The 118,119-nt window shown below is 32.7% G+C and overlaps 10 protein-coding genes across 14 annotated transcripts; 9 read left to right on the top strand and 1 right to left on the bottom strand.

Moving 5' to 3' along the window:
* The first annotated feature begins 6,731 nt into the window (after positions 1-6,731).
* LOC118051803 (calcium-dependent protein kinase 32) lies at positions 6,732-10,935 on the top strand. The gene is made up of 8 exons (XM_035062530.2): positions 6,732-7,801; positions 8,580-8,703; positions 8,858-9,001; positions 9,148-9,300; positions 9,449-9,564; positions 9,739-9,906; positions 10,027-10,257; positions 10,553-10,935. Exons 1-8 carry the CDS (start codon positions 7,295-7,297, stop codon positions 10,706-10,708), a joined length of 1,599 nt encoding a protein of 532 aa, XP_034918421.1. The 5' UTR covers positions 6,732-7,294; the 3' UTR covers positions 10,709-10,935.
* Positions 10,936-21,691: 10,756 nt separating this feature from the next.
* LOC118051785 (probable galactinol--sucrose galactosyltransferase 2) lies at positions 21,692-28,463 on the top strand. Of its 3 annotated transcripts, none has more exons than XM_035062506.2 (14): positions 21,692-21,905; positions 23,354-23,567; positions 23,861-24,108; positions 24,509-24,599; positions 24,690-24,738; positions 24,847-24,938; positions 25,054-25,164; positions 25,782-25,904; positions 26,130-26,682; positions 26,821-26,888; positions 26,987-27,121; positions 27,211-27,428; positions 27,690-27,778; positions 27,876-28,463. In XM_035062506.2, the coding sequence occupies exons 2-14, from the start codon at positions 23,377-23,379 to the stop codon at positions 28,236-28,238; spliced, it is 2,331 nt and encodes a 776-aa protein (XP_034918397.1). In that variant the 5' UTR covers positions 21,692-21,905; positions 23,354-23,376; the 3' UTR covers positions 28,239-28,463. The 3 variants fall into 3 exon arrangements, with proteins under 3 accessions (XP_034918397.1, XP_073261424.1, XP_073261425.1); XM_073405323.1 differs by lacking the exon at positions 21,692-21,905 and adding an exon at positions 22,608-23,251; XM_073405324.1 differs by lacking the exon at positions 21,692-21,905 and adding an exon at positions 23,134-23,247.
* A 7,935-nt stretch (positions 28,464-36,398) lies between these two features.
* On the top strand, positions 36,399-39,617 carry LOC118051773 (polygalacturonase). Of its 2 annotated transcripts, XM_035062496.2 has the most exons (10): positions 36,403-36,925; positions 37,369-37,497; positions 37,597-37,764; positions 37,897-37,917; positions 38,096-38,303; positions 38,400-38,481; positions 38,644-38,752; positions 38,856-38,972; positions 39,082-39,346; positions 39,438-39,617. In XM_035062496.2, the coding sequence occupies exons 1-9, from the start codon at positions 36,428-36,430 to the stop codon at positions 39,298-39,300; spliced, it is 1,551 nt and encodes a 516-aa protein (XP_034918387.2). In that variant the 5' UTR covers positions 36,403-36,427; the 3' UTR covers positions 39,301-39,346; positions 39,438-39,617. The 2 variants fall into 2 exon arrangements, with proteins under 2 accessions (XP_073261349.1, XP_034918387.2); XM_073405248.1 differs by lacking the exon at positions 37,897-37,917 and having other exon boundaries at positions 36,399-36,925.
* A 1,865-nt stretch (positions 39,618-41,482) lies between these two features.
* LOC118051764 (cellulose synthase A catalytic subunit 3 [UDP-forming]) lies at positions 41,483-48,025 on the top strand. The gene is made up of 14 exons (XM_035062491.2): positions 41,483-41,786; positions 42,457-42,637; positions 42,725-42,945; positions 43,030-43,099; positions 43,171-43,372; positions 43,615-43,881; positions 43,984-44,329; positions 44,422-44,559; positions 44,897-45,022; positions 45,092-45,304; positions 45,447-45,708; positions 46,052-46,254; positions 46,488-46,838; positions 47,102-48,025. Exons 1-14 carry the CDS (start codon positions 41,757-41,759, stop codon positions 47,684-47,686), a joined length of 3,195 nt encoding a protein of 1,064 aa, XP_034918382.1. The 5' UTR covers positions 41,483-41,756; the 3' UTR covers positions 47,687-48,025.
* Positions 48,026-50,713: 2,688 nt separating this feature from the next.
* Positions 50,714-52,584, top strand: LOC118051754 (small ribosomal subunit protein uS5x). The gene is made up of 2 exons (XM_035062480.2): positions 50,714-51,463; positions 52,234-52,584. The coding sequence occupies exons 1-2, from the start codon at positions 50,786-50,788 to the stop codon at positions 52,384-52,386; spliced, it is 831 nt and encodes a 276-aa protein (XP_034918371.1). The 5' UTR covers positions 50,714-50,785; the 3' UTR covers positions 52,387-52,584.
* Positions 52,585-57,049: 4,465 nt separating this feature from the next.
* Positions 57,050-68,333, top strand: LOC118051746 (protein SEMI-ROLLED LEAF 2-like). The gene is made up of 20 exons (XM_035062468.2): positions 57,050-57,331; positions 57,622-57,907; positions 58,930-59,004; positions 59,630-59,745; positions 60,064-60,178; positions 60,299-60,427; positions 60,765-60,812; positions 61,495-61,697; positions 61,793-61,989; positions 62,150-62,442; positions 62,620-62,769; positions 62,862-63,269; positions 63,863-64,012; positions 64,454-64,529; positions 65,641-65,768; positions 66,079-66,279; positions 66,393-66,530; positions 66,639-66,761; positions 67,049-67,243; positions 67,491-68,333. Exons 2-20 carry the CDS (start codon positions 57,761-57,763, stop codon positions 67,653-67,655), a joined length of 3,057 nt encoding a protein of 1,018 aa, XP_034918359.1. The 5' UTR covers positions 57,050-57,331; positions 57,622-57,760; the 3' UTR covers positions 67,656-68,333.
* A 621-nt stretch (positions 68,334-68,954) lies between these two features.
* On the top strand, positions 68,955-71,830 carry LOC118051740 (uncharacterized). The gene is made up of 3 exons (XM_035062456.2): positions 68,955-69,111; positions 71,279-71,379; positions 71,458-71,830. Exons 2-3 carry the CDS (start codon positions 71,286-71,288, stop codon positions 71,601-71,603), a joined length of 240 nt encoding a protein of 79 aa, XP_034918347.1. The 5' UTR covers positions 68,955-69,111; positions 71,279-71,285; the 3' UTR covers positions 71,604-71,830.
* A 9,772-nt stretch (positions 71,831-81,602) lies between these two features.
* On the top strand, positions 81,603-84,549 carry LOC118051731 (accelerated cell death 11). The gene is made up of 4 exons (XM_035062447.2): positions 81,603-82,029; positions 82,127-82,299; positions 83,874-84,019; positions 84,242-84,549. Exons 1-4 carry the CDS (start codon positions 81,838-81,840, stop codon positions 84,346-84,348), a joined length of 618 nt encoding a protein of 205 aa, XP_034918338.1. The 5' UTR covers positions 81,603-81,837; the 3' UTR covers positions 84,349-84,549.
* A 4,361-nt stretch (positions 84,550-88,910) lies between these two features.
* Positions 88,911-93,091, bottom strand: LOC118051722 (leucine-rich repeat receptor-like tyrosine-protein kinase PXC3). The gene is made up of 2 exons (XM_035062437.2): positions 90,043-93,091; positions 88,911-89,641 (listed from the first exon to the last, which is right to left on the bottom strand). The coding sequence occupies exons 1-2, from the start codon at positions 92,381-92,383 to the stop codon at positions 89,316-89,318; spliced, it is 2,667 nt and encodes an 888-aa protein (XP_034918328.1). The 5' UTR covers positions 92,384-93,091; the 3' UTR covers positions 88,911-89,315.
* Positions 93,092-110,114: 17,023 nt separating this feature from the next.
* Positions 110,115-114,828, top strand: LOC118051693 (uncharacterized). 2 transcript variants are annotated; one of them, XM_035062430.2, is made up of 9 exons: positions 110,115-110,236; positions 110,845-111,063; positions 111,169-111,218; positions 111,305-111,374; positions 111,499-111,604; positions 111,818-111,884; positions 112,234-112,309; positions 113,584-113,882; positions 114,479-114,828. In XM_035062430.2, the coding sequence occupies exons 2-9, from the start codon at positions 110,904-110,906 to the stop codon at positions 114,560-114,562; spliced, it is 912 nt and encodes a 303-aa protein (XP_034918321.1). In that variant the 5' UTR covers positions 110,115-110,236; positions 110,845-110,903; the 3' UTR covers positions 114,563-114,828. The 2 variants fall into 2 exon arrangements, with proteins under 2 accessions (XP_034918321.1, XP_034918322.1); XM_035062431.2 differs by having other exon boundaries at positions 110,143-110,252.
* Positions 114,829-118,119: the final 3,291 nt, after the last annotated feature.

Here is a 118,119-nt window from a genome sequence, read left to right on the forward strand (position 1 = left end):
TGGGTTTGTTTAATACCACTGACATACTTTTGTTGACCTCCATATTGCTGACCTCCATTCTCTTGGATGCTATATGTCTCTGATTGGGTCCAAAGTGTGATGGTTCTGTGCCACGTAGCCAGCTAGCTATGGGAACAGCAAAGAAAAAACAAAGGGAAGATTCTTCACATACCATTCTTGACCTGGTGATAATGTAAGCCAACAGGATCGAGGAGACTCGTTTTTGTGGGGTTCGATTAATATTTAATATAATGAATACTAGGTGTGATTGATAGCAGCCGTACGTAGACTTCAAAGTTAAGAAGCGGATTCAGCAAGGCTTTAAAATTATTCTTCTTTATGTCTTCTCCTTTGTTTCTAGATAAATGAATGTGCATGCAATGTTGGGTATGATAATATCATTACCAGCTGGAAACATGAATCCCGCGTCTTTCTTCGGCCTTGTTTTCTGCCGGGCATCATTAATCGACAAACTGTATGTGATGGCAGATGTCAAGAAAAAATAATAATAAATTGAGAGGCTTTGTGTAATTATTTAAAAAAAAAAAATTGTCAATGAGACTTTTTAATCTCCTAATTATAGTTAGAAAACTGAAAACAATTCTTGTGATAAAATAAAATAGTTTGAAATGAAACTCCGTCCCGACCAGATCATCAAATTGGCAGTTCTGAAAATTGATTCGTCAAATCGTATTGCTATAGATTGATCCGCCATAGAAGGAGTTTTATAACTATGTTCCAAGTTTGAAAAATGAGATCACATATAGAGATTAATTTGGTGTTGCTGGAAGAACATTAATTATTATCAAGCATGCATGCATGAGTACTAATCGTGGTCTCTCCGGTGAGGGGAAAAAAAACAAAAATCGATCGGGGAAAGGAAGGTTTTGTTCCTACCTTGTACTCCAAGTACAAGATGTTAGACCGGAATAGATGAACTGTGAATTAAAACAAGACCAGCACACTCGAACCCATGAAACAACACAATTAGGGAGACATGTCAAAAAGAAGTTTCTTTCTTGTACTTTCAGCTTTGGTTTCCCTATCCAAAAATGAAAAGCATCAGATGCATCATCATCATCTTTGACCCACTTTAGATCTTTTGAATATATTCTTAAAGTCTGAGTAATTCTCAAATATTATAACTAATTGAGTCTAATTTTATTAAATGTGTTATCTTTTTTTTTTCTGATATATATAATATTCTTTTTGGCTGTCAATCTCTCCTAGGTTTGAAATCATAAATATTTAAATGAAAATGTGAAAACCAACAATCTCATTTACCATATAATACAAGCCTCCGAGATAAATTAGTGTTAATTTTTATGGCTTTTTATCCCCTCACGCACAGAATCCACCATTGTTGCTTGGTGCCCCAACCAGAATTCAAAAGTTGGTGCACACTGGCATGATGCCAACTTCAGCCCTTTTTACCACCTCAGAGTGAGTCTTCTCCTTTGCATGGTACCCCAACAAGAATGATGCTACTTGCGCTGGTTGTAGAAAGGATGTCCGAGAATTGTCTTCCAAGAGACAGCAACTCGAGAGGGAAGTGATCATAAGTGTTTGCATGCAATGTTTCATCATTCTAATTTAGGAGGCCACCGATAAAATATCTTACATTGAAATCCAAAACAAACCAAAAAAATCCTACTAGATGAAATTAGTATACGGTAATATTGGTAACTCTTTTTTTTTTTTTGGGTAAAATGACTTGGGTGGATCTATAATATCTATGAAGGAGAAACGTGGGGAAGTGTTAATTATTTTTTTATGAAAATATAGGAGGGCCCATTGATGTATTAGAATAATATGTTCATATATATATATATATATATATATATAAAAGAATGAATGATTATATTTGGTAATTGGAGATTAGGTTTGTAAAACCAATTAACCAAGCCAATTACTTTTGGGCTTGAAAGTTAGCTAAATACAAATCAATCTTGGATTACAAATTCAAAACGCAATTACTTTCATGAGCATTGTTGAACAATTCCATTCTATGATGAAAATGTTCATGAAAATGAAACACTTTTTAATAATTAATATGATAATATTATAGTACGTAATGTATTTTACATACAAAGTAATTACATGATAGTCATAGATAATTTATACAGAAGCTCATTTTTAACGTATTAATTGATACTAAGAGGTAAAAGAATTATACATGCCATAAAAAGAATATTGTATTTTTTATATTTAAGAGCAAACTCGAACTTATTCAAAAGTTTAATTTTACTTACCATGATTGTATACAGCACATTGTGCATGTATCAATTACTCGAACTGGAAATGCAAATTGTGCATGTATATAGTTAATGCAAGTAGTGTTCCAATCAACTTAATGTACTGCATTTTATAATAAGAACTCCAAAGTTAAATGTATTTGGGCTAGAAGAGTATTAAGATGGAGTGACCTTTCAAGAATTATTGTGCATCTTAATCCATATACAAGTTTTTGATTGCCAATAGAATCTTCTAGGCTCTTCCTCGTGACTCTTTCTGATGATTTGACTCTTGAAAATAACTGTTTACTTATGAATGAAGTTTAGTAATGCTTGTGATATTAAAAACAAAAAACTTTATTTTCTATGAACTCTAATATCAAATTACCTCAAGTAAGGTGTATTAAATGTGCTAATATCTTCTATTTAAGTAATTAATCCCTTTACCTAAAGTTAGGATTCCTAATTAATAACTAAAATATTAGGTGGTGATTTTTTTTTTTTACTGATAAATAACAAGAATTTTCTTGTTCTTTCCCTTTATATCATTCCCGACTATCCCAACTCGAAAAAGTGATCGTCGTAATGTTTCACACGTATGACAAGAATTTTTAAAATTTTAAATTTAAACACTCATTGATGAATGGCCGTAATATTTTTCCATAAAAAATAGCGAAATTAGTTTGATGTTGTTAGTCTATTTGAGAGGTGATAGAGGTTATTTTTTAATGTATTTTTTATTTAAAAATGTATTAAAATAATATTTTTTTTATTTTTAACATTAACTTATCAAAATAAAAAATAATAATTAGCTTTTTCAAAAACAAATTTTAAAATTTTTAAAAAATACACTACAACTGCACTCTCTATACCCTGTACTAAAAACTAGTAATATATTTAAACATGGTAATAATGTGGCTAATTACATAAGTATGTATTGTGTTTCTTTTTTATTTTTAATTATATTGTACTCGTTTTTTAACACATGAAAGTGCAACGCGAAAGAATCCAAATTCTATACGTTACTTTCCACAAGTCAAGATTATCAAGTTTGACCGAGCATTCCACGACGACGAGCATTTTTTTTTTTTCATTTTGATATGACAAAAATGACCTCCTGTTATCATTTCCAATGACGAAAACACCCTTTTTTGCAGCTACTTCAAATAGATGGGACAGGTCAGATGATGGCTTTTCATTTTTCTCTTACCCAGAAAACCCCCCGCAATGTGACAATAATCAACACTCGAGCCATCTTTCTTAAGTGAGATACAGTGCCAGCAATGATTAGAAAAGGGCAATGATGTCATTTAAGAAAATGAAGTAGGAGCTCTCTGCCCCTTTTTTTTTTTAATCTTAAAAACCTACATTCCTACTTGATTTTAATTAAATGCACATAGTTTCTTATTTTTGATGTTGGATTAAGCTGAGAGATGATTAGATAACAGAAGTGATTGTTTTTTTTTTTAATATTTTTTTATTTAAAAATATATTAAATTAATATTTTTTATTTTTAAAAAATTTATTTTTGATCTCAACCCATTAAAACGATCTAAAAATAACAAAAAATATTAATTTTAAAAAAAGCTCAAAATTTTAAAAAAATTAGTTGAAGTAATGTACCACAGTAAATGAAAATAAAATTATTTTTATATTACAATTAAAATTCTAAACATACTTTATCCTTGGACTTTAATGCTCAAAATATCATATCATTGAAAATATTATTTTGATACAATTCTAAATAAAAAAATAAATATTAAAAAACAACCGATACTATAATAGCATTAATTATTGTCAAAGAACTATCTTAATTCAAAAACTTAAGTTATTAGATGATATTTTAAGATATGATTTATATTATTATCTAACACACACTCTTTTAAGTGAAAGCTATTTGGGATTGAAATTTACACAGATTCATATTACTTTGTACTCGTGACTGCTTGGTTATCAAGACTCTGATACCATATCAAGAAACCATTTTAACCTAAAATTTTAAATTATTAAATATAATTTATATTATTTTTTAACAGTTACCTTAATCAAATTTGTATATTTTACCCCTTTTTACGTTGATGAAGGTTCCATACATGGAAAAAACATAAAAAATAGCTGGGCAGTAAGGTAGTTAATTTTTTATGGCACCCACCCACGTTATCTTCATTCCCCCTAATTAACTTGGAGAATCACATGGGGTGAAATGATACGTGATTTCACGTTCTTTATCTTGTTTGATGATCAGTGTTGCACAAAGGCTCATGGGATTCATCATGAACGAGGTGACCATAATGATTCTTCCAATGTTGATGATGGTGATGGTGTTATTGATTCTTGAATAACACGTATCATTTCATTTCATTTGATTTTGATTATAGTTATAATTATTTTTTAAATATTTTTTTGTATTAAAATTAATATTAATAATATTTTTTATTTTTAAAAAATTATTTTTAATATCAGTACATCAAAATTATTACAAAAATTAAAAATAAAATTTAATAAAAAATAAATTTTTTTTTGAAATGTAAAATAAACAGGCATGAAGATGATATATATGACATAACTCATTTTCACAAAAACCTACAGCAAGCTACAACAACTCGGACATGCATGCATTTAAAAGAAAAAAAACACTTACAAAAACCTAACAAACCAAGAACCTAGCAAAAAGGAGACAATATAAAAATTAAAAAGACCTAGTCACCCAAAATTATGGTTGCCGACAGCCTGACTTCATTTGGTATAATGTCCCACACCACTATATATATACATTTTTAGTGTTTTTGGATCAATTTTATTTATTTATTGAAGTAATTAGTGATATTATAGGTGGAGATATTTTTATTATTTTTTGATAAGTTATGGGTTTTATTTTTATTTTTTTCAAGATGGGTTAAGAAAATAACTAATAAAATACTATTAATTACTCTTTAAAAAATATAATTTTTTTTCTGTGGCCTTTTTAAGTGTTTTCTTAGACTACTAACATTATTACAATTTCTTTTATCCAAATGTTGATAATGAAAAGGACAAGAAAAGGGTGAATCTCCAACTTGTTTCTAATAGAGCTTTAGATGTTTTCCATTAAAAACAAAAAAGATATTTAGTTATACTATGCTTTCGGTTAAACCAACGATTCGTTATTGGAGCAGATAGCAACAACCATCATTTCATCCGACATATGTATTTTTTATTTTTCCAATGGATTTACATCTTTCATTAATAAAATTTTTTTGATATAGTGAGGAATCGCTCTCGTTACTCGTTGTTCAAGAATTCTTGTTTAGGCAGTTCATACCATCCATACATAGTGTTTTGATTTAAGATTTCAATTCTTCCATGTTTCAGCAGTAATATATTGTTCCGTGTCCAAAATATGGAAGAAAGAGGTGTTTCCACGACTCTACCATCCAGTCAATTCTGCTCCACTTAATCCCTATTTCATGGCCACATATCTTTCAGGCTAAGGAATGGGAAACCTTTTTCCTATTACATGAATCCAATTTTCATTTCATTCGGGAAAAGCCATCCTTTTCTCAACAATGCCTTTGTCATTTGATCTAATAACCTAATTTTATTTTTGAAATTTCACAGCAAGGTGATATCGTAACATATATTTGTTTCACACCATTCCATTTCAACAACACGAATAAAGTACACCGTGCGCCGTATTTTTTCTAGATTCGGTGCAAATCCTGATGGATGAGACTTGTTTGATATTAAGTTTGATATTGTGATATAGTTTTTTTTAATGATTTTTATTTAAAAATATATTAAGATAATAATTTTAATTTTTTTAATATTAAATATTAAAATATCTGAAAATATATAAAAAATTAATTTTTTCAAAAATATTTTTTAAAGAAAAAAAAATTTAAATACAAAAACAAACAAATTAAAAAAATATAAAGGTGAAATTTCAAAATCTTCATCTCATTATTTTATTATTGGAAATAAAAATATATCAACTTATAAAATCATATCAAAAAGTAATTAAAAAATATAATAATCTTATTATACAATAATCGAAATCAAACATAGTTTTTTCAATTGAGTTTATTATAATTAATAAGTAAGGAAATACATTCACTTAGCAAGTAGACTAACAAATATTGGTACTCTTACACTATCAAATAATAATAATAATAATAATAATAAAATTAACTAAAAAAAATATATTAACTAATCATGTTTTGAGTTTATTTTTTAATAATTATAAATTTGAATCTTTTTAAAATTATTAAAGATTTATATATAATTGAATAATTTTATGATCCATAAAATTAGTTGAGTTGAGTATAATTTGGTCTAACCCCTATACTAAAAAAATAATAATAATAAAATTGACTGATAAAAGGAAAAAAATTAATTGAGTATTTAAAAGAAAAGGGCAAAAAAAGGATGAGTTGAGCTTTGTTTTGGATATTTTGGGAAAACAACAGAGTAGCCTTCCATCTCTCTCGGGGACTTGTAGTGATATAAAATTGTCAAGAGAGATCAAGGAAAGAGATGGGAAGGGAAGTGTAGTTGTGCATCAGATGGTAAAGAGGTTTGACTTTTTTGTTCTTCTCTTTGAACCAATCAAATCCAATCCCGTGTTGTTTTGTTGAAAGAGTTCTTAGTTTGTATATAAAAAGAAACAATATTGGATGTTGCCTTGCAAATAAATTCCTCTTATCAACCGCATTACCTTCCCCTACCGTCCCGTGAATATATTACACCCTTCGTTTCTTGTCTTGAAATCCTTATAAATTTTCTTTCTTGATCTATTTTTCCTTGAAAGGCAACAGCTTGTTTGGAAATCAAGATTTTCTTCATGAATCAAGCTTTATCCTTTGTTTTTTGGTTCAAATTCTGTTGAGAGATTTGATCATTTGTAGCTGAAGTTTGTATCTTCCAGGCTAATTTCAAATACCCTTTCCTGTTTTTGTCTAAAGATCAGATTTCGATTGATCTAATCATCCAATTCCGTTTTTTTTTCCCCTTGAAATTCAAGTACCCCACAAAGGGACAGAAGAAACATCCTCTTTATAATTTTTCTTTTGTTTTTTTGAATCATGGGTAATTGTTGTGTAACACCACCAGGAATCCCTGATCATGAGAAAAAGAAGCACAAGAAGAAACAAAACCCATTTGCCTTAGATTTTGGGCACCATAATGGAGGCACGAATCACAAGCTGATTGTGTTAAGAGATCCAACGGGAAAGGAAATTGAGCAAAGATATGAACTTGGCAGAGAACTAGGCAGGGGTGAATTTGGAATCACATACTTGTGTACTGATAGGGAGACTGGTGAGAATTTTGCTTGCAAATCTATCTCTAAAAAGAAGTTAAGGACAGCTGTTGATATAGAGGATGTGAGGAGAGAAGTGGAGATCATGAAACATATGCCTCAGCATCCTAATCTTGTGACCTTGAAGGATACTTATGAGGATGATAGTGCAGTTCATTTGGTGATGGAGTTGTGTGAAGGAGGAGAGTTGTTTGATAGGATTGTGGCTAGAGGACACTACACTGAGAGGGCTGCTGCTGCTGTTACGAAGACCATTGTGGAGGTTGTTCAGGTAAGAAACACTATTGTGGGTTTTTTTTATAAAAAAAAAAAAATTCAGAGTCGAATCTATTCCATGTGTTGATTGTAAACGCTTGTGCCTGAATTTTGCTTTTGGATCTTGAAATGGTGCTTGGTGCTATTTGAGTGCTGAGGAAATATGGTTTTATACTTGGTGTATGGAAGCCTAGGACCCATAGGTTGTTGGTAAAAAGTTAATCTCCTGGGAGTGATTGGTGCATACTGTCTGGTAGAATTATGGGATAGTTTGTCTTGATGAGTAGATGTGGCAGATATTGATTCTGGTGATCTGAAAATTTTATTTTTTACCGTGTGGATTCTCTCCGTTGATTTCCTCCTTTTGCCCTGGCTTCTTGTGCTTACTGCTGCTTACTTTGAGTAACCTCTAGGGTTCATCATATCTTGATTCCTCCCCTGACACACTTGTCATTAGCTTCGTGAGTAACTGTGTAGTTAGTACCTAAATGTTTGATTACCTCTTGGTTTTTTCAGTTTCCTCTTTTCTTAATTTGATTTCTCACCACTGTTTCGAAACTCTTTTGCTAACAATGAAGATTTGACTGTAAAATAATTCATTTGCTCAAAAATGTTAACCTCTTGGTATTAACTTATGTGTTGTCCAAAATCAATGGAAAGGCTTGTTGGGATTTCCTTCCTTTTTATCATACAGCATACTATTCCTAAAACGACACCATTCCTCCCATCTTGCACACATTATATTCAATTAGCCGTGTCCTAATGCTTCTGAGATATGGTTTGTCATGTTGCAGATATGCCACGAATATGGGGTGATGCATAGGGATCTAAAACCCGAGAATTTTTTGTTCGGAAACAAGAAGGAGAATGCACCTTTGAAGGCAATTGATTTTGGATTGTCAGTGTTTTTCAAACCTGGTAATGTCTTATTGTTATCTATCACCTAGTGCAATTTGGTCTCTTTCTTCATGTTCTTTTTTTTGGTCTTACAAACGAACGCATTTCATTTTGCATTTCTGCTTTTTAGCTTTCATCCTTCTATGTTCATTAGCTGAGGGTTTACTTTCTCCAGGTGAAAGATTTACTGAGATTGTCGGAAGTCCATACTACATGGCTCCTGAAGTGCTAAAGAGGAATTATGGCCCAGAAGTGGATGTCTGGAGTGCTGGTGTAATACTTTATATCTTACTGTGTGGTGTTCCACCCTTCTGGGCAGGTTGGTATTTTGTTTTTGTTAAAGAAAATCCGACTTTATGCATAATTATTGTTTTCATTAGGTGCTCAGGAACAATTCCTAGTTATACATGCATGATATGCCGGTATAGGTATTTTCCACTAATAAAAACTCTGCCTCCACTGCAGAAACTGAACAGGGAGTTGCACAAGCAATTATCAGGTCAGTTATTGACTTCAAGAGGGATCCCTGGCCCAAAGTTTCTGAAAATGCCAAAGACCTTGTGAGAAAGATGCTTGATCCTGACCCAAAGCGCCGGCTTACAGCACAGCAAGTGCTAGGTAATGTTCATTACTAATTAATGGAATTGTTGTCTTATGCTTTTGGATCTTTTATTGTTTGGATAATTTGATGCAATTGCTTGGGAAATTCCCAAAATGAAATTCATGGAAACACAGGTCTTCTAAGTTGCTTGTTCTTGAAATGCAGATCACCCTTGGTTGCAGAATGCAAAGAAGGCTCCTAATGTTTCTTTAGGTGAAACAGTAAGAACAAGGCTCAAGCAATTTTCTGTTATGAACAAACTCAAGAAAAGAGCTCTGAGGGTAATGTCTTAAGCATTTGCTGGATAGAATAAGTAATATAGTGATTATTTTTTCCTTAACAGTTCAAGGAAGCTTGGTTTTGCCTCTTTATATTGTTTGGATTTCGTATTTATTTTAGTCCAAATTCTGTCTCTCTTACATTATCTTCCATTCTTTGCGTTGTCAAATTAACAGGTTATAGCTGAGCATTTGTCAGTGGAGGAAGTTGCTGGCATAAAGGAGGGATTCCAACTGATGGATACTGGCAACAAGGGCAAGATTAACATTGATGAGCTAAGAGTTGGATTACAAAAACTTGGCCAACAGGTCCCTGAGACTGATCTTCAAATTTTAATGGAAGTGGTAAGTCATCAAAATTTAGGTATTCTACCTTTTTACACATTGATCTTGAATGGGAAAAAGGAACCTCTACACCATCAACTGCCATTTTATGCCATGAACTTAACAAGTTTTCTTGAACAGGGTGATGCAGATCGAGATGGCTATCTTGACTATGGAGAATTTGTGGCTATTACTGTTCACCTGAGAAAGATGGGGAATGACGAGCACCTTCGCAAAGCCTTCGAATTCTTTGATCAAAACCAAAGTGGGCACATAGAAATCGATGAGCTAAGAGATGCCTTGGCTGATGAAGTTGATGGAAGTAATGAAGACGTTATTAATGCTATAATTCATGATGTGGACACAGATAAGGTCAGTCTTTTTTCTTTCAATTGTGTTTTTTTCCTGGATCTATAAACGGCTTGCATGTTTTACATTTGATGGAAATCGAGTCCTCTGCATACACCTGTATATATCATCTTTCTTTTATTAAAAAAGAAAACTTGTATCATGCCTGCAAGCAATGATCAATGTGTTCCTTTCTTGAAACTTTCTAATGAAACCCGGAAATGTCTGTGTAAACTAGTAATGCTTCCGATAACCATCGGTGCTTATTCCCCTTGCCATGCATGGAATCTAACCCGAGCCCCCTTCTGTGAACTTGCAGGATGGAAAAATAAGTTACGAGGAGTTTGCCGCAATGATGAAGGCCGGCACAGATTGGCGGAAAGCATCAAGGCAGTATTCACGAGAGCGGTTCAACAACCTGAGCCTGAAACTAATGAAGGATGGATCATTAAAAGTGACCAGTGAGGGTAGATGACTCAACAAGAATTAAACTGTATAACCTGTGTCTTTTCCCCATATCTTATTTTATTATTTTAAAAATCTATATATTTAACTAGGACCTGTGCCCTAGTTGTGGTTTTTTGGTGTTCAATGTTTTATTTGTTTGTTGTGTGAGTGATGAGAAAAGAAGCGGTGGTGAGAGATCGAAGGAGCTGTGTTGTAAATAGTGTTAAACTGTTAATACCATTATCAAATTCATCATCTAGCAATTGTTGGGTGTAAATTTAAACATGTGAATCTTTATTTCCATGTTACAAAACGCTTCAAGGGGCATTTTCTTTGCAAATTGCATCTATATTCTCTGTGCATACCAACACCATGGTCGATATGTTCTTTCTTTGCAAATTGCACCTCTAATCTCTCAACCCATTCTTTCACATTGATTTAGAAAGAGAAGGGAAAACAAAATCGTTGACATCAAACTAAAGGACAGTAAGTTACAAGCGTTGTCTAGGAACGAAGGGGTCAACGAAGTCAAGGATTACATCTCAATTAACTTGATTATAACTAAGAACACCAGAAAAAAAAAAAAAAAAAGCCTCTGAATGCTGATTTTTTTTTTAAGAGTAATTTAATTATTTTAATGTATTTAAAAAATAAAAATTAAAAAAAAACTTCTAAGCATCAGTTAAATAAATTTTATTTTAAAAATAATTTAATCATTTTACATGCTTTAAAAATATAAAATGATCAAATTATTATAAATTAATATGACAATAACTAATGAACTTTATAAGAAAATTATATTACCCTCAATAACTATTTTATTTCATTTGAAAAGGAGAAAAACATCGTTATACCATTCTAAAATCCAAAATTAAATAATTTTTTATGTACAACGAAACCTGATTCTTTTAGGTTTTGTTTTTCAAAAAAGAATTTAATTTTCATATTTGCGTGTGACGTGTATGCTGTTTTCCATCCCCTTTCTTTTATAAGACAAAAGTAAATTCCTGCCGACGCTCACTAGGTACAATAAAGTGGTTGAACAAACAAAGCAGTTTTTTTTTACCCGTTATAACAGTTATGTTAGGGTTAGGCTAATAAAGCCTACGAACTCTACATGCTATACCTACCGTACAAATGCTGTGACGAAGAGCAAGATAACGTATGGCTGTAATTAATACATGAATATGACTTAGAGCTTCTCTTACTGCAAATTATTATATTTTTATGTTAGAATTAAATCAATTTGGGGATTTTGACAAAATCAGACTTATTGAATTTTTTTGTGTGCGTGATTTTTAGAAGGAAACTAAATTAAAATAAGTTAATTTTGTGTACTAATTCAAATCCATGAAATATCAAGATGATATTAATGGCTAGGTAATGATACTAAAGTCATAATTAGTATACAATTAGGGCACATTATGCTCAAGAAAAATACGGATATTTGGACATAAAAACAGATTCAAGTTGTTAGACAACTAAAATTTATCTATTTTAATAATTTTATCAATAAACAGCGTATATTTTAAATTGATACCAGTAATAAGTATTTGGAGTGTTGTACTCCTTAAAGATAAAAATTATCACCGACACATATGTAACTATATAAAATGAGCCATTAAAAAGTTAAAAACCTATTACCACTCCATTTTAAGAAAATTTAATATTAATATATATAATTAAAAATAAAAAAATTAAACTTTTATAAAACACTGTTTAGACTGCGTTTAGAGACTAAACAAAGGTTTAAGGCACATCTCATAAATGTGACTGTGATATGTGATGGACATAAAGACGACATGACATTCCTTTAATTAGTCTATAAAAAAAGAAGATTATTTATTTATTTATTTTAAACAGAAGATAAAGGAGGTTTCTTTGTGTTTGTGACGTGCTCCTGGACCCTTCTTTTTAGTGGCTAAATTAAGGCTTACGGCCCAACTAGCCCATTTGAGGGTGAAGGAGAGAACGGTGCTCCCTGGGACAAGATCTCACAATTCTACGTAGAACTTGTTTTTGAAGAAAAAGCTTGTTGAAGTTAAATTGGTTCGTTTTCGACTGTGTCTTGCAATATCAAATTAACCGAGTCATGGAGCTAATGTCAACGCAAAGGATGGCTCCTTTTTTTTAACCGAGTGCAAGGAAAAAAATATCAAATTAAATTTTTAATTATTTTATTTTATTTTTTAAAAAAGCAGTATACATGTAATAATTTACGCATAAAATAACTCAGATCAAACATCTTTTCTTTATTTTACTTTGTTTTTCGACAAGACATTGATGGCTAGGAAAATATAGGTCTCGGAACAATAATTTAATTTACGATTAAATCACCATCAATTTCAATTATTGAATTGCTTAAAACTATGAATATTATTATAAGAAAAATGATAAATTGTGGGACAATTTTTTTTATGGCACCCTAATTAGCCTTTGTTTTTGGACTCATTTGATGACCAAGAAAGACTTGGCCTATTTGAGATTACATTTTCCACACACTTTGGCCCATTTCAAATTGGGTCAGCAAATATCCATCAAACCCGGGGCAAAGTTATTGAGCTAACCCATGTATGCCCATGAGAATCAGCTGCTTCTATCAACGGCATGTTTTTTTTTTAATTGTAACGAATATATTTTAATTTTGGAGTAGCTGAGGGATTGATAAAAGCATAGTTTAATTAAAATAAAATTTTAGATGATATTTTTTAAAAAAAAATTTATTAAGATGGTAACATATTTAAATCCTTAGTTAACTCAATTTAACCTTTTAAATTCACAATTTAAGTCACAAGACCATGATAACCTCAAATAAAACAGGTAGGTTAATTTGCAAAATTTGATAACTTAAATCATGAGACTAAGATAATTTCATAAAAAATAAATCGAAACAAATAAAAAAACCCAATTCATATTCAATTAGATGTTGAGTGATGAAACTTAAAAAGAAATCAATTAAAATAATAGACAAAAAAACTCGAGTTAACAAAGTTAATTTGTCAAACTCGTGACATGGATCATGAGACTAAAATAACCACAAAAAAGTAATCCATAATAAATTATGAAATTCAGTCTTTGATAAATAAAGTGTAAAGGATAACTGAAATTAGAAGAAAAAAATATAAATTTTAAAAAAAAATACTATTCACGAAATTAGAAAGAAACCAAATTATCTCAACCGAATTTTAACCGAGAAATTTAGAATAGAAGAAATTTAGAATAAAAGAAATTTGGTATGGGTTTTTTTTTTTTTAATGATACAAAATATACCAGTTATTCCAAACAAAACAAAATATAGGTGTGTTTAACATACCATTTACATTGGTGAATCTTTCAGGGAAAAGTAATATAGAAAATCACACAAATGAACAAAATAAAATTAGACCGGAATCATGAAAATCTCATTCATAAACTGCCATGTAGGTGTGTTTAATATGAATAGAATATGTGGCATGTGATGAATATAAATAAATATGACCCGCATATTTGCTAGATTATTCTATAATAAAAAGTTTCTTCTGCGTTTTTTTTATAATTTTGAAATTCCTACAATGATACATCTAATTTATTACGAGCCTTATTTTTCTTTTTTTTCATATATTGAGCTATTTGAGGAAATTAAGTTCATATGCAGGTTTGAGAAAAAAGGTTGAAATTCAAAACATAATTGCTTAGAATGTTGGAGTGGTGGGATTTTACATGAAAATGACCCCATGAAGATTCACAAGTATTTTGTTTGTTGAATATATAACGTGAAAATCCTTATTTTTCAGTGGTCGTGTCCATCTCCTCTCAAAAGCTAGCTCGAGGGACGAGGCTCTCTCTTACACTTGCAAACTCCTTCATAAGCTCCTTCCTCGGCTGTTATGGGACAACCTCAGCAACCTCTCCTTGGGCCTTCGATCGGAGCCGCGACAACTCATTTCTCAGCCTGACTGTAGGGTATAGACGCGGTGGTAAACCCAGCCAGCCTCCATTGCAGGGTCCAAACTTGGTGGTAAATATGTGCTCCGATATTAATCGTTAAAGATCTTCCTTAACAGATGGGAGAGTTTGAAAAGAAATCGAGAGAGAATTAACATATTGTACTGCTAAATTGTTTCATTTTTATTGCTTCTCCCCTTAAGCTTCTCTATACCAGGATTGTTATTTTTACACCAAAACAAACAATCGCATGCCTAGGCCTTAGAAAACTCATATTTCGATATACAAGTGACGTTTTTTTTCTGAAGAAAATATTGTATAATTCCTTGTTTTTATTAGATGTTAGAATATAATATATTTTTGGAAAAATAGAATAAAAACCCGACTCATTTTCTTAACTGTGTTCCAATATTCTTGCATCTTACAAGGGAGAAATACCAAAGTATGTGTATATATATTAAAAAAGAAGAAGCAGCATACATATAATAATTTACGCATAAAATAATTTAATTTACAATTAAAACACCATCAATTTCAGTTATTGAGATGCTTAAAATTATGAATATTATTATAATAAAAATGATAAATTGGGAGACAAATCCTTAATTGAACCCACCCGTGTATACTAATTAGCCATAGTTTCCGGACTCATATTTGATGAACAAGAAAGACTTGTTATATTTCATAGAACGAAATCTATGCCGTGCCTGAAAATTACATTTCACCCTCACTTTGGCCCATCTGAAACTGGGTCAAGAAATATCCATCAAACCCAGGGCAAGGCTATTGAGCTAACCCATCAGAATCATCCGCTTCTATGCCATTTGCATCGGTGAATCTTTCGAGGAAAAATGAGACGGGAATCATGAAAAATCTCATCCATAAACTGCATATTTGCTAAACTAGTCTGTGAATAAAAGTTTCTTGTGTTTTTATTTTATTTTATAATTTTGAAATTCTTAGAATTATACATCTAATGGGTCTGTTTTTTTTTTTATTATTGAGATATTTGAGGAAATTAAATCAATATGCATCAGGTTTGAAAAAAAATCTCAAATTCAAAACATAATTGTTTAAGATTTATAAGTATTTTGTTTGTTAAAATAACTACAGAATAAGAGAATAAATGAAAGACCTTCTTTATTGATCTTGTACATGACATGTTATTTATTGAGTTTAGATAAATTTTATTTTACTTATTTATAGTAGTTTAGATGGATTGTGAAATATTTTTTTAATCTTAATTTATTTATGATTTAATAATTTTAATTTTTTTTTATTAACATGAATATCCAGATCAGCTTACACATACCTTAACTAATTTTACAAACTTTAAAATTCACAAACATATAAATTTTTAATAACATTAATGTTATAACCTTGATTTTTATTAATTGACACGTGATGTTATATAGGTAAATTCAAATCACTATAGTATAAAAAGACAAAAAAGAAATAATTTTCTTCCCTTGCATAACTCAATTTATGACGTAGAAATTTTTTTAAATGTGTCCTCTTATTTTGTATTTGTCTTTAATTTTATTAATAAATTTTTTTGAAATGGACAGGGCAGAATAATATATAGATAGAGAGAGAAGGTGATTGACAGCGTTCTCCTTTGACTTGAATTTTAAAAAAATATACATAAAATAATAATATCTAAATAAATACGTTTGTTTTGTATAATTTTTTATATACACTAACAAGTTTATATAGATTTAAAATATAATAATAAAATATTATAGCAGCTAAATAATTTTAAATTAAATTAAATAATTATTATTTAATTTTATCTTAATAATCATAAATATCAAAATTAATTATAATAATTCAAAAAACAATATATCATTCCTACTATAATAATACATTCGAATGTGACTTTCATTTAATTTACTATATAATAAACACTTATATTTATAAATATTTTTTAAAAAATTATTTTTAATGTAAAATAAATATTTTTTTTCTTAATTTATTTACAAATTACCCCCATCATTTTCATGCTAATAAAGATGGCACAACCTTACCCGTGGATTGTACGGGTCCTACCTTACCTGCCACTCAATTTTGTCTTGATTGTTTGATGGTGAGCTGTGATATATGGATTCATATCCTCTGCCCTTCTAGATCAATCTCTTTCATCATTTTAAGGTACATCTTAAAATGAGGACACGTTGTTAGGGCACAAGCAGGCCATGGCCTTGTGTCACGTACAAAACGTTAGGTCACCCCCTCGAAAGTGTCCGAAATGTCTAGAATAGAGTGTATGAATGCAATTAATGTCCGAATAAATCGGTTATTTCCAAATCAATTATTAATCAATCTATAGGGTCCATTATATTATTCATGCCTTGAATATTTTTCCCTTGAAGAGTTAAAATATACTTACAATCGGTATGTCCTTTTCAAGCACTCCTAATTTCAAAAGCAACCAAGCCATCTTGCAAAGTCATGCATGAAGACAGAATCTTAAAAAATGTGTTATGTGGATTGTTTGTTTTTAAATTTTAAAAGTATTTTAAAAAAAATAATTTTTTAAATTAATTTTTATATATTTTCATATCATTTTGATGTGCTAATATCAAAAGTAATTTTTTAAAATCTAAAAATATTATTTTAATATAATTTTAAATAAAAAAAACACTTTAAAAAATAACTATTTTATATTTTAATATTTTTAGAAAAAACCAAAAACCCTTTTAATGTTGAAAAATGTTGGAAGGTAGTAAAGGCCAATAGGAATGAACAAACCGTAGTCTTTTTTTTAAAAAAAAAAAGAAAAAAAAAACAGATATGTGCTAAAAATTAAAGAGCTTTAATTCGTAGCCACATGAAGTAGTGTCTATAATCTTTGGCAAGCGGCCTAACTTGACGCAGATATTTTCTGTGCATGTCACAAGTATGAAGACGACAGCCTCGTGAGCCCCTCGTATGAAAGCTACATCGACCAAGTAATATCACCTGTCATAATTTTTCAACGAGAGGCTTAAATTTCCTAAAAAGATATTTGAGAATTTTTTTTATTGTTATTAAATTAAAAATTAAAATTGTTTTGAATTTTCTTTATATTTTATTAACTATCTTATCTTAATAAACTTAAAGTTTTTAATTGAAATCAGTGTTTCTATTTTAAAAAATATAAATTTTATGATTGTTAAAACAATTTAACAAATATCAAAACAATATTTTCATATTTTTTATCTGATTGAAAGCTATAAAAATCATAAATGTAATAAAATCATATTCAAAATCTATTTAATTTATTAAAAAATTGAATTTTTATGAACAATTTATTATTAGCATTATTATTTTTGTATCATATACATAATAATTAAAAAAGAAATTATTAAATTCGAATAAAAATTTAAAACAGTATTTAAAAAATATATCAAAACCAAATGAATAAATGAATCTAGTAATTGTATTTTGAGTGCCAAAAAAAAAATCAAAGAAAAATAAAATATAAAAATGGATTAAATCTAATCATGGTTTTAAAACTCAGAACCCAGATTTTAAACTGGGCTCGTCACCAAATCAGGTTCTAAAATTATAAGTCTAAACACCACCCATCAATAATAGGCCGGACATGCAAGGCCTACTAACCAACCAAACCCACTTAATTGACCTAGGATTTTTTATATATATGATAAATTACTCACCGCTTAAATTTATAACCTCGACTTTAACCCTCGCACTAAATACTTGAATTACAAGATAAAGTTATTAATCAAATAATTTTTTAAAATATATATCAACTTAGTTAGTTTATTATTCATGTAGAAAATTAGTGTCCATTAAGCATTGCGGTCAAATTTTTGAAAAAAATTTAATTTTAATTTTTTGTTAAAAATTGAGTGCAGTTTGTATTTTTTGGATCGTTTTGATGTGCTGATATCAAAAATAATTTTTAAAAAATAAAAAATATTATTGACATGTTTTTCCGCACGAAAAGCTATTTGAAAAGTAAAACACTCTCAAACACCAACTAACCCTCAATTATTACATGCTTCGCTCAGTACAGTAGAATAATGACATCTTGTGCTGGCGATTTCTCATCAAAAGGTTGTGTGAGTGTTCATGTGAGCATCTATAAATCCCATCATTTGGGATCTATTTAGCATAAACAAGTACTCTGCTTTTGTTTATGTACTTTTTTTCGAATGGCCATCTAATGTCATCTTCAAGCTTTCTTGACTTTAGACAAATGGATGGCAGTCTCAAACCATAGGAGCTCTGAATTAGGCGAGCCCATTAATAAATATTCACACCCGATAATAATAAAAAAAATTGAAATAATATTTTTTATTTTTAAAATTATTTTTAATATTTATATATTAAAATAATTTAAAAATATCAAAACATTATTTAATTTAAAATAATTAAAAAATTAATTAAAAAAACTTTTAAAACATAAAAACAAATAATAATAATAATAAAAAGATGCGCATGTGAGGTGGGTGGCATATTCGATATGTGGACCGTCCACGTCCAAATTCATGGATTTCTTCTCTCACATAGTCAAGATTAGTACTGTGAATTAGGCCGATGAAATTGATGCTCCCTTGCAGGCTATTGGAGAGCTGCCTGGCTAAATTCTACCCGCTTAATTTGACCAGCAAAAGGCTAAAAGATGCAACAAATCACATGATATATTATCTCCTTTACAGAAAGCGAAAAGCCTATGGTCTCCTTCGTAAAAGCCTAGTTATTACATCATCTCACAAGTTTCAAATCTTGCCAAATACATAGCCAATCTACCATTACCACCGTGCTGGTTCCGAAATCCAGATTCCGGCGTCCACATTTTGACGCACGTCAAGGATATGAGCTATTCCGTTACTCTCACACAAGCACGCACAAAATAAAAAATTAAAAGCGTGTTTTGAGAGTATAGTAGTGGTTGCTTTTCAAATAATTTTTCGTGCTGAAATACATGTTAATAATTTTTTTATTTTTTAAAAAATTATTTTTAATATTAACATCTCAAAACAATCCAAAACATACAAATCATATTAAATTTTAATTAAAAAAAAATTGAATTTTGTGGGAACACGGTTTGTTCCCAAACACTCTCTAAAAACAAGGAATTGATGTTGAAGCAAAAAATACATTTAAGTGAAATATCAATGTATGATACTTTGTACATCTTGTTATTTTTAAGTGCAACATAATAGTGACGCAATTCGTAGTAATAATAATATTTAGTAAATATTGGGTTTTTGTAGTGTGATATGGTCAAATTATGCTATTTTTTATAGCGTGATATAATCAAAATGTGTTATTTTTTATAGCGTGATATAGTTAAACTATGTCATTTCTAGCTCAACCAATCAATCGGTTTGTAATGATCAATGAAACTAGTCGATCGGTTCCAAAAATAACAAGAAAAATCTTAAAATTGCCAAAACCAAGGGACCTGACCTAACAAAAATTTTGATATCTAAAGATCTGGCAGTTTACGTAGCGACATAATACCTATAATAGAGAAAATGATCTTTAGAAACTCCTATAAAAATTTAAATGTGATCTAATAGTCGGATCAAATGTTATAATCTTTTGAGTTGTTATTCTGATCTAGCATGATCAAATCTCTTCTTGAGCCTGGACCTGTTTCACTGGTCCATAAATACATCCACTAGGTTATCCACATAATTTGTTTTGAGCATGTACTCATCTAATAATTGCAAAATCACACCTGACTGCTTAGAATCACCCATTAATATGTGAGCAATAATTTTTTAAAATTTTAACTAAAGTCTAATTTTTAGTTTACAAATTTGATAAAGATAACTTCAGCTCATAACATATATTTTGAAAAAAAACTTCATAAAATTATGGTTTTGTGCAAAACGATCAACCGATCAATACAATTAGATCTAATCGATTGACCGATTAAGGCAAAAGATTGGAGTTTGACAATGTTGCACTTCAAAAGAGTGATATTTATTAAACATCATTATTTTTAAGTGCAACAATTATCTTGTCTCTTTTAGAAATAACGATATTTAATAAATATCATGTTTTTGAAGTGTGATATAATCCAACTATATTATTTCATCAAATCTTTTTCAAACAGTGTTATTTTATCAAAACTTTTCTTTTACTAGGGGTAATCTTTACAACAAAAAAAATCCATGTGTATCAATTTTCTATTAGACAGTGGGATGTTGATATATGTTCAAATTTTTATACCGTATAGTTTAAGTATTTTATCTTTTTTAATTGCAATTATTCCACAATTAAACAAACAATACATGAAGCAGATGAAAATAGCATCTCAAGAAAATTTAGTGCAAGATAAACTAAGTTTTGTTTGTTTTAAAAGTATTTTTTTTTAAAAATTATTTTTTTATTTAAATTAATATATTTTTTAGTGTCTTTAGATGATTTTGATGTGCTGATATTAAAAATAATTTTTTTAAAATAAAAAAATTATTTTGATGTATTTCAAAATAAAAAATATTTTAAAAAACAACCGCAACCACATTCTCACACAGACTCTCATATAAATCAACTTAAACTATTAAATAATAACCTTAATATGTATTAACTATCACCCCCTTCATCTTCATGCAATTAGACTTTACCTTAAAGATTTGCATAAGAATTGATTATGATGTTAGCTGATTTTGATGAATTCCGACGTAATTATGGTATAAATATTGTTGCATCCTCCACCATCCTATCCCAGATCAAGAAAAAGTCAAAGAAAAAAAAAAGATCCAAGCATTCTCTAGAACATTAAACCAACAAACTAAGTATAGGTTCGATAATAATATATAAATACAGCTCAGAAATTGAGTGACATGATCATGTAAAATCAAGCCCTTGAACTTGCTGGAGCCGCCGATACAGCACCACCTTATCAATCATTTTCCCGGGAATTAAATTACTCGAGACTTCCCCCCCTTGGCCTACCCGTTATCATGCATGAAAGAAAAATATCTCAATTATTTTAATTTCAACCGACAATAATTTCCACGTGTCAAGATCTTGAACCATTTAGGACACCAAACTTGTTCGATCTTTAACACCTAACATGGTATAAAAACCCCTTCCCGTCCCTCACTTACCCTCGCTCCTCCATTTCTTGATAATCAGCTCGTCTCCATCACTGAGCGTGCCTTGTGCTCCTCTCCAAGAACAAAGCGTTCATCTTTGAATGCTCTTCTTTTGAGTTCCCAAGAAAAGAAAAGGAAAACCCTGGTTGCTAAGCCCTTTTGGTCTTCAAAGCTTGAAAGCGGAGTTTCTTGCTCGGCTAGCAGCAAGAGATCCTTTTTTTATTATTATTATTATTATTGGTGAGTTTTTATGAATTTCTTGATGGGAACTTATCTTACTTCCTTTGCTCTCGGAGAAACTAGTCGGTTTGTTTCTATCATAATAGACATTGCTAGTTTTCATGGTGCTCTGATATTGGAAGAGGCATGATAGCTTCCCGGCGAAGTTCTCTTAATTTCTCATCTACATCTGCTTAATCTGGCGCTAGTGATCAAATTGGAACAAAAACTAACTCTATTTTAAGCTTAAAACATCCATGAGTCAGAAATCAAGAATCACTACGATTCTTCAATTAATTTAAGCGTTTGTTAATTGAAGTTATTTAATTAATTAGCTCTCTACCATTTTTATTGAATTTTTTCCTTTCCTGCCTCGATAAATTTGTTTAAGCTTTTGTTAATTGAAGTTATTTAATTAACTAGCTCTCTACCTATTTTATTTTATTTTATTCCTCTCCTGCCTCAATACTTTCATTTTGAAGCTTTCTTCGAGCTCCTTTTGCTCTCAAATCATAATCATCAACTTTTTCACTGTCATAACCCAATTTTTGACTAACTTCATTTTTCCTTTTTTTTTTTTTTTATACTAAATATAAGAGTTTTGTTTCGGCTTTTGGATGTGAAATTTTGAAGATTCGTTTCTGTTCTTGAATCCACAGGAAAAAAGGCTTTACAGCTAAAAGTGAACAACGAACAAACAGAAATGGAAGTATGAAACCATTGTGGTCCTCTGTCTTTACTGCTCCCCACAAATCCACCCTTTCCTTCATTTTTAATTTCCTTTTGAAGTCCTTTATTTATTATGTATTTTCACAGAACTCCTTGAATTCTATCTAATTTTCGAACACCACCCCCACAGAAATCCGAGAGGGATACTTTTGTTCTTTTTCACAGGTTCACGAAACATAAAAGGCTAAAACCCCGACTAACCGAAAACTCCAAAAACTTAGATTTATTTCGCTGTCCTATCCCCAAATATAAATGTATATGTAATTTTTTTTCCCTGATACTGATTTAACATCTATTTTTTCTTTTTGGAGATACTCAAACATCCCATTAGATTTGATGCCTTGTATTTTTGAACCAGTACTTGGAAAGTAACGTAAAAGATTAATTGGTTTCTAGTTTGTATATATTTTATGGTAAGTGAGAGAAGGAAGGGAAGACAAAAATGGTGAGGATTGCAAGAATCCAACAGCAGCAGCAACTGAAGTGGATTCCTTTGTGGAAGTGGGGTGGAAGGATTTTCAACAATTGTCGCAGAAACCATCGAAATGCTCAAATTAGCATCCTTAGAAATCACCTTTTCCTGGCATTACCTTCCAATCCAAAGAATCACACAACCCCTTTAGGATCATATTTAGTAGGCAACCATTTTATACCCTTCTGAATTTTTTGGTCCCTCAAGCTTCTTGGGTTTGGTTAGGTTTGGTTTCTTCTTCTTACTATATTTTTCCTGGGCTATGCAGTAACTAAGTGCAAGACAGCAACAATGACGGTGACACCAAAGATTTCAATCAATGATGGGAGCCTTCTGGTTCATGGGAAGACAATTTTAACTGGAGTTCCTGATAACATTGTTTTGACTCGTGGCTCTGGTGTTGGACCTGTTGCTGGTGCTTTTATTGGTGCCACCGCTTCTCATAGCAAAAGTCTCCATGTTTTTCCTGTTGGGGTTTTAGAGTAAGCATCTCCTTTCATTGCTGATGATGTTAGAATAATCTATATATATTTTTTAATTTCGTTTAAAAAAATCCTGCAATAAATTAGAAGTTAAAAAAGAAAAAAAAAACATGTTGTTTAGTTAAATTTTTGCTGGTGAATATAAGACATGATGGCTTGATGCCTGCAGATAGTTTGTTTTAGTTTACATTTAGTTTTAGGAACGTGGATTAAGACTAAGTAAATAGTTTGATGATGGATATGCGGATAGTTTTTGAATTCTTGGAGACGCTCACTTTCAATTTTGGTGGCAGGGGTCTTCGTTTCATGTGTTGTTTCCGATTCAAGTTATGGTGGATGACCCAGAGAATGGGGAAGTGTGGGAAAGATATTCCTCTGGAGACTCAATTCATGCTAGTGGAAAGCAGGAACGGTGGTGAAGGAGTTGATGAAGATGATGGACAGACAATCTACACCGTCTTCCTTCCCCTACTTGAAGGCCAATTCCGTGCTGTACTGCAAGGCAGCGACAGGAATGAGATGGAGATTTGCCTTGATAGCGGTGAGTTGATTAAAAGTGTCTGGTGTAAACTTATATGCACCTGCCCATGAGTGTAATCCCTTTTAATCTAGTCTCATTCCATCGGCTGGTATTGAATGAGACCACAACACAGACTTATGGGTTGTACCTGTCATTAGTCACCATATTTCATATGGCAAAAACTACTGTTAGTTCAGTCCCATCCTGCTGGCCATTAATGAAGCAGACTAAATTCTGAAATTCTGGGTCGGAGCTCATGGATGCGAACACTATCGGGCAGGAGAATCAATCAATTACTCCACCATTCAAATGAATCAATTTTACGGAGTACATTTCAATTGGAAGAAATAGATAGAAAGGAACGAGTTCGAAAGAGCCGAAACGACATGTTTTTTTTTCGTGGTTTGGTTTGGTTTTGCAGGGGATAGTGCTGTTGAAACCAAACAAGGACTTAACCTGGTCTACATGCATGCTGGGACTAACCCCTTTGAAGTCATAAACCAGGCTGTCATGTGAGCTCGCGACTTTACCTTAATCCAAACTTGCATTGAGTTTCAGTTTTAGATTGTAATCACCATTTTCCTAACAACTTATGAAAACAGGGCTGTGGAAAAATATATGCAAACTTTTCTTCATCGGGAAAAGAAAAAGGTAAGTGATTTTTTTATTTTTGAGTATGTTAACTCAATTTTTAAACAAGAAGTTCTGTTGTAAGTTCATCATTTCAATCTTATGTTGTGTTCTGTTGATCTTGTGCAGCTGCCCTCTTTTCTAGACTGGTTTGGCTGGTGTACCTGGGATGCCTTTTACACGGACGTCACTGCTGAGGGTGTTGAGGAAGGCCTTGAGAGGTAATTCAGAAATAACATGGGAGATTGAATTAGATCCTGATCATACATGAAATAGAGACTTAGATCTACCAACGCTGAGATTGAATGACTAAATTGGTTCTTATTGTGACTGCAGTCTGTCAGAAGGAGGGACTCCCCCGCGATTTTTGATCATTGATGATGGTTGGCAACAGATCGAAAATAAAGCAAAGGAGGATGCTAATGTTGTTGTACAAGAAGGAGCACAGTATGGACTCTATATTTCTCTCTTACACAGGCACACATTCGTGGAGATGGCCCAAGTGTCCTTAGGGATGCAAAATGGAAAGAAAAAAATATTTTTTTAATTTTTTGGAAACTTATTTTACAAATAAAATGTTATTTCATTATTTTTCTTACAAAAATGTTATTTATACATATATTGCAAAAATAATAAAATAATATTTATTGTAATAGTGGTTTTTTTCTTCATCTTTTTATTATATAAAAATTTATTAATTTTTTAGTTTGTTTTTTATGAGATTATTTTCATCTCATTACTCACCTTATAGGTTTCACAAGTTTCACTTGAGTATTTTTTATTCTTTTTTTTTAATTTTTTTTTTTTTAAATTTCATTTTTTACTATTAAGATAATTGAGAATCTTTTGATTGTTTTTAGATATGTCAAGTCAAATAGTCATATCAAATGTTATTAAATCAAATATATTACTAATTTGACTTTTCTAAAGAGTAGAGATGCTCTGAGGCAAAATGCGCATTAGCTGGGAAACTTTTCTAGAATAATATTTATCCATTTTGATGTTATCGTGATTTTGCTGATAATGTCTAATCACTTGAGTGCTTGCAATTTTCTTTGTTGAAGATTTGCAAGTAGGCTTACTGGAATAAAGGAGAATTCAAAATTCCAGAAGAACGGTGAAAAGAATGAGCAGGTGATTGGACTGAAGCATGTTGTGGACGATGCTAAGCAATGCCACAATGTGAAGTGAGTGATCTTAGTTCTATTTCTGTATCAACTATTTTGCTACTGTACCAGCGGCGCACTTTCATGAAAATTTTTACCTTAATAAAGAAGGGTTGTCTACAGTTAGTTCCCTTTGGTGCAGGGGATGTTAGTATCATGCATCCACAAGATGAAGAAGGGAAGAGGATTAGCTGAAAGCATGGTATAATTTTTTTAATTCTCATTTTGCTTTATTTTCTGTTACAGGTATGTTTATGTATGGCATGCTTTGGCTGGTTACTGGGGTGGAGTTAAACCAGCAGCTGCTGGTATGGAGCATTATGATACTGCACTGGCTTATCCGGTTCAATCTCCTGGTGTTGTAGGCAACCAGCCTGACGTTGTCATGGACAGCCTATCAGTTCATGGCCTTGGTTTAGTGCATCCAAAGAAGGTTTTCAACTTCTACAATGAGCTCCATGCCTATTTAGCATCATGTGGAGTTGATGGAGTAAAAGTTGATGCTCAGAACATTATTGAAACACTTGGCGCTGGCCATGGTGGAAGAGTGTCTCTCACCCGTAGCTATCACCAAGCTCTTGAGGCCTCAATTGCAAGAAACTTCCCTGACAATGGATGTATTGCCTGCATGTGTCATAACACTGATGGAATCTATAGTGCCAAGCAGACTGCTGTAGTGAGAGCTTCTGATGATTTCTATCCTCGGGACCCTGCTTCCCACACCATCCATATCTCCTCTGTGGCTTACAACACTCTTTTCCTTGGAGAATTTATGCAACCAGACTGGGATATGTTCCATGTAAGTGAAAATGAATCAATTCTGTTCTTGTGAGGTCATCAATTTTTGTCCTGGTTGTTTTATATACAACTCTTAGTGGGGCTGCAAGTAGTTTTGATATAGTTTTCATCTATGTAACGTGGAATCCATGATTTGCAGAGTTTACACCCAGCTGCAGAGTATCATGGGGCTGCTCGTGCTATTGGTGGATGTGCAATCTATGTCAGGTATTCTTTTGTTTTTTTTTGTTAAAATTATCATCTGTTGCCAATCATTTGAAAGTATGAAACATATCACAAAATTCTGACATGGCGATCCTGTGCAGTGATAAACCAGGGAACCACAACTTTGACCTATTGAGGAAGCTGGTCCTCCCTGATGGATCTGTCCTCCGAGCCCAACTTCCAGGCCGGCCAACACTTGACAGCCTCTTTGCTGACCCAGCAAGAGATGGAACTAGGTGTGTTATTTGTTCTTTGCAAGGTGGTCATCTCTGTCTTTTACTTTCTCCTTCATTTAAAATCCTCATCATGGATATCATTTTTGCAGCTTACTCAAGATCTGGAATGTGAACAAATGCACCGGAGTAGTAGGTGTCTTCAACTGCCAAGGTGCGGGGTGGTGCAAGATTGAGAAGAAGACCCGCATTCATGATGAAACTCCAGGTACCCTCACGGGCTCTGTTTGTGCCAGTGATGTTGATTGCATTGCTCAAGTTGCTGGTGCAAAATGGAATGGGGAAACCGTGGTTTATGCCTACAAATCAGGTAATTACTCGACTAGTCCTTCCTAATATAAATTGACTCCTAAAGAGTTTAAATGTTAGTTATGCAATTTAATATGCTAGCCTTGGCCCTCTGTATATGAAAGGAAATTGAGCCTTAAAGTGAGCTCCTAAAGTTGAATGAATTGTATTAGAACATGACAGGAAAGGGTTATCTTCAATTTTCTTCAGAGTTGGTAAACAATGCCTATGGAACTTCCGGGTTTAAATCATATTAACGTGTTCCTGTGCCTTTGGATTACAGGGGAGTTGGTTCGGTTGCCTAAAGGTGCTTCAGTGCCAGTGACACTAAAAGTTCTTGAATATGAACTCTTCCATTTCTGTCCTATCGATGTGAGTCTTTCTCAGACTGATTGTTTTTTCTTTGCTGTTGCTGTATTTTAATTAGACAACTATGATTCACTGAATGATCATACCATCAATGATGCAGGATATCGCTTCCAACATTTCATTTGCACCAATAGGCTTGCTAGACATGTTCAACACAGGCGGTGCTGTGGAGCAGGTTGAAATCCATATGACTTCTGACAAGGCGCCAGAGCACTTTGATGGTGAAGTCTCCTCGGAGCTGACTACTTCTCTCAGGGAGAACCGGTTTCCAACTGCAACCATTGCACTGAGAGTCAGGGGCTGCGGACGGTTTGGTGCTTACTCTTCCCAGCGCCCTCTAAAATGCACCGTGGGCAATGCTGACACTGACTTCAATCACGACTCCGCCACCGGGCTACTGACCCTGGATCTCCCTGTAGCAGAAGAGGAAATGTACAGATGGCCTGTGGAGATACAGGTTTAAGCAGATTGAAGTAATGACATTTTATTAATATCAAGTGGAATATCACCATTCTTAGGAGGGTGTCCTGCATGCATGGAGGTAGGGATGATGGCGCATGACTTGCAAAAGTGATGTATGTAAATTGCATAGCATGGAGTGAGAGAGACCCCCTTGCATTAATGAATAACTAGTGGGCATGATATTGCTGTATTCCATTTATCAATAATAGAAGTTCCTTTCTTTTTATATTTCCATTGTGCTTCCTGTTTGTTATCTTTTTTTTTTTTTTTTTGGTACCCGGGGTGTCCGGGCCAGCTTGCGCACTACGACTAACTGCTGCCCAGTAGGCAGGTAGGCAGGGGTGACAGGCTGGTGAGGATGAACCCACCTTCTTTGCTGTTGACCAATGGGCTAGACCCTCAAGCTTTGCAACTAAGATGTTTGTTGTTATTGTAACTGCTGTTAGCGTGTTGCACACTTGCGTGTTTGAGAGCATTGTTATGTTTTTGGTTTTATAAAAATTTTTTAATTAAAAATATATTAAAATAATATATATTTTTTATTTTTTAAAAATTATTTTTAATATCAGTATTAAAATGATCTGAAAATACTAAAAAAATATTAATTTAAAATAAATAAAAAAATTTAATTTTTTTTTAAAAAGTACTTTTAAAAACACAAAAACTATATAGAGAGTTACGAAAAAATGGACAAAAAAAATAAAAGAGAGGCAATGTGGATATGGGTTTAGAAAATCCACAATCCTTGAACTGTTTTATTTTTTGAAACAATATTAAGATAAAATATATTAAATTTATATTAATTTAATAGCTTGACTCATATCATGAATTCTATCTAGTTTAATAATTTTTTTTTAAAATAACTTTTTATCTAAATATATAATAGCAAAGATATAAATAAGAATACTTTTTAAAAAAATTAAAGGATAAAACTAGAAGAAAAAATAACAAAAAAGAAAAGAAAAAATCAAGGACATGGCTTGAGCAGCCAAGCGGTGCCTGAGCCTTTAAAAAAAAAGTGTTGTTGTTGTAAGAGACTACATGTCACATGTTTGCACGGATTCTAGCCACCACAATGGTGGCTGGAAATCAAGGAATTTTTTTTTTCTTTTAAAAACTCATTTTCCTCCTAAAAATAACTAATAAAAACATTTAGAACTTCAAAAAATCAATTTATCAACCTAAAAAATAGTTTAAAATACAAAGTCAAACTAAATAATATTTTTCTTTCTCAGCCTTTATTTATTTTTTTTTAGGCAATATTAAGGTTTAAAATAATCAACATCAAACTCATCTTGTTTAATGGAACTCATTGACACTGGAATCAACGATTTTAGTTGTTGAAATCAGTGTTAACCAATACTTTATCTTTCATTGTTAGAATCTGAAGACTTTTTCTCTCTTTTTCAAAAACCAGTGACTAAAAACAATAAGAAAAATGAGCTTTTGAACCAAAATTAAAATCACAAAAACTATAGGGATTTTCAAGGGAGAAAAAGTAGGAGGACTAAAATGAACCTTTCCTTTAATCTTTTTATTAGCCAATAGATTTGTCTTTGTTTTACATTTTTATCTCATTTGTTTTAGTTTTGTCATTCCTTAATAAATTTTGACATATTGGTTATTAATATGTCTATTAAATGTTATAATTGAAAAAACAAAAACATAGGATGAAAAAAAATTGGTTGGTGGAGCTATAGTGAAATACCTAGGGTTCTAGTATATTTAGCAATTATATATATATATATATATATATATATATATATATATATATATAATAATAATAACACCTATAAATCTAGCATTTTAGATTCTCAACAAATTCCATCCACTACAGGGATCTTACATATTTATAACAAGGTTCAAAACATCCTCACTCATTAGATTTAGATATTGTAATACTTAAACTATATTTTTGTCAATTTACCGACAATCATTAATTAAAACAAAATCTATAAGAGATCACGTATACATTATAAATTTACTATTTTGCCCTCCATAATTGAAACAATATAACTAGCTTCCAGGGATAAAATTGTTTTTTTTTTTATGAAACCCATTTGTCATTACAAGATTTAATGGAGGTAGAATGGTCTTTTATCATTTTGTCTACAAAGTGTAATGAATGAAATACCCTTAAAAGTTAAACTTTTTTAACTTTTTCGGCAAACGCATTTTAGGTTTTTAAACTTTCTTAGCACAATGTAATTACTATGTTACCCTTAGAATATATAAAAAATATATAGCTTAGGTCAAGGGCTTTTTGGTCCTTTTGTTATGGTTTTTTTTTTAATCAATATCATATGGAGTTAGGGCACGTAGGTATTTTAATAAATTAAAAAAAAAAGTTATTGGCACATGCAATGCATGCGTTAGCATGTAGGAGGCGTGCCTGCCCTTTGAACGACACGTAAGGCACCTTTCAGTGACAAAAATAGGCAACTGTTATATGTACCGATGGTTTATATGGAGGTGCATCCATGAAAATGACGCATATGAAGCTTCTCGTGGTGGTTAGGAGATGTTTAAATTTTTCCTCCCCCTTCTTTTCTCTTTATTCCCCTCAAAAAAAGTGTTAGCCTAACCAAGAATAGTAGTTGTCCTCCATTTTCTTCTTACTCTAATTATGCCTCTTATTCTTTTGATTACTCTTTATTTGTTTTGAATACTTCTTTTTATTATTTTTTTCAATTTTATCCCATAGCATTTTATCCTATTTGAAATTTATATCAAGTTTGGTTTCATTCTTTTGATTTTTGTTTTTAAATTGTTTTCAATTACATCTCTTATCATTTGATTTAATTTAATTTTTATGTCAAGTTTGACACTTATTCTTTTAATTTATTTTTTCCTTAGTTTTTTTTTTTCAATTCATTCCTTCAATATTTGATTTATTTAGAATTGAGCTTCGTTAATTTTTTCGACGCAGTAATCCCGGTCTCAAGACCTGGGTTACATGTATGAAATTTTAACCCAGATCGATATCAATCTTTTTTATGTCTTTTTTTACTAGTTTTATTTTTTAATTTCATTATTCAACATTAACTTTATTGAAAATTAAGAATCTTTATTATTTTTTCTTGTTTTAATTTCTATGATGATAACTCGGCTTCACAGTCCAGGTCACATATTTATCATGCTAGCTTGGATTTGTTTGATGCTTTTATATCATCTTATTTGTTTTTTGTTTTTATGTTAAATTTATTTCTTATTCTTTTAATTTATTTTTTATCTTTTTTTAAAATTAATTTTTATCTTTCAACATTGAATTGTTGAGAATCGAGCTCTGTTATTTTTTTATGTGGTCAATTCCTTGTCTCGTGACCCTGATCATGAATATGAGAAGTTAGTCCAAGTTAACATTAATTTTTTTTCAATCTTTTTTACATCAATTTCTCTTTCTATTTGACCATTCAACTTCAAGTTTATTAATTTTATTTTTATTTTATTTTTTATGAGAATATTCCAGTTTTTATAATCCTGGTCACAATTTTGCTATGCTAATTTGGATTGGGTTGAAGCTTTTTTTGTTTTTTTAATTTTTTAATTTATTTTCATCTTAGTCCTTTAGGATTAGGTTCTATAACTTGAGTCATATGGTTTTTTTTTTTTTTTTAAAAAAAAAATGCTTGCAATGCTTTAACATTGTTTTTTAGGTTATGAAAAAAAATCGAATCCGGCCACGTCAATATATATATATAAACTCAATATAGAATCTACTCGGAGCAAGATTTAGATTCTCAGTTTACGGTCGACTCATAAAAAAAATCTTTTTATAAAAGAAAAGTTTATGGGCTGAACACAGGCTTATAATGCCAACCCATTTATGTCCTCGTGGACTCTATAACATAAATTACAAAAAAAACCCTAATAAATTTCTCAATTCTCACCAACGTTTCTCGGCTCCCCTTTCATTATAAAACCTTACTAGTTACTAGGAAGGTGCTTCTGCAAATTTACTCTCTGCTTTTGCTTCCGATACTTCATTGATTCTCTCTTCTTCTTTTTTCATCTTCCTCTTTTTGATCTGTTATCATACTTCTTCCTTCTTCTTCTTTTGGTTTTACTCTGTTCTCATAATGAAACCTTTATTTGATTTTAATCTTCCTCTGAAAAACCTTGGTTTTATCTTCTTTCATCAACTTTTCTTCAACTTAGACTAGTTTAGGCTAGGTCGAGTCGACTTACCGAGCACTCCAAATTTATAACTATGGCAAACTATGCATGAGAAATGATATGGGCTCCATTAATGGCAACGAAGTCCAACAAGTCTCTTCTAAATTATGAATGATGATCAATGCTGATACAATTTCTTTTGTATTTATGCCCCATTGTATGGTTTCATAAGTATGTTTAAATGGTTGTTAAATTAGGTAAGTTTTCTCTTTCTTAATTTTTTCTTATCTGTGAAAGTTTCATTGACGTTGAAACGAAATCCAATGACGAAACAAGTTTTGGATGATGTAAGAAAAATGCACTGCAATATTCAAGTTTCCCGGCCAGTCCTTTTCTCCTGTAAATAAACAATTAACCCTCTCTCTATCTGGTTTGTCATCGTGTGGATTGCTTAGTGATTGATAAAAGTCGATGTTTATGCTCTTAATTGATTAAGCTGTCAAGTATGATCATTATACAGTTACATTAGTGCCTTACCTTGTTCAAGTTCCCAATTGTGTGTATCTGTGTCTAAAAAATCATCATCTGCTCACTCGAGGGCCCACTAATACAGATGGCGATCCCAGATGGGATGCTAAGCTGTGTTCCATTAACCTAACATGCCCCTTTATCTGGAAAATCATTCCCACAATTTGTCTGGTCATTATTGGTAATAAGAGAGACGATTACAAGTGTGTAGAACTCAACATGGGGGCGCTGGTATTAAAGTCTTGCATTTCATGATTCCATGGAGACTAACACCTTAGAAAGTTCAGTCATCAACAAATGTTCTCCACACCAAAGTTATTCCCCTCCACTACTCCAGACAAATAGAGTACGAAAGCATTAAGTTAGCCATATCTACACACATTTCAAGGTCAGATGACGACCATATCAAAATCTGACACGTACCCATCCTATAAACCCACATGCAAGAGACAATTATATTTTACTCCCAGTTCAAACCCTAGCTAGAATCATATCGGGTTGATGTACACCCACACACGAAATATACACCCAGCTCCTCTTGATAACCTTGTTTGCAAGAACTAACAACATATGCAATGAACCATGTGAGGGTCATCATCATCATCATCAGCAGCAGCAGCAGCAGCAGCAGAGCGATAGTATGATCAGGAATATGTATGGGCACACGAGAAAAATTATGGATAATTACCAGCAATCTTTCGTGACCTAATTCTAAGCAGTTTGATATCATGTTGAAAAGTGTGAATTCTATATATAATTCTTAATGTTACAGACTCCCGTGTAGAATCCTGAGTACGCAAGGTGGGATGTGTGCTTGTAACCATGCAAATATGTACAAGAAGCTAATTATATAGATGTTAATATGAATGCAATTTCCTTGTAATCAATCGTGAATTAGTTTTAGTTTGTCTCTCCTTTACACTCTTAATTGTGACGCCATTGATTAATAATCATCGCTTTTGTGTGTGAACACACGCAAGGTATCAACTATCAAGATTTTCATGGTTTCTTCAAACAAAAAAGAAAAAGGGGGAATGAGTTATATGGACATTGTTCTTGTCCAATGCAGGGTCCAAAAGAGAAATAGTAGACTTTAAGAATTTTATTTTGCTTTTCCTGAAAAACCAACTAGAAGCTGCTGCTATATGAGCAACATGTTTAGCCAGGCATGATCGATTGAAAATTAATTCTTATGATTTCCCACCTTAATTAATCTTCTCTTGCAAATTAATAACAAACACAAATTGAATTAATGACCATAAAGAATTAATTCAGTTCAGAAGCTTAAACTATTATGTAAAATTTTAAAAATATAATTTATATTATTTTTTAATATACCCCTTAAATTTTGGGTTTGAAACTTACACAGATTCACATTACCTTATGCTTAATTCATTACAATATTTAATAGCTTTACCAACAAAAAATTTTCCATCGGCGTGAGATTACCATTTCATTGGTGAAAACTTTTACTGACTAATTTACCGATGGAATAACATTCATGGTAATTCCATCATTTGTCAGTAAAAAAATGAAAAAATTGATGGTTTTATAGACAAAAAAATATATGTGCCAAAAAAAATCTCATTTTATTCCATTGGTATTCCCCTCAGAAAAAATTTCATATAACAAAAAAAAATATCGTATTCAATTTCGTCGGTGATTATTTTAAAATATATATTTAAAAAAATCTATTTAAAAAAACTAGAAAATAATTAAATTAATATAAATCAACACTCCATAATACTCAAAATTGAGTTGCTCGGAAAAAAAAGAAGAAGAAAATAAATAACAAAAAAAATAAAACAAAAACAACATTGATCTCTTATGGAAAAAAAAATCCCACAACAACATTCATACAATTATTAAGAACAAAAAAATTTAAAAATATAATAAAAATAAAATATAATGAAAAAAAAACACAAAAAAGAAGAAAAAAAAATCTTATCTTAATTAATGTAATTGCGAGTGAAGATGAGAAGAAAAAAAAAAAATTCATAAAGTATGTTAATTAAAACAAAATTGAGAAGAGAAAAGAAGACATACCTGAGAGTAGGGGAGAAGAGGAGTTGAGGAGATAATATAAGAAAAAGAAAAAAAAGGGATGTTGATGTTTTTAACATAAGGGGAAGAAGAAAAAGAAAAAGAAAAAGAACATGCTCGTTTGTTGTGAAATGAGGGATTCTATTTATTGGGGTATTTTACTAACGGTTTTACCAACGTTTAATTAATATTAATATTTCTAACCATTCCATAGTAACTTTGTTTGTAATATTTAATTTAAATTTTAAATTTAATCAAAAATTTTCAGAAACTACCAAATATCATTGATGATTTTAAATCCGTCAGTGATTCAGTCTATAATATTTAATTTAAAATTTTAATTTACTAGAAAATTTTCAGAAACTCACCAAATAACACCAATGACTTTTCAATCTGTTGATGATTTTGTTTATAAAGAATAGTAATTAACAGTACAATTGAGAAGTGAACAGTTCTAGTGCTATCTGAAAAATACCGATGGAATATTCTGTATCAAATAACACCAACGATATTTCAATCCGTTGGTATTTTGTCTGTAAAGAACAGTAATTAACAGTACAATTGAGAAGTGAACAGTTCCAGTGCTATCTAGAAAATACCGATGGAATATTCCATAGGTGATTCTCTTTGTAATTGATATAATGAATAGTGTCAAGGAGAAGTGAACAATTTATCAAGGATTTTATCGACAGATTTAATTCTATCGGTAATTTCGTTGCTATAAATAACATGTCATCTTATTTTTTTAGCTTGTTTTAATTTTTTTTCCATCGTAATTACCTCAATATATACCGATGGAATGTTCCGTCGGTGATTCCCTTTATAATTTACATGATAAACGGTGTCAAGGAAAATAGAACAATTTACCAACTATTTTACCGACATATTTAATTCCATCAATAATTTATTGGTATAAATGACATGTCATCATATTTTTTGACTTTGCTTCAATTCTTCTTCTTTTTTTTTTCCACTGTAATTCCCTCGGTATATACCAAGAGAATATTTTCGTCGATAAAATTCACTGTAATTTATTGATGGAAATATTTAGTCAGTTTTCTGTTTGTATTTATTAATTTTTTTGTAATAATTTTTATCAAATAAATAGGGATATAAAATTTAAACTCGTGACTGCTTAGTCATCAAAACGCTCCGATACTATATTAAAAAAAAAATTAAACAAAAAAAATTTAAATTAATTCTAATATATAATTTATATTATTCTTTATTAGTAACATTCGTTCACACATGCACGCAGGCATACAAAAAGAAAAGGATAAGATAATGGATGCCTGTATAGTTAGTAAAGTTGGGCATTGAACCCATCAAAGATAGGTTATGCCAAGTGCAGAATTTGGATTTTTATCTTGTGTTGATCAGAATATATTTTTTTGTTAACTTTAATACATGGGCAAACACACAAAAGAATGCATGTAGATTATGCCAAGAGATCCTGTCGTCGTCTCTGTGATCTCTGGTGTCACAAGCCATGCCTCAAAAGTCATGCTCAAGGACACACAACCATCATTTCTCTCTTTCCTTTCTCTCTATAAATATACGAAAAACATCATGACATTTTCTTCACTTCCATATATACCTCTAAAATTTCATTTCCCATGTAACAATCTTCTGCTATACCTTTCAGATTATCAATCCTCTTTCTTGCAAGAGAAGAAATATCTAGTTATAATGGCCTTACAAAGGGCACTTCTTTACTCATTCTTCATAATCTCCATCTCCATTATTTCTTCCTATAGTTGTTCGCAGGAGGACCCACTTAATAATTACCTTGAAGAACAAGCATCTGGCTATGATTCTCAAGCTTATCCTTCGTATATTGACGATGGCGGGTTTAAGGACTTAATTAAGCTACGAAGTGATGTTTTAGGTTTGCAGACGTTTAGCAAAGAGAGGGGTAGCAAATCAACTCCTGTTATAACAGTTGGTGTGAAGGACTTTGGAGTTAAAGATGATGGAGGAGATGATACAGATGACACAGAGGTGTTTTCTTCTCAGATAGTCAAGCTAGCTTTGCATATACATATTCAACAAATTAAATTACATGATTATATAATATAATCCATTAATATTATTATAGCCTGCATGTATATTCATATTTTATTATAAGCATGTGTACATTTGACCATTTATTCTTACAACTTAATTTCGAGATAAATACTCTTAGAGCATTAACCATTTTACTTTTAAATCTTTAATTTGGTGACAAGAACCGGACCCTAATGGGAGACATGCTTAATTTCTCAGCACTTCCCTGGCTCTGTCTCCTACCAATATTCCTTTTCCACGGCCTTAATTAATTTCTTTTTTTTTTTCTTTTCCAAAGAATGCTTGATTCTCTTTTACTTGCTTTGGATGAATATTGCATATCTTCTATTTATATTTCCTGCAAGTATTAATATAGACTTTATTAATTCTCTGATCAGACATTTGAAAGGGCTTGGAAGGAAGCTTGTTCTTCCCCTGAAGGTGCTATTATTGTTGTGCCCGAGTACACTTATCGTCTTAAACCGATTAGATTCCAGGGTCCTTGCAAATCTAATATTGCATTGCAGGTGAGTTTAACTGCATATATAGATATAAATGCATAAATATTTGGAAGATGCTTCCTCCGTGAGACAGATAATTGACCGTTTTTGAGAAACTGATGTCAGGTACATGGAACCATTGAAGCATCTTGTAATCAATCGGACTACAAAAAGGATAGTAGACATTGGCTTCTCTTTGATAATGTTGAGAATTTACTAGTTGAAGGTGGTGGAACTATCGATGGAAATGGGAAGATATGGTGGGAAAACTCGTGCAAAGTCAATAAATCTCTTGTAAGCCATATATATTTATAAAATTCAGTGTTTCTTAATGATAATTTTAGGGGTAATTAATTCTTTCATCTTCTCAATTTTCTCCTGATCAAGAGCAACTGAATCTCTTAATTTTTCTTTCATTACCTGCAGCCTTGCAAAGAGGCACCTACGGTATGTTCCTTGTCTGTATAGTTCTGCAATTTTTTTCTGGCTTTCATCTTATGGTGGTGTGTGTGTGAATTTAATCAAAAACAGTGTATTTTCCCCTAAATTAAGCTTTGAGAATTAAGTAAGAGTATGAACTTAAGAAATTGTCATTTGGGAAACTATATGTATGCTTTGCATGCAGGCTGTCACCTTCTTTGAATGCCAGAATTTGATTGTGAAGGACCTCAAAATCCAAAATTCACAGCAAATGCATGTTTCTTTCAAGAAAAGCAATCATGTTCTAGTATCCAACCTCACAGTAACCTCACCAGAAGAGAGCCCTAACACCGACGGGATCCATATCACAAAGACTCAAAACATCCAGATTACTGATTCAGTCATAGGAACAGGTATGCTGTTATTACCCCCCCCCCTTCTCTTTACAGATTCATTCCTTCATCGCATTTTTCTTGACTGTCCTGTGTTCTCGCTTATGGTTAATGAAGGTGATGATTGTATATCCATTGTTAGTGGATCACATAATGTGCAAGCCAAGGGCATAACTTGTGGACCGGGTCATGGAATCAGGTCTGAATTATTAATTAAACACCAAACTTTAACCTTCTATGAACTGATATTTTTCTTTCTGGTATATTACTTATTTCCTTTGCTAATATATGTGTGTGTGTGTGTGTTTCTGAAAGTATATATTATCTCATATTTCTCTTTCAATTTCCTTTCTATCAATAGTATTGGAAGCTTAGGAGCACATGATTCAAAAGACCATGTTTCAGAAGTTACTGTCAATGGTGCCAAGCTTTCTGGTACCGCAAATGGTGTTAGGATCAAAACATGGCAGGTAATATTTACTATCCTTAATTCACTTTATCAACAACATCGATGTGCGTCGTATGCCACTTAATCAAAATTTAAGCTCAGTTATGATCGTAATTAATATGCAGGGAGGGTCTGGGAATGTAAGCAACATCAAGTTTCAGAATATTGAAATGAACAAGGTCACCAACCCCATTATAATAGATCAAAACTATTGTGACCAGGATAAACCATGCAAACAACAGGTGAAGAACTCTATCCTACAGGATCTTCACAACTAATTAACATCGCCCATTACCCTTAAAATTACCCTTAATTTAGTTCTTAAAATGATTTCTTGATCTTGGCATGCAGAAGTCAGCACTTCAAGTGAAAAATGTGGTGTACAAGAACATTAAGGGGACTAGCGCTTCTGAAGTGGCTATGAGATTTGATTGCAGCAAGGCTTATCCATGTCAAGGGATTCTATTACAAGATATTAATCTCGAAAGAGCAGGAGATAGAACGGCCAAAGCTTTGTGCAACAATGTTAAATTAGCTACGTTGGGAGTTGTTTATCCAAAATGTTCTTGATGGAAAAATAAATAAATTCAAGAGAGAGAGAGAGAGTTAGAACAAGGCCGTATGAAAGAATTTCCTAGTGGTTAGAGAATCGAACCTTTTCAGGTGGTTACTTGATCTTGACATTTCTTTTGTTTTAATTTTCTCAGGTTTCCATTGGACCTCCATGGATTGTTTATTGTTTATGATAGCTAGCCAATCTTTGATCAACTAATGTGTACATAATTGAAGAAACAAATAATTTATTGTTTTGTGTGTGTATATACGCACATATGTATGTATATTAGAAAAGTTGATTGTTAATAACAAATATTTGTATTTTTTAATTCCATGAATAATTTTTTATCACTTTTTTAGTAGAATTTTCTTTGTAAAAATCTCATTTATTTAGTGAAGTAATACCACAAATTATTTAATATTTAACTGTTCATATAAACAATTAATTAAAGTTATTTATTTTTTAATCGTTTGGTTAACAATTTTGTGTTCTAACTTATTTGCCAGAGTTATGCTGAGGTTGCAACTTGCAAGTCTGAGAAAGGGGGCATAGTAACGACAAACGACGTCATTTATCGGGTCATTTGCCCCTTATTAAAAGAATAAAAAAAATACAATCACATGGGCACGGGCCTGTCTCTGGCTCCCACTTATGTTCTTATTAACCAGCCCACCTTAGCTCATGCAAGAATGAGTTTTTTTTTTTTTTTTCTTAATTAGCCTTTTAGTTTTTTTTTTCTAGTCTCATCTTTAATGTTAGGTTTTTAGATAATTTTATCATTTAGTATTTTATATATTATGAATTAATTTTGATATTTTTATCATATTATAAAATAAAATAAATAATTAACCTAATAGAGTTTATAGCTCGATTTGCAGGTTTCTCTATTTTTGTTTTTTCAATCTCATCCTTTAATATTATATTTTTAGTTAATTTTATAATTTACTAGTGTTTTAAATTTTTTATTATATAAAAAAAAAAAATAATTTAACTCGGTAAGTTCATAACCTAGATTGCAAGTCTTGCGGGTTGACTAAGGTGAAAATAACATGTTTTATTAGTTGATTTTTTTATGTAGATCTATTTAGTGATTAAGTTCATGTTGAAATAATTTCAACACGAATTTAATTTAAAATTCAAGCTAAGTAAATAGCCAGGTTGAGATTTTTCAAGTTTAAAATATTATACCAAGTTTAATAAAAATGTCAAAAAATATTGATAATCTACATATTATTACCTTACATTTCAAAAAAATTTAAATCCCACTCATAACAAAAATGCGGGTGATAAACTAAGTAGTTAGATATTAAAAAAAGTAATTAAGTGAAATATTTTGATAACTTTAATGTTTTTTTATTGAATAATATCAAATAATATTAGACGGTTAAGAAGATCTGTTATTTTATTTGATTTTTCTAATTTTAATATTGAAATTAAGTATTTAATGGAATTTATTTTTTTAAATATATCAAATTAATATAAATTTTATTTTTAAAATGTTTAGAATAAATATTTAATTTTAATTAATGTACAAATCACTTTAAAGATATTTATTATATAAAATTAAAAAACATTCATGTCATACCAATCATTGGCCTTCGCCTAGTGTCATTATTAGAACCATCGAAACAATGAGGCTGACCCCTCCCCCATAAAAAAAAAATGATAATTATTTTTCTTTTCTTGTATATGTTCTTGTGAAATTAAAGGTCATTTAAATTGACCATTTGACCCCTTGGTAAACGTCACTCCTTCAATCAAGTCCTCACAGTAAAAAAAAAAAAAAAAAAAATTCCAATTGATGCTAATTGCTAACAGTTTCTGCCAGCTCATCACTCTCTAGTCAAAACCCCATCATTTTTACACAGTTCCAAGCGTTTACTTTAACACCAATACCCTCCATTTCTCAATTTTCCGTCCAAAACTCGTGGCATATCAGTAAATTCACATATCCAGTGTTACCTCAACGCGAAGACTTACCTTCATTTGTTTGGATCCTGTCCGGTTACCGCAGAGGAAAGAAAAGGACCCCTACGAGGAACTACATGATAAAACATCCATTCATGTTTTGCCACGTCAAAAAGTCCGACAATTTATACTTGCGTGGCAAGTTCTGAAAGAAGCAAGTACTGTAACTTATAAATCTCCAACCTTGCACCTCAACAAGTCCCAGTTTGCACGTTTTTCTTTTTTGGCAGCTTTTTTTATTCTTCTCTAAATTATTTATTAAAAAAAAAAAAGAAATGGAGGGGGACGGGCAGTGTGGATCTGTGTCGGCCCTTGTCGTGTCTCTCTCGAAGTGTCGGTGTGTGAATTAAAACTTTTATAGTGTACTAGGCCTTAATTATTTGTGTGTGGCATCATCAGAACTCCATTGGTCATCAATGGAGGGGCGCCTTTAAAAATAGCTGCTTTCAAGATTTTGTGACTAGGGATAGAGCATTTTGCTTGATTGCTTGAAGGGGCATTAATGGATCTAGAAGGAGATGATGCTGCTGGGGTTAGTCACATTTTAATAACTTTGCTTAGTGTTACTGGGATTGATAGATAGAGAGTAGACACTCAATTGGTTGGATTGCGATGTATGAAGGGTGTTGTGCATTGCTGCTTTCAGTACCTTTTGGTTAAATGTTTAATGTGATCCAATCGGGAAGAAATTTTTGTTCTTCATGTCATGGTTGGATTCTTGAAAGAATATAGAGAGGGAAAGTGGAAGTGGGATTTTGTTGCTGTTCTTGTTTCCTTTAATTAATTATTGTAGATGAAACTATTTCGATGAATTTTATATTCAGTCTACAGATCCAAATGGGATTTAATGTATAGCTCTAAATATGTTTGGCTTGCTTGTCAGGTATCTTTGGTTGAGTGTAGATCATGATGCTATATTTTAGATGCAAACAGCTGAAACTTTTGCTTGTGTAATAATCTAAATCTGTCTGCTTGATTGTTAGTGGTTCTTAATTTTCTCTCTTTTGTTCCTATGGAAAAATCCGTTGGTTTGCTGCACTTAGAATCAAGGAAGATAGTTCCTCTTTTTTTAATCTAATATATTTGAACTGCTTGGAAATTCTGCTGTCTTTGTGTTTTGCGGGAGCAATTATGAAATCTGTTCCTAGGTGCTTTTAATCCATGAATTTACTTTTGACTTTGGGTGTTTTGCTTGTTTTCAGCCAAAAAAAATCCAGGTCTGCCAGATCTGCAGTGATGATATTGGCAAGACTGTAGATGGAGAGCCCTTTGTTGCTTGCCATGTATGTGCATTTCCAGTTTGCCGTCCATGTTATGAGTATGAGAGGAAAGATGGTAACCAGTCTTGTCCTCAATGCAAGACCAAATACAAGAGACATAAAGGTTAGTCCAGCACCATTTGTCGCTGCTTTTGCAATTTATGCCTAGGTAGATAATGTGTCTGTGATACATTTTGTTCTTCATCATCAGGAAGCCCTCCAATTCAAGAGGAAGAAATGGGAGATGCTGATTCTGAAGATGTAGGAAACAAGTCAAACCATCACATATCAGGCGTTCAAGATGAGAAACAAAAGATAGAACGTATGCTGGGTTGGGATTTGAGTTCTGGTCGGAAAGAGCATCTTGCAACCACAAACTATGACAAAGATGGTTCTCTTAACCATATTCCTTATCTGGCTGGTAGACGTTCGGTAGGCGATGCAGCAATTCGTTGCTTCTAGTTTCTCTTCTCCCTTTAATATCAACGATAGTTGCTGATAATATTTATATTTCAGGTTTCCGGCGATCTTTCAGCTGCATCTCCTGAGCGTTACTCAATGGCTTCTCCTGAAAGTGGCATCAGAGGTATGACTATGTACGTACTAATAAAATATCACTGGGTTCAGATTTTAACGTTTGTATTGGACTTTCTGCAGCTAATATAAGGGTGGTGGATCCAACAAGGGATTCTGGCTCCTTGGGGTTTGGCAATGTAGCCTGGAGAGAGAGGATTGATGGTTGGAAGATGAAGCCAGAGAAGAATACTGCTCCGATGAGTGTTAGTAATGCACCATCTGAAGGCAGGGGTGGCGGAGATTTTGATGCCAGCACTGATGTACTCATGGATGATTCTTTACTGTAAGTGCCTGAAGCACAGTGTAAAACTGATTCTTTTATGCACGCTGTCTCTTTATCATCTGCCTAACAGCATTCACACATTACCTATATGAAACTGTGACTTTTCTTCCCTGTCCTCCTCCAGTTTTTCCTCTCTCGGTTTCTCCCTTTTGGCTTTTGCAAATCCATAGTTTTAATTGAGATCATATTTGTTTTTTTTTCCCTCATTGTTTTCTTGTATTTATTCCATTGTTGTAATGCAGAAATGATGAAGCCCGCCAGCCTCTCTCAAGGAAGGTTTCTATTGCTTCCTCTAGGATTAACCCTTACAGGATGGTCATAGTTTTGCGGCTTGTTGTCCTTTGCATTTTTTTGCACTACCGTTTAACAAATCCAGTGAAGAATGCTTACGCTTTGTGGCTAATATCCGTTATCTGTGAGATATGGTTTGCAATATCGTGGATATTGGATCAGTTCCCTAAATGGCTTCCTGTGAACCGTGAGACATATCTTGACAGGCTATCTCTCAGGTAGTTTTTTCCTTTTTCCTATAATCTTGTAAGTTGTAATGTTGTTAATTTTTAATAAAATCCTTAAAAGATTTAACTTCTGGATTTTTGAGTGCCTCACAGATATGAGAAAGAAGGAGAGCCGTCTCAGTTGGCTGCTGTTGACATTTTTGTCAGTACAGTCGACCCTTTAAAGGAACCTCCACTGGTCACAGCCAATACAGTACTATCTATTCTTGCAGTTGATTACCCAGTCGACAAAGTCTCTTGTTATGTTTCAGATGATGGAGCTGCTATGTTGACTTTTGAAACTATGTCTGAAACGTCTGAATTTGCAAGAAAATGGGTTCCTTTCTGCAAGAGATATGATATTGAGCCCCGAGCTCCAGAATGGTACTTTTCACAGAAGATTGACTACTTAAAAGACAAGGTTCATCCATCATTTGTCAAAGAACGCAGAGCTATGAAGGTAGGAAATTGAGGTTCTAGTGAATGATTTTGATACTCATAAACTTAGCATGTATATGTTACTTATCTTACACCAAAATAACTTTCTTTCAGAGAGAATATGAAGAATTTAAAGTTCGTGTCAATGGGCTTGTTGCAAAGGCACAAAAGGTTCCTGATGAAGGATGGGTCATGCAAGATGGTACACCTTGGCCTGGAAATAACATCAGAGATCATCCAGGAATGATCCAGGTTTGTCCATTTTCAAACTAAACTAAGATTTTCCTCAGTCAGAAATGCCTTCTTAGGATAATTACAACCCACACAAAATTCACAACGTTGATATTTTTTGTGTACTGCACTCCTGTAAATGGCTTTTGGCTTTTCATTTCGCAATCTATAATTTTCTGTTTGCTGTTGAATAATTATGTTTTCTGTTTGCTGATTGTTATTTGGGCTTCACAACACAGAAACTACTGTTTTAAGCAACCTTCTTCTTTTTTTTATTAATATTTCTCTTGGATCATTCTCTCTTGTTAAAATCAACACATGTCATGGTGTCCAATCCCATTTACATCATAATTTGCAGGTTTTCTTGGGCCATAGTGGAGGACTTGACACTGAGGGTAATGAACTTCCACGATTAGTGTATGTGTCCCGTGAGAAGCGTCCTGGTTTTCAGCATCATAAGAAAGCTGGTGCTATGAATGCACTTGTAAGTTTTCAGTATTATCAATAATGGAACCTATTAAGGCCTTACTACTAACTATTGTGGGTCGTGCAGGTTCGTGTTTCAGCAGTCCTCACAAATGGGCCCTTCTTGTTAAATCTTGATTGTGATCATTACATAAACAACAGCAGGGCATTGAGAGAAGCTATGTGTTTTCTAATGGATCCTAATCTTGGAAGAACAGTTTGTTATGTCCAGTTTCCTCAGAGATTTGATGGGATTGATAGAAACGATCGATATGCCAACCGTAACACTGTTTTCTTTGATGTAAGTGCTAACAGAAATCTTTGGCACAAATTTATCCTCTTGTAGTTTCATGATAAATGTGCCATGCAGAACTGTTCATTTTACATGTTACAAAAAACTAAAATTCATACATTTTTCCTTGTTGATGCTTATGCAATGTTAGATAAATTTAAGAGGATTGGATGGAATCCAAGGCCCTGTATATGTGGGTACAGGGTGTGTTTTCAATAGAACGGCCTTGTATGGCTATGAGCCTCCTCTCAAGCCTAAGCATAAGAAACCAGGGTTTCTGTCTTCATGCTTTGGTGGATCGCGAAAGAAGAGTTCTAGATCGGGTAGAAAGGATAGTAAGAAAAAATCAAGCAAGCTTGTAGACCCTACTTTGCCGGTATTCAATTTAGAAGATATAGAAGAAGGGGTTGAAGGTAAGCATGGCCTTTTATTTTTCCTTAGCTGCTGATCTATCACATCTTCATTCTGCAGACATGGATATCTACTTACATTAGTTGGTGACAAGTCAAATAACATATGGGTCTTCTATCTTTAATGATACAAACTTCATATAATATAGCTTGAATTTTTTCACTTCTATCCATTTTCTAAATGAGAATAATCTTGGTGGAACTTGTCTTCAGGATAGGGTTTAAAAATATTATTGACACAAACAAGTTACTTCAGATAGATGATAGTCACTTATCCTGTGGATAGTTATTGGTTACCTCTCCTTTGTGCTTGCAATGCTGATATTTCTGCAACTTTCTTCAAAAGGTACTGGATTCGATGATGAAAAATCATTGCTCATGTCTCAAATGACACTTGAGAAAAGATTTGGCCAATCAACTGTGTTTGTTGCTTCCACTCTTATGGAGAATGGCGGTGTTCCTGAGTCTGCCACCCCAGAGTCTCTTCTCAAAGAAGCTATTCATGTCATCAGCTGTGGATATGAAGACAAGACAGACTGGGGAAGTGAAGTATGTTAACCTTTTCTTTTCTCTAATGCTGGTAAATTTATTTTCCCAATTTTTTTAGCCTGTAAATATGGGCGAATGTACTATAAGCCAAAGATTATCACTTCTTCATCCCTCACAAAGAGAGAGGGAGGGAGTGAAGGAGGGTGAGAATTCTATATGCATCCCTACCTGTGGCTCATGTTGACACATTAATTTTGTATTTCTAATAAACATATTGTTGTTTCTTTCTGCAGATAGGATGGATATATGGTTCTGTTACGGAAGATATCCTTACAGGATTCAAGATGCATGCTCGTGGTTGGAGATCAATCTATTGCATGCCGAAGCGTGCTGCCTTTAAGGGATCTGCTCCCATTAATCTTTCTGATCGTCTAAATCAAGTGCTTCGGTGGGCCTTGGGTTCCGTTGAAATTCTTCTCAGTCGTCACTGCCCCATATGGTATGGCTATAGTGGAAGGCTAAAATGGCTCGAGAGATTTGCTTATATCAACACCACCATTTATCCAATCACATCCATTCCTCTTCTTGCCTATTGTACATTGCCTGCCGTGTGCCTTCTTACCGGAAAGTTCATTATTCCACAGGTGAATATAGTTGCACTTGCTGTTTCTGCTTTAGATTGCTGTATGAAAGTTTTGAAATTATGGAACAACAGAATCCTGACCTGAGAATAATATTTTTGTTGCTGACTACTAAATAGAAATGCAGTGTTCTCCTCTCTTTTTTAACTCGAATTAAAGTGCAAAGAACTTGTAGGCAGAAAAATAACAATTTTTTTGGTGATTTCTCTTGAAAAGTAACATTCCGTGGTGTTTACATGCCTAGTTTGTGTTTTGTGGTATTGCAGATTAGTAACATTGCCAGTATCTGGTTCATATCCCTCTTTCTTTCAATCTTTGCAACTGGTATTTTGGAAATGAGATGGAGTGGTGTTGGGATCGATGAATGGTGGAGGAATGAACAGTTCTGGGTTATTGGAGGTGTGTCAGCTCATCTCTTTGCTGTCTTCCAAGGCCTGCTGAAGGTCCTCGCTGGAATAGATACAAATTTTACTGTCACTTCAAAAGCATCTGATGAAGATGGTGATTTTACCGAGCTATATATGTTCAAATGGACCACTTTACTCATCCCACCAACAACTCTCCTCATAATCAATCTGGTTGGAGTGGTTGCCGGAGTCTCTTACGCCATAAACAGTGGCTATCAATCTTGGGGTCCTCTCTTTGGCAAGCTTTTCTTTGCTTTCTGGGTGATTATTCATCTTTATCCTTTCCTCAAGGGTCTGATGGGACGCCAAAACCGAACACCTACGATTGTTGTGGTGTGGTCAGTTCTCCTTGCTTCTATCTTCTCCTTACTGTGGGTACGTGTTGACCCTTTTACAACCAGGGTGACCGGACCAGACGTTACGCAGTGTGGCATCAACTGCTAGAGGAACAGAACAGTATCGTAACCAGAAGGAATAAATTTTCCTGAAGATTTATGCAGATATCCTCAATCGGAAAATCATCACCTTCTGCTCGGGTCTCAATAACCGGACCAGAAAATAATATAGGTTCATTTCTGTGTTATTCTTTACATTTTTTTGTTTTTTCCCCTTCATTTTTTCGACAAGTTCTTTAAGTGTCTTGAGTCGATTCACCTCATAAGCTTGTAATCCCAATCCCAAAGTATTTGGCGCTAGAAATGATACTGTTCATCTCCTCCATGTTGTATGAGATAATTTCTTAAACTTGTATGGCACAAATACCCATGCTTTATCGTCCTAAAAGTGGGCTAGATTACCTTCAGAAGTAGCTAGCAGAGGCCATGGAATGAGACAATTGCAGGTTATCGATGACCACCTGCACAGCATAGCTAAATTTCCCTTCTCTCGCAGAAATTGGTTCATTCTATTTGAGGAGTGAATCAGGTAATGCAGAATGAAGGGCAATAACAAATTACACGTACAAATATAAGAATAAATGATGATATAATTCATAAATTATGTGACAGTTTGAAATGATTGGAACTCTTCAAGCAGTAGAATAATGGGTTTGGAAATCCAACATGAGTGCTTGAATTAAAAAAGAGAATCAGTATTAATTTCATGATTTTAAATTTTGTTTGAGAAAGGTGTTGGAACTTGATTTTGATCCCATTTCGATCACACTCTTAAGAATTCAAAAAACAACAATTATTTTATAATTTTCAATCATTTTGCTTGTAGTTTTTTATATCGATAAATATTTTAAAAAAATTTATTGAGAAAAACAATAATCATGCAATGAAAGATGGATTAAAAATAATCATAAAGTTTTGCCCCCTCCCCAAGAAATTAAGTGATAAGGATGAAAAAACAAATAAAAGAACAAAAAAAAGGAGGAGATGAGGGAAGGTTTGAGAAGATAAGAAGAGAAAAATAAAGGGAAGTACAAATAAAGTGACTCGTGCAAGCAAAAAGGAGGGAAATGTTTTTAGAAAGAAAAAAAAAAAAAAAAAAAAAGATGAAACGATGGAGTGAGATAAAAGAGAGAGAAAATCAAGAGAGAAGAATTTGTTTACAAGGAGAAAGAGAGAGATAGGAGAAATGAAAAAAAAAAAAAAATTGAAAAAAAAGACATGGCAACCTCCCTTTGCTCCCATTTTCTCCTAATATTCCCTCTTTCCCACTGTCACCAATCATCACACCGTCATTCACCGCAACTCATGGTAGCTTCCATATCGGCAGCGCCAATCAGCCTCCCACATTGACAGTGGTGCTGCCAGCGCGCAGCCCAAGTGTCACCTCTCTCTCTCTCGAGCAAACCTAGAGTCACGAACCACCAATCATCATGTGTCCTCTTCTCCCATGGAAAAATCACCAACCACTCTACGACCCACCTCCTTCTCTCCATGAATTGAAAAATGAGTAAGAATATTTTCATCGGTGTTGAAATGTGAGAGTGGGAGAGAGTCATAAGCAACATGAGTATGTTATACAGGCATGCACAAGGACCGAGTAACAAAGAAAAGATTTGTGTATACAGCCAGAGGAAAAGAAGAAAAAATCCTTGACTGAGAAGGAAAGAATGAGGAAGTTAAAAGATTTCAGTCTGCAAGTTGCAACAGAAGAAAAATACCCTAATGGCTAGAAAAATTAGTAGAGAGAAGGGAATATGGCAATGCTTTTAAAGCTATCAGGAATTGAAATGGGATTCCTGAATTGCAACATTTCTTCCTTATTAAGATGAGAAAAAATATTTTTATATGTAAAAATGTAAAAAAAAAAAATGTTATGAAAAACAAGTTAATTTGAAATTTTTCTTTTTTTTACAAATGTTAAAAAAAAAAAAAAAAAAAAAAAAAAGGAAATTGTACTTGGAATCTATCTAAGGGCCTGAATGGGCTTCCACCAGTTGCCGAATATATCATCTTAAGACAACTCGGAAGCCTTTTTTAGGCCCAAGATAGGCACCTACCAACCAAGATAAGCCCAAACAGTAGCTGTGAGAGGACCCGGGATTTAATTGATTTGGTCCAAATCCATGTCTGGCTGCTCGTAGGTTCTTCCGCCATTTGCGTATTAAATTTAATTGGCCTCTTTGATAGTACATTGGGGACTTAATTGAACAACACCAAAGTTCAGGTCACCTGATTGATAAAAGCATTATTTGAAAACAATTGCGTATTAAATTTAATTGCAATTGAATTGGATTCAATTTGATGTTGAATTTCACCTGTTAGGGCGTAAAATTTCTTTCATGTGCTATTTTTTAATCCAAATTAAAAATTAAATGTCTATTGTCCAAATCTAAAAAAATTGATGTGATTATTGTATTTCAGTGACAAGAGGTAGAGCCAAAGTTTCTTCTTGTAAGTCAATGAATTTCTATGTGATCATAAATAATTTCATATTTTGAATTACTTTAAATAAAATTAAGAAAAAAATGATTATTTTTCAAGCACTAATAAAAATAATAACTCCATTGATGATTTTGTAGTGAGGTGTAAAAGAAAAGAATAGATTTGTGAAAAAAAAATAAGGAAAAATAATTATGAAAGTAGGACAACTTCATTAAATAAATAAAGTAAATAAAAAACAAGCAAAAAATTAGATGTATATATATATATATAAGAGTACACGAACGAAGTATTTAAATTAATTCATAATATAACAATATAATGTAAGTGAACGGTGTGATAAAAACATGTGTATATAAATTTTATTTTTAATAAATTTCATAGATTCAAAGATGCTTGAGATGAAAGTTTCAATGAAAACTAATATTTATTAATTATAATATTTTAAAATTAGATTTTATAATTTTTTTTTTTATTAAAACCACCAAATTGAGAGTTTATAAGCTTAGAAATTTAATCAAACACAAATAAAGTAAAGGTACCAAAGTGATAAAAATGAAAATCTCTAGCTACTACCTCAAACCTTAACCCCCACACGAACCCTAGCCTCCACTCCTCTTATAAATGCCTCCTTTACAACACTCCTTCTACATCTGCGCCTCTCTCTCTCAAAACCCTAATCTCTCACATTTCAACAAAACCAGCAGCCATGGAAGAGCGCCCCCCTGCAGAACGTGGATCCTTCGGTCGTGGCTTCGGTGGACGTGGAGACCGGGGAGGCCGAGGTGGACGTGGAGATCGCGGCGGACGAGGCCGTCGCCGCTCTGGCCGCAAAGAGGAGGAAGAAAAATGGGTACCAGTCACAAAACTAGGCCGCCTTGTTAAAGATGGCAAAATCTCCTCCGTGGAGCAAATCTACCTCCACTCACTACCCATCAAAGAGTACCAAATCATTGACACCCTTATTGGTCCTATCTTGAAGGATGAGGTGATGAAAATCACCCCAGTTCAGAAACAAACAAGAGCCGGTCAGCGAACCAGGTTCAAGGCCTTTGTTGTTGTTGGTGATGGGAATGGACATGTTGGTTTGGGTGTGAAGTGTGCTAAAGAAGTGGCCACTGCCATTCGTGGGGCTATTATTTTGGCAAAACTCTCGATTATTCCGGTGAGGAGAGGGTACTGGGGGAACAAGATCGGGAAGCCACATACTGTGCCTTGTAAGGTTACAGGGAAGTGTGGCAGTGTGACTGTGAGAATGGTCCCTGCCCCTCGTGGAGCTGGGATTGTTGCTGCCAGGGTTCCTAAGAAGGTGCTTCAATTTGCTGGAATTGATGATGTTTTTACATCTTCCAGAGGATCTACGAAGACTCTTGGAAACTTTGTTAAGGTTCGGTTTCGACATGTTTATTTTGCTGTGTGCTTGTGGTTGCTTTTATTTTTCTGAATTTTGAAGTGATTGTTGTGATGGGTTGCAATGTGTAGTTTGTTAAATCTTTTGTTATGAATTTATCTGGAGATGTTTTCTTGATGATTTTATTTTGCCCACGTACAGTCTTCTTTTACTCACGAGACTGGTGGATTGATTTGTTTGTTTGAGAAAAGTGAGGCATTCCATATCACGAAATGTTGGTTTTGGTTTTTTGTCCAATTTTTATGCTGTCATGTTTTTCATTACTGAATGGTGCTTTTCTGGGATTCGAAATGGAAGTAAATGTAGTCTGCACTGATTGTTAATGATTTTCTTGTTTAAAACTCCTTTTTGCGCACTATTATGCCGTTGTAAATTCTCTCTTTTGCTTCCTTTTTTCTATATTGGTAGGAAAACAGTTTATGATTTGTAGGAGATGATTAAGACAACTCCATTGAAGTAGAATGTAAATTCATGTATTTCGAGGATATCTGTCTAGTTTGGGTTGGCTTGGCTTGCTATTCAGTACTGTTGTGTCGGTTTCTAGTTGATCCCTTGTGTCTTTATCTTTTGTTTACTGCTGAGTTGCCATTGTAAGCAAGCAAATGTTTACTTACCCGCTTGTTTTTTCAACTAATCTATTAAGCATTGATGTAAGTCCTCTACTTCACTATTTAATTGCTTGCTCTTCTTGTGAAAATTAATGATGTGTATCATTGTGGATGTCTGAATCCTTTGTTCATCTGTAGGCCACATTTGACTGCTTGCTGAAGACTTATGGGTTCCTTACACCTGACTTCTGGAAGGAGACTCGCTTCATAAGGTCACCATTCCAAGAGTACACAGATCTGTTGGCAAAACCCACTAGCAAGGTTCTCATCACTGAGGTTCATGAAGATTGATTCTCATGCTGCCTGGGATGCCATGGAAGATTATTACAAGACAATGTTTTTCCTTAGTATAGGCTGTAGTCAAAAGATGATTATTGTATTCCCTGAGGATAGCCATGTTTGTTTTGGATTCCTTTCCAAGTTTTGATTCGGATTTTTTAAATGTTATTTTGGATGAATTTGCAATGTTATGCATGCTTTGAATCATTATTTGCTGATGTGCTGCTCCCCAACCTGGCACTTAGGTTAACAACCCTTCTGAACACTGAATCATTGTGTTTAAGGTGGTTGTTTCGTTCTCCATTACCATGCCACCCTATGTTGATCTTGAATGAGGAAGGCTGGTGCTAATCTCGGACTGGGTGACCAACATGAGCTGATCATCGATTTTGGATTGAGATAATTATGTTGCTTTTTATGATTCTAGGCTGTTTGGGAGTGCTTTTGAATTTTTTTGTTTTTTTTTAATGTTTTTAAATTATTTTGATTTGTTGATTTTAAAAATAATTTTTAAAAAATAAAAATAATTATTAATATATTATTTTTAATAAAAAACATTTTAAAAAGTAATAGCAATAAACATGTATTTATGGATTGTTGCTGTCTATAATAAAAGTCCCAGGCCATTACCTTAGCACAGCTTGCTTTTACTCTTGAACTGGAAAATCTGTTGTGTTCGTTAAGAACCAGTCTTTGGATAATTTTGTCCTGTCTCTTGTCCAAGAAGATTTGATCCCTTCTCATTAGTGCTTTGCAAGTGTTTTGAAACCCGCAATGAAAATTTAATTAATTTCTGTGTTCATCCTAATATTTAAATCTAAAAAACCAAAGAAAAATGCGATTTTTATTCTTCAAAAAGTTCAATTTAAATATTGTTCAAGTGGAAATAGTTTATGATATTTGAATTTGAAAGTGAAACAATACATGCATGAAAGAACATAATTTATCCTTTAAACCAAGCACATTTATTAATTTTCAAATTTAAAGTTCATAAACATGTTGAGCCATACCTTAAGTTTAAGTTGGTATTTAGGTGGACTAGATGTGATTGATCCATGAACACCTTTATCTTCCATGTTGAAGAATTCGTAAACTAAAGATGAGATAGGTTCGTGTTTCGAATTAGAGGGGCTCAAAGTATTTGACCTCTCAACAGCCTTACATTGCTTCTTAAATTAAAGAAACCCTTTACGGTGCTACGAGTACTCTAATTTTTTTTTTTAAAAAAAAAAAAACACATAATATATATTTTTTATTAATTTGCTTTAATAACCATAAACTATTTTTTTAATAGAAAAAATTACAAACATCGTATTGATTAAAATAAATAAGAGATATATTAATAAACAAAATATTATTTAAATTAAATAATGTCAAGGTAAATGTATTTTCTCTGAGTGTGTGTGTATATATATTATTTAAATGTATTTTCTCTGAGTTAATATGTTAAACCTGAGTTAATTGATTTTTGTTAACAATCATAATAACTATTATAATTCGGCCTTATGACTTGAGTCATAAGTTTAACATATTAACTCAGGTTGATTTTTTTTTAATTGATTTGTTTTTAAATTTCATTCTTCAATATTAGGTTGATTGGAAATTAGGTTTTATAATTTGGTTTGATTTGTTTTCTATGAGGTTATTATAGTCTCATAACCCGGATCATGGATTTGACTTGTTAACTCAAGTTGACTCAAGTCAATTCAATATGTTGTTATCTTAATATTTAAAAATGATATCTTGACAAGATTCTTGAGTCAAACTATATTTTTACGAGTCGTTCGAGTTGTTTTTGAACTTGCAAAATCAACCATGTCATGTCGAGTCAACCCACACGATTTAGATTTTTTTTTCCCACTAGACAAACATTAGCAATATCTGAATACTTTATTTATGTTTAAATTTATTTTTACCTAATTCACAATGTAGCGTAATTTAATAATATAGTATCATCTATTGCGTATCATCTAGTGCGCTCCTCGATCCATAATAAGAATTATTAATTCCACATTATTTTAAACAATCATTTGAAATTATTCAAGCATCGAAAAATATCAATATTGTTACTAACTTTGAAAGATGCACGATCTCTTGATGCTATGTAATATTTGGTATGTTAAGAGATATAATGGGTAATTAAAAGAGCAATTCATTCATATTTTGTTGGTAAGCTAATATATTTATTTCTATAAAACATAGACCGTCGTGATTGATTAACTAGAGACTCAGCTAGCCCAAGATCTAGATCTATCCGAACAAAAAAAAAAAAAACTTTAACCTGGCCTAATCTAGTATAAAACTTGAGTTAAGCCATTACTTGAACAATCTAGATGAAATATGGTAAAAAATCTATTAACTTTTTTTTTTTTTAAATAACTCGAGTTAAGTTTCTAGATTCATGACTTGCAACTTCTCATAGATCTACTTCTAAGATTTTAGAGCTATAAATATATTTTTTCAAACTAGAAAAGGGTATTTTTATTTCAATACAGAACATTTGCTTTAAGCAAACCATGAAAGATAGACAAAAGGTGCATTCACTTAACTTCTACAAGTGTTGCTTTTGTACAAAAATTTTTATACTCATATGATAATACTACAATTAGACATTATTAGCCTTGGTGCTCGTGATTTATCATGGATTGAATTATATTTTATTTATATAAAAATTAATAATCAAGTGTTGAAATTGGGTAAAAAATAACATAAAAATTGGTCATGATGAACTTTTAACCATGCTAATTAGGTTAAGCTAACCCAGAATATCTCACCAAACCTATAACCCAGGTTGTGTAATTAGAATAACTTGATAAAAAAAATAAAGAGAATTATAAAGTTTTATTTTTTTTTAAAAAAAAAACTTGCGCTAACTTTTCTAATCCTTGACCCAAGTTATTAGACCTGAAGTATTCAATATGGAAAAAATATTGAAGGATGAAATTGAAAAACAAATTACAAAAGAATTTAAAAAATATCAATTAAAAAAATGAGATAAAAGCTAAAATAAAAAAATTAATTGTATATTTAATTGAAGGGTGAAAACAGAATTTTTTTATATATATATAAAAGGGTGAAAATAATTTTAAAAAAATAAAGATCAAAATTGACATAAGAAAAATTATGATTAAATGGTGAAATTGAAAAGAATGATAACTTTTACAAAAATAACCAAGAAAATAAAATTAAAAATCAAGACACGAGGACTAAATTGAAAAATATAATATCATCAATTTGAATTGAATGATGGAATTTAAAACCACTAAAACTTTTACAAAAAGGGTTAAGAAAAAAATTAGAAATTCAAAGAACAAGGACCACATTGAAGAATATAATATTTGATAAATTATGATTGAATGATGAAATTGAAAACAAATAAAATTTTTACAAAAAGACCAAGATAAAAAAGTAAAAATCAAAAGAATAAAAACTGAGGTTGAAATACAAACAATCAAGATGGTCATTATAATTTCTGGGAGAGAAGAGAGAAAAGAAAGAAAAAAACAGAAAGGCCTATCAACTTCAAACCGGATCACCACCGGTGACACAAGTCACACTAATATAAAAAGGATATGTCGGATCTTCTAACAACACAATAAAGCGATATTTTTGGACATCAAGAGGTACCACATAGCTGCTAGAAGGGTGTGCCTATCTCCCACATGCCTCTTGGTGCCATACATGTGCACCCATCTTTTTATTTTTATTTTTATCTAGCCAAATATGAAATTGCTTATGATTACAAAAAAAACCTTGGTGAAAAAAACAAAAATGTCCATTAACCTTAAGCTTTTTTTTTTTTTTTTACTTTAAGGGTATTTTCATTGTTTTACTGTGTATTTTAATGGTTTATTATTTTTTATATTTGGATAAATACCAGATTACCCTTCATCTTAAATTATAATAATAACAAAATCATTGTGAAAAATACAAAAAGACCTCTTCACACAATATTTACATTTTTTTTATTTTTAATAATATATTGGCCGTTTCACTATATATTTAATATAAAAACACTTATTTATTTCTGATTAATTTAAAAATAATAAATGAACCATGTAAAATTTTTTCAATATCTTTAAAAGCCATTAAAAAAAAAAAAACCATTACACCGTTTCACTAAACAATATAAATATCCTTGCAGCTATGTTTTCTAAATATCAATGAGCCCTCTTTAATTTTTATAAGCTCTATAATTGAAGTCTACTCATTTTCTAAGAATTAAATTTAATTAAACCTCTCGTGCACTTAGCGATTCTGTAAGCATGACAACTTATTTGTTGTAAATATTTCTAATATCAAAATCGAACAGTATTTTGCTTTCAATTACACAACCATTTGATCCTTGCTTTTAATTACATGATTTTGATATTTTGTGTAAGTTTGTATGTATTTTAATTAATTTTATAAATTTTAAAATTAATAATTATATAAATCTTTAATGATTTGAAAAGAATTCAAACTCATAATTATTAAAAATCAAATCAAATATAATACCAATACCAGTTCAGCTACCGACCATTTTTACTGTCAACAGGGAGTAGACATAAACTGTAGGTCAGCGTTGATCAGGGGGTTAACATATAATTTTCTGAGGTGTACGGATTAGCTTAGTAGTTTATAAACGTTTAAGGACTAAGTTATAATTCACTCTTATCTGTTGCCTTTTGATATAATTCGGTGATGCGATGGGGTCCGCATGTAATTCCATTTTTGAACGCGTGGAACTTTCCAATCACTTTTTAATTTTAATTTGACATGGCGCCTGCTCATAATGCAAATATTTTTTGTTTCCTTAGTAGTTTGTACAGGTTTTAGAGAGAGAAAGAGACGGAGGGGGGTATAGGACAGGCATTAAATTGAGTGGTCTGGACAATGCTGGAAAATCGGTGCCTTTTTTACATGGTTTAGAGAGATTTCCAGCCTCTGGTCAGCTGTTTCTTGGCTCTGATCCGAGGTAAAATATATCGAATTTTCATGGTTTGGTTATTGATATATATATTTTTTAATTTTCATAAATTATAACCCCTTTTGTTAGTTATATTTATCTTTAAGAATTTTGATACTGCTTCACAATTTTGTGATTAGTTATATGATTTTGATTCAGTTTTCCTGTCCCCATAACGCCTTTTCTTGATTCTGAATTCCACATTGTCTTGACCGAAATTGTTCTGTATGGTGAAATTTTGAGTGTTTTTTCCCCCTTTTAAGAATCCCTTTTGTAAAATTTGTAATTTTTCAACACAGGCTGACCATTGAATTTGAGGGTACCCAGTTGAGTTTTGAGTCTTTCTTTCCCTTCTTGTTGCAGAAATCTTGAGTTTCTGCTCGGTTTAGAGGGGAAAGAAAGCAAAAAAAATTGAGGGAAATATATTTGGAATCCAAAATGAGCGCGATTTCGGGTTTAGTTTCAAGGCAAGTAATGCCTGCATGTGGTAGTCTTTGTTTCTTTTGCCCTGCAATGAGGGCAAGGTCCAGACAGCCTGTCAAGAGGTATAAGAAGCTCATTGCAGATATTTTCCCTCGAAACCAGGTTAGCATTCTTTAAATTCCTATCTTTTAACTCTTTTTTTTTTTTATAACATTTGGTATGCATAACAAGAAGTTAATAATTTCTTGTTTCTGCAATTGTTGGTTAATTTATGTGAAGGCGGGTTTAAACTTTAAAGGAAAGCAGTTTCATGAAAATAAGCTAGTTCATACTTTATAATGTGGCAATCCAATTTGGAGTACACATATTCCTTTTTCCCTCTTTTAGCTGATTGTCTTTGACAGTGACAGAATGTTCATCTTGAGTACTTATATTGTACTTACTGACTGAAAACATATGATGTCAAAGTTCCAACTGCCAGCACATGGTCTCATGTAATGAAAAACAGACAGCATATCAAAGACGAACAATGACCTTGTATTATGTCACTGGGGTTGCAAATGATGTATCATTGCTTGATAAATCTTAACATAGAAATAGGTTGTACAAAAACTTGGAATATGAGAGTGAGGTTTTACCTTTCAACTCCTAGATGGACTGTTTTATCTTTAGGTATTAGAAACAAGTGCCATTATGCATTAACAAAGAAAATTTCATTAAGATCTTTTTCTGATTGATCCTGGAGTAATTTTGTGACTTGGGATGCTATTGAATCCCTAAATAGCTTCTAAGGTACCATTTAAGACTCAGCTTCCTGTTTTTCTCCTTGCCACCATAAATCCGTTATAGAAAACCTTGTTCTTTGTTTTCAGTCTTATGTCATTCTTTTGTTCTAATTTTTAATTTTTCGATTCCACTCCATCTGTTTTTTCTTTTCTTTCTATTATATTGCAAATGAGATTATGTAGTTGTCTTTTTTTGTTTCTGGTTTACTTCCCTGTCAAGCTATTCCTGCATGAAAATGATGAATTTTAAGCCACTAGGGTTTCGGACTCCTCTCTGAAAATATGGTTTAATCAAGCACGCATGATGCTTCTGAAAATTTTCATTCTGTTCAACAGTGAAGTGATTTGATGTCCAGTTCATTTCATTGAAATTTGTGTTAATGGAATATTTAACGACAGGAGGAAGGACCAAATGACCGGAAGATTGGAAAACTATGTGAATATGCTGCTAAAAATCCTCTCCGTATCCCAAAGGTATAGTTTGTTTCATATAAAACCTCAAATTAACGCAATAGTTGTGTGATACAGGTCTGATATTTTGGAAAGTTCCAATGTGTCATGTTACTCATGTATATATTTATTTCTTGAATGAAATAGGGTGAAATTTGGCTGATATTAGCTTTTATTCTCTCTGTATGGTTGAAAAAACCTTTTGGAAGTAATATCTGCTAAAATTGTTGTCAAGTGCTATTTCTTTGGGAAATCAAGAAGTCAGAAAACATATGTCAGCCAAGTTTCTTTTGTTTGTTTATTATGGAACTAATATTTGTGATTGTGTGTCTTCTTGCTCCCTTTTTGTTAGTTGTTTGATTAAATTATTATTTGTCAAGAGATATAAAACATGCTATACACACATAAATGATTGTATTTCCTATCAGCACACATGAAGTACGCCCAGATTAATTAGATAGGACCTTTTGGCCTTATTTAACCTCTTTCACCTCCATTCCCTTTTTCTTTTGCTGGAATGAGATTGGGTTTTTGATGCTGTTCAAGTTAGACTATTTTATCAGTTGAAAAATCATATTGATTCTCTTCATCCCCCCCCCCCCACGGGCATTATGATTGTTTTGTGATTAGCTGCAAATTTGGTAATCAGATCACATGTTCTCTTGAGCAAAGGTGTTACAAGGAACTGAGAATTGAGAACTTTCAATCTGCAAAAATTGTGATGTGCATTTACAGGAAATTGCTGGTCACCTGCAAGGAGCAAATGTGAGTTTATTCTTCCGTGATGATTTCTTTTGTGGGTTGTGAAATATTTGCATTATTAAAATCTCTTTGTTTCCCCCATTGTTTATAGTGTTAGATTATGGTCTCTTTCATACTTTCTTTTGTACTATATACACCACCAATAATACCCATTTAAGTTTTCTTAAATCACACTTGTAGAAACAAGGGTCATCCTTTTCATTTCTCTCCACTTGCTATTTCGTCCCCTCCACCTTGAGTAAATAGTGTAGCATCTGTATTTGCTTTCTTTGCTCTCATTTCCTCTATGTGGTGTATTTATGATTGGGGATCATTTCACAGGACTTTGTTTGCAAGTAGCTTACTGGGCATCATTAATACTCTAATGGATCAAACACGGCAGGATGACATCCAAGTTATAGGATGCAAGACTCTGTTTGACTTTGTAAATAATCAGGTATGTGTATTGGTTGTTACTTAGTAACTCAACATCATCGTTGGGGGTAATTTGTTGTTGAGCTTCCAGGTTTCTGCTCAGAGGAACCTTCAAACTCTCTCACATAGCTGAATTTTGCAGAAGGATGGAACTTACATGTTTAACTTAGAAGGATTTATTCCAAAACTCTGTCAGTTTGCTCAAGAAGAGGGAGAGGATGAAAGGGCAAAGGGTCTACGGGCAGCTGGGCTGCAAGCCCTTTCTTCAATGGTAACCATTTCCTCCATTTTTCCTATATTTCTTAAAAATCTGGAACTATGGTTCTTCTGAAATTGGTGGTTAACAATGGGAATAAAACAAATAGACCTATCTTGAATCTTACTGTAGCCAGCAAATGTGATTACTTCATTACTTCTAAATGCATCTTGCCTGACTGCTTTGTAAGTCTTTCTTGCTCCAAATTGTTCTGCAAACAAGTACCAATGATCCGAGGGAAATGATTTTTTTTTTGTTTTCCATATAAATAGAAACTCTCTAGTATTAGTACTTTTCATTTCAATCATTCTTATTCCAAGTGGTTCTTTTTTTTTCCCTTTTGTATTTGTAGGTTTGGTTTATGGGTCAACATTCTCATATTTCAGTGGAGTTTGACAATGTAAGCAGATTTTCGGACCGTCTTGGATCACATTGCAAGTTTCTGTGTGCATGACAGATTTTGATACTTCTTATCATCCTCTCCGTGTTTCTACCTGAGAATTGAAAAATAATCAATCATATCCAAATGTGTTTTGCAACCTGCCCATAATTTGACCAAGTCTTTTAGTCTGTCAGCCGTTGCTTTGCTTAGTTGACTAATAATTTTTTCATTAGATAAGTCTTATATATGGACATATATGCACAAAAGAAATTAAAAAAATAAAAAAGAAATGCGGTAATTGAGGCAGTTCAAATCCATGCATGAACTTTCCTATTTCACCAGACAGATCTGCACACTCAACATCTTTTCTTCAAGTGACTGCCCTCAAGAAGACATGAACATGCATGCTTGTTCTTAGAAGAACAAGATTTTTACCATTTATGCAATGTAACAACACCTATAGGTACATTCATGTGGACACAGTTTACCGTGGAAGCTATTCAAGGCAGTCTCTGCAGTAGAGCGTCTTAACAAAATCTCATTAATCTGCATGCTTTATCTTTCCTTTTTTCTTACCACTATTTAAAGAATATGACCTACATTTCAGCTCATTCAATCAATCATTCATTTTTTTTAGTACAAAGATAAATAGTTGTTTACCTTTTTTTTTTTCTAAAATACTTTCCATATAATTAAACAGGTAGTTTCAGTAGTCTTGGAAAATTATGGTGGTCCTATGAGGAGTTCAGAGAACCTAGATACTGACAAGCAAGGTCCTCAGAGTCGGTGGGTGCAAGAAGTGCTGAAAAATGAGGGGCATGTCACTCCTTTGCCAGGGGTCATTACAAGGGTTCCTTCTTGGAGAACAATTGTAAATGAGAGAGGCGAAGTAAATATGACAGAGTAATCTCTTGGCACAAGATTTTATTGGTGAAGACATGGTTTATTGTATTTCAATCATCAACTATTAGATATTTATCATTCTTCTGGTTTGGCAGAGAAGACTCCCAGAACCCCTGCTTTTGGTCCAGGGTTTGCTTGCATAACATGGCCAAGTTAGGGAAGGAGGCTACAACAATTCGGCGTGTTCTGGAATCGTTGTTCCGATACTTCGATAATGGAAATTTATGGTCCCTTGAAAATGGTCTTGCCATCCCAGTTTTAAAGGATATGCAGTTTTTAATGGATAATTCCGGTATATAAGCAATTCTTTTACCTGTTCAATTGGTATTCCCAAAGCATTATTTTATTCCCTGTCTTCTAATTTTATGAAGCGTGCTATTTTTGTGCTCTTCCAATTTTAATTGTGGTTTGATGGGAGACTGATTGTGCTCTTTAATTTTAACATGTTATAGGGCAAAATACACATGTTTTGCTTTCCATATTGATTAAGCATCTCGATCACAAAAATGTCCTTAAAGAACCCAGCATGCAGCTCGATATTGTTGAGGTTACCACTGCCCTTGCTCAGCATGTGAAAGCCGACCCTTCTGTGGCAATAATTGGTGCTGTAAGTGATGCCATGCGTCATTTGCGGAAAAGCATACACTGCTCACTTGATGATGCAAATCTGGGTGCTGAAATAAAAAATTGGAACAAAAACTTGAGAGAAGTGGTGGATAAATGCCTTACTGAGTTCGCATATAAGGTGGCACTCATCTCCATCAACTCTTACATAAAGCGATGCTTCTTTGGGTTTTAAAATAGTGTTCTTATGTTAAGTAATCCAATTTCATTTTATGTGTGCTGTAAATATTTTATATATTATAATCAATTACTTCAGGATTTTCAAAGAGATAAAAAACTGGTTGCTATTGGTGAATAGGTCGGAGATGCTGGCCCTATCCTTAACATTATGGCTGTGATGCTGGAGAACATCTCAAATATTACTGTTATAGCCAGAACTACGATTTCTGCTGTTTATCGTACCGCTCAAATTGTTGCCTCATTACCAAATTTGTCATATCAAAACAAGGCAAAGCCAAACTTGTGGTCTTTTTCAATGTTATGATTGTTGACTACCTTCATTCCTTTATTTATCTACTATACGTTTCTTCTTTCTTGCAGGCATTCCCTGAAGCTCTATTTCATCAATTACTTCCAGCAATGGTCCATCCTGACCATGAAACAAGAGTTGGAGCTCACCGCATCTTTTCTGTTGTTCTTGTGCCATCTTCAGTTTCACCTTGTCCATCTTCGACTAATAGAGTCTCTGATCTTTCACGGACTCTCTCAAGAACTGTCTCTGTCTTTTCTTCTTCAGCTGCCCTTTTTGACAAGCTACGGAGGGATAAAACTTCCACCAGGGAAAATGTCTTTCAAGACAGCAAAAATAATGCTCATGAAGGTGAACAAATCAGTAATGGGATGCTTGCTAGATTGCAGTCATCTACCAGTCGAGTATACAGCATGAAAAATCCTCTTGTACCTTCAACATCAGATGAGAATCCTGTAAACAGCTTAAATAAGGAAACCGTAAGTTCTGGCAATGTCAACTTCTTATCATCCAAATTGTAGTTGTCCATCTGGGTTAAATTCTGTTAGTACCCGCTTAACTTCAGTGGGATTGCATCTGTTATAATTCTCTTCCTTAGGTAACCACTATAGTCTGATCCTCTAATTGAGATCCTAACTATGCACAAAGAATTCTGTGTGATCCTTACTGCTCGTGCAGAAGAGTTTCCAGTTATGCATTTTTCTTCTAAAATATGCTAATATATTCATCTGAGACATCAATACAGCATCAAGAAAGGAGTGTAAGAGTCTGCTGGAGATGCTTAAAATGTTACTCTATGGAATATGGGTCAATTCAACATAATACTGTATTCTGGACATGAATGGACATAATCTTTAGATACATCTTGCGCAAAAAGTGGGCCTTATCTTTATACATGTATATTATGGCTGATACAAAAAGTGGCTTTCCGAAGCAGGAAATTGCAGCCTGTAGTTTATATATAATCACTAGCTTGAATACCAAAAGTAATGAACTCTTCAATTGGTTATTAAAAATTGTCGTAATTTAGTCTATTATTGTATCTGAATCTTCTGCATTTGTTGAACCTCAGGAGGCTGGTTCTCTAAGGCTGAGTAGCCGCCAGATCACTCTTTTGCTTTCATCAATTTGGACACAGTCCATTTCTCCTGCAAATACACCTCAAAACTATGAAGCAATTTCTCATACATATAGCCTGGTGTTGTTGTTCTCTCGAACCAAGGTAATTTCTCAGTTAATGTAATTGACAGTAGCTCTTTAACAGGCACTGGCGGTAATAACAGTTTCCACCTGTGGCTAATCTATTTTGCTATCTCTATTTGTGTCTGTCATCAATGTTTAAGCTTGTCATTTCTCTAACTGCATCTGAAAAATTCCTAGAGTATTTTATCCGCCTTGCAATGAACTCTAATCACAACTGCACCACAATTTCTTCTTGGACTTTAGTTTAGAAGATACAACATCCACAAACTTTAATCATTTATAGGCTCTGTGAGAAGTTAAGTGATGCAAATCTATTCACCAGTTATGTCTCATTGATCCTGAATGGTTGCGCAGAATATTTCTGTTGGCTATCTCTACAAATGCTCTATCATGTCTTTTTCCCCCTCTTATTTTTTCTGGTTAGTTTATGAGTTCTATTGCATTTTATCTTCTTTCACAGAATTCCAGTGACGAGGCTTTGATTAGAAGTTTTCAGCTTGCATTTTCTTTGAGAAACATTGCTCTTAAGCAAGAAGGTAAGATCTCAAAGTTATTACAGCATGGAAAGTTGTTTCTTGTTAATGAACCAGGGCTGAGTTTTCTATCAAAACTAGAAGATGGCTTGCTTTGCGTATTATGTAAATTCATGATTGACAAAGTTGCATAAATGAAGTGAAAATAAGTAGAAGAAACTTAAATTAAACTTTTGAATTTAAAACTGAATTTGTCCTAGATAATATGAGGCTTGTGGTTGAGATGTATGACTTGGTAAAGGATTTCTAATTTTTGTATTATTAGCTCATTCACAAATTGGGGTATAGATACTATTTTCAATTTTTTAGAAAGGAGCCAATACCAATTAGAGTCATTCATTTCAATAGTTGAATATTTTTAATGATGAAGGGTATTAGTGACAATAATTATGGCTAACTAAGCACAAGAATGGTTGATTGGTTCCTAGGAGCACGGATGAAGCTTTCACAAAATGTGGCTGCTTGATCTGAATTACTTTACCAAAAAATTAATAAATCCGGTTGGTAGGTCATCCAAGAAAATCTTTAACCTCATTATTACTTCCATATAATGGAAAGCTAAATTGAGTTGTGCCTTAACTTTCAAATTTGATTACTGAATACGATAGGGTGGAAGGTTAGGCAGTGGATGAATTTTACTAGCGCATACAGGTTGAGTATTGAGTCCTATTATGTACCGCTGATAAGTATGTGCTGCATCTTGAGTTGTAAAGTATTTAGATCACAGCTCCTTTGAATAAGTGGTTAGGGTACAATTAAATTCAACCTCATTTAGTTTATCTTGCTATTTTCCAACTACTTTCATGCTATTAAGCATGTCAAGCAGGGAATGAACATGTTAAAATTTTGCATTTGGATATCATCTCTTTAATTGAAGCCATAATCTCGCTATTATTGCAGAGCCATGCCACATCTTGAGTTGTCAATTATTTATATCACAGCTCCTTTGAATAAGTGGTTGGGATACAATTAAACTCAACCTCATTTAGTTTATCTTGCTATTTTCCAACTACTTTCATGCTAATAAGCATGTCAAGCAGGGAACGAACATGTTAAAATTTTGCATTTGGATATCATCTCTTTAATTGAAGCCATAATCTCACTGTTATTGCAGAGCCACTCCCACCATCACGTCGCAGATCCCTCTTTGCCTTGGCAACTTCAATGATTCTTTTTACATCGAAAGCGTACAATATCATTCCGCTTATTTATTGTACCAAGGTGGTGCTTACAGAAAAAATGGTAAGTGTATCATTGCTAATTAAGTTATACTTGCATTGGTTTACAATTGTAAACATCTGTTCAGTAGCTTGTTGAAGGTTCTGTATTATGTTGGGATTATGCTTTCTACTGTTACAAGCAAATGATTGTTTCTGGTTACTTTCATGTTATTTGTGATGTATAACCATAAACTTCATATTTTTTTATGGGGTTTGATGCTTGTGATATATACCTATATATCAAGCAAATGACCTTTTCTGGTCACTTTCAAGTGCTTTGTGATAGATAACCATTAACCTTATGTTTTTATGGGGTTTGATGCTTGTATCAGATCGATCCGTTTTTGCACTTAGTTGAAGATTGCAAGTTACAGGCTGTTAGTACTGAATCTGGCCACCCTGGGATTGTTTATGGATCTAAGGAGGATGATAGTTCAGCTTTAAAATCCCTTTCAGAGATAGATGTTACTGGGAACCAAAGCAGGGAATTCTTTGCTGCTGAGATTGCTAAGAGCTTGGGAAATTTGGCAAAGGTAAAACATTTATAAGAATTATTTCAGTATTTTGGTCTGTCATTTGATGATTTTACTCTAGATGGTATCACTGTGTGATAGCACTGTATTAAACAGTGACTTGTTCTCTACAGTTTGAAGCATCCACTATACAGGAGAAACTCCTCAACGAATTCTTACCCGATGATGTGTGTCCTTTGGGAGCTCAGCTTTTTATGGATACTCCAAAGCAAATAGATCAGGTTGCTTCCGAAGATAACTCTCTAATGGAGGTAAACGCCTTTCACTATTTTCTCTTTTATTAATACTTGGGACTTGCATTCTCAAAAAGAGAGAGAGAGTTTCATGGTGCTCTCATCATCTTATTTTTGTTTTTGCAGGGCACTCCACTTTTTACATTAGATGATGTTTTTCTAGATTCATTGGAAGATCAAACCACTCAGACCACAGAAACTGTCTTCCAAGACACTGACCTATTGAGCGTCAATCAACTTCTAGAATCAGTATGTTACCTATACCATGCTCTCTTGTTAAGTGCTATTTGCTTTTAGAAGTTTGACGAAGGCTTTTGTTGATGCTGTAACTTAAATTTTTAATGCGGATTGGTTTCTCATTTCAAGTTATTTATAGTATCCAGTCTACTCTTCTCTTGAGGCCTTGCTTGCATGGCCCTAATGGTTTGGGTTTGGGACTTGTCTTCAATCTAACACATTGAAATCTTCCAATTATGCGGTAAAGGAAATAAATAATACAAAAAACATGATTACAGAGAGGTGCTTTATGTGTGCAGGTCTTGGAGACGACACAACAAGTTGGACGATTGTCTGTAACTGCACCTGATGTGTCTTATAAGGAAATGGCTCATCATTGCGAAACCCTTCTGATGGGAAAGCAACAGAAGATGTCTCATGTGATGAGTGTCCAGTTGAAACAGGAGAGTTTGATGAATGTCTCCCTCCAGAACCATGATGATGAAATAAGGAAGGTAATATCTTAACTGTATGGTGATTTGGGTTCAGATGGTCGTGTTTTCTTACTGCATGAAATTTAAACCTGGACATACTCGCTATGCATTTCTTTGCACGTATCATCCATGTGCGTATGGTATGATTATACTAAATGTAATATCATTACTTTCTCCGAAGCATAGCCTTAAAAGTTTTCATTGTGTTTGCATGCTGAACTAATCAACTTGAGAGATTCCCTCACCTCTTCTAAATGAAAACATGCAGGTTACCAATCCTTTCCTTGAACAAAATATCATTGCAAGCCCACAATTACCGCTCGTTGGCACTGTTCAAGTGCGGTGTGGGGCAGAGTATCAACATCATCCTAACTTCTTCAGGCTACCGGCATCAAGCCCCTTTGATAACTTTCTAAAAGCTGCTGGTTGTTGATCGTAAAGAAGTAAAAGAAGCATGTTTTCTGTCGACAGTCAAGAATCAAGTGATAAATCAGGTCGGAGCTCGAAGGCCATACATCTGCAAGAATGTCCTGTCAGCGTATATATATCGCATTTTCTATTAATTTTTACAAGTCCGAGATGCCAACAACATTGGTTGATGTTGGTTACTTTTAGTCACCTTCAATTCTTTCATTCTTTACCTTTCTCGTTTCTTTTATCTCCATATATTTGGCAGTGACTGTAAGAAGAAGGTGCCTGCCATTTGCTTCTTGTCCAGTGGTCCTGCAAGAGTGTTCGGATACTGCTTGGATTTTTAAGGAACTGGTATATCTTAAATGTCCATCGTTGAATGATGATAGATGTGCAAGTAAATTCTAAACTTGATCATGTATGCTATTTTGAGATGTGAAGCCTGTTGAACGGAGGCACCCACACTTGTTCTTCGATGTATTCATAGTAAGAGATACCAAAAACTCTGTTCCTGGATTGCAGTGTCTCCTAGCCCGACTTGAACCGGAGACAATCAGCTCTCTCTCTCTCTATCTCTTAATGTTTTTGGAAGGAATGTTTTCTACTAGTTTCATTTATTGTGTATGAATGCTCTTTAGCATAATTTCTTTTTTATCTTATAAATTTAATAGCATGATTAGCCATGCATGGTTGGCTTCAATTCGAGTACTTGTTGCAGCACAAACGATACCCCTTTAATTTAAAAAAAAATAAAAAAATATTGGTTAATCACCTTTGTGGCGGCATGGTAGTTGTGATGGTAAACAATCCATTAATAATAATAATAATGACTATAATAATATCAAATTAATATCTATTTTTTAATAGTAAATAATGATAATCACAATAAAAGATAATAATATAATAGAGGTGTGACTATAATAGAATAGTAATTATAAAATTTTAAATATGTTTACAAAGATTTTGGAAATGATAGCGTAGTATAATGATAATATTACTATGATAATAGTGGTGGTATTGTTGATGATAATTATAATTACTCTGATAATATTATTGGTAAAATAGTAGTTATAGCAGTATGATGATGGTAATGTTACATAATTTCCTATGTATTAAAAAAAGAAAGAAAGGGAAATCACTTTTTATTGTTTTAAAAAAACTGTTTTAAGATTTTTAAATTGTTTAGAAGAAAAAAAAATATACACAGTAGTTCTAAGATGGGCTAAAATAATTTCGATGTAGAGCCCAGCCCAGACCAATTATAAAAATAAAATTGATAATATGGCCTAGACAAGTTGAGCCCATGCAGAAAAAAAACTGAAAAAGAAAAAGAAAAACCCTTCCTCTTCCACACAAACACACACAAATAAAAAATAAAATAAAAAAACAAACAAACAAGAAGACAGGCGCCATCTCTCTCAGAAGCTTCAAGCAGACAGCAGGGGACCCGAATCGCCTTTGGCAGATCCATCACCATCGTGAGTTCCTCTCTCTCTTGTGGGTTTCATTTCTCTGATTTTATTATAACCTCTGTTTGGTAAATAAAGGTACTGTATCAGTGACTTGGGGTAATGTTTTTCAAGACAATCTAGTTTCCCTCCTCCTTATTGTCAGCGTCTAACGATGCGCTCATCGATATCATTCACCATTAATGTTCAATCATTGCCAGCTGAGAGGCTTCCAACTGCTTTGTGGTTTTTAAACAATGCCAACTTATTTGTAGACTCCAATTGAGATGACAAATACCATTGTTGGTCATTAAAAAAAAAGAGAATTTAAGCCATTATTCATATAAAAAAAGGGGTAATGTCTCAACGTTTTGATTCTTGGTTCATTTGGGTTTTGGTTAAGTCTTGTAATCGTTGCTGTATTAGCTCGTAAATAGATTTTGACGATTCGGGTCTTGTTAAAAATTTGAATCAGTTTGGTACTTAATCAGCTCGAGAAGAAATTTTTTAAATTTATGTGAAGATTGGACTTAAATGGAAGGGAATTAGTTTGTGAAATTCGAAAAATTCGAAAAATTCAACTGGATCGTGGGTCTTTTATTGATTTGGATTCTAGCTCGACAAGATAATAATAAAAAAGGGTCTAGAAGGATTTAAAAGAATATGTGATATGGGTTTGTTGGTTTTTTCTATGAAATAAAAGGTTTGCTTATGTATGTATTCGTTCCAGTTTAGTTTTTTTTTTTTGCTTTGAAGATTCTATGTTAATGCTGTAAGGGATAAAAGCGATTGCAAGAGAGGGTTTGTTGTTCCTTAAATGGTAGGGATACTTTCATTTGTTGTAGATGATTGTTTGTAATGGTTTGTTTCTGATGTGGAGATAACAGAGGGTACTGGTTAGTTCTTTTGTCAAGAAACTAGATTGAAAATGAGGAATTATAAAACTAGCTAATATGTTTGGAATCATTTCTGTCTAGTTATGTTTTTATGAGTGATCATGTTAATTTATATGATGTATATAAACTATGTTCTCTTGGTATAACATGTACCCATGGGATGCTGTTACATAACTAGTGTGCAATCTTTTCACATTGACCTGATCCGGCCTGTTATAAGCTGCTTCTTTTTCTTGACATTCTTGCCATGCCGTCCTTTGTTTGAGAGAGGATTCCCTTTTGTTTGTTTGTTTTTTTCTGTGGGGTTTGGGAAGGCATAATGGTTTTTAGAGGTGAAGGCAATCTGCAATCTTAAGCATGCAAAGAATGCTGAAAGTCTTAGATAGGTTGTCTACAACCATGCATGGGAACTGAGGAAAGTAGGTCTTACTACCCCCAGCGACATTTTTGTCCTATTTGTTGATTTGGTCATCAGGATGAGTTATTCTCGTGTATCTATGGGATTGTCAATATCACTTTCAATGACACAGGGTTAGTTTAGTTTGGTTTTACAGTTAGAACTGCATTTGGCATTATATGATTTTGCATTGGGGATATGTTTCACTTTGATGCTACTATGTGTTACTGTATTGTGTTATTTGTCAGATCTTTCTGCTCTGAAATCGATGAGTCTAGTTTTTGAAGTAAGCAACATAATTGTCAAGCCATACATGCCTTTTTTTTAAAAAAAAAAATAGTTACGTGCTTGTTCTGTTTAAAAAATCATCGATAGGACAGTTTTGTTCTATTGGACCAAGTCTGTTTATTAGCAAACAGCAGCAGAGCCTGAGATTTTTTTCTTGGGTTGTTTGTGTGTGGTTGTGCTGACTTCTTTTCAAGGATATTAAATATTTACTGAAAAAACAAAAGATATCAAAATTTATCAAGGACCCAAACATAAAATTTTCAACTCACTCTAAAATTCTCCAAAGAAATATTACACTTGAAAATTGTGCTTCTATTCAAATTCCTTAACATTGTTTTTGCAATCTCTTTCTGGTATTCTCGCCATGGAGGCACGTTATACATAGATACCTCAATTAGGGATATCTTGAGCAGTCCATCGGTGACCTTTTCTGCTTCCATCCTTGGAGGCAGCATGGATGCTTTTTCAAAAGTGCACATTTATGAATTACCTGAATTTTAGTGGCTGAATTTTTTCTTGAAATAAGCACAGGCTCATAGCTGGAGTAATGGATTGTGAGGTGTCATTTAGGGTGCTAATACTTCCCTCTCATATGAATGAGTTCTTTTCTTTGCAGTTTGAGTATGTCAACCACGTACATAGCATCTGCTCTCGTGGGATCATTTGCAATAGCATATGTTTGTGACCATCTTGTTTCGGACAAGAAGATATTTGGAGGTAAACTGTTAGTTGTCCTGTAGTTTTAGTTACCTTCTATTGCTATGATTTCAAGGCCACATTTTTTCTTAAACGCAGGCACTACACCAAGAACAGTTTCAAACAAGGAATGGTGGGAGGAGACTGACAGGAAATTTCAAGCATGGCCTCGTACTGGAGGGCCACCAGTGGTGATGAATCCCATCACTCGCCAGAATTTCATTGTCAAATCCCAAGATTCTTGAATCCAATTTTAGCTTGTGATAAGTCAGTTTCAATTCATTGGGGTGTTCTTTCTGCCATTGACAATGTTTAGCGATGTTCCAATGCTTGAACACAGCCATTTTTAGCTCTGGTGACAATGGCCTTTGTGCCTTTTTATTTATTTAATTATTTTTCCTGGATATGGGTTTCGTCAGCAATGCTGTCATGTTTCAATCCAAATAAAAGCAAAGTGACAGAATTCAGAGCATTTCATTGTTTCAATTTGATTCTTGGTTTGAATGAGAATCCTGGAAGGTGACTGGAGCAACGATCAAAGATCACTTGACCTTACATTTGAGGGAAATATCTCTCATTACACCAAATAGCATGACCTTACATTTGAGGGAAAGGGAAATATCGTTGTTCGAAGCTGGTTTGTCACATCGTCGCTCGAACTTCGAAGTTGATGGCAGGTACACATGGTGTAGCTCCTTGCATGCATTCGAAACTTCGGTCTCGAATTTGACACAATTAGATGGTCTCTGCCGAACAATATATATATATATGGTTGTACAGATACACCGGCAATATACTCGATAGGAGCATTGCTTTATTATACATCCACACACGAATAAAAAGGATTTCCTTGCGAATAAAAACTAATGAGATGAAGGTATATGAGTTCTTCAAAAGTAAATGATAGGACTCCAGGATAAGATTTACGACTTAATCTTCTTCTTATCACTTAAATCAACAGCTGGAAGCTCAACCTGATGCTTTGATGAAAAATATCATACTACGTCATGAGTAATAATACCGTCTTATTCAATAAATAAATAAATAACAATTTGAACATCACATTATAATCATGCGCAACTCTCCTTAATATATATATATATACACACAATTAATTTTACAAGCCCTGAAATTAAAAATAATGTAACCCTCTAAAACTTATTATATTAACAAACACAAAACTTAAATTTAAAATCATATAAAAAACATTTTTAATACTGAACACCTATTATATAATTAACTCTCGTTAATATTCTTATTCAAACATAACATTTCTCATGATCTGGTCAGGGTGCGAAATATTTAGATATAGGTTTAAATATAAATAAATGACAAGATTACACGAAATCGCCCAAAAACAATTAAAAACATAAAACATATGGCTCCTTCGTTTGCTGTGTAAATCAACTGCCACTCAGAAGTAATTGCGTCATCATATGGCTTATTAATTATTGCTAAAAAATTATCATGGACATCTTAGTCTTTTTATTATTTTTTATAATAGTTTAATTACTTGATTAAACTTAAAAATAATTAATTAATTAACTTAAGTCCAAGAGCTTTTTTCTAGATTTTACTTTAATCAACACAAGGAATTGATTTTGTTACCCTGAATTCAATTTTTAACCATTGAATTCAAATTTTTCGAAGCTTGCTTCAATGGAAGAGCCATCGAGCCATCTGTATCTTGGTACGGCGCGTGTCAACGGTGGGACAATGAATCGCAATAGAGGGAAAAAACACATGCCAGTCGATTTTAATCTTTCTTTACTTTTTTTTAGATCTGTTTTCTTTCTTTCCTTTTCGGGTATCAGATCCAGCGGTTGTGGGTCGGTCACGGTTGAAAGGGGGAGGGCGTTGCCACGGTTGGTAGTGAAGAGAATCGGGGTAGATGGAGAAGTTGTCGATGGTCTGTGGGGGCAGAGGAAAGGAAGACAGAGAGGGACAGAGAGGGGAAGATCTGGTGAGGAAAATGATGGAGAAAAGGGAGGTCTGTCCGGTGGGCGTTGGTTTTGGGGATATGGTTGGTTCGGTTTTTTTTTTTTTTTCCCTTCCTTGGCGAGCTGCGGTTCTGGTCGAGGTAGATGAAGGGAACGGTTGAGAGGTTGGGAGACGCATAGTTATTAAACCTGGTCCGGGGATTGACCCGGCCAAGGAGCCGGGTCTCGGGTTTTATGGGTCAACCCGGGTCCATCTGGATTAACAAAAATTAAAGTTTTAATATTTTATATGAAAAAATTCATGTAAATATAGATTATACATATTATAAATAATGAAGTTTAAAATAATATTTTAAAAAGTTTTTTATCCCACATTAAAAAGACATTATGTTAAGCTTTTAAGTTGAAGTATTTAAACTAAAAAAGTTTTTTATCCCACATTGAAAAAACATAACTTCTTTTTTTGGAACATACAGTATATATACTAATGGGTTTTTTATCCCACATTGAAAAAACATAACTTTTTTCATGGGAACATAGAGTATATATATGAAAGGGCTTCAAATCTCACATTGAAAAGATACTATGTAATCCTTTTAAGTTGAAGTATTTAAACCAAAAGATTTTTTATCTCACATTGAAAAAACATAACTTTTTTCAATGGAACATAGAGTATATATATATGAAAGGGCTTCAAATCCCACATTGAAAAGATACTATGTAATCCTATTAAGTTGAAGTATTTAAACCAAAAGGTTTTTTATCCCACATTGAAAAAACATAACTTTTTTCTTGGGAACATAGAGTATATATATGAAAGGGCTTCAAATCCCACATTGAAAAGATATTATGTTATCCCTTTAAGTTGAAATATTTAAACCAAAAGGTTTTTTATCCCACATTGAAAAAACATGATTTTTTTTCTTGGAAACATGGAGTATATATACTAATGCGTTTCAAATCCCACATTGAAAAAATATATTTTTTTTCATGTGAACGTAGAGTATATATATGAAAGGGCTTCAAACCCCACATTGAAAAGATACTATGTTATCATTTTAAGTTGAAATATTTAAACCAAAATTTTTTTTATCCCACATTTTAAAAAAAAAAAACCGGTCTCGTCCGGGTTTGGCCGGGTTGTTGCCATAGCCGATCTTTTATTAAACCCGGCCCGGTCTAGCCATCGGGTTGACCGGGTCCCGGGTCGACTAGCGGGCCAGGCCGGGTTTAATAACACTGGGGAGACGGAGGGATGTGAGGGAGGAGAGAGCGTGCAGTGGCAGAGGGGGAAGCTGGCAATGGAGAAGGTGAATAATAGATCTGGAGAAGAGGAGTAATCGGGCGACAGAGAGAGGGAAAGTCGGGGACGGCTGAAAAAGGAAAAAAGAAAAGAAGGTGGGAGCGGCGACCGGTTTGGTTTTTACAGCGTAGGTGGAGGCGATTCTGTGCAGAGAAAATATATCTACGGTTTTTTTATGGTTCCTTAAATTTTTTCCGCTCAAAATTGCCCCCTACATGTAAGGCTCTGTTTGTTTGCAGGAAAGTAGTTTCCTTTTGGAAAATGAATTCCGGGGAAAGTAAATTCCTGGAAAGTGAATTCCGGGAAAGTATTTTCCGATGTTTGGTAGTGTTATGGAAAATGAACTGGAAAATACTTTCCAGTGTTTGGTTGTGTTATGGAAAATGAACTGGAAAATAATTTATTAATGAATTAAATTTTTTTTCAAGTTTATCTAATATATATAAAATATTTAATATAAAATATTTAATCACTTACAATTGTCATAACCCAATTTTTGACCTTTTTATTTTTATTATTTAAAAAAAAGATGATGAAAAATAAAAATAAAATAAATGAAGGATTAATTAAAATTTGGGTTAAGGGCAACATGATTGGAAGTTTAAAGATTTAATTAAACTCTTGACTAGTTTAATTAATTAAATCAAGGGTTTAACTAGAGAATTGATTTAATTAAAATTTAGATTATTTTAATTAATGAAATCAAGAGTTTAATTGAAGAATTAATGAGTTTGAGGAATTAATTAAACTTTGATTTAATCAAAAACCCAAAGCAAATTATAATTCACTTGGTACAGTGGCAAGCAAATTATAATTCACTTGACACAGTGGCAAGTGAATTATATCACTTGCTACAGTGCAAGCGAATTATAATTCACTTGCTACAGTAGCAAGTGAATTATATCACTGACTACTATGGCAAGTGAATTATATCGCTTGCCACTGTAGCAAGTGAAGGCGCACGCCGAAAGGAAAGTGTTTTCCTTTTCTAACAGAAGGAAAACACTTTCCTTCGAGCACATTATTAATTCTAGGTGGATGGAATTCAGTTTCCTTTTATTATTTTCCTTTATCGCCGCCAAACATAGGAAAAGCAGGAAAGTGAATTCCAGGAATTCACTTTCCTGCAATCAAACACGGCCTAAATGTGGTGTGGGATTGTATTTATAGGTGAAGAAAGTTGGGGGAATCTATTTATAAGTGAAGAAAGTTATTTTTAATTGATTGGTCCCTGGAGTTTGGTCTCTTTCACGGATTGATTTTTTGCTGTGAAATTTTTTAAATTAATTTTTAATTGATATCAAAACTTTAATGCTCTTGTAGTTTTATTCCTAATTTCAATTAATTAACTTTGTAAATTTAAATTTAATTTCTAAAAATTTTAGTCTTCTCAACTAAGTTCAAATTAAATTCACAAACTTAATTATTATTTTTTTTATCAATTAAGCCTTTAATAAAATTAATTTGACTCATTTAAAGTATAATTAAGTTTTTACACTTAATTAAATTCTTCAATTGAATCTAAATTAATTCTCAAACATAATTAAAATTTAATTTGGCTCATGATTAAATTAAATTGGCCTATTAAAAAATTAATTATATTTTTGGATTTAATTTTTATATAAATTCTCCAATAATTATTTAATTTGTCCTTAAATTTGCATTGTTTTTTTTTTTTTTTTTTTGCATAATGAAGTACAATTAGGCTTTGAATTTCCTTCAAAATTTCAACTTGATTTTTATGTATTTTTGAAATCCATCTCTGTTTGTTTTCAACACGTTGACAACCTTTATTTTATATTGGTTTTGGAAAAAAAAGTGAATTTTTAGGATTAACCCAGAATTGAATTATAACAGTTGTCTCCCTCTTTATAATGCTCATGATAGAAAGTGTCATAAAAGACTTTAGATAGTAAGTATTGTAAAAAAAAAAAAAAACAGAGAGATAACAAACTCACCATATCAAGAAATGATGAATTCTTCTGAAAGTATTTGAAGTGAGGGCTAGAAAGCGCATTTGAAGGAAAAACAGAAAGGTCTTTTTGGTAAAATTTAAAAATTTTGAAATGGTTGAATTGTCATGGGTGACCTACCCATGAAAAAGAGTTTTCAAGGTGGTGAAAAATACAAAGGTTTTTCAAGGTGGTCTTATTTTAATGGACGACCTGCTCAAGTGAAAAATACAAATGATTTTTCAAAGTGGTCTTATTATAATGGGCAACATGCCTAAATGAAAAATACGAATGATTTTTTGAAGTTAAGAAAAATACAATTTGCCCGGTGAAAGGATTTGGCCAGAGATGTTTTTAAGGACTGACAAGATAGAGTTTAAAGGCGCGTTATCTAGGAGATGAGAGTTCAAAATATCGTTCGAAAAGAGAAATGATAAGGCCTGAAGGCGAACTATTTAAGAGGCGAGGGTTCAAAGACAATCTCTAGAAGAGATGAGATATAAAGATAGAGATAGGGTTAAAAGGCATATTACCTGAAAGATGAGGTCTCAAAGGCACACTCAAAAGAAGATAGGGTTAGAAAATGCACTATGTGGAAGATGAGGACTCAAAGTCGCACTTGAAAGGAACATTTGGTTAGAAAGCGTACTATTTAAGACGCGACGGTTGAAAAGCGCACTCGGAAGGAGGTAGGGTTAGGAAACACATCACCTGAGAGATGATCGCTCAAAGGCGCATTTGAAAGGGAGACAGGGCTAGAAAGCGCACTCAAAATGAGAAAGGGTTAGAAAACACATTACCTGAAAGGCGAGGGCTCAAATGCGCACTACCTGAGAGGTGAAGGCTCAAAGCCACACTCGAAAGGAGGATGATATGGCCTAAAGGCGCACTCAAAAGGGAAAGAGGTAGGGTTGTAAAGCACACTATATAAGATGATGGAGGGTTAAAAAATGCTTTTGAAGGGAAAGAAGTGGGGCTTTAAAGCACAAAACCTAAGATGGTAGAGGGCTCGAAGGCGCACTCAAATGGAAAAGGTAGGGTTGTAAGGCATAAAACCTATGATAGTGGAGGGCTCGAAGGCACACTTAAAGGGAAACAATGTAGGGAAATAACGCACAAAACCTAAGATGGTGGAGGGCTCGAAGACGCACTCGAAGGGAAAAAAGTAGGGCTCCAAAGCACAAAACCTAAGATGGTGGAAGGCTTGAAGACGCACCCAAAGGGAAAAAAGGTAGGGTAGTAAGGCGCAAAATCTAAGATAGTGCAGAGCTCGAAGACGCATTCAAAGGGAAAAAGATAGGGTTGTAAGGCGCAAAACCTAAGATGGTGAAGGGCTTGAATGAGCACTCAAAGGGAAAAAAGGTAAGCTAGTAAAGCGCACTCAAAAGGAGACAGATATGCTTTTAAAAAGCACCATTTAAGAGATAAGTGATTCAAAACGCACTTAAAAAGGAGGTAGAGTTCGAAAATATACTACCCGAGAGGTGATAGCAAAACACCAATTTATCAATGATAAAAGCAATGCATCATGATCAAAATATATGTATACTTACATGAAAAATATAGGTTCCCTTTTCTTCATTGAGTTTTTCTTTTTCTCAAAAGTTTGAGTCTCTGATAGTAAGTTTTGATAGCTCTTTCTGTTCTTATTTACTCAAGTCATATCTTGTGATCTTAACCTCTAAAAGGGATATGACATCAACATACTTATTTTCCTACAAACCTTTATCTGAAAGGTTGTCAGCTATGTCCAACATTTTATGTTTTCTTAGAAAGAGAATCAATGAGCCAATCCTATTATGTGTTTGTTGGATTGCCTTCCCCCAGCTTGATAATGCCCCCCAAGTGTTCAATTTGGGTTTTCCTTAGGGATAAAGTTATGTAAAAGAAGATTTAGTTATTTACAGGGAGTTATTTTCATGGAGAATTTTTAGAGTTTCAAAACTATTCCAAACATATAAATCATTTTGGCATCGGTTTAAAGCAAACTTATTCTAAATAAATTCAAGTGATTTTTATGGTTAGGTTTTCATAAGTGTTGAAAACTTTTGTTTTGCTTTTGATGAAAAGGTGAAGTGACATTTTATTAGTTAAAGCGGTTTAAGCTTCAATTTAAAGGTTTCATATAACCAATTTTTAAAACATTCATTTTGATTGCATGAAGAATGCAACTCTTGTTAATATTCTTATTCAAACTTTTCATGGGTGAAGATAAATTCCATCCTTTTCCATCCATTAAAATGCTAATTATCATTTCCCATGATCTTGGTCAGGGTTTCAAATATTTGGATATAGGTATAAAAATAAATAAATGACAATATTACATGAAATCACGCAAAGAACAATTAAAAACATATTATAGCTCCTTGATTTACCATGTAAATCAACTGTCATTGAGAAATAATTGGGCCTTTTCATATGGTTTATTTATTATTATGAAAAATAATTAGGGATATCTTAGTTTTTTTTATATATAATAGTTTAATTACTTGATTAAACTTAAAAGTAAAAAATTAATTAACTTAGGTCTAAAAATGTTTTTCAAAATTTTACTTTAATCAACAAAATGAATTGACTTTGTTACCTTTCAATTCAGATTTTTCAAAACTTTCCTCCAGTCACTTATTAGTACTTTTCTCTTAGGTATATATATATATATATATATATATATATATATATATAGAGAGAGAGAGAGAGAGAGAGAGAGGTAATATAGTGTTTTAGTAAAAAAAAACATATATAAAAAGTTGTTGTTGCATGCATTGCACATGCCAGTGCATTCGGTGCCTTTTCGATAGCTAAAACTATTTTTCTATCAAGTTGTTAGAAGAGTCGTCAAGCGCTTTTTTTTTTGTATGACATGTGTTAGTAGTGGAAAAATGTATCGTGAGTGAGGGTTTTTGTTCTTCTTCTTCTTCTTTCCCCCTCAAAAATTTCATATTTGTCCTCTTTGTTCCCAATTAGATCATATATTATTTTTTTGTAAAACTTTTATTGATTTTCAATTTCATCCTTCAATCTAAATTTATAATATACTAGTTTTTTTAATTTTATCCTCGTTCTTTTGGCTCTTTTTGTCCTTTTGATCTAGTTGTTTTTTTATCGTTTGTGTAATTGATTATTTTTTTAATTTTATCCTTCAATGATTTGTTGGAGATTAGGCTTCATGATTTTTTCATGTATGATACTTTTAGTCTAATGACCTAGATCATGAGTTTGAAAAGTTAACATTGGATTATTTTTTTTTTATTTGCTTTCTATAGAATACTTTGCTAATTTTAAAGTGACCCGTTTAACTCGTGTATTTTTATTTGACATTCGTTCTTTTTTAGACTCAGTTTTAAACAAAAACAATTGAATCAAATTAATTATTTAAATATAAATAATGTATGCTTATTTTATGATATTTTATTTATTAAAACTATATTTTTTATTTTGTTTTGATTTGATTTAATAATGTATTACTATCTCAATATTTTAGAAGTTTTTCTTTCAGTATGCATCAAATTTCTTTTTTCGTGGCATCTTTTTTATTTTTTAAAAGCTAGAAGAATACTTGCCGACTTGTGGCATAACGTGGACCAGATGGTGGAAGGAATGAAAGGTTGATGAAACTGCACTTGGGTAGTTGAAACAGATCTTTTGTCTGCAAAGCTTAAAAAGATACATGTTTGTTTCTCATTAAAAGGACCGTAGAGAAAATGCCAATCACTTGAAAGGGGTTCAAGACTTGTGTGTGTGTCCTTGTTAAGTGTGTTTGTTTTTGTTTTTGTTTTTGTGGTTGAGGTTGTGGTTAGGTACAACCTATTTATACACAAACCTCAACCACAAAAAACTATTTTTTCTTGCTTTTTAAATGGTTTCACACCTGAATCTACACCTCAAATACAAAAAAACAACTTGGTGACCAATGCATTCGCCGCCTACAGTTTGGCCTATTTGGTGATAAATATCTAAGCTATTGTTCGGTACTCTGTAGATGGAGTTGGATAAATTTTAAATTTTTTATATATATTTTTGAATTATTTTGATATGTTAATATTTTTAAAAAATAAAAAATATATTATTTTAATTTATTTCTAAATAAAATATATTTTAAAAAATAGTTATTATCAAATTTAAACATCTCTTACACAGGAATAAACGTACCAGTGTAAAAGCTGTATGAGTTATGTGCTGTGAATTGTTCACAAGTCTCCATGATTGATGGGGATGAGACCGGCGGATTTGACCAATGTATTTGGGGATAACAGTTGGCTTTGGAGCGTGTCTGGTCGTCTTACATGGGATCTCAACGTGTTTTCTTCCTATCCATGAGTGTTCTGTCAAGTATGTTTGTTTTTATATTATAAAAATATTTTAAAAATATATATTTTATTTTATTTTTTAAAATTAATATTTTTTATATTTTTATATCTAAATTAATATTAAAAATAAAAAATAACCATAATTATACTTTTAAATATAGTCTACAAAAGGGATTGTTGGGTTTTTATAGACTTAGGGATTGAAATCCATGATTCTAGGATCCACATGTAAGGTTCCCGATCCATCATAATTGTGAATCCGTGTTCCCTGTAAGCCTTACCTCAGGCATAGAACATTGGTGATTTAAAGGTTATGGGAGTGCAATAGTTATTATTTAAAGTATTTTTTATTTGATATTATATTAGAATAAATTTTTTTATTTTTAAAAAATATTTTTAATATTAATTTATTAAAAAGATTTGAAAAATATAAAAAATTAATGTAATATAAAAAAATAAAAAATTCAAATTTTTTTTAAAAAAATTTAAAATATAAAAATAATCAGGTATATAATCGGAATTTAAAAACATTGTTTATAAATATTGTTTTTTCAAATATGTTTTTTAAATATTAAAATAATATGTTTTTATAATTTTTAAGATTTATTTTTTATATTAACATGTTAAAACGCTATAAAAAAATTTTAAAAAATAAATAAAAATCTTCGAAAACATGCACGACGCAATGCCGACTAGAACATCACTCCAAATAAGCAAAATGTTAGCTCCATTATCTATTTAACGGCTAGGAATTAGACCGGAACGTTTTCAAAATTACAGGATTCGTATTGAGAAAACGTAAACTGTAAGAATCAAAATGGAACATCGCTGAATAGTTTCTCCCATCCCTGAAAGTCTCTTCATTGCCCAGAATTAATAAAACAACTCACCATCTTCAACAAATCCAAACCTCACCTATCAATTAATCGAGAGAGATTGAGATTTAGATTTAGATTTTGGCGAAAAGGGTTAAAAAAATGGGCGATTTAGATACTGCAAAGCCACTAAGAAAGATCGCAGAAGCCTTTAAAGAGCTAGAAGCTACAATAAACTCGCAATCCCAAGAAGTTGAAGTGGCACCATTCTCTCATGCTTGTTCTCTCGTTTCTCCTCTCTTTGGTTGCTTAGGGATCGCTTTTAAATTCGCTGAAGTGGATTATGTTGCCAAGGTAATCTTTCATTTTTATTCATTACCGACAACCCATGTTTTTTTTCCTCCATTTACAATTGTTTGATCCTTCCCTTTTTTATGATAAAATCGAACAGGTGCTTGATCTTGCAGAGGCATCGAAGTCGATTGGTACATTACAAAGTTTGTTAGAGAAGGATATACAAGGGAATTCTGTGAGAAAATCCGGGAGTCACTCAAGAAATCTTTTGAGAGTAAAGCGTGGGCTTGTTATGGTCAAGGTCTTGTTTGAGCTGATTCTTGTTACAGAGTAGGTGTTTCTTAACTCCTTCTCCTTTCGTTTCGGAAGATGCCCATCTGGCTAAAATTCAAATAGTTGCTACATGGACAGGGTTTACGTAATAATTTTTCTTGAAATTTTTGTACTTGCTGAAGTTATGGTTTTTTGGTTGCTTCGTTTTTTTATGCATAATAAAGGAACGCCATCATTAAGTCTTCATTAGAGGATAACAGTGGTTAAACTGGGGGTTAAGAAGTTATTTGATTTGATGCTTGATTTCTTGCGAGGTGTTGTATTAGGTTTGTGCTCAATGTTGACAATTTGGGTTGTAGCGTTTCTTTAAGTTTTGATAATTGTCGGCTTTGATGTGTTTGTCTTGGCTTTTTAAACCTGTTACTGATATCTGCATGTCAATTTTCCTTTTCTTGTTATTTTTCCTTTAGCTTGCATGAAGTGATTAGTTTTAAATTTTTTTGCAAGTTTACCACAAGCATTTGCTCTTGAATAGACTGAACTTCATCAAGGAAGGTACTACTGAAATCTTACAAAGAATATAGTATGATGTTTCAGTTGACAGAATTTTATAAAGGTTTAGAGTCTTATTTGATCCTTAAATTGCGTAGGAGGGATATTAACCACAATTCAGGCAATTCTTTAGCCAAATGTTGGTGGGGTTCAAGATTCTTTTCATCTTTTAGCCCCTGTTTGGACTTTTTAATTCATGGTGGATTGGGGAAACTGATTGTTTGGGTTAAAGGATTCCAAACTACACAATGGGACAGGGGGCTGAAGGTTTATATTTGTGATGGCGAGGTCTTTACCTGGAGGGTGTTATGGTCCAGGGCTTTAGTTTCACGTGTTCCTAAAATTATGTGTTTTGCCTGGGCGAGTGCTCCCACTGAATGATGTTATGGATGGTGTCTGTTTGTCACAGTTCCCTGTACTGTAAACTTAACACTCAAACTTGCCCCTTCAGCCAATGACTTTGTTTGCCTTCAGGATGAAACTGTTATGCATCTTTTGTCACCAGATCAATTGTATGTTATGGAACAAGTAAGAATGTTTCAGCTACTTTTCCTGTTGGTACAAAGGTTGGAGACTATACAAGTCTAATTCTTGCTGAACCTAGGTTCAAACTGACATGTTTTTTTTTTAATTACTGTTTGAAGGTTTAGTGATCTATAAATGCTAGTTTTTCCAAATGCATTTTTCCTGAATCACCTGTGGGTCACTGGGTATTTGACGTTCATTTATTTTCTGTATATCTACTCCAATTATACTCATTTTGTGCCAAGGTGAGAATAGTCAATGTACCTCTTTAAGATGCATTGGTCTTTCTGAAGGGGCAGACACCCCCTCTCGTTCAATTCTTGATTTAAGAAGCAATAGATTGGTTTAGTTATAAGTTGCATGCCTAAATAAACCTCCAGAAGGTGATGCCTGCGTTTCATCACCTTAATTTATACACAATTACACATTGAACTTCTTGATCAGAATAAGCAAATTATAGTTGCAAATTTAATCAGATTGGCCTTGATCTGGAATTAATGTTTTGTGTTTATGGATGAGAAGATGGTTAACAGTTCCTTTTATTCCTGTGTCAGGGGAAATTTTTTGAAGGGCCCTGCTTCGAAGGCTTATGAACAGGTATTTGCTCCCCATCATGGGTGGGCACTTAGGAAAGCTGTTGCTGCAGGGATGTATGCCCTTCCTACTAAAGCACAGCTGTTTAAAAACCTGAATGAAGATGGTGAGTGCTTGGACCATTTCAAACGCTTGTTAATGAAATTCATTATCTCGCAAGTTCCTGAAAGGTGTGCAAGCAGATATGCTTGGGGGATTAAAACCTGTTTCCAATTCACTTGTTATCTGACTTGGTGTTCCATAAAAACATGTCTGTTCTGCAGGCACTCTTATGTTTGTTAGAATGATTCAAGTCATATTAATTTCTTCAATATTTGTTTTTCTGCAGAAAGCTCAGCAAGTATTCAAATGCAGAGTTATGTTGCTGCATCGGCGCCGGTAATAATGTACGTCGAGAAACTCTTCCTAACCAGAGGATTGGGTCTAGATTGGTGAACAATGGACTTCTACTGAAATCTTTGTACTGTGACTGTCCTTTTAGTTTCCTCCATTGGTCCAAAAACATCAATATACTTACTAGTGGCATAATCAAATGTATGTTTATTGAATGCCTCATGCAGTGATATAGACACTGTTAAACAGTTATATCTGAACACAATAAGCACTTGCTAGTGTGATGGTGCTGAGTTTTTATTACTCTGTTGCTTGCCTGTATTTTATTTTCTGAGCAGTAGATTCAGATTGGAACATGTTACTCGATATGCAAGTTCCATATTCATATTTGATTTCTTTGCCTCCCACGAATGATGGGAAATTTTCTTATGATCCAAAAGGAGCTTGAAAATTCTTCTTTTTTTTTTTTTTTTTCATGTTTCCCTTTTTTCACTTCCCCATTCCAAGTCCAACTGCACGCTGTTAATTTTGAAAAACATTGCACAGAACAAAGACCATTATTCTATACTATTAAAAGAACTGGGATTCTTTATATTGTTTTACTGTTCATAATGAATCGGGATAATATATTAGTTTAATTGTTTTGATAACAAATTCGTGTTGCAGTTTTGTTGGTTAGTGAGTCGGTCGGGTCCAAGAGCTTTTTTACCACATTCGTTCACTTTTTAATTTTCACATAATTTTTTAAATATCAACCATTCCACATCACAAAACGCTATCGGTCGACAAATGTGACTGGAAAGATAAATATGGTTTTTTCAAAGAGGAATTAAAATCATCTATATATTTGCTCTACACCAGTATTATAAGAATTCGTAGACTTAGCCTAGCAGGGTGAGATTCATGGTATCGCCACGCTAGGCTAGGCCAGTTCAGTAGAAAAATCTATTTTAAAAAAAAATTAAAATTTAAGTTAATCGAAACCAACCTATCTGATTTATTTTAGTATGTGTTGAGTTGATCTTCAACTAAAGTCTTATAACTCTGGTCTAAACATCATATAAGCAAAAGTAAATTATTGACTAGTTTATGCGGTCATATTATGCTACTATTTAAATAAAAAAATTAATTTAAAACAAATATAATAGTCATATGGAATTATTTGATGTGATATTGATAAACTTGACTCAATAAATCAATTTTAAAAAACTTTTGATTTAATTTCTTGTTTAAATCAAGTTTAACATTAAATTGTATAAGAAGGTGTCATCAATTGATTTAAAGAGTTCTAAAATTAAATTTAAAATCATGATTTTTTTTAATATTAAAACAATAATATATGAAATCGATATGGATTTCACGACTTAATCCATTAAATCCACAATCCAGAATGATAGACTAGATTGGGTTTAAAAATATTTTTTAAATTAATTTTTATTTAATTATACAATAAAAAAAATATATGCTTGAAAAATCAAATTTAGATCAAATATTATGATATTTATTTGAGACGTAATAATCTTAAAAATAAAATAAATCAAAATAATTTATAAAGACAAATTCAAAATTAAGCAAATATTAACTAATAAAATTAAGTAAATAACGACGTAAATGAAAGGAAAATGCAAGGGAAAAAAAATCATTTTCTTCACTGTTCATTTATATGTGTAGAAGTGTGCACCCCGAATCTTTTAGAGTTGTTAGGTAATAGTATTTGTAGCTGTAATTTCCTTTTTCTTAGTATTAGTATTTGTTTTGTTTTGTTTTTTAAGGTAGATGCTCCGATATTACGAGTGCCAAACTTTACGTATCTTCTATGAGTGCCTCTCCCTTGTCCTCCGGGAATTCTTTTTGGCTTGGAGACTTGAGGATGACCTTGCATGTGTAAAAGAGAAATTGTCAGCCATCAATGCAGTAATGGTAGATGCTGATAAGAAGCGATCAAAGAATCACAGGATACAACTGTAGCTAGGGAAGCTCAAAGAATCTTCTTGTATAATAAATAGAATTAAAGCCATTCTTCAGAGCTTTTCTAGACTTATCGGAAGAGACGAGGATCAAGAAAACACCCCTCCCTCATTCCAATAGTTGGATTGGAGGGCCCTGGGAAGACAGCTCTCGCTAAATCAGTATGTTGTGATGATGATGAAACTGTAAGAACTCATTTTCAACTGTACATGCGGGTGTGTGTTTCAGATGGTTTTAATCTAAAACAAGTGGTAGCAAAAATGACTAAATCTCCAATTGGTGATAAATGAATTGATTCAGATACGAAAAAATTGCAGGAAAGTTGATGAAATCCTAGATAACAGGAAATACTTGCTCCTTTGGATCATGTTTTGAATGAACATCCCGGGAAGTGGTTATTGCTGAAGCCTCTGTTATTAAAGGATGCAATTGGCAGTAAACTTATAGTATTAAACGTTTTGCTGAGATCACGAGTAAAGTCTTCTTGATGAAGAGGACTTGTTTGTCTTTGTTTTACGAGTGTGCATTCTAGGAGAGGCAGAGGCAGCACTATCCAGTTCTGGTAAAATCTGGGAAATAAATTGTGGGAAAATGTAAGCAAATTCCTCTGTCAGTAATAAATTTGGGAAACAACTTTTTGGAGTAACTGAGGAAAATGAATGGAAATCTGTAGGAGATACTGAGACATAGGAAGCAAAGGAAGATGGTGATTTCTTCAAAAAAAGAAGGTATTTTGCCTGCTTTAAAGATTTATCAGCGACTGCCTTCTCACTTTAAAAGATGCTTTCTTTATTGCTCTTTTTTTCCTGCTAAACCTTACAAATTCATTGATGTCTTCTTGGTGCAATTTTGGATAGCACATGGATTCGTTCAATCATCAACCGAGTTGATTTCCAAATCTTTTTTCTTTGAGATCTTGATGATGAGCCTATTATGATGTTCTTTAAAATTTAATTATTCTCGAAATGATTTGAACTGTTTCAAAGACCCTGTTGTAGATCATCAACCGAGTGCACTTGCATTTATATACATTCAGTATGTAATGTATTACATGAGAAAGGAAGGTAATGTTATTACATAATTGTGAGCAAGAGGAAAGGAAGGAATTAGATATGATTGTGCTGTGATTAGGGCTGTGTATATATGAAAAGGCTTTGATTAAAGCTGATGATCTTCAACATGCATTTTTGATAAATCTATTTAAATTTTAAAAATTAAGAATGATCATCTACTTACATTGTTTTAGATGTATAAAAATCTTCTTAAAACCTACCATATTTTCATCAAGATTAATTTTGTGTAAAAGATATTTATCTCTTATTGAATATTATATTGAGAAAATAATATTTCAACATCTCCATTAAAGCAATATGACAAAGTTCATAAGCTATATATATCCTCTAAATTACTCATGCAAAGGATTTTTATTTTTTCATATTCTCTAATTATTATAATATTATTTTTAGAGCATTTATAATAATAAAAAAATTATTTTTAGAATTTAAATCTCATTATCTTATTTATTGCAATCTCTTATTAAAATCACTAACTTTATAATCAAAAGATCTATAAATCTCATTAAAAAAAAAAATGTTTTGCAGAGTTAAGTCTTTTATCATAAATCATCAGCTTCATAAACTTTAGAAAAGGAAATATTAATCATTCTCTATCTAAACACTTAAAAACTCTCATTCTTAATTATATTAGATCTTGGGACATCATCGAAGTGATGTTTTTCTTGTTGTTTCCATATTATTTGTTCTTTTACATAATAGATTGATTTAACTACTATTTAAACAATTTTAAGATTATTGACTTTCAAAATTATTCAATTCAGAGTTTTATCTACCGTTTAATACCATTTTTTTTTCTTATCCCTAGACGTTGTGTCATCTATATTTTTGGTTTCTGCTGTGAGTGTTCTTCTAGTCGCATTGAAGCTAGTTCCCAGCAGAGATTGGCTTGAGGCTGCACGTGTGTGCCCTGCTTTCTTCAAGCTTTTATTTTCTTGCTAGCTGTTTGTGGTTTTCTTTGATACTTTCTCGAAGCCATTGCATTAATAAATTATTGAGCACATGGGTGTTTTGGATGCTTGATGATTTAATAAGAAGTATGTTCTCAGGCATTGTAACATGATATTTGTTTATCTCTGCTTCAGTGGCAACAGAGTCACAGAAAACAATTTTTGTATATAACCTAAGGTTATGTGTGTATGAAATCCAAGCTCTTTCTCCTCTCTTACTCTTTTTTTGTGGAAATACATTGTCTCAGATGTTTTCTTCGTGAAGATTTTTTGCTCTTGAATGGCTCCGTTTTCATACATTTATGCTAGGGAGCCAAGAAACACATCCATTCAATGTTCACATTAGCACAATCTAACTTGTACCTGCGAGCTGAACAGGATCTGAAAGAATGTTCGGGTTGGATTTATCTTCTTGAACTTGTGAAAAGGAAGCCTCCACAAGTAAAACGTCTACCATTTAGTCCTTGGCACGAACATTTTCAACAACGAAGTCCTTACAGCTTCCTCCCTTAACAAAATTTAAAAATAAAAAAAACCAATGAAGTTTCATCATAGCATGAAGCTATGGTTTCGCATCCAAGTCTAAATGTTATTTTAGTAGGACTTGTCTCTAGAAAAAAGGAAGGGATGTGGAGAGTGGGAACTCAAGTAGCGTGTACATGTTCTTGACGTATTTGGAAACCTGCAACTCTGCTGGAATTTCATTAGAAAAATTATAGTTCACATATATTTCCAACATCTCAGGACCAGAACTTCAATGTTACAATTGTAGGCTTAATATGCAACAAAAACTCGAGAGTGGTCTTTTTAATGAAGCAACCTCTTTCATACACCCTTCAACTGTTTTTTTTTTTTTTTTTCCCTTACTCGTATAGTTTACAAGTTGCCATTATTGGGACTGAATTTGGTAAAAAGAAAATGGACAGAATCCAAGCTCGGACTGAAATATCCAAATCTGAGTCTTTCTCCTCCAGGCAGGCCTATCAGAAACGAATCATATTTTCAGAAACAAGCTTCTTGTGTTGTTGACAGCCCATTAACTAGTCTTTCTGAATAGGTAGCGTAGAATGCAGTTCCATCAGCCTTGCTTTATTTCTTGAAGCATTTCAACTACCTTCTTCATTTTTGGCCGCTTTGCCGGTGTGCTGTCGGTGCAGAGTAATGCTACCTTGAGAGCTGCCAGCATCTCTCTCCTCCAACCAAAGGAAACGGTGCTGAGTCTTGCATCGAGAATCTGCTCAGGAGTCTCTCCCCTAGCCGGAGCACCATGAACCCACTTCACCAAATCTACCCCTTCACCAAAGTCCTCGTCAACTGGTATCCGAGTTGTTAGGATTTCAAGCAGTACGACCCCGTAGCTATAAACATTTCCTGGAGCGGTAACTTGCATCGTGTATGCATACTCTACATAACGAAGAAAAAGCAGAATGACAGTGAGAAACAAAGGGATGTTTAAATCTTGTTCTCTGAGCTCAAACACTTTTAAGTGTTGAAGAACAGATCAATTGACAAAGCTGCTAAACAGGTATGGTTGGTTGAGAAGCAGTTCATCATACTGCAAATAACCTGCATATATTGGCCATAAATTCGTCTACAATAAGCCACCATCTCTTGTTTGTCATAGTTTTTCACTATGAATTCTTATTTGCATGCTACTGGTTGCCAGACTGCCATTGTTTTTATTTCTGATAAGTGAATTTACTTTCATCGAGAAGAAAATAAAGAAAAAGAAATATGAAGATACTGAAACCAATTACACTGATGAAGCTACGAAGTCTAGAATTATTCAGTTTAAATATGCATACCTGGGGGAATATAACCAAAAGACCCTGCAACTGCACTGATGCTTGCGGTGCCTCTGGATGGATCCAAGAGCTTTGATATCTCCACTTCCCCAACCAAGGGCCTGAAGTCAGCATCTAAAAGAACATTACAAGAAGAAATGTCAAGGTGGATTATGGCCACGTGATGAAGAAAAGCCAATCCTTCTGCCACCCCTATGGCAATGGATAACCTTGTAGGCCAATCAGGTTCGTACTCGGATTTCTTGCTTGATTCATGAAGAAGCTGAGCTAATGTCCCATTGGGTAAGTAATTATGAAGCAAAAGAACGATGTCTTCATAAATTACAAATCCAACAGGTCGCACTAGATTATCATGACAGAGCTTGCTTAGTCTTTCAAGCTCCCTTATCATCTTGTTCTGGTGATGAATAATGGTTCTGTCCATGGATTTTAGTCTCCTCGCCATCAATACCATCCCAGAAGGCATAACTGCCTTGTATACCGTGCTGAAAGTTCCACTGCTGAGCTTATTTGAATCTTTCAAAGTTGCTTTAACAACAGCATCAAGATCTATTGCTTGCCTGAGATTTTCAACAAAGACATTTCCGGCTATTATTGCTGGTTGGTCATTGATTTTGTCATCATCAATTCCGGCAGTTTTGGCTGCCTTTTCCTGACTCTCCCTCAGCATAAACAGCAGAACAACTATAGTTACTGAGACAAATACCGCCAAACCAGAACCAATAACAGCTAGTATAATCCTGTAAGAGACCCTATGATGGTAATTCTTCCGACCAGAAGGATAAGAATTTCCACATGACAAACTCAATGGCTCACCACAGAGACCTTTGTTCCCAAAAAAGCTTGAATTTAGACTCTTTTGAAACGGTACAAAGGTGGGCACAGGGCCACTGAACAGATTGTTTGAGAAATTAACCTCTATCAGACTTAACATTCCCTTGAATGAAGGTGGGATAGTGCCTGAAAGTTGATTGTTGGAGACATCCAATGAAACCAGCTTGTCAAGCTTCCCTAATTCAGGGGGCAGTGATCCATGGAGATGATTGAAGCTCAAATTCAAGGCTATCTGTAAATTCCTGATGTGACCAATCTCCGGAGGGATACTTCCAGTCAAGTAGTTGCTACCCATTTGCAACTCGAGAAGCTTCATGCAATTTCCAATCTCGTGAGGTATCTCACCTTTGATTGAGTTCTGACCCAGAAGCAAGAACTGCAATCTTGACATGTTGCAAATATCAGTAGGGACAGTGCCATTGAATCTATTATTGCTAAGGTCAAGCTTGTTAAGACTCTTCCACCCAAGAATTGATTTCGGGATATCTCCATACAAACTATTGCCTGAAAGAATCAATTCCTGCAGATTTACAAGCTGTCCAAGTTCAGGAGGAATAATTCCAGTAAATCCATTTGAGGCCAAATTTAGGAGGGTTAGATTTGAGCACCGAGCAAACTCAGACACAATCTCACCAGATATGTGGTTATTGGCCACTTCGAAATATGTGAGGCTGCTAACATTCCCAATTGCCTTAGGGATGACTCCTACGAGATCATTGTTCCCGATTCGGATATTAGAAAGGCCTCTGCAGTTGCCAACTGATTCAGGAAGTTCACCGTTGAACCGATTCATAGTAAGAATCAAGACTTCCAACTTCCCCATAGCGAAAATGCTCTTTGGTATTGGCCCTCCGAGCATGTTCGAATGAAGGTTCAACACCCTCAACTCAGAAACTGAGCCTAGATTATCAGGAATTTCACCACCTAATTCATTCTCATAGGCGGTAAAAACCCTCAAGTTTGTCAAATTACCCACCCAAGATGGTATAGAACCATTCAGCTTATTACTAGAAATTTGAAAATCCTCCAACTTTTCTAGACCCTGAAACTCATCAGGTATCCATCCTACAAGCATGTTGTTAGAAAGGTTCAATGACTTGAGGTTTCTAAGACCACCCAACTCCATAGGAATCACACCTCCAAACTTATTCAAAGACAAATCAAGAAATTCAAGCTGAGACAAATTCCCAAAAGCTGAAGGAATTTCACCATGAAAACTATTGCTAGAAAGATCAAGCTGCTTCAATGCTTTGAGCTCAGAGATTAGAGTCACATTACCTCTGAGACCAAGCCTTGAAAGATCAAGCCCTTCAACCATTGAATGATTCAAGCCACAGCTAATGCCAGCCCAGTTGCAGTAATTTGTGTTGTTGGCACCCCACCCAGGGACTCCAAGCTCTCTTTTAATGGCTAACAGTATAGCTTGTTCATCCAACTGAGCAGTCACTAACTGGGACTTTGATAAAAAACCAACAAGAAAAAGACACACCAAGCATAAAAATGTCATTGTTGAGTTGGTCTTTTATTCCAGGGCTAGCACTTGTTCATGCAAGAATTCAAGATTTCGTCACCCCCAACTCAAGAACATTACCATGTCCTATAACCCCACTTCTCATCAATAATAAAGTTTTGATCTTTTGACCAAAGAATCAAACTTCACAGCTAGAACACTTAAATGGGGACTTAGAGAATAAAATTTAAAGGAGTTTCGTCAAGAAAAGGCCAAGAATTGCAAACCCAAAACACAATAAAAATTCAACAAAGCCCCATTTGAGATTTCTTTGGAATCAAAGCAATGCAAAGCGTGAAGTGATCAAAGAAATGTGATCTAGAAACAAAAAGACCCGCATCAAAGGAAGAGGAAAGAACAAGAGAGAACAAGCAAAAGAAGCAGAACAAGTTAGGAATGCACTATAAAACATGAGCTGTAAATGCACTCATATTTATCAATACATATCAAAGAACCAAACAGCAAGAAAATGGCTCAAGGCCTGTGTGAGTGAAAGGCAAGTGTGAAGTTGAGAGGAGAAAGAAAAGAAAGTACACAGTACTATGTTCCTCGTTTTAGTGTTTCTTATTTCTCTTCTTAGTACAGTAACAGTTGGGTTATAGACAGAGAAGAAAGAGAGTAAGGGTCTGAAAAGAGCGGAGGAATTCTGTCCTTCTCTTCACTCACGTAAGGCTTTTTCACGAGAAATGGGCGGTGAATTGAGAATGAAAGCTGCAAAAAATAAATGAAAAATCTCTCTTTTTTATCTCTCTTTCTGTAAGTTGTCTGGGACTGGGTTTTGATACTTTCTACGACAGTACTTTCAAGTAGCCCCCACAGTTTTGGACCCTCTTTTAATTAATTAATGCCCAATGTTGGTGATTTTTTTATATATATATAAAAACTAATCTTTGTGCAGTACCATACGAGTTGAATGGACTAGATACTTGCATTTTAATCAGAAGTCCATTTGGTACAAGAACTGGTTCAGGAATTTAACATTTGACGGGTCAATTAAAAAAAAAATTGGTTTGAAAAATCAAGATAGCAACGTCGTTTTGACTTGAATTCAAATTAACTTGTATTAACTTTGAGTTGATTTTTTGTAACAGTGGGTCAAGACGAATAGCTGATTTTTAAATTTACCCACCAAACCAAACCAAGATTAATAACAATAATTATGACCCAAAATTTAGTGGAAATTGATAATTTTCATAAAATTATTGATTGATTTTGATATTATTATGAAGGGAAAAGGAAAGTTATTTTTTTTTTATATAATAAAATATTTTTTGAGTTATAAATGAGATTTATTTTAAAAAAAAACAATCCATGAAAAAAATAATTTTTTAAAATATTAATATGACATTATTTTAATTTAAATAATGAATATAAGAATATTTTAATGAAAAACCACTGTATGTAATCTAATTTACCTTCTTTTATATAAGTTGAAATGGTAAAATAGTAAGTGTGGTGATTTTCATTACGGAAAAGAAGAAAAAGAGAGAGAGAGCGAGAGAGAGAGTGACAGAGAGACAGAGAGACAGAGAATGTTATTTCATGTCAAGAACCAGGTTCAAACTTCAAACCTCATACATTTACCTTCTCTCTCTCTCTCCTCCCTCCTCTCTCTCTCTCTCTCTCTCTCTCGCCATTTTCGGAAGGATTTGACCTTACGAGAGAAATAGAAAATATATAGCTTTTTTTCAAACTTGTCCCAATTCCCAAACTCAAAATGTAAAAGAAATTATAAATTAAGCTGTCATGAAGTATGAAAAGAGAGGAAAAAAAAATTAAAAACATATAAAAAAGATATATAAGTCTAATGATATTGAAAAAGGTTACAAAAAATAATTCAAGGGTCTCACTTCCTGATCTAAGATGCCAAGCGGCTTTTTTTTATTATGAGTTATTGGTTATTTTTGTGTTTTAAAAAAAATAATAATTTTTTTTAAAATTAATATTTTTTTATATTTTTAGATTATTTTGATACGCTGATTTTAAAAATAATTAAAAAAATTTATTTTAATATATTTTATAAGTAAAAAAGTCACAACCACACTTCCAAATAGGTTTTCAAGTATCATTCATTTTACTTATTATAATAATTACTTTTGATGTTGTTAAATTTATTTTATCACATTTTTTTTGGTAATATTAATAATTTGATAAACAAATAAATAATCATATGTTTGTTTTTTTTTTTTAGGATGTTAAATGTTATATGTATACATTTCAGCAAAGAAACTGTAACTTTTCAAACTTTAGATGAAAAATAAAAAACAAATCAAAGTATATGAGATTTTTTGTAATTATTCAAATAAAAAAAACAATATGAAAGGATGGTATCTGAAAAAAAATTTCAGAAAAATAAAAAAATTATATTTTACTTTTAGGATGCTGATATTGTTTTCTTTTAAGATTTTATCAAATAATTTGCTAACAAATTCAAAGAGATAAATAAACGTTATGTTTTTCAAATGAAAAAATCAAATGTTGGGTTTGGTACACGAACTTATAATTTTAATAGCACGTAAATTGAATAATTGACCCCCTACATCTTCTTTCGTTTTTATTTTACAATTAAAGCTATTCTTGGATTTGTTTTCATATATTAAGACTGAGTCTATTTTTTAAAATCATTTTTTGAAAATAAGATATTTGTGTCAAAATTAAAGGGTTCATGGGAATTTTATTTAAATACAATAAAAGAAAAGGAACAGAAAAAAAAAAGATTTAACTGGATATTGAGTTTTTGAGATGTGTTCTTCTTTATAAGGACTTTTTAATAGGTTTTTCCCTGGTTAATTCCTAGTTAATTTCATAATAACTAATTATGAAATATAAAGTATAAAAGATTAATTAATCCTAATTAATTTCATAAAAAGTAATCAATCTTATGAAAAAACATATTGTCTTCAATATTCCATAATGTGTTAATATCAAAAATAATTTTAAAAAACTAAAAATATATTTTTAAATAAAAACATATTTTTAAAAAATAATTACAATTATATTTACAGATAGACTTAATTTAGCAACTGGGAATTCTAAAATGAATCTCAATTACGCACCTGCTAAATAAATCAAAACAAGGTTGCGCTCGAGGGCATTGTCCTGTGAGATGGGGGATTAAATAACATGCTCAATATTATTAACCTTATAAATATTTAAAATAATATATTTTTTATTTTTTAAAAAAATTATTTTTATTATCAATGTATCAAATCAAATGATTTAAAAATATTATTTTAAAATAAAAAAAATTAAGATTTTTTCAAAAAATATTTTTAAAAATACAAAGGAGTAAATCATTCTTGCGGTTTGGGGGCAAATTAAATATTTATTAACCTGTATCAGTCATGTTCTTACTATTATCAGGGGAGGAGGAAAATATTCTCTCTTCTCAAGAAACAGTGCTAGTTGAGTTGTTGCTCAGTTCTATCGAGTGAATTTGAATGAAAAATTCTCAAACTAGTAAGAAAATAAAAATTAAAGTTGGCTAAAATCAACCACTTTATTTATAATTAAAGACAACTCAAGATCCTACGTTCTATTATCTTGGCTGATAATGGTTGTAGTTTAAGATATATATTTTTTTAAAAATACATTAAAATAATATATATATATATATATATTTAATTTTTTAAAAATTATTTTTAATATCACATTTACATCCTATTTTCAAACATACTCTTATTTAAAAGTAAAGTTGGATCAAGGGATCAAATTACTTTTAATTTGGCATCAGGAGTAGATTTGTTCCAATTTAAACAAAAAAACTTAATTTGATAAAATATAAAAAAAAAGGTGCCAAACATGATTTTAGCCAAGATAATATGAGTTTTTTCTATAGTTATTAAATTAAAGAATCACATGTCAAGTATAAATAAAAATTACTTTAAAAAATTCAAAATAATCTCACAAGTAAATTAAATTTCAATTATTTCGTTGAATTAACTTGATTAAATTAAATCAATTTTAAATTGATGTTTTTAGACTCGAGTTAAGTAACCAGTTAACCATATATTGGGTTGATAGGTCGATTTTGTACAAGTTTAATAAGTTTAATAGGAGTGGAGAGGAAAATTGATTAATGGTTAAACATTTTAGCAAGTCAATCAAGAAATGGTATATTTTGGCATATGAGGTCTTGGCCTAGCAGTTAAAGGGACTTGTTCTCTTTCTCTGTATCCTGGATTCAAACCTCACCGTGCAAGCATGTTACCCTCACGGTATCTTACATGCTCACTGGGTTTGCAGGATGTTCAGTGAACCGTGAGATTAGTCGTGGTGCGCGCAAGTTATCCCGGATATTCATGTAAATAAAAAGAAAAAAGAAAAAGAAATGGTATATTTTGAACTAGCCATCAAATTACTAAATTTCATCGGGCTCTAACCAGGCCCCCCCTTGTCCCCGGAAATGCATGTAGTAGCAAAGCACTGTGCCTCCAAGAATCCCAACTTCCAAGCACATATCGGGAAAGGCAATCTCTTGAAGGGAGAGAAGAAGCGGGAAATTAACCATATTATTAATTTATCATGATCTGAGCAGACAATGCGATACGTATTAAAGGCAACAGCAGAAATGACAGGGCCACACAAGAGGAGACGTGACAGACCCATTAGGATTGCAACAAGTGGAAGCTCCCTTGGATCTATCATCCTCTAATTTGACGTGGTGAGTTGGTTCACATCAATTTCCAGGGCCCCGTCACCCTGTTATTTTTATGCATGCCTTGCTTTTGAAAAGTACACTTTGTCCTGTAATTGTTTCCTCTTGGTTATCATTATGTGCATCAAATAATATAATCATGAAAGAAAGTGTTATTTAAATTGTTGATGAATAGTCTAATAATATGATGATAGTCTTACTATAACATTAATGAAGAAAAATGAACTGTAATGAGTGTTGCATATGCTCACCCCGACCTTTCTTTTTCTTTTTAATAATGGAGGCAGCAACACAAACCTTAAATTTTCTTGGAGAGAATCTCCTTTTAAAGAATTAGAGCTATTTTTAGTATTTTCTTTTTTAAAAATAAAAAATATATATATTTTTAAAGTATTTAAAAAATATACTTTTAAAAATAACAGTTATCACACTATTAAATATCCTTTTAATCCTCGATGATAATATAAAAATATCTTGAAGAACTCAAAAATATAAAAATAATTTAAAATAAGTATAATTGTTATGTATAAATAATGATAAATTATTGTCTCCAAGAGGTGTAGCATTATGACAAAGGGTTTGAGATCTGCATAGCAGGTCTCGAGTTCAAATCAGAGCGTGCACTTCTTGTAAGAGTTTAGAACAACCTGAATTTTACTCGCTCATATAGATTCACAAAGTATGTTTTCAGAGAATGGAGTTTTTTTGAATCCAAAAAAAGATAAATTATCGATCAAGCACTTGAGAGAAATCATTTCTCTTTTTCTTTACTGATCTCTCCCTAATTGATTGTGCTTGCATCTCAGTATCCATGACTGTTTTTTTTTTAGTGTAAACTATTTTATTATGGCATTAAGCTTATATTTTATTACAAGTTTGAGTTCAAATATAATTTGCTGGCTTGTAGAAAAGCTCGAGCAACACATCTAGTGTTTTTCCGCATCTCGAACTCCTTCTTCCCCTACCAAAACAAATTTTAAAAAGAAAAAAAAATGAATTATTTCATACGTTGCTTGGGACCTTGTTAATGGATAATAGTTGTGGCATCTCACAGACAAGTAGGGACAACCGTGGTATAAACACACACACATATATATTATATAGTATGGTGGACACGACATAACAAAAAAATATTTACTTTTACATAGACTTTACTTAAAAAGAGCAGAGACAACATTATAGATGCCTTGGTACCTTTTGCTCAAGACCGTGGTCAATACATGGATGAGTATATATTCCTTTTCAATGGCAAACCAAGACCTCAAGTTTATTTTCTTTTAATATGTTTGGAAATGTGGGTGAATTTATATTTTAAATAAATTTAATTTTTTTTATATTTTTTATTGTTTTGATGTGCTGATTTCAAAAATATTTTTTAAAAATAAAAAAAATATTTTAATATATTTCAGCATGAAAAATATTTTAAAAAATAACCGCAATCACACTCCTAAGATATTAACTTCAAAGAATATTTTTAATTGTAGTGTATGAAATTTTTAAAATAGTTTTTTTAGTTAGAAATATATTAAAATAATTATTTTTAAATTTTTTTATTTTATTTTTAATATTAACATATAAAACGATGAAAAAAAAATATTAATATAATATTTGTGTTCAAACAAAATATAATTTTAAAAAATATATCAAAGCAGAATAAAAAATTGCATGAAACACCCTCTTACTTTGTATACAATCAAACTTGATAAAAATCTAAACAAGGAACGTTGAATTGAGGCAAGAATTTTGCGGGAATCAAGGATCTGGATACACGTAAGAAGGACAACTTTGTTTCCATACGATGCGGCATTCTTCACCACAATTGAGGGGTCAAATGGTCTTCTGTCGCATTTATTTTTTTAACTTTGAATATTTTCGCCCTTTGAGAGCAATAGTCTAGGTCCTAGGATAGATTTCTCAAGTCCCCATATTTTCTAATTTGACTCTAATTCTGGCGGGAAGTCTGCAGAAATCCTGCAAGTAAGTTCCACGTATAGCTCAAGCAAAATTCGTGTCAGAATTTCATTCACGATTGGTATGGGAGTGATTGGTAATAAGTATGTGTGTATATATGTCGTTTTTATGGTTCGAAGCCCTATAAATGATTTCAAATGTTCCCTCTTCCTCTTTGGTTTTTTTTTTTTTTTTTTTTATTATTTATTGAACTATAACTCCCTAGTTTTTTTCTAGACAGATTCTTACTTTTACATCTGGATATTGAAATAAAAGTTCTGAATCTAATCCAAATAATTTGTAATAAAAATTCATGAAAAAAAAATAAAGATAAGATATTGTTGGGTCTGATAAGCTATATTAGCTCATCAAATACATTTTGTTAGGAGCCTCAAAAAATCAAAATTCAACATCAATTTAAAAATCAACTTGAGCTCGTATTTGTTTTTTTACAAACTTTAAAGATAAAAAAATACTTAATATGAATTTTCTTCATCAAATGAAATTATTCGACATAAATATTGTTTGTTTTAGTAATCAACAACACTTTTTTTTTTTAATCATTAGAATTCGACGATCTCTTTCTTTCATCTCTCAACTAGAAACTTAAAAAATAATAAAAATAAATTTTTATACCAAAACCAATTTGGAGAAATATTGAGGTACTAAAATTGTATAATTTACATAATTTTTAAAGTTAAATAATCAAAGTGCATCTTTTGCGAGATTTATGGCATACTATCCATGCTTGATATCCTTTTCATTTCGATCCCTCTTCTTTTAATTTTATATTTTCATAAAAAATCAAAATCAATTGGTATTAAATTAGGATTAAATTGCTAGAAAAAAAAATTAAAGAATTAAATTAAAAAATTACAGAACTTTACATAACCCATCCACAATAATTTATTAATGAAAGGATAAATAATATAGATTTTTATAGTAAAAAACTCACGCATAAGAGAGTAATACTTCATTAAATTAGCAAGCTAGGCATGTGTAATTTATGTTTGCATACAAAAAGGGTAACTTTAAATATCAGGCAGAGTAGGATACAGAAACTTGAAATCCTAATCCCTATGACCCAAAAAATAAAAAAAATTCCCAATTCCTACTTGCTTATTGCTTGCTTGGATTCCATCGGAAGGTCCAATGGCATGTCTTATTTTTTGATGCTTTGATTAACCACTCTCAAGCTTTGATTAGGCAAAGATGCCATCTAAGATCATAGGAAAATCCTTAGGATTCATGATAGCATATTAGTGGTATCCCAGCATTGACTATAGAGAATGCCGGTTTGTAAAGCGAAACCCTAAACCCAACTTTTGCTCTATCTATGAAAGAAGGGCTAAGCTTCTAGAGCTATAATTACCGACAACAATGATTTCGCCACAGAAAGAAAAAGAAAATGTCCTGAAGACAAATCCACTCTGCAGTCAAATATTCCGTTTTTTTTTTTTATTCCTTTTGAAAGAAAGAAATCCATGGATGCTACGGTGCCGTGTTATGATCTTGGACGAAAAAGATACTGCACAGAACAAAAAACATGTTTGTAAGATATGAAGATAAAGATTTCGTGGATATCAATGAGCTGAAAAGGATGTATTTTCTTGAGAAGACAAATAGAATTTCAAGTTTATACACTTCTTTTCAAAAGCGAGATGTCATCTCCCCTGTAGACTATGCCTGCGTGTCTTGATTACAGTAAAAACTGCTCTACAATATGCGAGAATCATACTGCAAAATGGATGTAAATCTCCATGCGTGAGACCTCCATGGTTTTCCAGAAGAACCAGGGGAGCTTCTTCACTGTCAACATCCTTCGTAGATGTACTGTGATTGAAACAAGAAAATCCTAGCAAACAGACACAATCCTACCTCCCCACTCCGTACCTTTTTTCACTTTCTGCAGACATGACTCCACTGTCCATCTTCTACAAAAAGCATGTGCATGGGTGATGGTGTGGGGGAGCCACTTTTGGTGATTGTCATCCTTGCGGCCACAAGAAAAGGACTAAAAAAGCAAATGGGATTTCATTGGAGAGCCTCTACTGATTGAGATCGGGCTCTCTCTTTACTAGACATGCATCATGACCCTTGTGCCATGGATTGTCTCACCTGCTAGGGCATCATTGGTCCCCTCTCCCCTCTCTCTTTCTCTAGGGATTTTTCATTTTTTGTCAGAGTTTTGTTTTTGAGTTATTTTCCTTTTCCTTTACCACTGGAACGTTAATGGCATCACACCACATCAGAGTGCGGGACGGTGATGGTCCATGGACCATGCTAACTGGCCCATGGTGTGCTTTCTTGTTGGTGGACACTCGACCTACATGGGCTATGCAAATATCAAATCTGTGCAAGGATGAACTCAGATTTCTCAACGAGGCAGGGTCGCCATCGTTGGAAAGACTCAAAATTTATTTCTAAACGCATAGTCTCAAAAGAAATGTGGGGCATTTGGCAAGCTGAAATTTGACATTTCACTTTTTGCTACAAATAAATAAACTAAATATGAAGTATATTTTGGAAGAAAATTGTACTACTTTATCCATTAAGCGAACACTTGGATAAAGTCTTTTTTTTTTTTTTTCTATTAATCAAAGATACATAAATAAAAAAAAAAACAGAGAGAAAACATCTTAATCGCATTTACGTTTCACAATGGTTATCCTAAACACAGCAGGTAAGCCACAACGTGGATAAAATCTATGCTTGCATGTGATCATTGGGTAATACATTCGCCTACATACTTGCAAGTAAGATTCCAAGTAAATTTTGAAAAAAATAAAAAAAACAGAGCTAAGGCAAGCTGCAGTCTGGTTTAATAGGTAAAATCCCAAGTACACCTGTTTTTCATTGTTTTTTTAGATGTTGTTAAAGAGTATACTTTTCGTTGTTTTTTAAAAGTATTTTTTGTATTAAAATATATCAAAATAATATATTTTTTATTTTTTAAAAATTACTTTTGAGATTAGTACATAAAAATAATAAAAAATATATAAAAAAATATTATTTTTATAAAAAAAATTTAATATTTTAGGAACGCAATTTATACTACGTTTCCAAACATTTAATGAATAATATTTTTTTATTTTTTAAAAAAAAAAAATTAATTCGGACAACATATTATTTATTATCATTTTTTTTTTTATCAACTTCGATGATCAAAGAAGTAGGGTTCAAATATATTAGAACCAAAAACATTAAGAAAACCCCAATAAATCTTTTTGAACCTCAAAACACCTCAATTTAATCTAAAAACCAAAACTCCAACCCAACTAAAAACAACTTGAAGGGCCTGCTTCCACTCTTTTTGACAAGTTCAAAGGAATGAGTTAACTGGAATTCCAACATGCAACTCTGGAAGCACTGTACAAAAAAGATTCAAGGTATATATGTTTGTAATTAAGCTTTCAATAACTGTAATCTAATATTTATCCTCTTTTGCGCAAACTAGAATTGCTCTAACGTGACATTAATAATTGCTATGATAGTGCTCATGTTAGTTACCTTTAGACAATTACTGCGGAATCGTTGAAGCCTTAGTTATCAAGATTAATCGGGCTTTATTTTCGTTTTTTAACCAAGTTGGTAATGCAGTTGGCTATCATGGCTGCTGAGGTACGGTGCTATGAATTTCATACTCCAACATAGTAATGATTGCTGTGTGTTTGCAAGGAGTTAGGCGGCTAAAAAGTCATGTGTCTAGCATAATGGTCGCCACATAAGTTCCCATAATTTGCTAGATCACAGGAATGCGAGGGCGAATTACTGAGGCCATAGACTAATCTCAGCTGGGTGCTTTTTTAGGAATGAGGAAAAAAACTGAAAAAAAAAAAAAAAAATAATTGAAAAAACTAAATCATGAAAAAAATAATTAAATGAATTAAAATTTTAAAAAAACCGACCGGTTCGGTTCTGTATCGGTTTTATAAGCTTAAAACCGAACCGAACTAAAAAAACCAAGTCAAACCGGAAAAAAAAATCGAGTCAAAACAAAAAAACCGAGTCAAAACTGAAAAAATAGAGCCAAACGAAAAAAAAATTTGATTTGATTAATTTTTTTAATAAAAACCGAATTGAATTGATCACCCCTACCAAAGGGTTCTAGCCCTGCCAAAGAAATGGCTTCGCCGTGAAATGGAAAATGACACAGAAATGTACAATGGACGAGAGTGAATCAAAGATGGTCCATGGCGACGGCTAGTTCATCATGGGCAGATGAAGAAAAGATCAGCATAAGACCAACAGAGAAGTAAGTAAGTGAATGATGGTGGTAGATGAGATTAATAATTATTTTTTATATCAGTGCGTCAAATTACATCGAAACAACGAAAACACGTAAAAAAACAAATTTTCAACAAAAAAAAATTAAAGTTTTTGGAAACACACGGCCAGCCGTGTTTCCCTAACGCTTACAAGACCAGCTGCTGCAGCTAGTGTAACCATGGAGATTCGGTATATAAGACAGCAGAAGGAAAACCTAGAAATAATATACTAACCAGTGAGGTTCCGAAGATGGTACTGGCCATAGAGTATAGCCATCAGCACGTTGTTGCTGTTGTTTTTTTGTCAGATTCATCGCTATTTGCTCCATTGTTGAAAATAATTTTTTACGTTAATTTTTAAAAATAGAGAGAATGCTTAGGTCAATGACAATAATTCACATTTAACAAATAAATTATCGATACGTTAAAGCCAAATAATAGATATAGAAGGTTCTAGTTTCTTAATGCACTCAAATTTGTCTCCTTCTCTCTTTTTTTGGAGGACAAATAATAAGGTTCGGTTAAAGCAGAATTAAGTCCTGCTATCATTACAACTTGCTGTTGTTCAAATCTGGAAATGAATCAGGCTTCATAACTGTAATTCTTTCGAAAAAAATCTCTTATCCTTCTCTTCTACTATTGGAACTAACCCACATTTCGTGAATCCTTGCCATAGCATCATCCCTAAAAGCACTATCTGGAAGGGAATTGCGTAGATCGTCATTCAACTCCTGATGATTATTAAATTGATTATCATTATTGGGCTCCACAAGATGATCATTGCCCTCCATATTATCCACAGGCAGCGTGGCCGGCGGCATGGAAGAGATGGGTCCGTTCAATCCGGCGTCATGCATAGTCAGGGGCATGGAGGAGGAGCTGGGTCCATTCAATGCTGCTAAGTGCATTGTAGAGTGGGGTTCATTCAATCCTGCGGCGAGCATGGTCAGGGGCATGGAGGAGCTGGGTCCATTCAATGCTGCTAAGTGCATTGTAGAGTGGGGTTCATTCAATCCTGCGGCGAGCATGGTCAGGGGCATGGAGGAGCTGGGTCCACTCATGAATCCCCCGCCATGCATGGTCAGGGGCATGGAGGAGCTGGGTCCACTCATGAATCCCGCGCCGTGCATGGTCAGGGGCATGGAGGAGCTGGGTCCATTCAATCCTGCGAAATTCATTGTCGAGGGCATGGAAGAACTTGGTACAGCGAATGCTACTCGTTGTGAAAATCCTCTGCCAGTACCCTCATTTGTAGGCAATGTATACATTGCTGGTTCCATCATTGCCGCAATCTGATTACTGTTGCCACCAAAACAGCGTCGATTCATGTTGTAATCATAACAAGGTTGGATTCCGTTAAAGTAAACTTCCATTGTATCACTAGTAGAAGCGGCGTGAGTGGCTGGTTGCTGAGAACTATCATTATAAGACGTGGAAGCATCATTTCTTGAACCTGCGGGGCCATGGCATACAGGGTTGCCATCGTTTCTTGATTTTTTACCAGTCTTCATAGGTTCTGCCTTTGGTTTCCCTCCTTTAAGGTATATTCTACATAAAATACAATCATTCAACTGCAACAAAATAATATGTCCATCAGGGAAAAAAACCAAAAACAAAGAATCATTGTTCAAAGTAGAGAATAACTAATCCATACCCTCATGCCTTTGGCATTACTTGAAGAAACATTATTAGATGTAGGATAGTACTCATGCATCTTCCACTCTGTTCTAGTACCACTTTTCCCTTTCCCTACGTAAAAATCTAGTGATCTTCTTTCGACCATCGTGTTGCTGTTTTCGTCAAGGATTTTTGTATCTGGACTTCCAGTAGGCTTCCAAAATCCACCAGGCACTCCTCGATCAGGTCGATTCCCATTGGGATACTTTCTGGATCTAGTAGTGAAAAAATACCACGCATCTTCTCGATATAGCTTATACGTTTCTGATCATACACAAAACAAAAAACAAAAAACTGTTCCATCAGGCACATTATTCATGGATCAATGTAACATTGTTTTATACACAAACAGGCATTAACCAAGTATTATAACATATATACACAAGGAAGCAATATACTAACCAGCAAGTGTTTGTGGATGGTATTCGTAAATGTTAACCTCGTGAATACGGTTCTTAGGCAATGGTTCATTCCTAATCTTTTTCATCAAGTACTCCACAACCAGCTCTTGATCAAGAGGGAAAAACCTGATTCCGGGTTCCATGCCACGAAAATATGGATCAATGTAGTTCCCATCATCTACATTAACACGACCTACAAGAACCAATCGTTAGAATGTTATTATATAACTCACAAACCGATCACTATACGAGTGAGAAGCTTTTAGTTTCAAAGAAAATACAAGAATAAAACTACGCACTGCCATAATATTAATTTAAGAATACTCACTAGAGGATCCTTGTGGCTGTGGCCGGTCAAGGCGATTAACCAAAGTAGTCCGTGAACAGGCCGTGATCATGGCATTGTTGGGCGGCGTACTAAACTGATCAGGAAACATGTCATTGTCGTTGCTGTCACGGTCACTTGCACCCGCTTTCATCTTCTTACTGTTCTTGTAGTTAGACATGCTAGACTGGCCATTATTTTGCTGCATAGCTGTAAAAAGCTTCTTTCTTTAGAGGATACAGAGAGGATTAGGTGCTTAAGAACATAGCTGAAACTTGTGTGCAGGGAGGGGGATATAAATACGTTGATCCTCAACCTGATTACTAATACGGAATGGACAAGGTTTTCTGTGTTCTTCAAGGCTTAAAAGAGACCAGGAATTCTTTGATTACTTTTATTTTAAAATTGTAGATAAACATTAAGCTCAAATTAGCAGCCTGTACTGTGAAGACCCGAAAATACAGGAGTTCATATTCCGTACAATTCTTCAAGTAACCAATCAGTAAATTGAGAAGATATTCTCTAGAGAAAAATATAGGAGATAGTATTTTAAACTGATTGAAATTCGGATGAGTTCAGGATAGGCCTGGATGTGGGCTTGGCCCACTCTTTTTATTTTTATTTTTCTTAAATGGGCATTCTCCTTGCGACACGCCATGCAAGGTTTGATCTTCGATTCAAGATTTGTCTTCACTGCCGAAACCTAGCGATCTTGAGTTTGGTCCCTCAAAGAAGAAAATTTATTTTTCAATTAGGCAAACAAGGAGTTGATGTGATCAGGCCATTTGCTTCGGGCCCGAAATAGATCATTGCTTCTGAACTTTTGGAACTGAATGAGGCCCAAGCTCTGGCCTTTTGGGATTCCAGCCCACATATAGAAATTGACTTAAATTTATTTATTTTTTATTTAAATTATCTTTTATATATTTTCAGATAATTTTAAATTATTTATATCAAAAATATTTTAAAAAATAATATAATACATCCGAGTTTGTAAACCCAAGCTATCGCTCCAATTTGTAAATAAGTAAATAGTGCTGATGAAAAATGTAGATGCTCACAATTACCTTCCTCAGCTCTGCCAACCGCTTGCTGTGGTAAGAGCAAATAGAAATCCTCCATTGACGAAGGATCTTTGGGAAGAATCTGAGACTGGCAAGTTGAACAAGCAGTATTGAACATTGAACTTTGGCAACTCTCGAGGCTGCTCAAACTCAAGAAATCAAGATTCTTCTTGCAAATGGGACAGAACAGCTCCGCCGAAATAGTTTCCTGAGGCTTTAGATTGTAGCTCTTTTGAGTTTTGACGCCTTCGAGTGGCCAAAAGGAACAGTGCCACCATCAATTCCAGGAATCCTCTGTTGAATTCAAATGGAGTATGCCTTCCAGCTGTTCGTACAGTCGCGCACTCACGAGAAGGATACTCTTCCTAAAACCCAAAAGGTTTAACAATAACCTGCTAATTAATCTTCAAGAAAAATAAGGGCAGAAAGAAATGCCAGAAACATTATACATATACATAGAAATAACACAATTAAAATTCTCTCTCTATCCTCTCTTTTTTTGTTTTTGGTAACTCGAGGTGTCCGGACCAGCTTACATACACCACGATTAATTGAACATCCTGCAAGACCAGTAAGCATGTAAGACACCACGAGGATGATAGGCGTGCACAGTAAAATTCAAACCCATGCGCAGTGAAAGGGAACAAATCTCTTCCACCGTTGGACCACATCCCTCAGTGCTTTTCTCTCTCCTCCTCCTCCTCTTTTTTTTGTTTTAACTGTCATGGGTACATAGCATTAACAAATCTATAATTTTCAGGTTTTTTTTTTTAAATTTTTTTCTCTTTATACTAGAAGTTTTTATTATTTTACACTTAACTATGATTACTTTTTTCTTATTTTATTTTATAATATATTTTAGTTTTTTTTTTTTCTTTACATATTCATTTTGAAAAAAAAAATATTCTTTACATTTAAATATTTATCACTTTATACTTGACTTATTTATACCATTCTTTTTGTTTTTATTTTTATTTTTTTTCTTTAATTTTTTTAAAATTATTATTAAAAAATAAGAAAATGATGTTTCAATGTTGCAATTACAACATTATTTTATTTTTAAACTGTGTTTAAAATAAGATTGAGATTTACAAGTTTTTATCAACATGTGTGATCATTATTATATTTTATTATGTATAAATAATCGATTTATTAATTTATAATTTTATTTTTTTATTAGTTATAAAAAATATATTAATAAAATCTACATATAAATTTATTTACATTTAAAAAATTATTTAACTACAATTAAGCGTGAATCATCGTCCTCCTTTACGAATCAATTGGTTTGGCAACCTAAGGAACTGCAAGCCATGGTTTTTATCTTGTTTTCTTTTACTTTGTGAGTTTTTGATGGGTTGTTGGACATCAAAGTTGATTTAACAGAGGTTTTCAGGTCCAAAGATCTTAGAGTTTTTTAGCTGAGGACTGGTTGGACGTGGAGAATGTGATATCTTATATTGATGGGTGTGGATTTAATAAATGATCTTGTTAAAAGTGTTGGTTGCTAAAATATTATACATGTTTTGGGGTGTTAGGTTTAGAAGTGAGTTCTCGTCACCAAAAACAAAACTATAAGAACGATAAGGCTCAAAGCGGACAATATACAACATGTTTGGTTGGGCTGTTATATTTAATATCAGAGCTGACTTTATTGGCTGTTCGGTTGTGCCGACAGGGTCGTTAAGCTCGTTAAAAGGAGTGGATTATAATATCTCATATCAGCGAGTAAAGATTTGATAGCTAGTCTTGTTAAAAGTGCTGGTTGCTAACATGTTGTATAGTGTTTTAGAGCGTTAGATTTAGAAGTGGGCTTGCATTACTAAGAACAAAACTATAAGAACAGTAAAACCTAAAATAAATAATATACAATATGTTTGGCTGGTCTATTATAGAGAATTTTTATGTAAATGAAACTAACATGGGTAATTCAAGCCAACTTTTACTTGCGATTTTCATATATATATATATATATATTTTTTTTTAATCTAAAAACTTGGTTCAAAAGGATAATTATAAAGTTTTTTTTTGGGTATATTTTACTGCACATAAATTCTAATTAATCATAATTAGGATTTTAAAAAAAGAAGAAGATAAAAGATGAGTTGTTTTTACTGGTCTCGTCATAATTTTTTTCTTCAATGGTGGTGGATTAGCTATTGTCATATTGATTTATAAATTTATTTAATAATGAAACAAAACAAAACAAAGGATGATTTTAGTTGCACTCAATTTTCATTTATATGAGATGGTTTCGAAGATTGTTGAGCATCACTCCTGTGCTAAGAAACTTGGGAATTGTCCTCTTTTTTTTTTCGATTCAACCACCTTTTTTTTTGTAATTTCAATTTTATTTTTTCTTTATATTTTTTTAATAATTTTTCAGTTTTGAACCGGTTAATCGGATCATATCAGGATAATTTTTAGATAATTTAATTTTAAATTCGAGTTAAACAAGAAGATGGGTCAAGATTTTTTTTCTTATCAGTTTTCATCATTTTTTTTCTCAATTTCATCATCGGATTTTTTTTTACCAATTTGTTAAGTTGTTTTTGGTTTGACCAAGTCAATTGAGTTAGGATAAGTTCTATATCATTTAATTTTAAACTTAGATTAGATAAGAAATTGTATCATGAGGGTTTTTATGTCAAATTCATCATTTTTCTCTTTTCCCGATTTCATTCTTATATATTTTTCACCAATTGATTGTATATCTTTGGATTGACCAAGTTAATTAAATTATAACATGACAACCCCCACATAATTTAATTTTAAACTGGAGTTAAATAAAGAGTTAGATAAAGAGATTTTAAGGTTAACTCGTTAATCCGGGTTTAATAAAAATACAAAATATTTTTTTATGACTTGAATATTTTTTTAATAATTTTTTAAAAATTAAAACTTGGAACTATCAACTAATATCTTCTAAATAACTTATTTTTTTAAAAAATGAACTTTGGGATAAAGTTGATACATTCTATTGGGTTAGTGGGGCTATTCAATATTTAGCATGATTTTCTTTATGGTTTTGAAGGAAATAGTAATTTCCATAAGATAATAGTAAAATAAATATAGAAAAAACGACTGCAATTTAATAAAACAAAACAAGATTTTGATTATTATACATGAACTTTGAAAATTATAAAAACAATATTCAAATTAAAGTTTCAAACATAATAATACTTATTTGTGTACAATAATTATTTTTTACTACACAAAATTCGATATTAATATTATAGAAAAGAGAACATAGCTGAAATTTTGTTAGTTATTATTATTATTATTTTAATTTTTTATGAAGGCTCAAATTTCAACGGGCTGGGTTGGTTTTGACATAGAAAGATCAATTAGGGCTTCTCGGTTTATGGGCTAAAACCCCGGACGGAAAAATTAACTCTGCTAAACCTCTAGTCCCCGAACTTCACACTGCTTTCGAGCTTTACATGTAAACTTGGTTCTCTGTTCAAGTTTCAAACTTGATAGCCACCAACAGGCAACAACAAAAGCTGTAAGCCCATGTCAAGGTTTTCACTGATTGGTCATTTTTTCTTCTCTGTTAGTTTCATGTTTAGAAAATAGAAAGTAAATTATGGGTTTTCATTTGTTTTCTTTTTCATTTTTGTTTGATTGGGTTTGTTGGTTTTTGGAAGTGAAGTGTGCAGGAAGATGAGAAAGTTGTGATTTTGTGTTCCATTTCTGTGTGTTTTTCATTCAGACTTTACACTGCTGCTTAGCTCTTTAACAATGACACTGCAGCCTGTGCTAAGAACCTGAACTTAAATAAGCTTCTGTGTTTTGTTAGAAATATTTTTTTTTATTGCTTTTGTATTGTTGTTTAATGTTTGTTCAAATAAAAGGAATTTGGGATGTGTGTTTGTTGTGTTTGGTGTAAATTTGAGTGCATATGAGCTGCTTTGGTTTGGTTTTGAATTCATGGTGGATAAAGGAGAGATCAGTCTCTTGTGTTTTGTGAAATTATCTAGCGGGTTTGAGAAGCTATTTTATATTTTAGCTTGGATGAATGCTTGAAAATATAGAAATCTTGGTTATTGGACATATGGGAGTGTTTAAAACAATGTACTTTGGTAGGATTGTTAATTTGGTTTTACATTATAGGTTGCCTTTCATATTCAAGAGCTAAGGGAGCTTTTCAGAAATAAGCTGAACAGAGTCGAATGGGGGTGCCAGATGCCTCTGGGGACTTGTCATCGGAGATGGAGGTGGATGCTTTCAGACACCTCTTCCCTCTTCGCTATTTTGAGCGTCATCTCTCAGAATCTATACGCCCAGATGCAAGGCCTCTTGGAAGAGCTAGAGATACAACATTAGCCCTTGGTTGGCTTAGCATTGTTTTAGTCTTAGTTTCTCTCATTTTCATGTTCCTAGGTAGATATCGCTCATATAATCTTGATGATTGAACTGAATGTTATTAATATGTAGGGGCTGTTGCATCTGCTCATGGGTCAGCATTGGCAAAGATTGGTTCAACTGTTAGTCTCCTCCCCCTCTCATGTGTGTCTAAATGTGCATGTTTGAGTAATCTTATTCAAAGTCATGTACTTTCTTTCTTGCGCAGACCATGTTGGCTGCCATAAAAATGGAAGTGATGATCCCTTCAACAGAGTCACCAGACGAGGGCTGCATAGGTTGTTAGCCATGCACTTTGAATTTTGTTTATCTTCTCTTTTTTTTTTTAATTTTCACGCGTATGTACCTTTTTCTCTTGCTTTGATTTATAGGACGTCAATACATGAATCTTGTTTTTTTCAGCTATTGATTTCCACATGCCTCCAATTTGTTCTCCAATTGTTAGGCCTGGTAGGCCTGCTGAGGCAGCACCAGTGATATCAAAGCAATTATCTGATACCATATCAAGGCAAGTGAAGTTTTCTGCTTCTATTGACTCCCCCCAACCCCTCATTTTGCATGCAGAGATGTGTGTCTCACATAAGCTTCACCTTTTAGCTTATTGTGTTGGTTAAAAAAAGCTGTTAGCCTATTGAAACCAACTTGCTCTATTTGTTTTTAGTGGATTCATAACTTGTTCATTAATATTCCTCATGCATTGTCTATCATTGACCTGTTACAGTTCTGGCATGATTAATCTAAAGGAACTGTCCTTGGTCAGTGGAAAAGCCGCCTGGATGGCTTACCTGGTTAGTGGTATTGGTTTTCACCTTCTTTCTTAATTTTTGGCTTCAAAATTAAGGTGGTCACTGCCTGTTTTTCTCTTTTCAATCTTTCAAAAGCAGAAATGCGTTTAATGTATATTGGTCATTGATAAGATTTTTTCCCTTTATAGTGTTCCAAAAAGAGTTAGCATCACTGCCTGTTTTTCTCTTTTCCATCTTTCGAAAGAAGAAATGCATTTAATGTATATTGGGCATTGATCAGATTTTCTTCCTTTATATCGTTCCAAAAAGAGTTAGATTTGGCATACTTTGACAACTATGATATTTGTTTTTTCCTGCTGGATGAAAATTAATGAGTCGTATCTCCTTGAAGGACATCTATTGTTTGGATGCTGATGGTGCTCTTTTTGATGCTGCACTACTTTCAGCTGTTGCCGCATTCTCTCATTGTAAGACTGCATCCTTTTCATGTTCACATCACTTGTGGCCAGTTAAAGTGAAAGGCATAGACTAACAAGAATACTTGCCTAAAGCCCATATACCTCATTCCGCAACATTTTTCCCTTTATTCATTTACTGTGAAATCACTTTCCATGGACACTGGAAGATTGAATTTGATTCATTTTGTATTAGCTATTGAAATGCTATCATGTGTAGATTTATTTATATCTATTCCAGTGGTTTGTTTTTTTTTTTCATTAATTCAAATTAAATGATAGGTGTATTGGATTTGCTATGATACAAAAGTCTTTTTTTTATTGGAAAAAAAAATGTAAATGTATTCTTATATTAGAAAAATGTATAAAAATGAATATTTACGTTTTTTAAATTATTTTCAATTTTAAATATAAGAATAGATAGCATAAGAGACAAGGGATAATCTATAAATTTTGACTTTATTTAACTTTATCTAATTTTATTTTTTTATTTTCAATGTTTTTTATTTGAGAATCTTTTCTATTCTTATCCGATCCGATCTGATCTGATCTGTTCTTCTTTTTTTTTTTTGTTCAAAATTGATTAGAAATTTTTCTATTTTGTTTCTTGTTAGTTTAATGTTTGGATATGTGTTTGGTTCTCCAGTGGGTTAACGCTCCTGTATTCTTCAAAACTCAACCACTCAAAAGAGTCAAGGATTTAGTAAAACCCAGTTTAGATATGTAAGAACAGGTTCCAAAAGTTCTTTGTTTTCTTTCTATAGAAATTTACTGAAGTAGCTCTGGTTTCTATATGTCCAAATAATTATGTCAAGGAAAGCCAGTTTCTTGTGAATATCATACGGGCCTAAAAATGTCGATCATGAAGATCATGGTTCTTTGATGATTTGAAATTATCTGATCTGGTTTGTCGATTCAAAATCCTTTGATTTGAGAATTCTGTATAGCATTATATTCCAGATAATTTCCATGGTATCAATGGCTTCCCATATATTTGGTACACAATAAGCCTTCATCACTTTGCTAGCCTAACAAATGACAGAAAATGTGCGGTGACACCCAGTTTTACCTTTTTTTTAGTTATACAGCTATTAATTATTCCCAATGCAAAGTAGCATTGGTAATTTGTTGCCTTTTCTCCTTATGAGTTCAGTCCAAGCTCGAACACTTTCTATGATGTTAGTTTGTTTCACTGGATGTGATTTTGTACAAATTAAACTCTGCTTAGCATTCATATTTGTATCTGTAGCTATCTTTATTCATTATGGAAACTTAATATGTTGCAGTGCAAATCCCCATAGTTTCCTTAAATGATGATGGAAAAATAGTACTTGTATCGGAGGAAGATGAGGGAGCAAAATTGGAGAAGGAGCCTGTCAACAAGGAAAAGAGGAAGCTCAAACTAAGCAGCATTCCATTTTCATTAACATGCATACTTCATAAAAATTACATCTTGGCAGACCCCACTGCAGAGGAAGAGTCCATCATGGAAACTCTTGTAACTGTGGTTTTGGATTCATCTGCCAGACTTGTATCTTTTTACAAGCCAGGTGGATCATTTCTTGCCAATACATCAGCTGTCCAGGTTAGTTAGTGCTTTTGATAACATAGATCCATGGCTCCCAAAATATAATTTGATGTCGAAGTATCCACTTAAATTGTCATAAAGATAGGAAGTAGAACAGTCTGTCCTTTAGAACCATGGCAATGGAAGCAACAGGCACATTTGGTTCTCTACATCGAGATAAATCTGTTACCTATTCTGGGGAGTGGCATTGACTTGATGATAAAGTTTTCACATTCAAGACTCTTAAAAGTTTTGAACTACTGGGGTTTGTGTGGAAATTGGAAATTTTGACATGGCTTACCTTCAAATGCCCAGATCATTTTAGGAATTCTAATCCTTAACAGAAGTGATGTTTAATGAGGTAGATCTGTTTGGCTGGGTTTTCTTGTTCCAAATGTGTTAAAGACAGTACACAAGAGCAGATAGCTAGGAAGTGATATATTCAAGCCTTTCAAATAAAACCAATGGAACTTTCTATTAACGTATAGGATACATTTCTAGCCATTTGGTTAGAACTCCTAGTATGGTTTGCATCATCACTTGTTTCTTGGTTAGACATAAGTGAATAGTGAGATGTTTGATGCTTACAAAGAAGTGGCTTGCTGAGGTTGCAGGATTGCGTTGCATTGACAAGGCAGAGAGTCAAGGAACTTCAAGAGATTTTAGACGAGGCCATTTCTGGTATGGAGATCGACTAAGTTTCATTTGATAGGGAGTAATTCTACAGTTTAAAATACAATGTTCGTTCTATCTTCTTCCTACTGTGTAATGAGTGATTCTGAAAGAGATTTTTTGAGGTAAAAGTTATTAGCGAATTATTACTCGTCAATGAAGAGCTGTTGATGACATTTTCTTCCATCTTTATTACAAATCACAAAAAAAACTAGAAGGTAGCTATTTACTGTGTATTGTTTGGAGAAATATCGTGGATTCTGATAATGTAGTGGTATTTTATCTTTCATTGATCTTAACAATTGCCTTGAAAGCTGGGGTAAAATCATCTTTTACAGTAGAAATATTTTTTTGCCTTTAAAAGCTAAAAAAATTAGCGGCGTGTGTGGTCAGACTGGTGACAATTTGGTCTGCTATGGAGTTTTTTCCTCCTTTTCTTTTCTCTCTCATAGATTTTAGTATTCGTGCCCAGCTTTTAAAATTTTATTGTATCTTTCAATTTATATTTATTTTGAATTTTTTTTAATTTTTTTTTATTTTTATTTTTTTTAATACTTCTTAAAAGTATTTTTTTTAATTTCATCTTTTATCATTTAATTTTATTTGATTTTTGTATTCCTTATTTTTTTATTATCATTTCCAATATTTTTTTTTCTATTTTTCATTTAGAATTTAATTTAAATTTTTAAAAATTATTCATTCAACTATCACAATTATTTTTTGTGAGCAAGGTTTTCATTGTTTTAATTTTTTTTAATGATTTATGTAATTTTCTCATACTTTTTATAATGAAATTCTCTGATGAACCATGAATCACTTCATATACAATTGTCCGTGTGATCAGAACTTTTTTTTGTATATTAAGTTTTTTCTTTGTGAAGTATTTTATCATATATTCAATTTGATTTTTTTATAATTCAATTGTTTATATATATATATATAAAATATAATATGCATTTGTTTTTTAAAACTCTAATTAATATTCAATTTAATAGAATATTAATCTAATTAATTACTTTTTATTTATCATTTTTTTTTTTCAATTGAGACCCTAATTAATAATTTATTTGTTTTGTTTTATATATTTGTTGCATAAGTCAAGTTAACATGCTTCCATTTTCTTACCAAGTTTTTTAATAAAACTTTGATCTTTTTTTACTAGGTTTTTCTTTTAAAAGTTTATTTTTGTATATAACCGGGTGGACCTTATTTTTTTTTCTAGATTAATTTTAATTAAGTAAATTAAATTCATTAATCAACTTATTTTGAGAGCGATCAAATATTAATAAATATCAAAGATAATTTTTTTTTTATTAATAATAAATATAATTTAAACAAATAAAATCAGTTTTACATGTAATTAATCATCGACGAGCTATAAGGTACATTAACTAGAGTAACATCAAACTCTCTCTCTTGCGTGTTCAGGTAGATCAACTGGTAACTAGAATTGTTTTGGCAGCATGTTCTGTATTACTCATTTTGAAGGCAATCTCCCCTCCCCTCCCTTCTTCTCTACTTCAAGAACTTGAAACGACACCATTTCTTGACTTGCACATGGTATCAACTACTAAGCGAAAACGTTTAGCTTGACTCTGTATCAGATGGCCTCCTGTAGCGTGAGGTCTAGCTTTCTCTTAGTTTTTTTTACTTGATTTTTTTTAGTATACATTCATCAAGTGACCAGAAAATATGAGGGCATTTATTCTTAAGCTGCTTTATGGGTTCAAACTTCAAAGCCACGTTTTCTTCAACAATGATCAAACATTTCTTCAAATTGAAGCACAAGGCTGATGGTTCTTGAGACTTTCTTCTTTGGATTGTAGTATTGCTTGATGGATTGATGCTTGTAAAGTGGTATCTGGCTCATTTATGGCGATTCTCAAATTGAGTTAGTGTGTGAGTTGGATATAAAGGGGACTCGAGGCTTTATTGCAATTATGGCCCTCCCAAGAAAATTCCTCTAACCAATGGCTAAATGTAGACTTGTCATGGATTGGATTAACAAGTGTAGCAATCGGAGGTCCCACGCCGCGTCCTGCACTCAAAATTTTATTTCACTTAACCAAATAAAACTCGAGCAAATTCAGGGTAATTCTACTATCTTTTAATTAAAGATATAATATTAAAATAACTTTATAGAAATAAAAATGAAACAAATAATGAAATTTAAAGTCTAATATTCAATGATAAAATTTAAAATAAAACAAAAATGACCTAAAAAAACTAATGATAAATCAATATAATCTTCGAAATTAGTATTGTCATTGGACCAATTCTAATATAAAAACTAAAAGAAAGAGAATAATCAGGGACTAAATCAAAAAATAAAATAAATTAAAAAATGGATAAAAATGACAATAAAAAAAGGATTAAAAATATTAATCAAAAGAATAATGACCAAATTAGATAAAAAAAAATTAAATGAGATGAAATGTCTTGGGATGAAATCGAAGAAAAAGACTTCAAAAAGCATTAAAAACAAAACAAAAGGCAATCAAAAGAATAATGACAAAAATTAAAGTACACAACAATTGGAGGACATGTTTGAATTTTAGAAGGTTTGATGTGAAAATCAAGGTGTAGAGAGAAAAGAAAGAGGAAAAGAAAAGAATATTCATCGGAATCAACCGTACCTCCATCATTTACATGTGTCATACCATCATGAAGAGGACAATGTGTTGCTTTTTAACATCATCGTGAATTGTGACTTTTGAACACCAGACAGGCATTCACTATCCAAATAGCATAGGTACCTCCTACTTGATAACACGTGCATAACATGCATTAATAACTTTTTATTTTTTAATCATTTTTATATATGTTCAAAGACCTAATTGTCTCTCATTTAAATTAACAATAACAAAAAAAAAAAAAACCTATATTGAAAGACCCATTCAACCCTAACTAACAATATTATCTTTTAGAAATGTAAAGGTGATACGGTCATTTAACTATATATTTAAAGGTTAAAAATACCTAAAAAAAATCTTTTTTTTATTTTTTTTTTTAAGGGCATGGATACATTGTTCATTTAAAATGTAAAATCATTTAAAAAATCCTAGATGTAATACATGCATAACAAATTAATCGCACATGTACATGTGCCACAAATTAGTGCGCATATATGTCATACTTGCTCGACCAAGATTGGAAAATGTATCTAGTGGTTTTAAAATGGAGCTTTCACGTGTGTTTTGTATTTGATTAAAAGTATAATATACTATAAATATTAAACTTTTGAAAAATGTGTTTTTTGTTTAGTAAAAATAGAAGAAGGAGAGAATTTTATCTTCACAATGAAGAACAAAAATCAAACAAAAACAAGAAATCATAAAGATAAAATTGTATAATTATAAAACCTGAATCAGTTTGTCAACTCAACCAAAGTTTGAATGACTCAGAACTTGAACCCGATAAATCAGAACATAAATCAAATACAAAATAAATAAATAAAAAAACTTGATTAATTTAGTTCAAAAATTTAGATGAACCTAGTAATTTGGTAGACATTGGCTTAACCTAGCCAAAACTCAGCCAATAACAAATCCTCATGTTTAATTAATTTCCAATCTTGGTGGTC

Source organism: Populus alba, chromosome 16 (genome assembly GCF_005239225.2).
Source record: "Populus alba chromosome 16, ASM523922v2, whole genome shotgun sequence".
Lineage (NCBI taxonomy): Eukaryota > Viridiplantae > Streptophyta > Magnoliopsida > Malpighiales > Salicaceae > Populus > Populus alba.

Bases quoted from the DNA above. Each gene is read 5' to 3' on its own strand.
- LOC118051773 (XM_035062496.2), top strand. From the start codon at position 36,428: ATGCTCAAGGACACACAACCATCATTTCTCTCTTTCCTTTCTCTCTAT. The intron at 36,926-37,368 runs GTGTTTTCTTCT...TTCTCTGATCAG, and splicing joins ATGATACAGATGACACAGAG to ACATTTGAAAGGGCTTGGAA. The intron at 38,482-38,643 runs GTCTGAATTATT...TTCTATCAATAG, and splicing joins GGACCGGGTCATGGAATCAG to TATTGGAAGCTTAGGAGCAC.
- LOC118051764 (XM_035062491.2), top strand. From the start codon at position 41,757: ATGGATCTAGAAGGAGATGATGCTGCTGGG. The intron at 44,330-44,421 runs GTAGGAAATTGA...ACTTTCTTTCAG, and splicing joins AAGAACGCAGAGCTATGAAG to AGAGAATATGAAGAATTTAA. The intron at 46,255-46,487 runs GTATGTTAACCT...TTCTTTCTGCAG, and splicing joins AGACAGACTGGGGAAGTGAA to ATAGGATGGATATATGGTTC.
- LOC118051803 (XM_035062530.2), top strand. From the start codon at position 7,295: ATGGGTAATTGTTGTGTAACACCACCAGGAATCCCTGATCATGAGAAA. The intron at 8,704-8,857 runs GTAATGTCTTAT...TACTTTCTCCAG, and splicing joins GTCAGTGTTTTTCAAACCTG to GTGAAAGATTTACTGAGATT. The intron at 9,565-9,738 runs GTAATGTCTTAA...TCAAATTAACAG, and splicing joins TCAAGAAAAGAGCTCTGAGG to GTTATAGCTGAGCATTTGTC.
- LOC118051693 (XM_035062430.2), top strand. From the start codon at position 110,904: ATGGGGGTGCCAGATGCCTCTGGGGACTTGTCATCGGAGATGGAGGTG. The intron at 111,605-111,817 runs GCAAGTGAAGTT...GACCTGTTACAG, and splicing joins TTATCTGATACCATATCAAG to TTCTGGCATGATTAATCTAA. The intron at 111,885-112,233 runs GTTAGTGGTATT...ATCTCCTTGAAG, and splicing joins CCGCCTGGATGGCTTACCTG to GACATCTATTGTTTGGATGC.
- LOC118051754 (XM_035062480.2), top strand. From the start codon at position 50,786: ATGGAAGAGCGCCCCCCTGCAGAACGTGGATCCTTCGGTCGTGGCTTC. The intron at 51,464-52,233 runs GTTCGGTTTCGA...GTTCATCTGTAG, and splicing joins CTCTTGGAAACTTTGTTAAG to GCCACATTTGACTGCTTGCT.
- LOC118051746 (XM_035062468.2), top strand. From the start codon at position 57,761: ATGAGCGCGATTTCGGGTTTAGTTTCAAGGCAAGTAATGCCTGCATGT. The intron at 59,746-60,063 runs GTGAGTTTATTC...ATCATTTCACAG, and splicing joins GTCACCTGCAAGGAGCAAAT to GACTTTGTTTGCAAGTAGCT. The intron at 61,698-61,792 runs GTAATCTCTTGG...CTGGTTTGGCAG, and splicing joins GGCGAAGTAAATATGACAGA to AGAAGACTCCCAGAACCCCT.
- LOC118051731 (XM_035062447.2), top strand. From the start codon at position 81,838: ATGGGCGATTTAGATACTGCAAAGCCACTAAGAAAGATCGCAGAAGCC. The intron at 82,030-82,126 runs GTAATCTTTCAT...AAAATCGAACAG, and splicing joins AAGTGGATTATGTTGCCAAG to GTGCTTGATCTTGCAGAGGC. The intron at 82,300-83,873 runs GTAGGTGTTTCT...TTCCTGTGTCAG, and splicing joins GAGCTGATTCTTGTTACAGA to GGGAAATTTTTTGAAGGGCC.
- LOC118051722 (XM_035062437.2), bottom strand. From the start codon at position 92,383: ATGACATTTTTATGCTTGGTGTGTCTTTTTCTTGTTGGTTTTTTATCA. The intron at 89,642-90,042 runs GTATGCATATTT...TTCGTTATGTAG, and splicing joins TTTTGGTTATATTCCCCCAG to AGTATGCATACACGATGCAA.
- LOC118051785 (XM_073405323.1), top strand. From the start codon at position 23,056: ATGGTGAGGATTGCAAGAATCCAACAGCAGCAGCAACTGAAGTGGATT. The intron at 24,109-24,508 runs GTGAGTTGATTA...TTGGTTTTGCAG, and splicing joins GGAGATTTGCCTTGATAGCG to GGGATAGTGCTGTTGAAACC. The intron at 24,600-24,689 runs GTGAGCTCGCGA...TTATGAAAACAG, and splicing joins GTCATAAACCAGGCTGTCAT to GGCTGTGGAAAAATATATGC.
- LOC118051740 (XM_035062456.2), top strand. From the start codon at position 71,286: ATGTCAACCACGTACATAGCATCTGCTCTCGTGGGATCATTTGCAATA. The intron at 71,380-71,457 runs GTAAACTGTTAG...TCTTAAACGCAG, and splicing joins GGACAAGAAGATATTTGGAG to GCACTACACCAAGAACAGTT.